The sequence below is a fragment of the Vitis vinifera genome, chromosome 9 (assembly GCF_030704535.1).
Source record: "Vitis vinifera cultivar Pinot Noir 40024 chromosome 9, ASM3070453v1".
Taxonomy (NCBI): domain Eukaryota; kingdom Viridiplantae; phylum Streptophyta; class Magnoliopsida; order Vitales; family Vitaceae; genus Vitis; species Vitis vinifera.
Window position 1 is genome coordinate 4,387,256 of NC_081813.1, and position 130,596 is coordinate 4,517,851.

At 33.2% G+C, this 130,596-nt stretch overlaps 11 protein-coding genes, 1 non-coding gene and 1 pseudogene across 19 annotated transcripts; 7 read left to right on the forward strand and 6 right to left on the reverse strand.

The window, feature by feature from the left end:
• The first annotated feature begins 1,104 nt into the window (after window positions 1-1,104).
• On the forward strand, window positions 1,105-7,577 carry LOC100265296 (nuclear pore complex protein NUP50A). Its single transcript, XM_010656384.3, has 2 exons — window positions 1,105-1,426; window positions 5,865-7,577. The coding sequence occupies exon 2, from the start codon at window positions 5,927-5,929 to the stop codon at window positions 7,241-7,243; it is 1,317 nt and encodes a 438-aa protein (XP_010654686.1). The 5' UTR covers window positions 1,105-1,426; window positions 5,865-5,926; the 3' UTR covers window positions 7,244-7,577.
• A 2,261-nt stretch (window positions 7,578-9,838) lies between these two features.
• Window positions 9,839-10,604, reverse strand: LOC100256715 (thionin-like protein 2). Its single transcript, XM_002284762.4, has 2 exons — window positions 10,174-10,604; window positions 9,839-10,085 (listed from the first exon to the last, which is right to left on the reverse strand). Exons 1-2 carry the CDS (start codon window positions 10,451-10,453, stop codon window positions 9,982-9,984), a joined length of 384 nt encoding a protein of 127 aa, XP_002284798.1. The 5' UTR covers window positions 10,454-10,604; the 3' UTR covers window positions 9,839-9,981.
• A 1,230-nt stretch (window positions 10,605-11,834) lies between these two features.
• TRNAD-GUC (transfer RNA aspartic acid (anticodon GUC)) lies at window positions 11,835-11,906 on the reverse strand. Its single transcript has one exon. It is a non-coding gene; the product is annotated as a tRNA-Asp (tRNA).
• Window positions 11,907-19,520: 7,614 nt separating this feature from the next.
• On the reverse strand, window positions 19,521-20,125 carry LOC100251591 (uncharacterized). Its single transcript, XM_002284766.4, has 2 exons — window positions 19,806-20,125; window positions 19,521-19,716 (listed from the first exon to the last, which is right to left on the reverse strand). The coding sequence occupies exons 1-2, from the start codon at window positions 20,068-20,070 to the stop codon at window positions 19,640-19,642; spliced, it is 342 nt and encodes a 113-aa protein (XP_002284802.1). The 5' UTR covers window positions 20,071-20,125; the 3' UTR covers window positions 19,521-19,639.
• A 4,399-nt stretch (window positions 20,126-24,524) lies between these two features.
• Window positions 24,525-25,242, reverse strand: LOC104880244 (thionin-like protein 2). Its single transcript, XM_010656385.1, has 2 exons — window positions 24,823-25,242; window positions 24,525-24,711 (listed from the first exon to the last, which is right to left on the reverse strand). The coding sequence occupies exons 1-2, from the start codon at window positions 25,202-25,204 to the stop codon at window positions 24,653-24,655; spliced, it is 441 nt and encodes a 146-aa protein (XP_010654687.1). The 5' UTR covers window positions 25,205-25,242; the 3' UTR covers window positions 24,525-24,652.
• A 9,362-nt stretch (window positions 25,243-34,604) lies between these two features.
• On the reverse strand, window positions 34,605-44,342 carry LOC100266855 (probable ADP-ribosylation factor GTPase-activating protein AGD14). Of its 6 annotated transcripts, none has more exons than XM_010656388.3 (14): window positions 43,922-44,342; window positions 43,657-43,776; window positions 43,252-43,313; window positions 42,944-43,031; window positions 42,783-42,844; window positions 42,606-42,702; window positions 41,980-42,435; window positions 39,032-39,670; window positions 38,768-38,929; window positions 38,566-38,658; window positions 38,348-38,437; window positions 36,163-36,340; window positions 36,032-36,077; window positions 34,605-35,319 (listed from the first exon to the last, which is right to left on the reverse strand). In XM_010656388.3, the coding sequence occupies exons 2-14, from the start codon at window positions 43,753-43,755 to the stop codon at window positions 35,181-35,183; spliced, it is 2,211 nt and encodes a 736-aa protein (XP_010654690.1). In that variant the 5' UTR covers window positions 43,756-43,776; window positions 43,922-44,342; the 3' UTR covers window positions 34,605-35,180. The 6 variants fall into 6 exon arrangements, with proteins under 6 accessions (XP_010654690.1, XP_010654688.1, XP_010654692.1 ...); XM_010656386.3 differs by having other exon boundaries at window positions 43,880-44,308; XM_010656390.3 differs by having other exon boundaries at window positions 43,657-43,773; window positions 43,922-44,238.
• A 7,517-nt stretch (window positions 44,343-51,859) lies between these two features.
• LOC100256571 (protein MLN51 homolog) lies at window positions 51,860-66,354 on the forward strand. Its single transcript, XM_010656393.3, has 12 exons — window positions 51,860-52,674; window positions 60,502-60,604; window positions 60,717-60,976; window positions 61,077-61,930; window positions 62,153-62,267; window positions 64,181-64,303; window positions 64,451-64,506; window positions 64,606-64,651; window positions 64,727-64,797; window positions 64,876-64,954; window positions 65,734-65,819; window positions 65,918-66,354. The coding sequence occupies exons 1-9, from the start codon at window positions 52,127-52,129 to the stop codon at window positions 64,752-64,754; spliced, it is 2,133 nt and encodes a 710-aa protein (XP_010654695.1). The 5' UTR covers window positions 51,860-52,126; the 3' UTR covers window positions 64,755-64,797; window positions 64,876-64,954; window positions 65,734-65,819; window positions 65,918-66,354.
• A 957-nt stretch (window positions 66,355-67,311) lies between these two features.
• On the forward strand, window positions 67,312-76,864 carry LOC100246448 (uncharacterized). 2 transcript variants are annotated; one of them, XM_010656394.3, is made up of 6 exons: window positions 67,312-67,612; window positions 68,569-69,722; window positions 71,525-72,435; window positions 73,918-73,974; window positions 76,470-76,711; window positions 76,835-76,864. In XM_010656394.3, exons 2-6 carry the CDS (start codon window positions 68,732-68,734, stop codon window positions 76,839-76,841), a joined length of 2,208 nt encoding a protein of 735 aa, XP_010654696.1. In that variant the 5' UTR covers window positions 67,312-67,612; window positions 68,569-68,731; the 3' UTR covers window positions 76,842-76,864. The 2 variants fall into 2 exon arrangements, with proteins under 2 accessions (XP_010654696.1, XP_019077771.1); XM_019222226.2 differs by lacking the exon at window positions 73,918-73,974.
• A 13,373-nt stretch (window positions 76,865-90,237) lies between these two features.
• LOC100241167 (probable disease resistance protein At5g63020) lies at window positions 90,238-93,203 on the forward strand. The gene has a single exon (XM_019222362.2). The coding sequence runs from the start codon at window positions 90,303-90,305 to the stop codon at window positions 93,189-93,191; it is 2,889 nt and encodes a 962-aa protein (XP_019077907.1). The 5' UTR covers window positions 90,238-90,302; the 3' UTR covers window positions 93,192-93,203.
• Window positions 93,204-108,842: 15,639 nt separating this feature from the next.
• LOC132252618 (probable disease resistance protein At1g61190) lies at window positions 108,843-113,382 on the forward strand. Its single transcript, XM_059739504.1, has 2 exons — window positions 108,843-110,435; window positions 112,622-113,382. Exons 1-2 carry the CDS (start codon window positions 109,295-109,297, stop codon window positions 112,750-112,752), a joined length of 1,272 nt encoding a protein of 423 aa, XP_059595487.1. The 5' UTR covers window positions 108,843-109,294; the 3' UTR covers window positions 112,753-113,382.
• A 2,902-nt stretch (window positions 113,383-116,284) lies between these two features.
• LOC100263444 (disease resistance protein SUMM2-like) lies at window positions 116,285-120,597 on the forward strand. Of its 2 annotated transcripts, none has more exons than XM_059739506.1 (2): window positions 116,285-119,291; window positions 119,922-120,597. In XM_059739506.1, exon 1 carries the CDS (start codon window positions 117,327-117,329, stop codon window positions 119,271-119,273), a length of 1,947 nt encoding a protein of 648 aa, XP_059595489.1. In that variant the 5' UTR covers window positions 116,285-117,326; the 3' UTR covers window positions 119,274-119,291; window positions 119,922-120,597. The 2 variants fall into 2 exon arrangements, with proteins under 2 accessions (XP_059595489.1, XP_019077909.2); XM_019222364.2 differs by having other exon boundaries at window positions 116,286-119,291.
• A 73-nt stretch (window positions 120,598-120,670) lies between these two features.
• LOC104880304 (F-box/kelch-repeat protein At1g80440-like) lies at window positions 120,671-121,280 on the reverse strand. Its single transcript, XM_019222365.2, has one exon. It carries the CDS (start codon window positions 121,217-121,219, stop codon window positions 120,755-120,757), a length of 465 nt encoding a protein of 154 aa, XP_019077910.1. The 5' UTR covers window positions 121,220-121,280; the 3' UTR covers window positions 120,671-120,754.
• A 2,790-nt stretch (window positions 121,281-124,070) lies between these two features.
• Window positions 124,071-125,259, forward strand: LOC132254357 (probable disease resistance protein At1g61300; annotated as a pseudogene).
• Window positions 125,260-130,596: the final 5,337 nt, after the last annotated feature.

Consider the following 130,596-nt stretch of genomic DNA (forward strand, 5'->3'; position numbering starts at 1 on the left):
TTAATTACAAAAGAATACCTTTAAAATCTATTTTTAATTTATAGATGAGGTTCTTTTCCTTCTGTTCTTTTCCTTTCTGGCAACAAATTGTGATTAGAAGCAGTAGTTTCCCATTCAAAACGTATAGTTTAATGGGTGGGGGCGTGGATGCAGGCGGTTGACTAATGGCAATTGGGCATCTTAACAAATGGATAATCACGGTTTGTTTAAAAAAAAGCCAAAACATCACAATTGATTGCACTTGTTCATATGCGTTTACTATTTGATTTACCCAAGTCTATTGGTTTTGATATTATAAATATGTAGAATTTAAGGTAATTAACTTACATTTCTTTTCAAAAGATTTTTTTTTCCTGTACACTATTTTAAAGTCTAAATAAAAAAATTTAAAAAAATATTTTTATTATCTTGACATATGGCATTTTACTAATTCTATGTAGCTACTTATTTTCCTTAATTTTTATATTAAAAATTTAATATAAATGCTAACTAATAAGCCAACTTATAAACTAAAAAAATTAAGGAAAAGTATGTTTCTATACACTTACATATATATAAAATCCCACAAAATAGAAACCAAAGTTTATAAAATACAAATTTCAAATAATTTTTTAAAACTAATTAGTTTTTCATGTATTTTTACTACCTTTAACCATTTAAATACTATTTTTTTATCATTCAAACACTGTCTTTTAGTGATTTAAGTAATTAGTGAATCTTAGAATACATGAAATTTGAATTATTTTTAAATAATTTTTATTTTATAATTATTATTATATGAGTGTATGGAAATATTTTTTTTTTCAAAAAATTAAAATTAAAACTAAATATAACAATCAAAGGAAAATGAAAATTTTAAAAATTGTAGTAACCAAATTAAAATTCATGATTTTTATATTTTCTTTTCTTATACCTTTAATTTCTTTTATTTTTTTTAAAATATTAATAATTTATTTTTTCATGTCTTTATAACTCATTTTTATTACTTAATTCGTTAAAATCATTGATAAAGAAAAATTTAAATGGTATTTAACTAATATATATATATAATTTCTTTTTCTTTTTTTTCTGGTTCACAGCCTTTATTACTTTTGATTATCGTTAATTGAAATCAAATTATGCTTTTGGGAGAAGTTTTTGGAAATATGAAAGATAATAGGGCACCAAAAAGGGCATGAAACCCTAGGCCATTAATCAATTTCTCAAAATCATTTTTGTAAATTGATGGGTTTTTGAGACTTGGCCCCTCAACAGCTGTGGAGATTGAAAGAAACCCTCAAAATCCCTACTACTTTTCCATTTGTACCCTTCACCCCTAAAAACGCAGAGAAAGCCTTTACATACCCATTTTTTATCTGGGGATCGCTCCCTAACTCTCGCTCTCTCTTTCTAACCCCAGCTGTACCCTGCTTTGCTTCCAATTTTGGTGAGTGCCGAATCAATTTCATTTCCGTTCCTTTGTCTCTCTTCATTTTCTGTTTTTCTCTTGGAACTTTGTTATTTGAGGTGTTTTTTAGTGGCTGATTTGTTGTAATCTTATGGATTTGTGAATTCTTCATGATGTTGGTGAAAACCCAGTTCGTAGAATTCGAGATTCAGTTCGTATATTCGTGGGTTTTGGTTCTTGCCCTTTGTTTGGTTGTTGGGAAAATAAAGGAAGGGGGAAGAAAATTTTGAATCTATTGTTTTCTGTGGTTTGGTCCAAGGGAAATGGAAAATGAACTCAAGTATGCTGGACAGCGTGCGTGTGAGTCGCTGTTGGGCCGGGAATTTGTCTTTTTAGAGGTTCCAAATGGAGGGGAAATTTAAGATTTAGGATTCTTATTGCTATTAATTTTCTCTTTTTCCACGGCGGCCAAACGGGGTATACGGATTCAAAGTCTCGAATTCTTGTTATTTTAGTTTGGTTAGAGAAGTTTTTTTATTACAAAACCCAGTTGAAAAAATGCATACTATTTTGATTGCTTAGAATCTCGTAAAATCCCTTTTACTGTAGTATTTCTCAGGATTTTCTTCTCTTTCTCTGGAAATAATTTTGCATTTGGAAGTTCTCATGATCAACTTAATTGAATATAGAGGGGTTTTATTTGGCTAAATTCATTGTTTTCTCTCGTGTTATAGATGATTTAAGTGAGATGGTAGTCCATTGAAATGATTCTCTAAAAAATTAGTTCAGATATGTTGCTTTTCGTTACTTAGGACTAACCCTTGGTTGTTGGTGTTTTCAACTGCTTAGCCTGGAATCTGGTTTGATATGTGCCTGTTCACATTTATTTCCTACTGCCACCAGTTACCACCTTTTTCTGCTCTTCGTTCTAAGTGGTTTCCCTCAGTTGATTCTTTTTTCCATTTGTAATTTAGTGCTTCTGTTTATATCTATCATGTTAGGCCATTCACTATGAAAAATAACTTTGTATGCTATTAGAAGTTTAGGCCAATAAATAAATAATTAAAAAAGAAGAAAGTGTGAAAGTGAAAAGGAAGGGTTTCCAAAAGGAGGGGACTTTCTAGGGAAGGAGGTATGGACCAGTTTAGTTACTCTTAAGGTGTATTCTTCTCCAAGCTCTGGTGTTTTGTAATCGGGTTTGCTGAGGAAGGGCACTTCTCAACTGACTGCATTTAGGATGGATAGGAGAGAGTGCATAACTGTCTTTTCTGTCTATTGATAATTTTGTACATGGTGGGAGTTCATTCGTTGATTTTGAGGACAGTTGTAGTTCTTAGGGGATGGCATGGGATTATTTTAAGGAGAAAAGAGGTTTTTTGAGGGGACCTATTATGTTGGGTATGATTATATGGAAAGAAATAACGATCTGTCCCTAACTATATAGATATTGTCTGCTTTAAACTCAAGGGGTACTTATAGTTTTAAAACGCATCTACACAGTTAAGAGGAGTCTATATATGTATAGCGTTAGGAACTTTTTCCTGTATCCAATGTGGGTTATCACAATCATCCTCCTATGCAAATACAACGTCTTCATTGTATTCCATGAGATTATGAGACTAAACAGACAGATATCCCTTATGGGGCCAAACAGACAGACATCCTTTGCGGGGCCAAACAAACCCCTATATTGGGGTTGGGAATTAACTCTGGTATTATTTGTAACGACTCATTCTCAACCCTATAGATATTGTCTACTTTGGGCGCAAAGGGCCCTCACAGTTTTAAAATGCGTCTATTAGATTACACATATATAACGTCATAAACTTTTTCCTCTATCTGATGTAAGACATCATAAGGAACAAAAACTTTTGAAGTGGAGTTTTCAATTATGGAGCTTCAATATGTTATTCTTTCTACACTTTTCTAAAGGGCTCAAGTCTTCCTTCATCTAAAGTAAATTTTTTTGTCTTTTTGTCTCAAAATGAAACTTTGACTTATATGAAATTGAAAATTATGATTGAATATTGAATACATGTTCTTAGAAAACAAACATTATCAATCCTGTTTCTGATATTTTAGTTGACATTCATGATTTCAAGTTTTAAAATTTAAAATTGGTTTTATGTCCTAAAGGTGACATAGAGATGTGAAAGGGATAGTAATGTAAAGTTTTAAACTGTGAATGTAATTTTTGATAGAAACTGTGAATGTAATTAAGATATAATTATTACTCAACGTTCTGTGATAATCTATATAAGGTTCTCTCTTGCTGTTCTGTGTATCATTTAATACCCTATTTGGCTTTTGATAAGTCTCAGATTTGGGCATAGCTTCATTGATTGTAAGTGGCAATTGTATTCCCTTCTTTTAAACATAGGATAGCTTGCATTGGTAATACAAAGCAACCTTTGAGGTCCTGTTTTCTTTTTGTTGAAGTAAATATGTCTTTCTACTTTCTTCCTATATATCCTTTTACATTCATTCTAACCTGATTCCTTCCTAGATTTCTCATAGATTGCCTGAAATTTTCTGTGTACCTTACCCAACATGTGGTGTGGTAGAAGGCCAATAACATCATTGAGAATGGTTTCTCTCAATTATTCTAAGGAGCTAGGTTTTGGAGGTGTAGGTAATGATTGCCTGAAATTTTCTATATACCATACCCAACATGTGGTGTTGTAGAAGGCCAAGAACCCTGAGCATGGTTTGTCTCAATTATTTTAAGGAGCTGAGTTTTGAAGGTATAGATAAATGGCATTTTGACAAATATAGTGTATTGATAGGTTAACTAGTTGGTTGGTGCCATATTCTGGTCCCTTTTTTTTTTCCTGTTTTTTATTTAAATAGGATTTACAATCTTGACTTTGCTAATTTAATATAAGTATGCATTTATAACTAGAACTTTGAGTTCCTCATTCTTTTGGATATCTTGTTTGGCCAATCACACTGTGGATAGATTGGCTAAATGCTGGGCCTCTCATCTAGTTCCCTGTTGAAGATTTTTGCCTCCTTGTATTGTACTCTTTTGTCATTTTGTGTTTTCCTTTCTTTTCCTTTTTATTGTTGGCGTTGTTGTATCTCTTTTTGAAGGATACATTCCTTCTCTTGTGCTTTCACATTCAATTTCTATGAAATGAATTGTTTGTGAGACTTAAAAAATGAAATATATGAGAGAACCTCTGTATTTGCCCTTGAGGCCTACCTCAAGTGGTAAAGGGTTAGGGAGGGTTCGTGGGAGGTTCCAGGGTCAAGTCCCAGTGGGGACAAAAAAATTACCTATAAAAAAAAAAGAGAGAATCTCTGTATTTTCTTACTAAGTAGCATTTGATAATTTTTCTATTTCCTTATTCTCCTAAAATTTACATTTCCATTTAGATGTACATCCATTCATAGGCCAAAGTTGAGTGATTTATGGATGTATGGGATCTTCAAACCCCTGTGTGGGTGGTGGAGAAAACTTTGTGAGCCTTGTTTCAGAAGCAGAAGAAAAGTTTTCCCCTTGTACCTGATGTACCCTGGATTATTTTTGATGTACATTAATTAGATAACAGGATTTATCACCATTATACAAAGGGAAAAATGAAAGCAAGGTTGATCCCATGTTATTTGCATGATCTTAACTTTTCTTATTCTTCAATAAAAACTGCAGAATATGGTTCTTCAACTTTGTGAAATATTTATGTTTGGATATAACATGAGAAAGGTTTGGGTATAGAATATGAGTCTGATGTACCTGTTAGTCAGATATTGCTTCACAAATATTTCCACCCAAGAAAAGGAAGAACAGATCCCTATTTTGTTGCTAAGTATCCTCAGATTCATATTAAATATTTTAACTTACTTGCTATACATGTTTATTTGGCCTAGGATATAGAAAAAAAGAATATGGAAATTAGGGTATTTAGCTGTGTCCCTGTGTCCTAACATCTGGAAATTAAACAAATCTGAATCATATGACATATAGGCACACCAATACCTGAATCTTTTTTCCGAGTCCATGTGACACATGCTGATTCTTGCAAAAAGTGGACGTTTCTGCATGGTTCGCTCTAATTAATTCTAATTTAGACATTACCACTTTGGTATCTTGCACTATAATAGTATGCTTAGGGCATGAGGATGCATGTTAGTGTGTGTCCCCTCCCCCTTAAATTTGCAGTGGGATTAAAAACAAAGACTAAACATGAAAATTGTTCTATTTATGCATTATGTAGCTTCATCAAATGTTTGTATGTAGACACTTAAATGCCATGTGTAAGGTAATATGCTACTTTGTAATTTGTTCTTACACTTCTTAGGAGGGAAAAAAACTATGGTAGTTGGAAAATTGCTTTTGTGCTTTTGTCCTGGGAGTTGACTTTATTTATGTATTTCATCATTAGATTTTGAAGTTCCATGGTATTTTTTTATCATTGTTTTATAAATTTGTGTGGTAAGCATGTCTTTTTAACCATTTTATTGTGATGATCTGCAGAAATTACCTTTTTACCATTTCTTCGAAAGACAGATTTTACATTTTAGTTTGTTAAGTTTAAAATGGGGGATGCTGAAAATGCTGTTCCACCTTCAAAGAAGAGGGCTGCAGGAAGAGAACTCTCACGAGATAACCCTGGTCTTGATGATGAAGAGTCTCCTGAACAAGAGGGTGAGACTTTCAAGAAAGCTAGTAATGAGGTGATGGCAAACAGAAGAATTGTCAAAGTTCGTCGCCAGCAAACTGCATCAACCCCCTCTTCCAATCCTTTTGCTGGAATCCGCTTGGTCCCACCTACTGAACCCATTTCAGCTCCTGCTGAAGTTTCTACCGAAGCACAAGCTGCTAGCGAGAAAATAGTTTCTCGGGACAAAGATGAAAAAGATGATGAGAGCAAGGGAACTGAAAATGAAAACGATGAGAGCAGGGGAACTAAAAATGAAAAAGATGATGAGAGCAAGGGAACTGAAAAAGAAAAAGATGAGAATGTGAAGCAACCAGAAAGTGAAACTGATGAGTCGGTGGCTGAATCTGCTGCAGATAAGGAGAAAAGTGATATTATCAATGAGGCATCCAAAACTGAGGGAAATGATGAAAAAGCAGCAGAAGATGAAAAAACAAGGAATGAAGGTAAGGAAGACAAAGGTGGTGAAAATGCAGATTCAAGTGCTGAGGCTCCCCCTTTCAGTTCTTTCCAACAGCTTTCAAGTAGCCAAAATGCTTTCACAGGACTTGCTGGAACTGGTTTTTCCAGTTCTGCATTCTCATTTGGGTCAATTTCAAAAGATGGGTCTGGATTAGGTGGTAGTTCTGGCTCTCTCTTTGGACCAAAAGGTGACCAATCTTCTTTTCCAACTTTTGGTTTTGGTCTCTCTAATAATGGAAATTCTTCCCTTTTTGGCTCTCAAGGAGCACCCATTATTTCGAAGAGTGAGGGAAGCGGCTTCCCATCTTTGCAGGAGGTTCCTGTTGAGACAGGCGAAGAGAATGAGAAAGCAGTTTTCACAGCTGATTCTGTTCTGTTTGAATTTTTTGATGGCGGCTGGAAGGAGCGAGGAAAGGGAGAACTCAAAGTGAATGTTTCCAGAGATGGGGTGGAAAAAGCCAGACTTGTGATGAGAGCTAAGGGAAATTACAGGTTGATTTTGAATGCTAGTCTTTACCCGGACATGAAGCTCACAAATATGGAGAAGAGAGGAATCACTTTTGCCTGCATGAATAGCATTGGTGAAGGGAAAGACGGCCTTTCCACATTTGCTTTGAAGTTCAAGGATGCTTCTATAGTGGAAGAGTTCAGTGTAGCGGTCACAGCGCACAAAGGTAAAACGGCTACTGTTATGAACACACCAGAAAATTCCCCCAAGGCTTCGGATGATTGAAAGGTGCTCCACATAAATCAACAGAGGAAAAACCATTCCTGTCTGAGAAGTTGCCCCGGTAGCTGCCTTTTCTTTTAATCAGGAGAGAAAAAAATCTTGTTCAGAGTTTGGCAATTCCTAAGCTCTTATTTAACTGAGAGTTAGTAGAGTCCTATCCATTTTGTTGTTGTTTGTCTACAGTTTAGTTGCTGACAGAATATTCCAAACATCTTTTTGCTAAATCCTGGGTTCAGACTGCAGAATTTCAGCTCTGAAGACATGGAATGCTTGACATAATATCATATAGTCCCTTTTATTGGGTTTTATATGGAATTGCAGCTTGGCATTTCAAATATTTGATAGATCTTTTTCCCTGATCTTGGTATCCTGAAAAATTGATTGTTGTGTTATAATTAGGATTATCCTTCAAATTGTTGCATCTGCTGCAGCCTATGTTGAGCATGGGGTGGAGTCATTGTGCTAACTGGTTATTTGCAGGAGAATGAAACTAGTGTTACTTTACCCTGCTTGACTGTCATATCTAAAGTTGATCTATTTCTTTAATTATTCCTCATTCTTTGGTTTCTATGCCCATATTTTTGAAGTGGCTCCATTTGCATCTGACCTTTGTATTGGTTTGAGGATTGTTGCTTTTTTTTCTTCCTTGGTTTGAGGATTTTTTTCTTTTCTTTTTTTCTGTTTGCCTTTTTGGTTTTGTATGGCATCTTAGCGGTTTTGAACTTCTATATGTTTAAAATAATTTGGGATTGAAATAAACAGTGTGACAGTGGTGAATTTTGGTCTGTCTTTGTAGGCTATTTTTAGGTTTTATATCGGTAAAAGCCTATGGATTAAAAGTGTCTCACTTAGAACTCGGTCAAACAATGACTATGAGCGAAAACCTAAATGTATCCTAACTCAATCTAATAACATGTACATAAAGGATCGTATGATGTCTTGGTTTGTCCTTTTGGAATTTGCTTTGATTTCTTTCCTTCCATAAGGTCTAAATTATTAAGTATGAAGGAGTTGCTTTTTATGTCTTCTTGCTTTTCTTCCCTACAAAAGTTTCATACCAACTAAGAAGGGCATCATTGATTGAAGTTGGCATCATCTATTGAACACCAAAAAATGCAAAAAGCTTTGGGCAATGGAGGAGGATACCTCTCCTCCACCCAAATAAATGTAAACACCAATCTTTCTCTTTAAGCCGAACCTTGGAATTCTTCCCCATAAAACTTCCCAAGTAAAAGAATTGACCGTCCTTGGGACTCGATGTTTCCTATGATGCTCTACAGCCTTTGACAACTGTCAAACCATGACATCCCCCACACCCCGCCAAACCCATCAAATTGATAGATTTGAGACTGGGAAATTTATGCAGGGGAGAAGCTGGAGTGCTGTTAGAGTTCATGTTTTCAGCTTCTGGCTTGGTGCCTTTGGGTGTTTTACTGAAACCTTTAATGAGGGTGGAACGCTCAAACATGGCTTCCAATCTTCCAACTAAAGGCTGGACATTGATTCTTTTTTCACAAGTGAAAATTTTTTCTTTATTTTTTCTTCTGTTTTATTATTTTTTAAATTTTTAGACAAATTAATCCCTCTGCAAAATCAAAAACTTTAATAAAAAAAATTAAATTTCAAATTCTAAAAATAATATTATTTATTTATAAAGCTTTGAATATTTTAATTATTAATAAAAAAATTATTTTTTAAATATAAGAAGCAATATTTTTCAAAATGAATGAAATTAATAAATATAAGAAAGCTTGAAAACTGGCATCATGTATCTCTCTATCACTGCTGACTGCCTGTGGAAGGAATATTGTGCCTCAATTACCTGCCCCAATCTTTCTCAATGTAGTTTCTGCACTCTTCTGTTATGCCATTAGGTGTACCACCCATTATTTTTCTGTGTGCTTTATGCAGGCTTTTATGGCATTAGGCACAGGCACTACAAATTTAAACTATACGACCACTTCCTTTAGTGGATGCCCATTGTTTCTCTGAACAACTCTACTGTCTTCATCCCACTGTTAGAAATAGAAAAATTCTTAATTAGATATGGAAGAGCCACACCCACAGATTAGTACTTGAGAAGACAAAATCTCAGTCAGCTTTTAGGGAGCACTCAAACCTTATTTCTCTTTTCTTTAGTTACATTTACTGAGCAAAAAAGTTTGAGCTTATACAGCTGGATAGATCTACAGGGGTGAGAATAGTGGAAGCTCTTTTTGTAAGCATTCATTTGTAGGGTCTCCTTTGCTCACATGCCTTTGTAGGGTCTCCTTCGCTCACATGCCAATCATTTTGTCTCAACCTTAGCTTCACATTCACGGGCTATATTCTCACAATAAAGAATGGTATGAAATGACCATTCACAGCACTCGCTTCTCTAAATTATGAGTAGCCAACCATCACCACGCAACCCACCATCATACTTGAAGAATATTTGATTATTTTTAGTAATGGGTTAATGGTAATCCAGTCATTTGGATCCCCATTTCATCTCTGGTCCCATTAAGATTGTTGTCCTATTAGGCCCATGGTCTTGAACCCGTGACCCTCTAGGTTGGAAGTCTGAAAATGATTAGATCAAGAACTCAATGATGCCTGTTAGCAAAACCATTCATCTTTCATTTAAAGTACTGAAGCTGTAGAAACATAGTATGGAAATATACGAGGAGTTATATTTGATTGATTACATATATATGACTACTTCTTCAAGCATACCCGATCACAATATAGTTGGAATATTATCAAGGCTTTGCTGGATTGAATTGCTGTGTCTTTGAAGGAGATGGGTGGTACTCGGTGCATTTGTTTGAGCAAGAATTCACACAGCTTTCCACTTTCTCTCCGGCTAACACAGAAACCAAAGACCATGAGAGAAAGAAGAATAGAAGAATGGAAAGTATAAGAAAGAATGAGAAAGAAAGAGGACTTATTACCTGGATTTTTTTTGGTGCTGAGATTGGTGCATAGGGAGGAAGCACATCCGAGCTTGCAGAAGTAAGTGGTATCTGCAGTCTCGATATCTAAGGGATGAGATGGAATGACACAATCTTTCAAGCACTCCAGAGAGCATGAGAAAGCAGTATTGTTGGGTGTGATTATACAGAAAATGAAGCATTTGGTATAGCAGTCCTTGAAAGAGGCTGTGGACTGTCCTACAAGCATCCCCATAACTAAACCAACCATTACAAGAGCCCTTATGCTTCCTCTCTCCATCTTCTTGTGTTATGAAATGGAGTAGCCACACCCTAAACTGAAGAGCAACTCCTGTGATTTTAGGGACGATTTATAGACTCCACAGAAAATGAGAAGGCATGTGAACCAGGTCGGCTTCGGCTGGGCCCCAGCATTTTTGGTAATGGCTTGGGCTCTATCCGAAGTCCAAGTTCTCTCTCTCTCTCTCTCTCTCTCTCTCTAAGAGTTCTCTATTTTCAAGAATAGATATGATACCGTAGACCCACAATTTTTTAACATGATTTGATTATGCATGCCATAAAAGTAATCACCTGCTAACCTGAACCTGTTTATTAAGTAGGTCCATGCGTGGAGGAAAGCTTCTACTTGTTTTACCTATTTTGACAAGGATAAAAATATCATAAATTGACGTTGATGTCTAAATTTTACAAAAATTTTGAAAAATGTTATAAATACCGAACAAAAATAGATATAAAAAATCCGTAAAACAAAAATTAATCAAAACTTATTAAATGTTAGAAAAATTTAAGAAATAATAAAACAAGCAATAAATGTCTTCCGTTTGAGACTTTTGATCTTCTTTTTTTATATTATTATTATTATTTTTTAGCTTTTTGTTTTTTTGTCAATTTTAGATATTTTGTACTAAAATCTTCTTATATTTTTTTTTTTTTCATTTTCTTACTACCCAAACATGTTGTGTAGAGTAGATATCACAAACATGGGTACAACTAAATTTCATTTTTCTTGGAGGAAGAAAGATGTACAATAGGATTAGTCACTTGAAGCTAAGATTGAAAGGTAATTTTGATTGAATTGATTAATTCATTGAAATTTGAGAATCTTTCTCTTTTAAATTGTCTTAAATGACTACTATAATGCAAATTAAGAAAATTTGTTAAATTCTTAAAGTTAAATTTAATGAGATTGTTGTATTGTATGAATCATTGAAGGATAATTTAAGACGAATTGAGCATAATTGAGAATAATTAATCAATGAAATTAAAATTCATAATTTGAAATTTTAATGGATTTAAATTTAAAGTTAAATCAAATATCGGTTTAGGCGTCAACTTAGCTTGGTGAAAAGTAGATTTTGATGACTCTTTTACCATAGAAATTGATTTTTAGTGAATTCAGAATCTAAGAATTTCTTCATTAATAGAATTTTCTCTAATTTTAATGAATTTTATATTTTCACTAACAATAAAATTTTCTCAACTTTTATCTATATTTTTCTTTATCTCATTTTATTCCATCATCATCTCTTTTCTCATCATTTTCCTCTTTATTATCAAGCATATTCATCATCTTAATGGATGACACTTAAAACCACTATACTACAACGACTTGATGAATTATAAAAAAATAAAAGAACTAAAAATCCATTGATAAAAAATGACGCCGTTGCCGGGGATCGAACCCGGGTCACCCGCGTGACAGGCGGGTATACTCACCACTATACTACAACGACTAGATGGATTTAAAAAAAAAATTATTGCTCTTTCTAAGAATGTTTCACACTCACTTAAGAACATGTTGAACAAGCACAAGAACGTCCATAGCTCTTTTTTTTTTTTTTTTTTCTTTTTCATCCACACCTTTTTTGTTTCCTTCCATACCTTACTCCGAGGAAGCAACTACACTACCCGATACACTATCTATTTGCTTTTGATTTCCATAGATTTTCTTGAGCACTCTTTGCATTTAAGACATTTAAGGCATTTGGTTTTTCCTCTTTTTTTGTTTTCCAATTGCGAAGCAAATTAGGACTGAAAATAAGGCTGAGATTAGAGTTGGGAAGTTATCATTTTGAACCCAGTTGAGTTGCTACTTCATTGACAATCCTAAGGATATTCTAAAAAAAACAATCGAAAGAAGCGAGATAATTGAAATTCTCTACTAAATTGTTGCTCATTGTTTTGTTTTTCTCATTTTGAGGTTTTAATTTTTGTTTCTTTCTCATTATAGATGGGGAGTAAAAAACGAAATATGGTTGAACTTGAAGAAGATTAATGTGTGGAAATCAGTTATGGAAGTGGAGATGATGCTAGAATTGTATCTCCTGCAGGAACCTCCATTTCTTTCTTAACCTCTAGCTCGAAAATATGTTACAAGCATTTCGTAGAACAAAGGCAAAGCAAAGATGAAACTCCCTGATAAGCTACCAATGAAGAGAAAGAAATTAACCCGCTTACAACAAATTCTTTCTACTGCTCCAACCTCTTCTACTACTTAGTTAGTTCAGAACCTTCATCTCCCATTTCTAAAGCCCCTATTCCTACTCTAATTACCAATTTTGCACCTCAACAAAACCAAATAGCTCAATTTGATTTTACAAAAGCCTTAAGAATGAAAATATCCTCTAGTTCACGGGATGATCGCTCAAGTAGACAATTTCATGAGGAGTACTACTATGAGTTTAAGGCATTTGTTGAGTTTTCTCTGATTGAATTTTCCACGGAGCTCTGTCATTGATATTTTTTAGAGTCGTTCATGGTGCCCAAACCATTCTTCTACTGCATGTAATCTAAGAATTCTATCAAACGATGATTAGCAAAGTGGTATTGTGGACCCCGCATTTCGGCTCATGCGTTTCCCACTCGATGGTGAGCTCGATTTTATTTGAAAAATGATTTTTATTGTTTAGAAAAATGATTTGGAGTCACCACTTATTTTTATTTTATTTTTAAAGGGTAAACAAAATAAGAAAGAAAAACTCTAAGTGTGACTCCTTATTTTGGAAAAGGTAGTCTGTGAAAAACCGGATCGAGTTCAAGGGTCAGGTTACTTAGAGTGGTGCTACGGTATAAGGAGTCACACTTAGGGTTTTTCTTTCTTATTTTGTTTACCCTTTAAAAATAAAACAAAAATAAGTGATGACTCCAAATCATTTTTCTAAACAATAAAAATCATTTTTCAAATAAAATCGAGCTCACCATCGAGTGGGAAACGCATGAGCCGAAATGCGGGGTCCATAAAATGGCGACTCCACTGGGGATAGTTCCCAGCTGCAATGGAGTCCTAGAAATCCTGAGTGGCATGGCTGTGGTTGCTTGGCGTTCTAGTGATGGCGGAGGCATTTCACCGCCGCCGGCGTTCAAGGACAGCTTTGCTTGCTCTATTTCCTTCTCAAGTTCGTTTTCTTTCACTCTCAACTCATTGTTTCCTCCAGCCGTCTGCAACTCTCAAATAATCACTAGCCCAGAAAATCTCCAAACATAATACTCTCTTCCCTCTCTCCAGCCCAAAACTTCCTCTCCAGACATCAATCAAATATAGTAAATCGTTTCTTTCAAATGACGATGTTGCGTTCACGGTTCTCTAACTTTATCACAAGACTTCAAGTCTATAATGTGCTGGAAATTCTCCATCTCAGGAAACCCATCGTCAAAACCATCTTCTCCTACTATACTGCTATTGCATATAGCATCTGAACCAACACCAGAGGCAGTAACAGGGGAAAACGACAAAACATAGTACAAATAATTGGAGCAAAATGAATACATCTAAGCCTCATGTCATGCATCAATCAATGGGCTTAGATGGGGGTGAGTGAAATCAAATAAATATCCCATGGAATTGAAAATAAAAGCAAAACAAGATTTCCATATGATGCACAATGAAACTAAAACCAGAGTTGTGTCACTCTCGAATCATTCCAAAGAAAATGAAGAAGATAGCAACCAAATATGGATCATAAAACTAAGCACTGAGTCAAGCAATTCATAGATAATATTCAAGAAAAGAGAAAGAAGTTATATTCCAACAGAGAAGAACAAAGTATTCATGGCAGCCATAAATTTTCCTTCTCCTTCAAGCTGTCTGCAACTCGCTCTTTTCCAGTCTTGCTATTGCTTCCTCCCTCGAGCCAACAAATCTCCTCTCCAAATCTCAAAGACCTCCCCCCTCAAAATCTCTCATGCCTCCCCTCAAAAGCACTACCTCTTGCCAGCATATCCCCTCCGTAACAGAAATGCTGCCCTCCTCTGAAAAAAAATCAGCAACCAAAGCACCCCCCCCTCCACTCACTAACCGCCTGCAGCTTTTTAGAATCTCCTCTTAACAGGTGTCGCTCCTTGATTGCATCTCCCATCCACTATTGTGGTTCCTTAGCAGCCAACCAGGAATCAACACGTGGCCCTATGAGATTGTGACACTTGGCAAACACAGGTTGCAAGAAAGTGAGCCCGAAATGGGGGTCTACAGGTATATTCTTCTTTAGTGATTCATTTTAAGATTGATGAAAGACAAGGAATGCTCAATGCAGAATTGGTGGCCAAAGCTTTGGATATTCCAATTGCACCTCCAATCCTTGTTTATTTTCAACCTATTACAAAAGCTAACGTGGCTTATATGGTTAGAACAATTTCTTGAGGTCAATCCAGAAATTTGGTGCCCTATGGCTTATGATAGGGAGTCATTCATGAATCTCCACTACATAGGTTGTTACTTGGAGATACCTTTAGCATTGCACTTCTACAATAAGTCATTTGAAAAAAATAATAAAAAATAAATAAAGATGAGTGTGTTCTTGACCTATGAGAAGTGATTTTTGTTGTTTAAGATAAATTGAGTTAGGTTCAAGGGATGATTAGTTTTGAATACTATATTCGAGGGCTAACTTAATTACACTCAAGACTTATTTAGAAAGATTGCTTCGAGGAATGAAGATGGATATGTCTTTAATACTTTGATTTAAATGATATTATTTATATTAAGGATAATAAATAAGTTGGGATTTTAATGATACCTATGGATAGTAGGGTATGCTTGCTTATCAATTCCTTATGCTATGGAATTTCAAATGATTTGCTTATCTGACTTATGATTTTTTTTAGTAGTATTTTCTTTGTCCTACCACTGCTAAGGGACTAGCAATGTGTTGGTTTGGAAGAATGATTACTATTCAAAAAGAGCATATTTTATGTAGTAGTTTTCATAAATTTCACACTTTTGAATAGTAATTATACCTAAAGTACCTAATTAACATATTGTTGCTCTTGCAATGATTACTAGCCATTTTTTGTGAGTTATGGAATGATTTTAATGATACATTTAATTGATCATGGAAGAAATGAGATTAAAAAGTGATGACCTTGTTTATTTGAGTCATTTGATATGCAAGTCATACCTTGAGTGTTTTTTATCTTTTGATCTACATAACCATTGCTTTATTAAATATTCTTGTTGTTTCTTGGTATCCGTTGGTTTATTAGTTAATTGTCTTAATTCTCTCCACTTGTTTAGACCACTCTAGGGTTTAGAAGGACGCTATTTTATGGTACTTTTCCAATAAGTAATCTGATCCTCAAATTTGGACTAAGTTTTTTCGCAAATATGTTTTTCTTTTCATAAAGAGTCACTCTTAGGATTTTATTTATTTATTGGTTTTCTTTTTAAAAAAATAAACAAAAATAAGTGACGATTACAATTTTTTCAAAAAATAGTTTTTCGTAATAAAAATACGAGTCTCACTATCAAGTGAAGACGTATATAAAAAATTTGGGTCCATAACATTATACAAAAAATTAATTATTAGGCAAATGGGCAAGTATCTCCACCTCATTGGCAAGTGAAAATGAATTAGACCGGTTATCTACACCTCAAACTGGTGAATGGACATCCTCTACCACCAAGCTAATTAATTCCATACATGGATGAAATATCAATAGTGAATCTTGAAATTTATTTCTTGTGAATGATATTATGATACTAGGCAAATGATACAAGGAAAATGCATGAGAATGGAGCCTTGTGTCCCAAAAAGTATTATAACTGATTTTTAAAAATTCTTAAAAATAATAATAATAAAAAAAAATTGGTTGAGACTAAAAAAAAAAAGAGAACATTAATTAGTTTTATGAAATCATCCGTCACTTTGTTTTCTTAATGTGGTGTTAGGTTTATTGGACAACACTTTTGGGGGGGCTTTGAGTCCATGTTTGTGATCTTTAACAAGCCTGCAAGCTTGACTATCTTTTGTTTACGATTTTAAGAGGCAACATGCTCATTCAAATTTGTTAAAGAGGAGTCAAATCAATTAGATGTAGTTATAATATGAAACACATTGATTTCAGAAGCATCTCATTGCTTTATAATTCCGAGAGCATAAAGACAACATTTATTTGTCATGGGATCCATCATTCTTACTAGTAAATCCAATGGCAGTTCTCAGAGAAAGAATACAAGCAAGTTTCTTTTTTCTCTGCATTATTAGGGCTAGGGTTTGGAAATACCTGAGCTAGCTGAACTAGGCGCCTTTGGACTTCGTACAAGGAAGATTAATTACGATTATAGGGGTCATCTGAGGAAGGTGGTGTGCATTCTTTCAAACATTGCTTCAGGCATTGATCGCTGATACCAATCAAACCCCTAGAGCAGCGTACGTATAGCACATTTTCTTAAGCATTCAGGAGATGGGTCACCTTCAGCTGCAGCACCCGTAAGCACTGCCAACACTATCACTGCTACCAGGAGACCTCTGATCATGCCATTTCTATCAACATCCATAGCTTCTCTCTCTCTCACACACACACACACAGGTCTCAGGTCTCTTGATATATATAGGACCTTAGAGTGTTATTGGGTGCATATCTTTTGATACGAGAAGAAATTTGCTCAAAAATATCTGGTTTAAATGCATGATATCTGCAAAGTTATGCCAAAATGTGGGCAGATTGAAAGAGATTTGGATGAATCGTGTAACGATAAAGATGAAGCAATTAAGAAAAATGAGTGGACAAAAAATTGGTTATAAAAGATGAGTTTAAACTCAATAAGTTTTTAGACCGTCTTTCTTTAATTACATTCTTTGTTTTTAGGAGAAGAATTTAAAACTACATCATTTTTTAAAGTAATAATTTTTTTTTTGAATGAATTTCGAGAAAAAATAATAATTTATTTAAAATAAAATAAAAAATCTATAAACTAGATTCTCCAACAAAAGAATTCACAAATTAGTGTTTCTTAGCCACATAAACATAAGTGATGGAGCCAGATCTAGAGACCTTTGTTGGGGGATCAAAGAAAAATATTATATTATAATCATCATTCATAATCTGTAATTGTAAAGTAATTAATGGTATTTTATATTATTATTAAAAAATTAAATAATATTAAATTTTAATTATGAAAATGTATCAAATTAAACAACCATGATATTAAGAACACTTAAAAAAAGCTTTAGATTTTATATAAAAATAAAATTATCAAGAATATTTAAAGGAAATTTTGCCCTCAATTTTCCAAAAAAAAAAAAAATCCCTTACATTTAAAAATAATTTGGGAAAATAAAAACCAAAATGGAAATTTTGCCCCTTCTAAAAAAATATAATTTTAATTTTAAAATTTTTAAAAATAAGAAATAATGGTAACTAAATAATATTACAGAAAGCATAATATTTAGTGTTATGCCATTTTAGGAGTCTCAAAGTCTTTCTTTGTATTTTATTTTTAATTTAGACTTTCTTATTAGCTAGTTTTTGTTGAATCTAGGTCTAAGATTTAGGAGAAGTGATTTACTCTACTAAGTGTTTTGTCCTTTAGATTCTTTTAAGTTTAAGAAACTTAGAAAATCTTTAAGGATTTGTAGCATAGGTTCTGGTCTATTTAAATTCTTTAGGGATTTGTATCATAGGGTATAGTCCTTTTAAATTCTTTAGGGAAATCTTTAGGCTATGTTTGGTTCTCGGAAAGTACAAAGGAAAGAAAAAAAATGTTAAGGAAAATGATTTTCTCATGTTTGGTTGTCCTATGAAAAATATCAAAGAAAATCAAATATAATTAAAACTAATTAAAAACTTATGTATTTTTAAATTATTTAATCTTTATATTGATGAGTTAAAATAAATAAAATGAGTTTGAAGTAACAAAAAAAATAATTTATCAACTTTTAATCTATTTTTTTATTTTCCTTCACTTTTTCTTTCCTTCTACTTTTCCTTTGTATTTTCTTTCCCTCTCATTTTCCCTCAAATTTTCCGGGAACCAAACATAGCCTTAGGGATTTGTATCTTGGATTAAGATTGTGTCTCTTCTAGATTTTAGACCCTTGTATTTAGGGGGAATATATTTTAGGGTTCTAAGATCTACATATATGTCCCTAGAAAACCATCAAACTCTTTTCTTTTCTTTTTTAAATTTTGCAATATTTAATGGAATAGAGGGTAGATGAACATACATGATTTTTTATCCCAATCTATGATTAAAAATATTGTAATTTGATCTAGAAAGTAATCTAAGTAAAGATTTTTTCTGAATACTTCATAATGTGATTTAAGTGATTTCTTAAATGATAAATTATGAAAACCTGTTTCTTCTTGATTTTTAAAGGTAATTGAACCAAGTTATTTCTTCTTATCAATCTATGGTCCCTAAAGTGTTCAACATGTTTAAATCATTTTGTGTATTTATATATATTAGAACATCCTAAAAAGTGAAAAATGCTACATTGAATGTACTTTAAATTGAATATCTCTTATCCCAATGTGAAAGGCATCATTTGCGAAAGTGAAAAATCCCCAAAGTGAAATGCACAATGATTGATGAAGGGTGATTTTCATTCTATGCTAAAAATTATTTAACTAAAAAATTTGATTGAAAATAAATTTAGGAAATATTAGGGTAGAAGAGTATTTCTAAGACTTCATGAAAAAGACCTGTTAAAGTAGAAATCTGGCTAGACAAATTCAGATTAAATGCACTTGACTTTATCATTTTAATTTTTATTTTATTTTATCTTGGTGCTTAACAGAGACATCATGGAGGGTGCTAAAACATTTCATTTGAAACTCTGTCATTTTCTTTTAAGTGTCATTGTCTCTCCTGTATGTATATATACAAACACTTTTTTTCCTTGTCTCGCAGTACTACTCTCTACCTACAATCGACAAAATCCTCACGAAGAATTGAAATAGTACTTATGCTAGATTTTTTGTGAGTAAGATACTATTTTGAAATGAAATGGAACCTTCAGCACCATTGAAGATAAAGGTAGACCTTATTATCAACTTCTGTAACTCATGATATGATTAAGGGGACTTTGTGAAATTTGCTCAAACAAAGAACAAATATTGGAAAACATAGATACCATCAAATCAACTGGTTTATTGAAGGAAATGTTCATCAACATGAGATACTTCACATTGCCTTCTTATTAATTCCCAGTACATTTTTGGTTTATATATATTCATGAACTAGTAATAACTAGATTAGCTTGACGTCGCAGATATCATAGCATTTGTTGAGACACTTCTGTACCTTCTTTGGATCAGTATTTGGATCTGCAACGACAATAATAATGCTTAGATGAGTATGTTATAATTGAAATGAGAGACTGAGAGAGAGAGAGAGAGAGGCTTGGTTTTTATACCAGTGCCAAAGTCAGGGCAGATGTACTGGGTGCAGCTGAAAAGGCAGTTGCAGAGGGCATCTGGGACGGAGGGGCCGCCCTTAGTGCATTTGTTTGAACACAGTGTGGCACACCAGGTGTGGCCTTTGACAGGGCACCAATTGTAGCAATCTCTATAGCATTTCTCTGAATAGACTGGGGCATCTCTTGATGCTGCCACTTCAAGCATGACTGCAACCAACATCATCAACACAATCACAACTTTCCTAATCCCACTTCCCTCCATAGCCTTAATCTCCTCTCTTCCTCTCTACCTGTTTTCTCACTGTTATGTTACTTCAAAAACGGAGGCAGTCCGATATTTATAGGATTTGAGCTCATCAGTGAATGCCCATCCTATAAGACTTAAGAGATAACCACGAATCCCAGGTTTAAAGGCATGCATGATATCCGCAAGGATTCATCCATCAAATGGTGTGGGGAAAGTGCAAGCCTCTAAATCTAAACCCTTGTCTTATAGTAGGGGGCATTAATGTTTAGTACTTATCTCTTCATCTAAATTAAAGTTTGAAGGGAAAAATGATTTTGAAAAGAAAAAAGTAAATAAAAAAATTAAATAAATTGTTTGGTTCAATCACCTGATCTCTAGCTAGTTCTATTTCCTTCCCACTAATAGGAAGAATATGAAATTCTAAGAAACCAAAGAAAAGATATCCGACACATTTATAGGACAACATGATGAAATTCTTGAAGTAAATGAAATTGGGCTGGCTTTTAAACCTCATATAAGTTTTGAATTAAAGAGAAAATCAATGTTTTCAAAATCAAACCCGTCATTGAACTAAAAAAACTATCGGTTCGCAGTTTATTGATCAGACCAGCGGTCGAATCGCAGTCGAACCGATGACGTCATAAATATATAATTTATATATTATTAAAGTTAAAAATAATTATAAAAATAAAAATAAAAATTTATATATTATTTAAAACTCAAAATTTTATTTGAAAATCATAAAATTAGTTTCAAATAAAAAAATTTAGATTAAAATCAGAAATTTTAAATCATAAACTAATTTTAAAATAAAAAATTTATTTAAAATATGAGACACACGATATTTTCAAAAATTTATTTAAAATCTGTTTTCATTAATTTAAATTAAAATTAAAAAACGTAAATCATAAAATTTTAAAAATAATAAATGTAAAATAAAATAAAAAATAATGGAAGTAAAAAAAAATATGTAAAAAAACGTGAGAGAGTCTTGGGGGCACCGCGTGCAACATCAACATAGGGGAGGGGTAGAATCGGGAATGGGGGGAGTCGTTGACATGTCGTGGGGCAAGAAGCAGCGACTAGAGCAGCAAGGGAGGCCCATGGGAAGGGGGGAGAAGGGGAAAGGGGCAGAAGAGTTGGAAGAGGAGAGGGATTATTTTGAACCGTTCGATTCATAAAAAATCGGTCAGGTCAATCAATTCATCGATCCACCTGTTGGTTCCAACAATTTAAGGGTGGTTCAAAGATTAACCAACTCAAGAACCGAATCAGACCAGAATGGTGGTTGGTCGACGTTTGGACCAATCGGATCAATTAGATCGGCCGATGTAGTCCGATTTTTAAAACACCACTAAAAATCATGCTCACTACTTCAGTAATAATAAAAGTTGTCCACCTCAAAATTTCAAGGCATAGGTTAAACTAAAACTATATCATCTCAAGACCTAAAGTTGAGTTTATGCTACTGCATAAGTCTTACATAACCAAATACTTAAATAATTGAGTTATGGTTAATCTTCCTAAAATTCAGATAATAAATTCAAGTAATTGCAAGGATTCTCTCTCTGTCTCTCTTTGAGGCATTTTGAAACATTCCGAAAACTTATTCTTGTCAAATCTTTGAAGCTTCAAAATTATAAAGACTTCTTCAGACTCATGTAGAGTTGCTCAAACTCTCGATTTATGATATTCAATCCAAACCTCAAGTCAAGCAATGTCTCAATGTACACCAAGACCCAAGTCCTGCCCAAAATTGGAAAGACTTCTTCCGACATGTAATTTCTTTTCATAGGGTACCTAGAGTAAATGACTAATTGGAAATGATTTCTATTAATGTTAGCTAGAGAGTATTATATCATATCCAAAATTGCTCAAATGTAGTTCTAATCGACACATTCATAGATACCATCATAGCTCTATCCCCAATGTACTCAACATTAGTTTGTGATCTCAACATTTTTCCATAGCAAAAATATGTTTCTATAGTTAGAGAAGAAACGATTTACTTGTACAAAATGAACCAAAATAAAATAAGTCATGATTTAGTAATTACAAAATGATTCTAAATAAAATTTGATAACTTAATTATATGATTAAAAAAATAATGAAATACTTTTGAGGATAACGTATTTATAATAATATTAAATTTTCTCAAACTAAATCAATCTTTTTTATTATTAAAATCAAACCAATATGACCAGTCTTGGTTTAAATCAGTTTATCGATTTTTTCAATTTTACTTACATCCTTATTTTTAAAATTACCCTTTTTTTCCCTTCTTTTCCATCAACCTTTCTTTACTTATTGCAATCAAATTAAACTCAAAATTTTAAATTACTTTTTTTTTTAATAAAAATTTGTTGCATGGGATAATAAAGGTGGTATTATCTAAATTATCTTAAAAGCACCTAGTTGTGGTTTTTAGAGAACTTTGTTTTTTTTTTTTTCTATTTTTCTCTAATCCACACTAATATCTTTGTGCATTTTCCTTTATTGATTAGAGCAACAAAATCGTATGTTTGGGATGAATCAACATTACCCAAAACTTCTTGGCTTTGATTTACCCAAAAGAACTCACATATACGTATATACACGGAAAGGCAAGAGATTACCACCTCAAACTCAATTCAATCTGATTATAGGTTCTAGCTCAGCCCACTGTAAGCAGGGCAACACAACTATGTTTATGACCTGGTTCATGGGCATCCTTATCTAATATAATAGGGTTATTGAAGGATGCCTCACCTACTACTGCGGAGTTGTGCTCAAGTTAAACTGCCACAAAAGCCCACACAAGCAACAATGAAACCCTCACATTCTCACATCCAACTACCTTTGTCGGTAAGTAGGGGGCTAGGGATGAGGGTTGCAGAAAAGAAAATGGGACCTGAAATGGAAAAGTAAGAGGGAAACAAACGAGAGGCTTAAAATAGAAAGGTTGTTTTTCTTTTTTCTTTTTTCTTTTTTCTTTTTTTAAATGCTTCTACTAAGTGGATTTCCACGTGGGCAAAAGGTATTGCTTATTAGATCAAACATTATTTTCAAAAGGATTTTTTAAAACTTAATTTTTTAAATTTCACCTCTTACATTTTTTTGATCTCATTTAGATAAAAATACTCATATTATTTTTTTGTAAAAATAATTATTATTTTTAAAACCTACACGTAAATACTTAAAATGGTGAAAGACATTTATATAAAAAATAAGTTGCTTTTTAAGGAAAAATATGAGAAAGGTCCGATTCACAATATAAGGATTATTTTATCCACTATAACCAAATATTTTTATTTTCAAATGTAATCTATTTATGGGAATTTTTTTATTAAATAAAAATATTAATGTCCCAAAACTCTCTTTAAGACTAGCAAAAGGGGCAAGGTACCAATTGATTGGATAGTCATCATTCTTTGTTCCTTGAAGGTATTTATGTTTCTTATATGAGATTGAGGAATGAAAGTAAATATTTTGTTTCTAATTCTCAAGTCTCTTTGACTAGGAATGAATTCAATGATCTTAATTCTTGTACTTGGAGGTACCTAAGAATATAAGATTGAAATGATTATTTGTTGTACATAGTTTAAAATATAATTTTTTTATTTTATTTTAAAAGAACAACATTTAAGAGTTTTCTTCTTGGTCAAATAATAAGATTAAGAAAAATAATATTTACTTAATAAATAAATATTAATCACAAAAAGCCATGAAAGCCTAACAGAAATGTAGGGGTAAAATAGTACTTTTAAGATATTCTATATTGTTTCCTATACCAAGGTAATCTACTCCTATCATAATAGTTTATTATTCCATTCTCATTAATTTATTTAAATATAAGAATAAATGAAAAAGAAATGAGATTTTCATTCCTACTTTTCATACGGACCAGACATGACTTAAGGGTGAATGAAGATCTACTGATTTAAAAAGGGGAACAAAAGTTTGCTTCAATACATTATCAACCAATGAAGATTCTATGGTTTCATTTCTAATTCTACCAATCTACTCTAATTTCATTTTTGAATTCCACTCATCCTATATTTTTATGATAATTTAAATGTTTGTTAATTATTTCATCATTCCAAATTACTTCTTATTTTATGTTGCAAAACGCCCTTTTTTTTTCTTGTTCATTTCCTTCACTTATTTCTGCATTAACTTTATCTTTCTATTTTCATTTCCAAATTTGCACTTTCCTATCCCTTGAGCTAGTTGATCCCATGTTAACATCTTTAAGGAGACCACAAGAGATTTGTTTAAGATAATAATTTCAAATTTATTTATAGGTTAATGTAAGACTTGGTCAAAAAAAAATTCTTCTTTCATTTTGTGTTGGTTCTAAAGATATTAGCATATGATCAAATATTTAAACTCAAAGTCTATGCATTAACACACATCATTCACATGCACCATCATGTGACAAAATGCTGGTAATTTGAAAGACAAGATAAGGGAACATGGAACATGTCACATGTTTGCTGCCAATCAAAGACCCATTTATTATTATTTTAAGATATAAACAAACAAAAAGATGGGCTGCCTAAGTGGCTAAGGAGACCAATTATTCTTGTCGCACATCGTCGAGCAATTTTCCACACATTCAGATCTTGGCGCACATCGTCCCGCAATTGTCCACGCATTTAGATACTTTGAGCGCAGCTGATAAATGAAAATAAGAAAAATGTTAAGAGACATGAGAAAAACAAAAGAAAGAGGAGAAAGAGAAAGCGCGCAATAGAGAAAGAGAGAGAGAGAGAGAGAGAGGGCTACCAGGGTTATATGCAGTGCTTATTTTAGCGCAGATATTCGTAGCGCAACCATACTGGCAGAGGTAACTAGGATCCGATTCAGCCAGCATATTTGCGCGTTTGCATTGCTGCTCAGCCTCATTAGCACAATCCTCTTTACTTCTTCCCTCTGAGAGGCATTTGTCAACGACTCGTTCATAGCACTCTTTGTCCTTATCACCACCAGATACAAGACACTTGACTACACATAGTGTACCGCATAAGATAGGATTCCTTCTTCTTATAAGACACATAAAGAAGCATTTGGCATAGCAAAGAGGGGAAAATGCTGCTGCGGACTCAGTCACAAGCATCCCCAACATCAAACAAACAATGAGAGCAACCCTAACCCTTGGTCCCTCCATTTTCTTCTTTTACAATATTTCTCTCTATCCCCTTTATGATTTATGTTCCAAGGAGATAGGTTTATATAGAGTTGAAGCATACGATTATATACGTAGCATGAAATATGAAATAATACTTGAATTTAGCTATTATTATAAAGAAAATAATGGTCATTATGTTGGCAAAATAAGTAAGGAAAATGTATGAAATTGATTTCTTTGATCTTTGCAATACAACCATTCTCTTCATGTCTGTCTATTTTTTTTTTCTAAAATGCTCTTGTTTTAGTAAATGTGTTTCTAATCATATAACATCGTGTTTATATATAGGAATAAAGAATGAGAATTAATATTTTTTCTCAATTCCCGTTCCTCTTTAAATAGAAATGGATATGATAATTTTAATTGTTACGTTTGGATGTATTTAAGAATATAAGATTGGAATGATTATTTGGTTTTATTTTCATTTTAAAAGAAAAACCTTTCACACTAGGTGTGATAGAAACAAATTTATTTTAAAACTTTATATTCATGTTTGATTGTTGTTCTTGAGAAATAATTTTTAAAAATAAAATAAGAAGTTTAATAATTTTAAAAAATAATTTGAAACTCAAAAAATATAAATAAAAATTGATTGTAAAAATTAATAGACATAATTAATGTTTTAAATTCTTTAATAAATCCTCTATTTTTTTAGAATAAATTAAAATTCAAAAAGTGATTAATTAATTATAAAATTAAATAAAAAATTAAGAGATTAAATAATAAAAATTAGAATATCATTTCCTTAGTTGGGTAGTAAAAGTATGCACGTAATAAAATTTTTGACTCATTTATACCTTAAAAAATTAAACTTTTTTGCTTTTAAATTAAAAAAAAAATAGTATTAGTAATCATTAATTTTAAATTATTATTATTTATTTTTAATAAAATAAACCAATTATGCTTTAATAAGATATTAATATCCATATTTTTATAATAAATTTAAATTTACAAAACTATTTTTATTTTTAATAAGACTCAAATTAAAGTTAGTTTATATTATATAAATGAAATTTACAAAAAGAAATTTACAAAATTTAAATAAAAATATTTTAAAAAAAATGTTATCCAAAAAAGCTTTTGACTTTTTAAATTTTGTAAAGTGTTTTTAAAAATAAATGGCACCAAAGAATCAAAATATCTCCTACTATGGGATGAATCGAAATCCTACTTAATTTTCTTTGCAATCATTTTTTATTTCATTCCCATATTCACTTGAGATATCCAAACATTGGAATGGATGAGAAAATGACAGATATGTTTATTCCCGCTCCCCGTTTCAGCATACTAAACATGACCTAATAGTTTCTTGATAAACCTCAATTTTTATTTATTAGTTGTCCTACATCATATGTTCCATTGTAAGTCACATCTTATTTCCATAAGTTAATTATTTTGAGGAGATCATTTTGGCATGTCTCATATTCTACTTTCATTTTCATTTCCACTCCAATTTCATTTTCAATTCCACTCTTCCTACATTTAATGATAATTTAAACTTATATTATTTTATTATTCCAAATTACTTTTTATTTCATTTTGCAAAAAAGTACTTTAGTTTTGTATCTAGTTCATTTTCTTAAATGCTTTCACTTTATTTTGCAATAACTTTATCCTTTCTATTTCCATTTCCAAATTTGCACTTTTCGATCCCTTCGGCTAGTTGAACCCATGTTAGCATCCTTAATGCGACCATAAGAGATTTTTTTAAGATAATAATTTCAAAGGTAAGAGAACGCAATAAGTTACATGTTTGTTACCAACAAAACACTCCTTTATCATTTCAAGTTACATGTTAGCATCTTTATTATAAATTTGTTGAGTTCCTACTATTGCTTTATTTTTCTTCTTTTCTTACCTTTTGTGTTTATGAAGTCGGATTCTAGCAAATCCAATATCATAAATTTTACGGTTCTATTTGGGCATTATGAATAGAACATAATGTCATTTTGTTAGAAGAATGTTCTTTCAAAATTCCAAAATATAAACCAAATGGCATTACATTCCATTCATAATGCCCAAATGAAACCGTAAAAGCAATTTTATATCTATCTTTTTTATGAAGTTAGATTTGCTAGAATCCCAACTTGATATCAAATTTTGCAATTGTTTATTTAATTGTTTTCTTGCAGCCAATTTTTATCTTTTTTTGTAGATGAGTATTATGTTGATGCAATTTATGCAAGTTATGTGAAGATATTAATAAAATTTGTAATGCGCTCATTTATTTATAGGTCATGTAGGATTTGGTCAAAAAAATTTGCTCTTTCATTTTGTTGGCCATGGAGACATTATCATATAGTCAAATATTTAAACCCAAATGTTCTACACACTAACACAAATCACTCGAATGAACCACCGATGTGAGTACATGAACAATAAGGAACAAGTTACATGTTTGCAACCGATCAAACACCCACATATGATTATTTCAAGATATGAACAAACATGAATAATAACTAACTTTATTCACAAAGCCTAAACACAGGCATACATGACCATTGAAAATATATTTGTACCATAAATTACTTTATTAGCCTAAAGATGAGTTATCTAAGTGGCTAAGGAGACTAACGAGTCTTACCGCACATCGTCGAGCAATTTTCCACTCATTCAGTGCTTGGCGCACATCATCCCGCAATCGTCCACGCATGCAGATACTTTGGCCGCAGCTGATAAATTCAGAAAAGAAAAATGTTGAGTGACATAATAAATAGAAAGAGAAGGAGAAAGAGAAAGCGAGCGATAGAAAAAGAGAGAGGGGCTACCAGGGTTTTCTGAAGTGCTGATTTTAGTGCACATATTGGTAGTGCAACCATGCTGGCAGAGGTAGCTGGGACTCGATTCGGCCAGCGTGCTTTTGTTTTTGCATCGCTTCTCAACTGCATTAGAACAGTCCTCTTTACTTCTTCCTCTTGACATACATTTTTCAACACCTTCTTTAAAGCAGTTGCTTTAAAACGAGGTCTAACGCACTTAGCTAAACATCTTGCAGCGCATACGGAAGGCTTCCTTTTTCTTGTATTACAGAGGAGAAAGCATTTGCCATGGCAAGCAAAGGAAAATGCTGCTGCGGACTCCATCACAAGCATCGCCAATATCAAACCAGCAATGAATGCAACCCTAGCTCTTTGTCCCTCCATGTTCGATCTCCTTTGTAAAGAGGGTTTTAAAGTTGACAGGATTTCTTTCTTTCTATCCCCCTCCCGTTATGATTTATGTCCCATGGAGATAGGTTTATATAGAGTTGCAGCAACTCCCCTTCCATGGAATATGAAATAGTACTCGAATTTACTTCATTGTGAATAAAATAAAAAATAATAATAATTTTCTATAATATAATACTTATCATATAAAAAGTTTGGGCTTACCTTATATTTTTTAAATGGTTTTTAAAAGTTATTATCTTTTCAAGGTAAGTTCCAAAATATTCTTATATTTACATAAAAGTTACTATTATTTTTTCAAAAAAAAATATATCTAAACTATTCCTTAGTTATTCCCTTTGAAACGTAGCAAAGATGACAAAAAATATTTATGCTCACAGAAACTCATCAAATATCGACATCGTATAAAGTAAATATTCATATTACATTTAGGTCATGTTTAGTACATGAGAATGGAGAATAGCTTAAAAAAATAATTATGAATTTGTGTGGACGTTAATATTCATATTTTTATAATATTTATAAAAAATATAATTTATGATTTCATTGTAATATTACTATTCATATTTTATTAAAAACTATTTATTTTAAATTTAATTATAATTATAAAATTATTTTTACTTTTAGTAAAACTTGAATTAAATTTAGTTTATATGACAGACATTGATTTTACAATTTTTTTATAAAATAAAAAAAATTAAAAATAACTTATCCAAACAAGTTTTTGGTTTTTTATTTTTTTTGAAGTTATTTTAAAAACAATTCGGAGGAAATCAAAATACTTTATATTAGAGATGAATCAAATATTGAATCATTTTTTATTTCATTCTCATCCTTGCTTGAGTTATCCAAACTTGAGAATGAATAAGAAAATAAATGAGACGTCCATTCATACTACTCATTCCAACGTATCAAACATGGTCCTACTGTACTATCAATTCAATAAATAATGAATGTATATATTTAATTTTGTTATTGTACTTGTTTATTTTGCATCATTGATTTAATTTTTTAGAAGGGGATTAACAGTCCATTTGGAAATAATTTTTCGAAACGCTTCTAACATTTTTAACACTTGAAAAACCTTCTCATCGTTGAACCCCCAAAAGCTTGTTACATTTTCATGACTTATAATTTGCACCTTAGACAAAATTTTAACACACTGTTAAAAGAGCAATTGTCCATCCAAATTACAATTTTCTTTAAGTTTACATACCAATTTATGTATGGATACAAAAAAAAAAAAATTTGTCATGCAAATCAAGTGGAAAGGAAAAATGAGTCCTGAAGGAGTCTTCACATATTCACGGCTTCTTTTGTCTAATGTAGAGCCGCTCAAACCCTGATGCTTCTTGTTCAACCGAAGCTTTGAGTTAGGTAAAGTTTCAATGTATACCAAGACCCAAATTCCACCTAGGCTTATGTAACACAAAGTCCAAAGTTATGACAAGGGCTAGTCAAACCGAGAGTTAAATTAAATCAAGTCTATAAAATCAAATTTTTAACAGCTTTTCAATTCGAGATCAAGCTCTTTCAAACCCTTGATCAACAACTCTTGAAACAAGAATTAGAGGATCATTTAGAGATCATATCTATTTCATTTATAAATCAATAACAATATAAGTTTAAGTACAACTTTCTCATCAAACAAAATTTATCTCAACAATAATAAATTACTGTTGATCGGGGAAGATACTTATGCATCTTTAATTTCACCTTTTCTAAAAATGGGAAACATGATGTTTCGAGAGATCTTCCATTAATTCTTCCCCCGTTAATCTCAAGAATCTCCATCACTAAAAACTAGGTTTAGCTATCCTATTTGAGAATATAAGTGTTGTAATTCCCCCATATTTTCCTCGTTTTAAAATTTTCACCTCACAATGTGGTTTCCTTTTTGTAATGTTGCATTTAGCTATTCAACATTTTGGTTGCCATTATTTCATCATTTAATTTATTTTTCCTTCTCCTCAAGAAAATATCAACTTTTTATTAGGGAGGATTTTCAAATGTACCCCTATGTTTCAAAAGAATAAGGAGATAATGGCAATTTCATATAAAATTATGCTGAAGAAACTTCCATACTTGTAGATCTTTATTATCATGTATAATCACATTGAAATTGATCTCCCTTGGTTTATCATGTGGCTCTAGTTGCACACTCTATGCCCTGCCTATTAATGGGGTTGTAAGATGACTTAAGTGATATTGTATATAAGATACTAAAGACAACACTTTGGTTACATCACTAGAACTTCATTTTCATATATGCTATGTACTCCAACTAATTTTTTTGGTAAATATTAAAGTTTGCATATAACTTTAGCTTGATGTTGGTCTTAACAAGCAAAGAAGTTGTGTTTTCGATCAATTTTTCAAACTACTATAGTTAATTATATGCTTACGATGATGATATTGATGTAAATCTGTCTAAGTTGTCAACAATTATTGCTTAACTTGAAACAATAAGAGTTGTCCTACTCCATGAACCACCACTTTTGTGATAATAACAACAATATAACGATCGAGTTAGCAGTTGACCTCAATTTCCATTGTAGCAAATAGTTTTTCAAATAAAACATGTCAAACATTTAAAGCATAAATTGCAATGTAGCCGATTTGAGGCTACAGTTATTCACTTGATGGAAACGCAAGTATACATGACCATTGGAAATTTATTTATGTTTGATTCTCTGAAAATATTAAGAAAAGAAAAAAAAAAATATATATATATATATATATATATTAAAGGAAAATGGTTTTCTCATATTTGATTTCATTATGAAAAATAAGAAAGAAAATCAAATATTTATGCATTTTAAATTATTTAATCTTTATATAACAGAAGAAAATAAGTTGAATGGATTTAAAAAAACATATAAAAATAATTTATTGACTTCGAATTTTATTTTTTTTTTCATTTTTTTTCCTCTTTTTTTTATTTTCCCCTCTATTTTCTTTTCCTCACATTTCCCTCAATTTTTTTCTAGGAACTAAACTTATTGTCCAAACAATTAGTGAGCCCTTCCCTTTTAAAAAAAACACACACACAAATGAAAATGTCAAATTGATGTTATTTTTACAATTTTCAATAAGTGAGGTTTACTTTTCCAAATATGGAGATGTAATACTTTGGCACAAATATTTCTGAATCTATTCCAAGAAAAATTTTGGAATAAACTATTAAACTTGTACCGCCCTATTAAGAATTGAATTGCATATTCATTGACCATCTTGGATACAAAATTCAGAAATGAGGTTTGATGCCGCTAGTATTGTAACTGTTCTCCATGCAACTATTCCGACCTTATAAGCATGTAATCAAATTACAAGCAAATGAGGAGGGAGGGACGGAGGGACGGAGGAGGGAGAGCGCAAAAGAGCAAAAGAGAGAGAGGAACGGCGGGAGAGGGAGAGAGCAGGAAAAGATAAAAATTCTTGTACAAAATATAAAAACTCTTGGAAAAAAAGAAACAAAAATTTATCATATACTCTAATATATAACTTTTTTCAAAATTTTTAAAACTTGAGGAAGTAAAAAAAAAAAAATACTTATATTAAAAGATGTCTTTGAGTATGAAGGCATGTGATTATTTTTTTATAGGAATTTTTATATTATATATATAATTTTTTATTTTTAAAAATAATAAAAATAAGTGTTTTACAAGTTGTTTTAAAAAATAGTTTTTAAAAATAAAAAAACAAAAAACTTGTTTGAAAGATGAAAATAATTTTAATATTTATTTTTAATACAAATTAAATAAGTACTTTTTTTTTGTTCTTTTATGACCTTGTTGTGCTTGTGGATGTTGGAGAACATGATCATCTACGCCAGCAACACCCGTCCTAGAAGCTCTTTCAGAGGCCATATGTGAAATACAAAACCTTTACTCGAAGTATGAAGTTGCGCTCCATGATGAAGATCAGGAACCCCACCACCCAACCAGAGTCAGGTGGTTGCAGAAAAGCACCATCACCATGAGGCACCATTTCCATATCTTCAACCCCCATTTCATCTCATTCTTCAGAGACTTGAGGGTGAGAGAGCAAATCAAACCAGTCATGATTGTGCAGAACAACACCTGTTGGGACATCATTTGTTTTTATTTTTGGCTCTGGCTAGCCGTACCACCGAATTATGCCAGACGGGGGCATCACAACCGGAATGGGCCGGACCAGAGTGGCCTCCCCAGGATTCAAACTTGGGTCCTATAGGCCTTAAGGCTTAGGACGTTGCCCTCCTGGTACCATTTGGACTACTAGCGCAGATGGCACCAGGAGGGCAACGTCCTAAGCCTTAAGGCCTACAGGACCCAAGTTCGAATCTTAGGGAAACCACTCTGGTCCGGCCCATTCCGGCTGTGATGCCCCCGTCTGGCACAGTTCAGTGGTACGGCTAGCCAGAGCCAAAAATAAAAACAAATGACGTCCCAACATAAACGTCGGCCTTTTTTGCTTTGGTGCCCAGCCTTGCCACCGAACTGTGTCAGACGGGGGCATCACAGCCGGAATGGGCCGGACAGCGCAGAGTCTTATGGGGTCATTTGTTTATTTGGCCCTTGGGGGTGACGTCCCCAGGATTCGAACTCAAGACTAAGGTTTTTTTTGTTGCCCTCCTGGTACCATCTGAGCTACTAACGTCCTAAGCCTTAAGGCCTACAGGACCCAAGTTCGAATCCTGAGGAAGCCACTCTGGTCCTAGCCCATTCCAGCTGTGATGCCCCCGTCTGGCACAGTTCGGTGGTACGGCTGGCCAGAACCAAAAATAAAAACAAATGACGTCCCAACATAAACGTCGGCCTTTTTTGTTCTAGTGCCCAGTCGTACCACTGAACTGTGCCAGACGAGGGCATCACAGCCGGAATGAGCCGGACAGCACAGAGTCTTATGGGGCCATTTGTTTATGTGGCCCTTGGGGGGTGACGTCCCCAGGATTCGAACTCAAGACTAAGGTCTTTTTTGTTGCCCTCCTGGTACCATCTGGGCTAGTAGCTCAAATAGTAGCTCAAATGGTACCAGGAGGGCAACCAAAAAGACCTTAGTCTTGAGTTCGAATCCTGGGGACGTCACCCCCCAAGGGCCAAATAAACAAATGGCCCCATAAGACTCTGCGTTGTCCGGCCCATTCCAGTTGTGATGCCCCCGTCTGGCACAGTTCGGTGGTACGGCTGGCCAGAGCCAAAAAGAATGGGCCGGACCAGAGTGGCCTCCCCAGGATTCGAACTTGGGTCCTGTAGGCTTTAAGGCTTAGGACGTTGTCCTCCTGGTACCATCTGCGATAGTAGCCCAGATGGTACTAGGAGGGCAACGTCCTAAGCCTTAAGGCCTACAGGACCCAAGTTCGAATCCTAGGGAGGCCACTCTGGTCCGACCCTGATGCCCCCATCTGGCACAGTCCGGTGGTACGGCTAGCCAGAGCCAAAAATAAAAACAAATGACGTCCCAACAACACCCACTCCATCAAGGCTCTTCGATTGATCTTCCTTCTCTTCCTAGCTTACGCGTGATACTTGTCATCTTCTTTGTCTTCCTTGTCTACATTATCAAACCACTCATCATCGTCATTGTCCTCGTAGGGGTTTAAGGGTTCCAGCTCTTCGGATTTTGGTGGGTTCGGGTACTTGATCTTGACAAATCGGGTTTTAGGTTTAGGGAAGTTGTGGCGTCGGATGGTGGTTGCAGCCTGCAGGCGCTTTGGGTTGGTCTATCACCATCATCACTTGGTCTAGGCTACTCCTCCTATCGAGCTTCTCATCCACGATTTGCTTCTCACTTTCTTTTAATTTTCTTTTGTTTTTCATTCTTTCTTTTAATTTGCTTCTTAAAAACAACAAGTACTTTCTTTTAATTTTCTTTTGTTTTTTGTCTCACTTTCTTTTAATTTGCTTCTTAAAAACAACAAAGAACAATCCGAGGTTGTTCTTTGGATTTTTATTTTTTTAATCTTATTTTTAAAAATTATAACTTAAAAACAACTACCAAACACATAAAAATAAAAATAAAATAAAAAATTATTTTCTATTTTTAAAAACAAAAAACTATTTTTAAAAACTTCGTCAAACAAAACCCATATATACCCAAACATGCTAAAATTACTTTTATTTTAAATAATCAAATTATTTAAACCATGAAAATAAATGAGCCATGTTTTTTGTGAGAGAGAGAGATCAAACATTCTCCAAATACATACATAAATTAAAGAAGAAAATCTCTTAACATAATCTAAATACATGTTTATAATTTTTGTACTTCACTATCTATGAATATAAACACCAATCTCACAACTACAGAGAGGAGGTACAAGTGAAGACCCACGATTGCAGAAGCAAATGTGAGATCATCTTTTACAAAAATTACAAAACAAATAACATCTAATGGATACAAACAAAGGGGGACACGCAGCACATATATATCCACACACAAAGGGTAAACTATTTGTAACCATAAAATCTAATAACACCACCACAACCACAGAGAAAGGAAAATCGGGGTTTCCCTGGAGCCTCATATGGCCCTTTCGAACAAGGCACAATATTTCAACCTTTGTTCCCTTTCCCTTTTTTTTTTTCTTTTTTTTTTTTTTTTTTCTTCTCCTTTTGACATGTCGCCTATGTTCACACAAATTTACATGGCCAATTCAAAATTTCTCAAGGCCAGGGAGTCACATAAGTTTCCCATTATGCGACTAACCTTACTCTAATCTTTTTCAGTCGATACCAACCAAACTTCTTCAAATGTTGATACAAGCAATAGAAGAACCTGAACAGCATTAGCCTTATTCCTTGAGGTTAACCAAATGGGTTTCCACCCATGGACGAAAAAGAATTTGGAGTCGCAGGTGCAGAGAATCTACCACCCAGTTGCTGATTCATGTTCGAGGGACCAAAAGCCGCTCCATCTCTGCCAAAACCCCCAACGGCTTGATGTCTGCATTGATATATGAAAGGTAAATCAGTCAGCATTTAGACTGTTTTTGTGCATTGTAACCAACCAGCAAGTTAATTAAATGTAGTAACATCTTTAACATGAGTAAAATAATCATCAGATGGATCATATCTTCACTGGGAAATACATAAGGAAAATCTAAGCTGTTAGATGAGAGTACAAATATATGGCATCAGGTACAAACAAATGAAGGATCGAATTGAGTACAAAGAAATGGGATCAAATTGTTTATGTGGCATTGTGACAGGTCCTGCTTTTCAATAAGGGTATTGATTCAGAACTGTAGCATGACCATACATACAAACACAAATAAAGAAAAGTAATACTCTTCAATAAAGTTTTAAGATTGGGCACTTGGACAGCACACCAAAATGAAATATTTATTTTGATTTCAGCTAGAACATGTAAGGACTATTTTTATAGCATTTGAAATGAAGTGGCTCCTTCCATGTATGGTGCATTATTATGATTGCCATCCAATTTTTTATTTGCATGCTTTACTAGAGATCAATTTCTGTTTGCTTCTTTTCTCAAGGATGGGATAAGCCTAGAAATTTTATGGGAAACGAAAAAGAATAATCTCTATTTATATGTGGTGTCTAAAGACTCCACTAAAAGTGAAGACAGTCACATGGTTAGCAGAATTTTTCCTAAAGAAAACAAGTATGGAAAAACATGGGATGGATAAAGTTACCCTGGATGTGGCAGATTGCTGTGCATTTGCTGCCCCATGTACATACCTGAAGATTATCAAAATCATAAATCAGAAACCAAAGCACCAACCTTAGATAGGATGATTGGAGAAGAGTCAAAAGTCCAACTTACTTTGAGGCATTCCTGATACATAAGGTAGGGGTTGGGGGGGCATTGATGATGCATACGCCTGTGTTTGTGATTGCACCCATTGAGGATGCATTGCGGTACCCAGGCTAGAAGGTCGCAATAAACCAGTTGGAGCTGAGGCATTTGGTAGTGCTCCTTGCAAAGGTGCCATGGACGGAAACTGTCACCAAATGAAGGTTATGAAACTTTAAATAAGTTACATTTCCATTAATAGAAGTTGATAAAAACACCTTAAAAAGAATTAAAGCTTTCACTGGATTATAATTTGAGAAAAATATACCGTGCCTTGCTATATATAAAGAGAAAGGATAGTGTACTTTTTAATCAGTCTAGTCACAGCATCATCAAGCTGTCACACCACATATGACATGCCTTCAGCCTAGGTTAAGTAAAGGAGACCCAGAAAACAAAGCAATGTATCAAGAATGCCTAGGCAGCAAAGTGACGGTGACCCTGGTAGGCACCTGTTTTTTGTTTGACTACATGGATCCTAAGCACTCCATTTAGTAGAGTGCTTTGAGTCCTAGGTTAACAGAAGGAAAACCCAAAAACTGAATAAGCAATGCATCAAGGATAATGCAGGCAACAAAGTGATTGTGCCCTAGTAGACACCTGTTTGTTGTTTGACTAAATGGATCCTAAGCACTCTCTTCAGCATGCCCCATATAAATGGTGCTGGAAACCACACAGTCAGAGAATCAACATGACGAATTAATTTAGCAGAGTATTAAGAAAATGGCTTTGTAGGACTCGCCAAACACCATTTATAATAATAATATAAACTTTCTAACTTTACATAAAATACGACAACTGATATTTTCTTCTTGCCATGTAAGAATTTGTGAGATTGGCTATCGTTAGGGCACAATCCTTTTCTTTTTTCCTTTTTTAATAATCATACATACTTATCAAGGTTATATCTGACACAAGTGGTAACTTAGCGTTTGAAGACATTGTTTTTCTTTTAGTTTTGCAAAAGTAAGACTACAAATCCTGAGTGCTACCAAGGAAACATGATGATTACCCAATGCTTTCCACTTCATAATACTGGAATGATTTAACAGATTGCCAGATTACTAGTTCATATGTGCTCTACCAGCAACATTTCACATATTCATCTGTTGAACTGTTAATTTTCCTAAAAGAGCTTAAGCTTGTAGGATTTGGGTCCATAATGTATATTATGCTCTTTAACATACTCCTTCACATGCAGCCCCATACCTGCATGTGGAAAGACATACAAGCCCATGGGTAAACAACCACAATCAGCCTCTTTTGGTCTTACATATATTTTAAAACAAATATGCAGTGAGGCTCAAACACAAAACCTCCCGCCAAACAAGGTCTTGATATCATGTTGAGCTGCCAATTTTCCTAAAAGTTGAAGTTGGTCAATTTTGGATCCACAATGTATACCATACTCTTTAACATCATGTTTAAATGATCAATACATCAGAATGCTACTAAAACACCCCAGTAAAGGATTATTATCTTACAATCACAACCTTGTTTTTATAGCATAGAAGCCCTACGTTCCCACTTTGGAGAACCATAGAAACTACAGATACACAACTCCAGTTGCTGATTGGGACCTCCTACCAATTGAGCATAAGAACACTGAATTGCATGGGCTTCATTTGAATTTCTATTGAAAAACAAAATAAAGACAGAAAAAAATCATAGAAATATGTTCATATCTGGATGTCATCCCAAGTTTATTCTTTATGTCATTGGTCAATCAAATGAAAAGAATAGCTCTAGAAATAGAGAGATATTTCTACATTGAATCACCAAGCAAATACCCTATAAGTTAGGGCAGCTACAGTCGAACTTGTAATGAGCACAACCCTATTTCTACATTGAATCACCAAAGCAAATATCCTACTCTCTTGTCAATTTCACTTCCTAATTCACATTACCATCTGATTATTTTCTGCACAGGCAATTGAATAAGACTCAAGAGTCTCAGAAAACTGAATGAGAAGAGAGGTAAAAAATATGCATAAAATGCCTTCACAAGTATAGAACATATAATTGATGCAATCATAAGAAGAAAAACAGAAAAGCGAAAGATAGAAAAAGTGACTGAAGAGGAAATAATCAATTCAAATAAAAAGGAATGATCCAAGAAATTATAACGACGTGGAATGAATTTAAACTGGCCTACCATTGGTGCTTGAACTAGAGCTGCTTCACTATTGACATCAAACGGATTTATGGATCTTGATGCTTGGGGAAAAGATGGTGCACGCTGCAACTGAAAACCCACCTTAGAAAATAAGTAACTCATAATTCAAATTATCAATGTGAATGGTATCACTCATTTGACATAATCAATATGAATAATATCATTCATTTGACAAAATCACATCCAGCACTTGTTACCATTGCAATAGGATATTGCATGCCAAATCCCATCCCATGAGGTGGAACTGCCTGCCACCCAGGAACTGATGTATAAGTTGCAGTAAAAAGGTCCTGCAGTCCATATTTATTATTAACAAGTTAGTTTTCCATGTCTGTTAATAACAAGTTAGTAACAATAGTAACAACAACAATAAGAAACAAGGAATTCCATCACTATGACCTCAGGGAGTGCTTTTCTTCCAACAGATTTTGCTTCCAGAGGTGCCTTTGATACTTCTCCAGAACTGGTATCTTGAATCAGCTTTGAGGTAGATTGAGATGATGGCAAAGTTGGAGTACTCATAGACCCTTGCACATTTGACACAAGCGATGAACTCCATATCTGTGGGAAGAGTGCAAAAAGCAACAGGATAGGCTATCACAAAATCACAACAGAATATTAAACTAAGAAAGAGAAGTCCAGATCATGTCTCATGACATTTACCTGATTGTTTGAACCACCACCAACTGAGATATTGGTTGGTTGTGCGGTAATTTGATTATCATTGATGGGGAATAGAGAATGCTGAGGCTGCTGCACACGTGGCCACTGCTGCACATCATTGGAATTGATAAAGGAATTGCCACCACTGACAGCCATAGATGATACATTGCCTGCAGGGGCAGCTGCAGGAACAGCAGCACTGCCACCGGGAGGCAAAATTGATATATTCACTGGTGTAGCAACAGCAACATTACCAATGGATAACTTTGACATGCTTTCCATACTTGCATTGAGCAGAGTACCACTAGCCTGTAACATCATGTTTCCTGCAGGTGATGCTGCTGGAACTGATAGTTGCGACACAACTGAGTCCAGTGTGTTTGCATTTGATGCAACCTGCGAACCTTTCTCTTGAACAGGAGAATCAAAGGATGCCCAGTTGTCGCCACCAAAAGATGAGTTTGTTGGTGGTGTGAATGTTTGAACTGTAGATGCTGCAGGTTGTTGTGTTTGTGTTGCAGTGGCAGCATTAGGAGGCTCAGGATCACTGGTGAAGTCAATAAGGCTTCCTAGATTTGCGCTTTTAAATTCCACTGGATTCCCATCAATGGATCCCATGCTACTAGATGATGCAGTCCTCTACAGTGAGAAACCAGCAAAGAATTACTGCATTACATATTTTAAAAAGCTCTACAAAGAATATACAAGCAACAGTTCTGAACCAGGATCAAAATCAACAGGATGTGATGGTTCAGATGCAACAGTTCAGCTGAATTCTTAAGGAGATAAATGACATCAAGCTTCAAAAATGAATGAATAAAGCATTATCACCCTCTCATTACAACTAATAGAAAGACAATAAGAAGCCTAACTCTACCTAGATATTGGATAACCATTCACAAAAAACAGTAAAAAGAGAAGCAATGCTTTCCACAACAAACTTTAGAACAAGACTATCAATACTATAACAGAAGATATTCCAAAGAACTACACTAAAATGTCAAAAGTAAGGGATGATAACCCTTAAGCAGCATTTAATGTACGCTTGTATGCACATTGGAAGTTCCAATCAAGTAAACTTCACATTAGCAAACTCAATTAAGCCTCATGAAGCTATTTGGAGTTGACTACAAGAATTGTGGAGATTATTGGAGTGATTATAGGACAGATTGTAGGAGAGATTATAGGAAAGATTGTAGGAAAGACTGTAGGAGAAATTTTAGGAAATTTTTTTATTTATTTCCTTTTATTTTACAATAATAGGCTTATAAATATCCCATAACTTCATTCAGAATGTAAAGAAAATTGTTGAAGAAATTACAGGAAAGATGTTAGGAGAAATGAGAGATATATCTTTTATTTTGTTGTTATAGGTTTATAAATCCCTCGTAACTTCATTCAGAGAATTTATTTTAAAAAAATATATATGAGATGAATTATCTTCTTTTCAACAAGAATCATGTCCCACCACCCAATATTTTAGAAGCCTTTAGTGGTCTCAAAGTGTTTTGCCCAAATGAAGCAAAGCATGAGCAACAAGGTGTAGGCTATAACTTAAACAAAATAAATAAATAAATAAATAATAATAATAATAAATAATAATAATAATAATAATAATAATAATAATAAATAATGATTTTTCAAAAAAAATACTAATAAAATCACATAAAAATTAAATAATAAGAAAAGCATACAATTCATAATACTCACATTAATTGTATGTCATTGTTAATAGTTCTAAATTAGTTCCTCTTTCTCCCTTCTAAAATCTATCGCTCCCTTCTAAATCTATCGCTTTCTGTCTTTATCAAATAATATTCAAAAGTAACATAACTATTACTATACGATCCTCCAATAAATCATAATTATATCCAATTGATCTATTATTCTCTCCATCATTGTTAATGTTTTCTTCATCATCCTTTAATTACAATGATCTTTCTCCTTTATCCATTAATAACAAAAAAATGATTATATACAAGTTCAATCACTACAATGACCAATAATTGTTTTATTTCTTCTTCTCAATTTGTTCTTTTCTTTACCATTTAAAGGGTTAATTGCTAGTCAATTAAGCTCTTACTTTTAAAAGTCAACCCAAGTTTAACCTTAGTCTTAAACACAAGAAGAAATTTATAAATCTATATCAAAACCCTATAAAACTAAAACTCATTAAAACCAATGAATACTGAGGCTTAAACCTCTTACAAAATACATACAAAAAGTCGATAGAGGCCCTAAATGCTTTAGCCTCAAGGCTATAAGTCTCAACAAGGCAAGGCTTAAGCCCAAATTACCTTATTTTGAGGTCATAGTAGGCTAATTTGCATAGCCTTGCCTCGAGGAAGCCTTTCCTTGAGGATTGCCACCATCCCCACATTGTATAGGACTAGCAAAAGGGGCAGGGCAGCAATTGATTAGATAGCAAACTGGGTCTCCATTCTTTGTTCCATTAAGAGTAAATAAAGATGTATTAACTTAAAAACAGGAACAAAGCTTTGATTCAACACATCTTGTACCAATCAAGATTCTATGCTTTCATTTCTAATTCTATCAATTCACTCTAATTTCATTTTCAATTCCACTCTTCCTATATTTTTATGATTATTTAAACCTTTGTTTTTTCATTATTCCAAATTACTTGTCATTTCATTTTGAAAAAAGTACTTCATCCTAGTTTCTAGTTCATTTCCTGCAATGCCTTCACTTCATTTTGCAATAACTTTATCCTTTATATTTCCATTTCCAAATTTGCACTTTCCAATCCCTTCAGCTAGTTGATCCCATGTCAGCATATTTAATGAGACCACGATAGATTTGTTTAAGATAATAATTTCAAAGGCAAGACAACACAAGAAGGAACAAGTTAAGCAAACACCCATTTATCATTTCAAGATATGATCAAACATGAATAATAAACTCACAACACAATTCACCAAAAGTCTCACCTGTGTCTGTATAGAACCACCAGGAGCCCTGCCACCATTTGATTTAGGAGGTTCACCTATTCGAAGTGGTGGAATATTCTCTCCTAAAATATCTCGAACAGGACGCACCACAGGTGGACTGGAAGAACCCAGTTCCTTTTGATAACTCGGCGACCTGCCCTCCAGCTTAGGTTCCCCACCCGGAAACTTGTTGTCTTCAGATCTCCTACTTCCAGATCTATCATCCCGATATCTATCATCGCCTGCCTCAAACTGAGCTGGACTTCTCTTGTAATCACCATATTTTTGCTTGTCTTGATCATACCCAGGACTTCTTCCATCATAATTATATCTAAAATTTCTGTCTTCATTTCGTCCTCCAAGCCCAGACCTTTCACCATAATTCCGTTCATATGTATCCTCAGAAGGTGGGCTCTGAGAAGCACTACGCTGTTTAAAGGAATCCTCCCTGTCAGCCTGTATGATATTGTAAAGGGACCTTTAGAACAAATGCACTCCAAACTATTTTCACCATCAACATTCCAGTGAGAAAACAATTCAAGATTGTTTCAGTCACAATCTAGAAAACAATCAGTAAGCTTAAGTTGTTTATCCTGAGATAAAGACGGGACAATAACATAGCTTACCATCTTTACCCTTGGAGGCCTGTCACTGCCCCTCTCACCGGTATACCTTCTGTCCTCATAAACATGCTTAATGAAGTCTCGCAATCTATCAACATTACTGAAAGAAAATATATTAATTAGAAGCATGAACATTGATTAGGCCCATAGCACAAACTTATACATTAATAATATAACAACCTGCTGTCAGGGAAAGAATTGCGTTGTTGATCCCAGTCTTTTAAATATATTTCCTTTGCACGCTGTGATATCAATACATAGAAATTAACTAACTAGTTAACAAAAACAAAATAATTAAATTGCAGCCCATCAATTATGAAAGGAAAGCGGTGTATTTTTACCTCATTCCCCCCATTTTGAAGGGAAGTAACTTCTTGAGAAGTAAATTTAGCCATCGACACAGATTTCACTCTATGTGTGAACTCCCGACTGAATTGTTATGAAATAAAAAATAAGTCAGAGCACACAATTGTTGATAAAGCCAATATTTATAAACAGACCCAATTGTCAACACACCATCCTCGTAACACCTATTTACGGTTACTTCTAGTACTCCTTTGTGCCATACAAAGGAAGTGGCATACAGTGAGAATTGATGAAAAAAAAAAAACAAAAAACAAAAAATAGTCAAAGATGTATTGGTACTTACTGTATTCCACTGCAGGTTGTGCAAACAAATGTCCAGAAATTTGTGCAGACGTATTGTGGTCCCTGCTCAAAAACAGAAGATTTAATTCATGGTATCATCTCACAACATGGTATTTTCATTCTAAATCAAAGAGCACAAAAGTAAACTTTAAACAACAAAATTGATAATTAAACACTAAAATTTAAGGAAAAGATAGCGGCTCTATTTGGTTGCCGAGACAGGGTAGAAAAGGAAATTAACTTTTTGACGATGCCACTCAATTGAGCCTGACAGTTACATATATATAACAATATCCAAATTATTACTTCCAGGTGCTTTCCTTCATTTTCTCAGCAACCAAACAGAGGCATGTGAAAATCAAATTTTCAAAAATAAAAAATCAAAAATAAAAAAATAAAAACTCACCAGACCGTTGCAATTGATACATCTCCGATTACCGGGAAGTTTCAGAAGTCCACGAATAATCTTCTCGTTTTTCTCGTCTTCCTTCATCCGATTCGCCATTCTTCACAAATTCTCCCACTTCTTCGTGGCAAAAAACAAAAAGAAATTCAACAAAGCAAAAACAGAAGGCGTTAGAAACAACAAAACCGCGTCATTTACAGGCAAACCAAAGATGATTGATTACCCAATTAAGTAAAACCAAAAACGAACTCTCTACAAAGCACACCACGAACTGCACGAAAACCGAACAATTGTCATCGGAAAGGGATCGGAGACTTCAAAACGACTTCGTTCATTAAACCCTAGGAATTGGCTCCGCCCGGAGATGACTCACCACCAGAGCATGAATTTTCATGGAATTTTAGAGAGAATAAGTGAGAGGAAGAGAGTAGAGCAGAGCGAACTGTGAAGTGCTTGGTTTTTAGAGAGAGAGAGAGAGGTGATGAGAAACTGAGAATAAAACGACGCCGGATTAAGCGGAGGAGCGGCAGTCAGGGGTGTCGAAAGGCAGAATTATTGAGGACGAAAGGACGGAAATGCCCTGATTGACTGTGGAAACTGGAAAGGTCCAGGGGTGGGGGCGGGTGGGGCGAGTGGGGCGGGTGAGAAAAGCCCAAATGGGGGAACTCATGACATGTAGGTTGTCAAACAATGAGAGAGCCTCTTTTTGAACGAATGATAAAAGCAAGCACTTATTCCACATGTTTTACTTTAGCTCATAGTTGTGACCAAAATTAAAGAAATTAAATAAATAAATAAATAAAAAGTTATATATTTTATTAAAGAAAAGGATCTTCCCTTTATTTAAAAAAAAAAACATAACATGCTCTTCACGTAAATGAGATTACTTGAGTATTCTTGTAAGCTTGATGAAAAGCTTTTAAAAACCATTTGTGTCCATTGAAAAGTTTTTCCAAAAAATTTAAGGTATGTTTGATAAGGTTTTCAAAACTGTTGTCAAAATATAGTTTTTTTAGAATAGCTTTTAAGAACATAATATTCTATTTAGTTATACTATTGTTTTTAAAAACAGAAAAAACTATTTATAAAATTTTTTAACACTGTTTGATGATCGTTATTTTCTAAAAACAATTTTTAAAAATAAAGTGGAATAAATAACAATTTTTAGAAAACAAGTAAAAGTTATTTCTACTAGTTTTTAAAATCAAAAGTAGAACATTGATCCGTTTGATTTTTTAAACTTGTTTTTACAATTTTTAAAAACAAATTTCAAAAAACATGGTCAAACAAACTCTAATTTTTCATATTTTTTTTAAATAAAAGTAATTTGAAATATTTTTTAATTTTTTTATGTTTCTAAATATTTTTAAAAAAAAAATTATATGTATTATTTTATTTTTAAAAATTATTTTTCATATTTGTTCCATTAATTTTTAAAACAACCTTTGAAAATAAATAAAAACAACTAAAATGTGTTTTCAAAAAACACCATTTTTTTTTACTTTTAAGATTCCCTAGTTATCAAACATATTTTCCTTTTTTATTGTTTTCAAAAACAAAAAATTAAAAGTGTTTTTAGAATTATTAACAAACATATCTTAGTATCTTTGACTATCATTCTTATTTTTTGTTTAAACAGATCTTATTATACAAAAAGTATAGATTTACTTCATGTCTTTAAAATTTGAGGTAGTAAAAAAATTAATATAAATAATGATTTAAAATAATTTTAAAAAAATATTATTTTTTCAATATAAGTTTATAAGAGTTATTATATCTTATTTAAAAAATACTATTATCTTCTAATTTAGAAATAGAAAATAGAAAATGCATTCAAAAAGAAATTGATATTTAATTTTTCAAAATGGAAAAGAATCATTGTGGCATTATTTTTAAATGGATTCTTCTTTTTAATCCATGTTCCATTTTAAATTTGAAAATGTTTCTATAAGTTTGGGTGATGAGTTCATTTGATGGTTTTACCAAATTTTTTTTTTAATTCTTATAAATATTTGATAATATTTTATTTTAAAACTTGAAAATCAAATAATTTTTTATATCTTTATTTTTTTTAGTATTTTATTTTAAAACTTGAAAATCAAACAATTTTTTATATCTTTATTTTTTTAGTTTTTATTATTAGATTTCAAAAAAAGAAAAAGTAAAAACAATTCTTCAAATATAATTTTTAAAACTATTTTTAAATTTTTAATTATAAATAAAAAATAAAAAATAAAAAGAAACACAACTAAATATACCCATAAAAAATACTCTTAGAGTTACACTATATTTATATTCTTATAATTAATAGTAAGGCTTTCATTATTTTGTTAATAGTCAATTAAATAAATGGTGTGGGGAAAAAGGTCATATCAAATCAATTCATTGAGTACTCAAATACACCTTTCATTTTTATTTTTTTAAAATAAAAAATAATTGTAACTTTTGTATTAAATATAACAACTCATATTACCTTATGTCTTTAAAAAAATTTAGATTTAAATCAATAAAAACCTTTTAATACCTCAAAATTTTAAAAATAATTAGGTCATGTTCGCTAACTATTTTCAACAAATAGTTTTCTATTCTTCAAAATAAAAAATAATAATTTTATATTCTTAAAAATAATAATAATGATAATAATAAGGTGTTTTCAAAAAATATTTTTAGTTGTTTTTTATTGTTTTTCTAATGATTGTTTTAAAAAATAATTATATAAATATAAAAACTAATAAAAAATAAATCATTATATATAAAAGTTATTTTTAAAATATATTAAAAAAACATATAAAAAACATTTCAGATTCTCGATCGAACTTTATTTATAAAACATAAAAGAACAATGATAAAAAAACTGTTATTAAGAACTATTTTTAAAAATACTTTTCAAATAAAGTCTTCTTTTTGTAAGGTAAGTTTCGGGTAATTCTTACGTTTTGTATACAAACTACTATCCTCTTCTATTTCGAAAAAGAAAAAACAAGAAATACATTGAAAGGATGCCTAAGATCATGAATTTTATGAAAGAAAAATAATAACTATATTCATCCAATAGATAAAATGTCATCTAGGAGAATGTGATATGAAGGAAAAATTCATTGTGACAAACGTTACAAACATCATAATGTAACGAATATGATGTGGTGTGTGCCTCAAATCCAACCAATCATTCAAAATGTTGGGATGAAGGCTAGTGAGTCTCCTAAGAATGTTTAGAAAGAGTTTGCATTTTCCATTTCTCCATGCCTTGTTGGAGCCTTGTAGCCCATGTTCTCAATGGCCTTGGTGGCCAGTTTGCCATACAATATTCCAACATCAACTCCAAACTGCATGAGGCTAAAATAAGAGTACAAAAGTGGTTCAATCATGGTTTCAAAAACCCTAATATTGAGTGTCATTTCCTCTCCATGATAATAATTCAAGAAAAGGGTTAAGATTTTATGGAAAGTACAATTTTCTATAGTGCTATGTTTGGTTTCCAAAAAAATTGAAGGAAAATGGAAGGGAAAGAAAATACAAAAGAAAAATAGAAGGAAAGAAAAAGTGAAGGAAAATAAAAAAATATATATTAAAAATTAATAAATTTTTTTTTTTTTGTTACTTCAAACTTATTTTATTTATTTTAACTCATCGATATAAAGATTAAATAATTTAAAAATACATAATTTTTTAATTAGTTTTAATTATATTTGATTTTCTTTAATATTTTTCATAGGACAACCAAACATGAAAAAATCATTTTCTTTTACATTTTTTTTTCTTAGTATTTTCCGAGAACTAAACATAACCTAGGGGTAAAAATTGTGTGGTATTTTGCACCATTTATAACTTAACTTGCTAATACCAAGCTTCAAGGGATTGGGAGTGCATGCAGTTTGATACCCTATCTCAAATAGTTGCTTTCATCATGTATTTTGATATTTTTTATTCATGAATATTTTATTTAAAAAAAAATGTCTGATTCAAAACATGGATTAAAAATTTGTTGAAAGGTATTTTTTGTACAAAAGAGATTATGGATTTTTTTGACAATTGTTTTCGAAAACAGTTCTAAAATACAATTTTTAAAAACTATTTTCTAATGTTTTGTAAAACAAAAGTCTATTTAGAAATTTAAAATGTTTTTAATCTGTTTTAAAATATTTTTTAATGTTTAATGTTTTATTTTTAAATATTTTACATGTTTGTATAATTATTTTTTAAAACAATTTAATAAAAACAAGTGAAAACAACTAATAATGTTAAAAACGCCTTGTTTTCTATTCCTAAAAACAAAAAAACATAAAACAACTTTTTGTTATCAAATATATTTTCCTAGTTTTTTATTCTAAATAATGTAAAACAGTTCTCGAAAACAGTTAACAAATGGACCTTATATTTCATGTTATAAAAAAAATGAGTGATTTTTCCAAATTTGCATTTTTAATAATGTTTTTAATCAAATAATCCTTTTTGTACTCTCCAAATATTTTTAGAAATATATGTGTCAAATGGGTAAAACATTTCCTATTTTAAAAAAGTGACCTCCCAAAAAATAAAGTATTTTTCTTGTTTATAAAACATAGATTAATTTCAAGTTCAATCTTGAAAATCTTGGAACTTCAGAGGACAAAGCGAAAGTACACAATCCTTACTCTATATACTGCAAAAGTTACAATAGCCTATTGTTAAAGAGAAAGATTCAACAGCATTGACCCGATAAATATGAGAAAAAAAAAAGTCATGTAAACTATGAAGGAAATGCTTAAGAACGTAGTTATAAATTGTTTCTTTTGACTACTTCAAAGAGGATTTTCTTCCCATCTGGATTTGTATGAAGCACATGAAGGAGAGATATATAGGCCTATATATGACAACTATTTGTTTCTAAAAACAATTTATTTGTTTTTTTTAAAAAAAAAGGAAAGTATGTTTGACAATTATAAGATAAAAAAGCAGTTTCTATTATCAAAAATAGAAAATAGAGGGTTTTTAGAAAATATTTTTTAATTGTTTTAAGTTTGTTAGGACAATTAATGCATTGTATGTTAGCAATTTTGTTTAAATATTTTCTAACTTATAAAAGTTTTTAGATAGTGGCTTATTTCATTGAAGAATCAAGATTATTGTTGACTCAATCGAAAAGTGATAAGTTTAAAACAATTTATTAATTGATAAGTTAGGTGACTGAATTGTCAAAGCAAATTATAAATTTTTATATAAATTAAAATTGTTTAAATTAATGTTTTAGAAAAACAAGGATGTTCGAACGGTGGAAACAACACTCAAGTGTTTATCCAACGCTCAAATACTCGAGGAATGTGTAAGTGCACTCAATAAGTCGTCCCGAATATGTTAGAATATATCAGATTTATCTTTTTGGAAATTCATAAATATTATTTTTTTTAAATTTTAAATACTAATCTCCTAGGCATGTAGGTCGATATAAAACCCTCTTTTAATTCATTTAGTGTTGGACACATTGAGAGAGGTTCAATATAACTTGTCTCATCGTTCTCAATCTCTCAACAAAGATTTAATGTTAGGTTGTTAGAAGACTTACATCCCTTCAACGAGACTAAGGAGAATTCAATTGAACAATTGGAGATTGTTATGTTACTGTCATTGATCAAGTTGTAGATTCTATGAAGTAGGTTTTAGGGGTAAGTAGTTAAATAATTCTACATAATCCGTTTGTAGATTTTAGATCAGAGGTCTTAAATCCTATGATTTTTCACAATTAGTGTGAGTATTTTTCACGTAAAAATTATTTAGTAGGATTTTCACAATTAGTATAAGGTCATCTTCTCGGTGTCTAAGTAGGATTAATGACTCTTTAGTAGCTCAAGAATTGAAAAAAATGGTTAGGGTTTGCCTTTTTTTTTTTGCAGTGTTACCATGTAAAAGACAATCATAAGGTATATACAGGCATATAAATAAATTAATTGCCTAAAAGGATATGCAATAATGTATATCAATATAATTAACAATAATAATAATAATTAATCTTTATATTATTCTTATTTATGCATGCGTTACGCCTAATCCATACTATTAAGAAAATGGATTGTTATTAAATTGCTCATCTTATCATATTTTATTAAGATTATTAATTAGATGAAAAAAATAATATAGGAATTTATTTTGTGGCTTATTATAAATAGATGAAATAAAACTAAAATTTTAAAAAATTTTAAGGTTATTTTTTGTCATGTGTCGTTTGTTAAAACTTTAAGGTGGTGTTTGTTTTTTGACTGAATAGAAAAAGCCAAATATTTTTGTTTTTTCTATTCGCCTAAAAGTAACATATTGACATCATCCAACATAGTTAAAATGAACTTGTTATCAATAAGTTTAATTTAATTATATTGGATAATGTTAATAGATTACTTTTAGCTGAATAGAAAAAGCCAAATATTTTGACTTTTTCTATTCAGCCAAAAAACAAACACCACCTAAGGCTATGGTTAGTTTCGAAAAATTTCAAACTTATTTTTATATAAATAAATAAAATTGAAATTAATAAATTATTTTTATATATTATTTTAACTTCATTGTATAAATGTTATATAATTAAAAAATATATAAGTTTTTAATTAATTTTATTTATATTTGTTTTTTATAGTAAAATCAAGCAATTTTTTTTTAATATTTTTTATAAACTAAATATAATTTAAGAGGGTGTTTATTTTTCTAACTTTTTTTTTTGAAAAGAAATTGTTTTCGCTTTAAATAATTGTTTTTTTAATTGGTTACTTATTTAGTTATTTCTTTAATTTTTTTGATTGAATTAAAAAAGGTAAAATAATTTTTTTTTAATACTAAAAATAAACTAGATTTTTTATTTTATTTTTACTTTTTAATACTTAATAGAAATATAATATTACATAAACAAATAACTTAATACTTAACATTGTTAAACATTATTTAGTCTTAAGTTCTACTTAGAATTAAGTAAAAAATGAAAAAAGAACACCACCATATAGAAAATTGGCATAAATTTTAATTTTATTTGTGCATACATTGCATCTAATTGATAGTGTTAAAAAACATAATGCAACCTCTTAAGAGTTATTACATCTTTAAATTACTTACCTAACTTATTTTATTAATATTATTAATTAGGTTTTATTATCAAGACTAATAATTTAATGATAAAAAACTATAATAACATATATTGTGTAGTCACACCCAAAAAAAAAAAAAAAAAAAAAATCTTTAAAATAATGTAACCATTAAAAATTTATTTTCAAGCATATCTTTTTTGTTGAATTGTTAACTGTAAATGGGTTATGACCGATTAATTTTAAAAAATATAGAAAAAAAATTTAAAATTTTATAAATCGGTTTTATTTTCATCCATATCTACAACCCTTCTTACTTGTCGTGTCAATAACACTGTTTAACAAATAGACATGTGGATGTTTAATATTAAATAACTCGAATCCCTTTTAATTCTATTTTTTTTTCATTTAATTGTCATCGTGATTTACTATTTTTTTTTTTATAAAAAACAAAGAATATTGAACAATGATAAAATAAAAAATTTTAAAAATTAAAAATATAATTAAAATTAAAATATTGAAAAGTTAAATACAATTGAAACAAAAAAACTTAATTCTTTTTTTAAATATATTGACTCCTGTGATATTTCTTTGTGGATATCCATATTTTCAATTAGCACATTTTACAACGGAAGTGAACATCAAATTTTTTTTTTTATATTTATATTTTTTATGTTTCTTTAGTTTTAACTTAATTTAATTTTTTTTATTTTATTGTGGATGTCAATTAAATTTTTTTATTCAATTTTATTAAAAAAATAATAAAATAAGGAAATTTATATAATATAAAAAATAATATCATTATTAATTAGAAGATTAGAAAAAATTTTATTTATCATTAAAGGATGTGAATAATTTTTTCATAATGATTTTGTAACTCATATCATATAATAAAAATTTATAATATATATTTATTTAAAAATTATTTTTATTAGCTTAAAAATGGTAAATTCATTTTTTGATGATTTTATTTAATATTATCGATTAAAAAGAAATAATTATCTTACCTATGTCATAAATAGATAAAAATAAGCTTACGTGGCAAAATTTAATTCGTCAATTGTCCACACTGTACAGAGATCCACCGGAGAAGACCTCTTGTCAGACTCTGACTGAACAACACGAACCCCCTAGTGAATGGCCCAAAATACCCCTGAAAAAATTAGATGAATACCTGGAGCCTGGAGGTCCCCAAATCTATTTTCACCTTCTCATACGTCTTCTCCATTCAATTTTATGACGACACCTATATAGAAGTTTCCAAATCTGCCCTTCTGTTCTCGCCTCAAAAATCTAGGGCTTTCTTCACTCTTAACTCACAGATCAGAATCCAAGAACCCTAGCTTTTCTCTTGTTTGGCTCTCGAGAAAGTTTGGATCTTACGGTTTGAGGAGCAAAAGTTGGGGCTTTTGGTGTGAATTTTGGTGATGGCGACGGCCGGAGAAGACGAGGTGGAGTACGAGAGTGATCCGGAGGAGGCAAAGCTGTCTCTGGCGATGCGGCGGCGGGAGGCGAGTGATGATGAAGAGGAGGGGGACGCGAGGGAGAAGCCGGCACGGCGGATTGATCCGAGGATGGGGATTGGGTCAGAGGGTGAATCGGACGGTCAGGGAGGAGCAGCGGAGTACGATGATGAAGAATCGGATGTGGACGATGAAGAGGAGGAGGAAGTTGAGGAGGAGGAGGTTGAGGAGGAGGAAGAGGTTGAGGAAGTGCAGGAAGAGGAGGAGGATGGGAATTTTGAGGAGGTGGGCGGCGGTGACGGTGGCGGTGGCGGAGGGGGTGGTGGAGAGGGTTCGGTAGTGGTGGTGGAGGCGGTGAAGGAATTGGGGGCACAGTCCACGGAGGCTCGCGGCGCGGATCATGTTGGGGGCGAGGAGGAGAAGAAAGAGAATGAGCCATTTGCGGTGCCGACAGCCGGTGCATTTTACATGCACGATGACCGGTTTCGTGACAATGCCGGTGGTCGACACAGGTAATATATCTTGGTTTGAGTTTGTGTTGAGTTATGAGAATTACTCGACTTTCAATGCATAGCACTCATGCACAGTGATTTTTTCAACATATGCTTCGTATTAGGGATCACAAGTACCCTTCATCGTTAGCAGTTGTATTTTTTGTACCATGTTCCCATGTTCCACATATCTATAATGGAAAAGTCTTGACTTTTTCAGTTGCTTTATTAACAAATTGAGTATGTTGAACATTAGTTAAGGGTTCGATGCATTCTAACAAAAAAAAATGCATCTTCTGTTTTCCAAATAGAGAAACCCAAGGCCCTGAGAGGACACATCACCAAATAACAATAGAAACAGCAAAGGAAGCAAGAAGAGCTTTTAAAAGTAAGAATAAAAAAACGTGGGACACTTTGGAATGGGCTTTACGTACTGAAGGAACTGTTAAGTGGTTACCTTCTTTGGTAACCGTATCATTCTGTAGTGGATTTTATATCAGTAGGGATTATGATTACCAACAGTGAATCAGTGCATGAATACAAGAAAAACCATCAAATAAGAATTAATCAGAATTAAGTTTAATTTTCATTTGTATTTAAACAATTTAAGCCTTCTCGTTAAGTTGGAATGTTATCTTGGCTATTAGTCTAAATAACAAAATTTACATCTTGTTTTTATTATGGAGCCTTTTTTCCTTTTCCTGTTTCAAAAAAGGATTTTGTTCATGCTACTAATACATGTTTTCCCATTTGCCTCTCAAACAAAAAAATAAAAAAGAAGAAGAGGATTTTGTTCAAAAAGCACATAGCAAAGAAAGGGGGCCTCAACCTTGGTTCATGGGAAGTATGTAAGAACACCTGAACAAACATAAAGAAAAAGACACGCAATCAAAGGGTACAACCTTGGTACACAGGCAGCATGTAAGAACACCTGAAGAAACAAAAAGAGAAGAAGTACATAAACCACCATTCTAAGGGCCTTGGGCCCCTCCCCAACCAACCAATGTAATCTAGAAAGGATAGGTTTTCAAAATCCAGAAAGCCCCTTGATCAGAAAGACAATGATCTGAGAGATGCATCTTTTTTTTTTTTTGATAGGCAAATAAGAATGTATAAATATACATACAGAAAGCCCCTAATTGCTGTTTTTTGTGTGGTTGTGAAGAGGAAAATGTAAATCACATTCTTTTACACTATACAGTGGCTAGGGTCCTCTAGGAAATTGTCCTTGCCTTGTTTGGGGTTCATTAGGTGTTCCCAGAGACAGTCAAAGAGGTGTTACTTAGTTGGAGGGGCCCTTTTGTGGGGAGAAAGAGGAAAAAAAATCTGGTATTCCATCCTATTGTGTATTTTTTGGACGGTATGGAAGGAAAGAAATAGATTAGCCTTTTAGGGGGGGGGGGGGGGGGGGGGGTTCTTTGGATATACAGAAACTCAAAAATTATTTTGTTTGTAACTTGTGGAGTTGGGTTAGAGTGTACATGGGAGAGGAGTCTTCTTCGCTTTTAGTCTTTTTGGAGTGGCTAGCGGCTACTTAAGGTCCGGTGAGGCTGTTTGTTTCTTTTGTTTTTGGGTGTGGCTGCATTGTATACTCCCTGTATGCTTTGTGGCTTTCTACTCTTTAATACATTTTGTGCTTACTTATCAAAAAAAAAAAAAAATATAGATAATCTGAGAGGTGCATCTTTCAGCTTCAACTTCAGCAACTCTTATCTGTTTTAAGATTTTATGATTTTGCTTCTTCCATAAGCTCCAAAATAAGCGCAAATGAACCAATTGTTTTTTTTTTTTTTTTTTTTTTTCAAAATAAGCACAAATGAACCAATATCCACCCCTTCTTTTTCTCGTGTGAACAAAGATTCCATGCCAATGATTCAAACACCCATTCACTAAATTGATCAATACCAGGAAACACCAGGTAGAGAGAGCAGGACAGACCATAAACCATGTGCATACCCATAGTGAACAGGAGTATGATTCGGCAATTTCTCCGCTTGCTTACAAAAGTAATATCAATTCATGATATAATATCAATATATAATAACCTTAAAAATCTCCATCTCAAAGGTCTTATGTTTAGAACATTCTCCCAAATTTCTTGACAAGGGGACATGAAGCCTTCATGTGCTACTTGTGTGGTCAGTGGCCACTGATAAAAAGAAATTCTTGCTTAGTGACTTGAGAGTCTTCATTCTTGGAACAGTGATGGTAACCACTAAATAACTGCTGTTGGTATGTTGTGCCTCTAAGTTTATCCCAAGAAGCTTGAGAAGAACTCAAAAACTAGAGAGATACATGGTATCACCTGCTTAGATGTTGGTGAGTGACTTCATATTCAGAAGCGAAAATGACTTTGGTCTATTATTAGTAACTGATTTACATGAAAATATCTAGCAATTTTAAAATATTTGAAGTGAGGCTTAGATATCAGATGGGTGAGGGCCCAAAGATTTCATCAATGGGTTTATTTAATGACAGAAAGTTAAATATTTGACATGATGGTCAAGTTTCTGAATGTTGTTGGAATACATTACATCTCTGTGATGGTTCACATGCATGTTGGTGCTTTTTTATTAATGTATCGCAAGTGTATATATATTTTTTATTAGAAACAAAAGATGTATTTATTAAGATTCAAAAGAACAAGAGAAGGATGAGAAGTCTTTCCCACAATTATAAAAAATCTGACCAAAATATGATTGAACTCTGCTACTATACAAGGAGTCTATACAAAAGATTTAGACTACGACACAATTTAAAAAGATTTCATCCCCTCAAGTTTTTACTAGGAACCTCTCAATGATGTCCAAACCTTTTTGGTCTACATATTGAATGCTAATTGAGTTGAATAATATTGAGAGAAATGCCTTTAAAAGTCTCGGTGCATGAAGCTCAGAAAAAGGAATAGAAGTGAAGTAAATACTACAACCTCTTTGACATCCTTTACTTATCCTAATTTTTTTTTGACATTCCTCTCTTGCCACAAAATTCTAAGCAATGTGAGACAAGCAATTGCTAAAGGGTCTTGCCTCTAATGGAGCTTCCCAAACCCCTATATGAAATGATTGTCATATTTCATATGCTCTTGGGTAGGACCCAATTAATCGTAACTTATCTAAATAGACAATGCCAAAGCCCAAAGTTATTGTACGATGCAGTAAGAAATGGTCAATCAACTCTTCATTCCCCTTACATAAAAGGCACCAATTAGGATTAAGGGATTTGAAAGGTCTTTCCAATTGTAACATGTCGTTTGTGTGCCACTATTTGAATAGACAGTGTCAAAGCCCAAGTTATCGTATGATGTAGGAAAAGATGGTCAATCGACTCTCTATTCCCCTTACATAAAAGGCACTGATTAGGATTAAGGGATTTGAAAGCTCTTTTCAACTATAGCATGTTGTTGGTATTTACCTTTTTGTGTGTCCATGACCAAGCAAAGACTTTGACCTTAGATGGAACTTTTGATTTCCATATAAATTTGGTTGGTAGAAAGGAACTATATCTAATTTACTAGACAAAGCTACAACGAATGATTGGATTGAGAATAATCTCGAAGTGGTCAGTGGCCGTGCTCTCGCATCTAGTGTGGATGGAGACAAGTGTACACAAGTGAGTATGACATAAGACTTTCAATGTCCTCAATCTCCAATCCGTAATGGCAAGTATATTTTATAAACTTCAATTTGAGCAATGAGTTGACAAAATTTTGGGAGAATTGAAGAAACAATAAAAAATTGTTTGCAAAACTTCAGCAAGGTCAAAAGGAGCATGTTTATGTTGGAAATATGATGATTGGATTGGGGAAATTGGATTAGGTTTACAGGTACATGATAATGGACTTTGCCAAATATTTTAAGTGAGCTTTATTAACTTGCTCTGATTGGAGAGGTTCTTTTGTGGGCAAGAAGAGGAAGGTGGCGTGGCAACTGGGACCGTTATGCTTGTTTTGGGTTATTTGGAAGGCTAGGAATTCAATTGCTTTTGAGGACGGTGTGCAAAAGCTGAAAATTTCTTTTGTGTATTTACTTTGGTCGGAAACCAAATTGTGGATAAAAGATGGTCCTTCGACCTTAATAGATTTTATAGAATGGGTGTGTATGTGTTAAGGGAGAGGGTTTTTTGTGCTTTCCTTGAGTTTTGGGTCCTTTTGTAAGGGGGTGAGTTGATCTATATTGTAACTTTGTGAGTCGCTTCTTTAGCGTCTCTTTGCTATACATATTGTGCTTATTGATCAAAAAAAAAAAAAATTAACTTGCTCTGATATGATTATATGATGAAGTTTAGCATGACTATGATAAGATATGATTATTTTTGGATGGCATTATGTATCATAGTATTGTACATTATGGTGCAGGTATGTGAAGTATTCCGTTATTTTACTCATAAATATGTATTCCACTAGTTTACTCATAAATATGTCAAAACATTTGAACAGATGTGAATGAGTGATGTAAGTACTAATGAGGAAGTTCTTGGTATGAATTATTTTAAGCAGCAGTGGGTTTTTTATGCATCTCATGCTTTTGTTTGAGAGAATACTTGATGCATGCTGATAACGTTATATGAATGTTGCTAATAGAATTATTCAAATAGTTAAAAAATGATTCAATTAGGAAACATGATTAAATGTAGGAAAAAGAAAAAGAAAGATCGTGCTTCAAAAACTTCGAAGTATAAAAATACAAGAAACACGGCTTCAACTGACACTTTTAACATGATAAAATGTTAAAGGAGTGTAAGGTGAGACGTAAAAGATGTAAGAAGCTTATCTTGGCCTACTCCCTTGTCTTGTGCAATGTTGGGCTGACAAGCACTCTGCATAATTCTTGTAACTCCCAGGCATCTTTAGACTGCATCCCTAAGGCTGGATTTGAAGTGAACCCAGATATAGGTTCTCGATACCTTGGTAGGCACGCCTCCATGCACTGGGAATGTGGTCTTGCTGTCAATGAAGTTATAATGTGGTCCATGGGGAAAAAATGAGAGAAAAGTGCCCACATGCTTTCGCCTTGTCTATACTATTTAGTCATTTGTGGTACTTAGTTTTGCGACTGTTCTATACTTCTAAGTTTGTTTTTTTTTGTACTTTTTAAATGCCTGTCACATGAGTTAAATTTTTTGATAGACAATAAGAGCATGTATCAAGAAGTGTCAAAAAGAGCATGTATTGAATTCTCTGAGCACACCCTTAGTGAAAGACAATAATTTACTTCCCGTTTGGAAATATCTGCCTTTTGGTTTCTCAAAGGTGGCTGTGTTGGGTACCCTATGATTGCTGTTCTCACTGTTGTATAGTCCCCTCTCCTTGTTGTGTAATCCTCTTCCCTTGTTGTATAATCCCCTTCTTGTCTTTGCCGTATCATTATTTTAATTTTTTTTTTTTTTGGTTGGAGTGGAAATCCTTGCCTACAAAAAATATGCTTTGGTAGTTAGTTGATCATAAGTTTTATTCAATAGCATTTTCAGCTTAAAAAATTGTGTGGATGAAATTTTAGGTTACTAGCTATAATTTAGTTTTGAGAGGAACATACAACAACTGGTTGAATCTAAATACAGGCTATTGTATGTAGTCAATTCGAAAAGTCTTTCCTGCTGAGTTCTACATACCTGCACCTCTTGTTCGCATACTTTGTGCTGATTTATTTTTTTTTTGATAGGCAAACACACAACAAAAATATATTAGAAAAGGGCGCCTTGAGGCTGACCCAAGCATACAGGATGTATACAAGAGGCGCCAATAGGCACAAAAAGAAATAGAGATACAATACCAGCCCTCAACTAGCGCCTAGCCAATCAAAAAAATTGATCAAAGGAAGAGGACCCTCATTTACAACCGATTTAGTCCACAGCCAAAGATTACAAACAAAAGAATTCTTCAACCTATGAATTGATAACTCTTCATTATCAAAAGCTATCTTGTTTCTTTCCTTCCAAACTGCCCAAAAAATGCACAAAGGGGCTGCGTTCCACACCTGCCTACGCTTCTTGCCCAACTTAAAGCCACACCAACCACTAAGAGTATCTCTAACCGAAGAAGGGAGGACCCAAGTAACACCAAACAGAGCAAACAATAACTCCCATAACCCTCTTGCCTTAGAGCACTGAATAAGAATATGATCAATTGACTCTTCTTCCATACCGCAAAGGAAGCATCTGTTAGCTAGAGACCGGCCCCTCTTGCCTTGTGCTGATTTATTCCTCTCTGGTTCTTGAAATTTTAGTTGTTTCTTTCTCTATTCTTCATGAATGAGGGAGTGTGTTGCTTTTTGCTTGTGTCTAGATATCCTTTCGTCTTGTATGCTGTCTTTGCCTTTAAAAAGCATGGTTTGTTTCTCTTCTGTTCATGATATGACACATTCTAATGATTCCACATTGAACCTGACCTTGCTCCTAGTATCGACACTCTGATCCTAGCCATGAACAAATCTACATTTCCAAGCTCTATAGGCGCTATGAAACAAATCCATGTTTCAATGCTCCATTGGATCTTCCATTCGATTCATGAAATAAGCCTATATTTTCCATTTTCTATTTTCTTTCTCACATATTTGCACATCCTATAAAACCATTACAAGTTTTTCATTAGTTCTTCTAACCTTAGACCCAAGGTAAGTTCTCTCTTATAGAAACTTTGGATTCTAATAAAAATAGTAAGTAAAATCTAATTATGAATTTGAGATGAATTCTTACATCATCACCTTGACTCACTTTTTAACTCAATCTTTCATTTTTCCTAAATACATGTTCATCCAGGATAGATGTCTTGTTCAAAGAATATGCCACCTTCAGTGCCTAAACATTAATGGGATGACCAATCACATGTATTCCAATTGGGAACTTGAAGTAATTGTCTTTGTTCTTGCTATAAAAAGCACTATGTGCATATGGTTTCCAAGCCATTGTTTCCATTCCATGATCTTACAATGTGTCCATATTTATTTTGGATCAACTGATATACTAATAAACAATTGAGTTCACCTTCAACCAATTTTATTTATTTATTTTGGCAAACCTCTTGTCCTTTCTGGATAGCTTTTATCACCTCTACTCTCTGATTCCATGATCTGGATCTCAATTTGGCTTAGAATTTGATAATCCTCACTTTTTAACACCTGCTCTCCACTCTTTTGGGTTCTTTGCCTTGATTTTGAATTCTCCAAAACTTGGCCAGGATCTGTTCCAACCTTGGCTTATATGCCATTTGTTTTGTGTCAGTGGAAGCTTGGATGCCACTTGTTATGTGATTGAATAAAGAATCAACCATAAACTACAAGAGAGACATGGTATTTGCATACCTGAGCCATGAACAACAGACTTATGTTTTCATGCTTTGCATGAACCATGAAACAAAACCCACATTCCCATACTTCATCCAAACCATGAAACAAACATATGTTTCCATGCTTTATCAGTATTTCCCTTCATTTCCTCGCAACTCTGCTCAAATATTCTACAAGAAATTGTTAGCGAAAGGAACTCTAATAAATAAAGGTTGAATTGAAACAGGAAGTTGAGACAAATTCCAACAATTTTGATAATGTTTTGAGGTGCCAGTTCTTGTGCCCTCCTCTAGTTATCCATACAAGGGGCAAAAATAGTGGATTACTTGTTTGACATGTTAAAATAAAAATAAAGTGGAAAAGCATGGGATGGACAGTGCTGTATTTACATTTGCGGTGCACCCTTCCAGCAGAAAGGATTTTTCTTTTATGCCCTCAGTTTTCCTTCTTTACCATTATAAGTGTCTACAGTGTCTGCTTTCTGTACTTTTGAATTCTTGATATATACATTTCTTATTCTCCAACTTCTAGTGTATAATTCTTCAACCAACTGTCTGTTGATTAGGCGAACTCTTGGTGGAAGGAAGTTGTGGGAGTCCAAAGATGACAGGAAATGGGGGCATGACAAGTTTGAGGAGATGACCATGCAGGAAAGGCATTACGAAGAGGTGAGTGGTTTTATTCATGTGTAACATGCAGTTGTTTGCTGGCCTATTTAATATTTTTTAATCTTAAATTTGAGACTTACCTTTCTGATGATTGACTTCAAAATATTTCCAGGGTAGGAGGAATTCTAAAGGACATTATCATGCTCGTGGTAAAAACAGAGGTGCTGACCGTGGGTATGGAAGAGGAAACAGGTCTAAAGCATACAACAACCATAACAACAGCAATAATAACAACAATGTCAGCAGCAACAACAACAACAGCAACAGCAGCAGCAATCAGAACCAGGTGCCTAGGAGTGTGAGGGGGAGAGGTCCTCGCAGGTATGAACCTCCTGCAAGGTACAAAAGTGAGACTCCAACACAAAACAAACAGTAAGTATAAAATTTGAGGTTTATGCCATTGAATTTTATCTTTCTTTGTTGGTTAAGATTTTTATATAAATTATATCTTGCATTTTGCTGATTGTCTTAGATCTGGAAAGTCCTTTGAGAAAGCTTCACATAGTAGTTCTGGGAGAGCATTCACACCCACGTCAAATGTAGCATCTGATCCGATACCTACAAGAAAACATGTGTTTGCATCGAGCTTGAGTTCTGCTTCTCCTCCTTTCTACCCTTCTGGCTCTTCCAATAAAGAGATCTCTCTGACGCAGAAGAGAGATCTACACACTGGAACTACCAATAGAAATATTCGCCCGTCTGTTGCAGAGGAGAGTTTTGGGACATCACAATCTGGTGCATTGCCGCGGGGGAAGAATATAGTTGATTCGGTTGGCATGGACAAACTTTATATTGATGATTCTCTTTCTCCGGTTGCTGGGAAGTCCTTAAACAATCTACAATTGCCATCTTCCGGATCTTCATTAATTACTACTACTCAATCTCCCCAGGTCAGGGCTCAGGGTCGGGGTTTGGCTCCGTCAGGGCAGATGAACTTTCAACCAACCTTATCTCATAACCAACTCAATAGAGCTGCCCCTCCAGCACAACTCCATGCTGTTCAACGAAGTCCTGTTCAAGCCCGGGTTCAACCCTCTTTACAATCTTCTTCTCAGCAGTTGGGCCAGCGTCCTGGTAGTGGATCTCAAACTTCCTCACCACCTAAAAATGCTCTCTCAATAAATTCTTTTGAACACGGGGACATGGATTCTCCTCCAGAATCAAGTAAGTCCAAAACTGCATTGGTTGGAAAAGGGAAAGGTAGTGTTCAAGGAAGTGGAAGGGGCTCTTTTCTATATAATGGGGCCCAGGTTATGGGAGCCACTGGTAATATGGGTGTTGGTCATGGTGATCAGAACTTCCCTGGAACTCCAGCCTTTTTGCCAGGTATACTTTCTTCAATTACATCATTGATATTGAACTGTTTCTTGCTCTAGTTAATCTCTCAGGTGGGAACAGATATTATATTCTGAGTTTTTGTCTCTGTCCATTTTACTTGAATCTATTTATTAAATGTACGAAGATCCTTGCTTCTGGTTCTCACATTCAATTTTTTGAGCTTCTGTTACATTTCTATTCAAGTGCTTATTTTGATGGATGGACATGCAGTTATGCAGTTTGGAGGCCAGCATCCAGGTGGCATTGGAGTTCCTGCTGTTGGCATGGCATTCCCGGGATATGTTGCTAATCCACAACTTGGTTTGGGAAATTCTGAGATGACATGGTAAAACAATTCTTTCATGGTTTAAGTGCAGTTTCTTTCATGTTTTCTGCTCTCTTTGGTCTTGTATGCCCTAGGAAGGTAAACTGTTGGTCAAAGGAGTAAATGGGTGAATGATGCTTCTTATGGAGTGGGAAATATGTTTATCTGATGAGTAAAATTAATGCTATATGTTCTATTCAAACTTCTTATATTTAACCTACCTAAGCATTGCATTGCTTGTGAGTGAAGACGAGGCATGATGAAAAAACTTATATTTCAGACGTAGAAAACTGATGGTAATTATCCATGTGTTTGATTATTATTATTTAAAATGTTTTTTATTGGTTGATATGAAAAGATAAACTTAGGCATTTCAAGGCTGATGCAACATTTACATAGAGGTCGATTGTTTGCACAAATAATAGGAGGGAGGTTTGTGTGTTAGATGTTTCTCTTTTCTTAACAAGGTCCTTCTTTAAGTGGATTTGCCCCTATGAGGCATGCTCTTTGGAAGTATGTCATAGGTGGAAATATGGGGAAGAAGAAGGGGGGTGGTGGACCAAAGGGGTCCTAGGGCAAGAGTCCTTCTCTATGATTGATTTTATCGATTGGTTAGGTTGCCAATAAGTTTGTGTTTTTCTCTTATTTTTGGTGCGCACATATATACTTCCTGTGTACTTGGTGTAGCCTTTGGCTCTTTAATACATTTTTTGCTCTTTTGGCTATCATAAAAAAAAAAAAAAAAAGAGAAGGGAGGTGGCGTTCTTGCAAAGTGAGAGATGATTACAATGTTGGGCTACAGAAAACTATCAAGAAAGATTGGGATCTTTAATACTAGTAGTCTCCTTTTCTGTTAGTAATGGGAGGAAAGTGAAGTTTTAGAAGGATAAATGGTGTGGAGACGAGCCTTTGTGTGTCTTCTTCTTCTTCTCATTCTATGCCTTAGCTGTATCATAAGAGGCATGAGTAGTGGGCTTGACCGGATAGTGAAGGGGGTCACTTGGATCCTTGTTTCCTTAGGCATTTGAACAATTGGCAGGTGGACAATATAGAACAATTTTTATTCTAGATTGCAAAGGAAGGTGGTGAATAGGGAAGGAGATGATAAGGTGGTTTGGATAGATCTTTTTTTGTCAAAGCTTTATATTTCGTCTTGGAGCTGAGGAGATCATTTTTTTTCTTTTCCATGGGAGTGATTTGGAATTCCTGGATGCCGAAGGCAAGCTTTTTTGGCTTGGGAGCTTATCTAGGGAAAGGTATTGACTTCAGATCAGTTTCAAAGGAGAGGGTGGTTGTTGGTAAACAAATTTTTTCTTTGTAGAGGAATAATCTATTGACCAGATCGTCCTGCATTGTGCGAAGTCAATATTTTCTTTGTTTGGCGTTCTTGGTTGAGATGCTCTATGGTTAGAGGGACTCTCTTAGGTTGGCATGACTTCTTTGTAAGGGGAAAAAAATGAAAGATGGTGTGGAGAGTGGCCCCCTCCCTTGTACATTTTTTGGATAATATGAAAAGAAGAGGGTCAAATATCATTTGAAAATGAGGAATATTCTGATCAAAGACTGAAAAGCACTTTCTTAGTAATCTTTTTATATAATATGCTCATTTTCTCTATCAATTATACACGCGCGCGCACACACACACACACTATTGTCCTCCTTCATGCCTTTAAAGACTAATTTAAACATTTTATATTATGCATTTTGCCTGAAATGCGAACAGAGAGGCTGACCCACTAGTTGAAAAGGAAGTTGCCTCCTCCCTCCCTGTTTTTCCACAAACTTTCTATCTGAAATATTTGTTGAGGCTGAGATATATTCCAAAATTTGAAGTTATTGTTCTGCTGAAATTTCTTTGCGCTTCACTTTCTTCTTATATTGTACAATTTTTTAATATAAAAAGAAATAACATTCAAAAGAATGATAATGTCCAGGCTACCAGTTTTGGCGGGTGCTGCAGGAGCTTTGGGAGCGACATATTGTCCACCCTATATTGCTGTTGATGGTGCATATCATGCTCGTCCCTCAGGGCAGACATCTTCTGCGGGTTCATCAAAGTCAGTAACATTTCTGGCACTAGTTTGATTATTCTTTCCTATTGATCATGCAAGTACCCAGTTTTAAACTACTTGACTTGAAGAGTATGAAGCAAAAATTTTGCAGAAGGAAAAAAAACTTTAAGCTTTTGTTGTATACCTTTGCAGCAAAGAGAACAGTTCAAGTAAACCCAGTAGTGAATGGAAGCCTTCACAGAGACCTGGTAAGACAGGATATTGTCCTTTTGACTTCTGCGCTCGAGACTACTTATAACTTTGCCTAGCCATTATGTTGTTATCAAATAATATTGTCTTCACTGCAGAGCTTGTGAGTGATGAATTTGGGCAGCGACAAAACAAACCTCGAAGGCAAGTTGGATTCTTTTACTGTTCTACTTCATTTTTACCCATGATGCAATTTTTTTATGATTATTTTCTGTGCAGATATTCAGAGATGAACTTCGGCCAGTGAAATACATAGATATGGTTGAGTGAAGTTGAATAAGCAGATAAAGGTCATATTTTTTTCCAATTAAACTTTTGCATTTTTTGGCTCTCATCAAATTCTGAGTTGAGATTATTTGCTGCTGCAGGCCTTCTTCCAGGCCCTTTGTGGTCTCCAGCTTTTCTACTGGAACACTTTGGGCTGCAATATTTTCCAAGATATCTTAGGTAAGTACTAATTCTCAGGTTTGGTTATGATTCGTCATATTATCTTAACAGTTATAGTTTATTTATTAGTTTATAAATAAGTCATGCTATATCTGCTGAGACAAAAGATCTCAATGCCACCTTAAAGGCCTGATATTTGATTGAAAAATTGTGTAAGGGAGTCCTTGTTCTTGCAGCAAATGCTGATTGTTGTTGTAAAACTCTCCCATTTTTCCAAGAATGCCCTGACTTGTGCTCTAGCTATTTTTGTTAAGCAAATGTAATTTGCTCAGATTATAGAGTGGGAATGGATGTTGAGTGCTTTCAAAGTTTGGGATTTGTATATATAGTTGAATTTGTATTTATATGTGCGTAAATGTGACTTGATGTATAGAAGATCTACAGCTACTCTAAAAATTTAGCAACCACTGCTTTTTGGCAATTAAGCAAATATTTATAAGCAGTATGTACAATTAGCTGCATGGTATTTTTGTTATTCTAAACATTCCTTGGAGTGTAAATTGTTTATTAAATTGGGCCCTCTATGGTACCTAATGCATGCCATATGTGAGTTTATTTTATTTATATATATCCCTATATGTATGTTTAAAAATGTATAGTTATCTTGGTTTACAGGTAGGTTCTAGAAATTGTATGCTTATGGAAAGTTCCAAAGACTGATGCCTTAAATAATCTTTTTTTTTTCTTTTAATTAATTGCACTTGTGTTTATTCATTTCAAGTTATTCCATATTCGTTTCTGTGCTTACCCCCTCTCTGTATATTCTTTTGGTGTTGCAGTTATATGTGACCAACGCCTGCTCATGCTGCAGTAAATTTAACAACATTGTGGCTTGACAGGTGGTAGTAGCTTGTTCAAACGTGCGGTATGTATGAACGGTGAAGAAATACTCCTTTCCGCATTTTAGTATCACTAATAAAAATTGGACAAGCTCATGATTTCCCTTCATATGCAAATTTTCAGGTTTTCCTGTGGTTTGGTGTTTTAGTGCAGCTTGTGAGAAATATCGGCAGGCTTCTTCAAAGAACTATTGAAAAAAAAAATTGGAAAAGAACAAGAACTATTGTGCAGCTGCTGTTTGCTTAGTGGAGTTTGAATATTTCTAGCTTATAGATGGCATCTTGGTTTTTAACATCAGTGCTGAGTTTTCCTTTGGTGATTTGATCATTTATCCTGGGTTTTGAGGGCACCTTTTATGTATGGGGATTTCTCATCTAGTCGAGTGAGTACTTGCTATTTGGTGAGAGACTGGAGGCAAGTTTTATTTGTCAAAAAAGGACTCTTAAATGTCAGTAATTAGTATTGGTTTATTGAGTGGGTTTATTATGGATACCCTACCAAACTCTCTCTGGTGATTTACTTCTTTAGGTAAATATAATACAATGCTTGGCTTTATGGTATTTGAAATGAGACTGCCCTTAATAACCCTTTGTATCAGCTTCAATAAATCCCCTTACTTAGAAAATAGAAACTTTATTTTCGTATTTATGATCCTGAGCAGGTCACATACTGGATTTGTAAAGCATATTTGTTGAACTTGTATCCTATCATTTTGAGTAGATGCTTTTTTTATTTATTATACCAGTCCGCCGACATGTACAGGTGACATTGAATTGACTGGTTGCTTATAAAAAGGATGGAATAAAATTCTATATATCATATGTATGTCTTGGCCTTCTCAACCTTATCGTTTTCAACGACAAACCGCCCAATTAATCAGAGGCTGGGTGGATGATTGTGTACTGCAGGGAAGCATCCCATAGAAACCCATTTGTTTATGATTTGTGAATCTTTCATTACAGCTGCTTAATTGTGTCATTAATAGAACCAAAAAAATCCTATTTCCAGTGCTTTCGTCAGTCTTGGAGACCACCGTTTATTCCAAATTGATTCCATCCGAGTCTTGGCTCACGCATGCTGTCACAATAAAAATTTTAGGCCAAAATGAAAATTTGAGTCTGAAAATTGGAATAAGTGAATCAGTGGCAGCTGGATCTAATCAAGTTGTTGTTTAACCTGAATTGATTCCCACCAAGCTGTAGCTGGCGGGGATGATTACGAGTTGCTGCATCTACACCGTCTCTTCATGCTGAAGACATCGAGTACGCACATCCAACGGTGGAAATTTGGTCAATATGGAAAAAGACAACAAAAAGTCAGCAATTTTGGGACAATGTGGTTGGGTCTGGTGATGTGTCCGTTCAACCAACCCACTAATCCAAAGTGGGCAGGGTAACTTTGAACGGCCAGGATCAAGTTGTGAGACCCACCGACATGGGCGAAGAGTCAACCTGACGCTCCAAAAACAAGGGAGCATATGTACTCATACACCGCCACTGTATCCTGTCACTCCCTTTTTCTTCACACGAGTCGGATCGCACGTGCCACCATTTTCAGACATTTCTCTGGCTCTTCCCTCTCCCCTCTCCCCTCTCCCCTCTCCCTCTCTCTCTATCGTTCTAAAACCTCTGGATCACGTCAGTCAGTAACTTTTCTCGTTCATTCTTCAACCTCTTAGTCTCTCTCTAAAACATTCTCTCTCTAGATCTCTTTTCCTCTATGTAGAAGCTTCTTTTTCTACTAAGATGTCTCTGGATCAGCTACTGTAGCTGAATCTGAACAGTCATTTTCACTGACACCTGATTTCAAGAAATTCTGGTAATTTTTAGGGTTTTGCATTCTGATTCTGCTCTTCATTGAATAAAAATGTGGAACGTTGCTTCATTTCTTGTAGATGCATGTTGTTTTTCGAAGATTTGAGTTGCTGAAAACTGACAAGTAGTGTTGGTAGCATTAGGCTCTGTTTGGCTGCTGAGAAAGTGCATGACAGGAAAAGAAATAGAAAATTTAAATTGAGGGAACAGAGATTTCATTCCTCTAAGCTTCCTACAACTCTTTCGGGTAGCTGAGTTGAGTTGAAGTTCTTGTTAATGAAACCTGTGCTTGAAACTTTTTATTGCTTTGTTCCATTGCCAACTGATAAGCAGTTTTTTTTATTTCAAGTTTGATTCAGTCTTAGAAAAGAAACCAAATTTTTTTGAGTCTTCACATTCAGTTAATTTTCCTTTTTCTTTTTTGAAAACAAAAACAACGTAACATTATATTCATTTTCGTTTCTTTTTCTCCTTTCTTAGAAACGCGTAGAAGACATTTGTTGTGCCTTTTTATTCGTAGACTATTGTTTGTTTAGCTTTGGATTCTGATGAAGCTATCTCATCTTTATCTGCGATTCGGTTTTGGATCATTCTACTGTGAGATTGATTACTGAGAGATTGTAAAAAAAGAAAAATTAAGCTGTCTAAGTTTTGAATGCAAAACATTTCATTATTTAGGAACTGTGGAAATAGTAGCTCCAATCAATATGTTCAGCTAAGTTAATTTAAACAAAAAGAAGGTAATTTTCTTTGGAAGCAAAAATGGTTGGAATCAATTTTATTTTATTTTATAATCTTCTTCTCCTCTTATTATTATTATTATTATTATTATTATTATTATTATTACTACTACTATTATTATTATTTTCAGCCATCAAAATGAAAGGTTGTGGTTCTTATTGACTCGGTCTTTTTTCTGTACAAAGGTGTTGAAAAATTGTGCTGTTTTGTTTTGTACAGAATCAAAACTTGAGGAGCTGTAGAAGAAAGTTATTTTGAAGTATTTCCATGATATAGGCTGAATCCACAATCTTTAAGCATTTCAATGCTGGTTTTGGTCTAGATATCATTCCAACAATCTGGATTTAGGTTCTTTTGGCAATGTAATATAGTTGAAGAACTAATGGAGGAAGGTAATGGTAGAGGGGATTTTCATGGAAATGTAGTTAGACAGTCATCGTTAAGGCCAGGTGGAAGCTTGAAGTCGACATTATCTGGTAGATCAACTCCTAGGAACTCTCCTTCATTTCGAAGATCGCATTCAAGTCGGACCCCAAGAAGAGAAGCTAGAAGTAGTGGGGTTGGTTCTCAGTGGTTTCGGAATAACAGGGTAGTGTTCTGGTTGATATTGATTACCCTCTGGGCTTATCTTGGATTTTATGTTCAGTCCAAGTGGGCTCATGGTGATAACAATGAAGACATTATTGGGTTTGGAGGTAAACCAAATAATGGAATTTCTGACTCTGAACTGAATCGGAAAGCACCTTTGATTGCCAATGACAAATTGTTGGCAGTTAAAAATGGTTCTGATAAAAATCCAGTTGGCAGTGGTAAAAAAGTTGATGTGGTTTTGGCCAAAAAGGGGAATAGTGTTCCATCTCGTCGCAGTGCATCATCGAAGAAGAGGAGTAAGAAATCAGAACGCAGTTTGCGTGGTAAAACACGTAAACAGAAGACTAAAACTGAGGTTGAAGTCACTGAAATGGACGAGCAGGAACAGGAAATTCCTAAGCTAAACACGTCCTATGGGTTGCTGGTTGGTCCTTTTGGCTCGACAGAGGATAGAATTCTGGAGTGGAGTCCGGAAAAGCGTTCTGGAACCTGTGACCGGAGGGGGGAACTGGCACGCCTTGTTTGGTCTAGAAAATTTGTGTTGATATTCCATGAACTTTCAATGACCGGGGCTCCGCTTTCAATGATGGAATTGGCAACAGAACTTTTGAGCTGTGGGGCCACAGTTTCTGCTGTTGTTCTTAGCAAGAAGGGTGGTTTGATGCCAGAGCTTGCTAGGAGAAGGATCAAAGTGCTTGAAGACAGAGCAGATCTGAGTTTCAAAACTGCCATGAAGGCAGATCTTGTGATTGCAGGATCGGCAGTCTGTGCATCGTGGATAGGTGAGAAACTTTTGCTACAGGTTATTAACAATGTTCATCAGAGTTGAAGGTGATCAGTTTTGTTAATATCAAAATTATATAGGAGTTTTTAACTGTGATATCTCCCTGTTGCATTAATGAACTGCTTAATTTGAATTAACAATTGCACTGTGCTTCATGTTTTGTTCAATGGCAACAAAAGCTCTAATATATGATTGCGAGAAGATATTTGGCTTAATTAAATCACAAGGTTGGTAGCTATTAGGCCACTCTCAGATTTTGAATGGTGTCACCTTTTTGAGGAATGGCTTGCAATGTGCTTGTCAGAATGCAATTTTCAGTGACCTAATTAAAACAAAGATTACATGTAACAATATTTCATGGTTTTGGATTTTAGAGTGATGATTTATATTGCACTTATGCATATAAAGTCACATGTTCAAGAAATTTATACAGAATTCAATCTCTGTTATTGTTATTACCTTTGTTTCGGATGGTGTTTTTACTAGGCAAGCATGCATTCCAATCTTTGCTAGGTACAGTATTATTTCTCTGAACCTACATCGTGATTCTACACAAAAATTGAAACTTGGTTATTGTAAAGAGTATCTACAGCTGTAAATGATTCTAGTTTTGCAGTATGGACCATTAGTCCAAGTCCTGAAATGCACAAACTACCTATGAATCTCCTTACATCCAGGTTATTTTTCTCTTCTTATTTGTTAATTAATCTAACATATAGAGAATATCTTATGCTTGCTTATTTAAAGTCCCACAAGTCTTTCAAACCCCTTAAAATCCATAAAACATATTGCCATATTTCATTCCCCCATTAGATATTCCCTTAATTATTGTTGAATTGTTTTTGTTTAAAGTGTTCTTTTAACAAACAAATTTTCTAATTAAAAGATGGTCAATAGTAATTTCAGTGATTTCTTAATCATTTAAACAATATAGGTGTTGATAGCCAATAGTGATGACAATATGGTAGCTTAGCTTGAAATAGGGTATCCTCCTTCTACCCACCTTGTCCTTGGTACAGGGCTGATGTGGCTTGCATCAATTCAGAGTACTGTTCCAACAATTGTGTGCATGAATTGGGGCTCTTATGACTTGTAGCTTTTATAGAATTGGCCTGCCTTGTTGTGATTGATGCTGATCAATATTGGTAATCATGCAAATGCATGCAATGAAGAAAATACAAGTAGTTTCATGCAAAGAGTAGGATTTATTTTATGTAGTCATCAGTGTAAAGGGAACATATATACCTGTTACATGAGTTATACACTTTAGGCCCTGTTTCAACATCCTACTTATGCTTGTTATTTATTCATATTCCCTAGCATTATTGTCATTTTTGGCCAGGCTACATCTGAAACTGTGGTAGGCATCTAGTATTATTTTCCAAATAGTCATTGACATGGTCATGTTCATAGTAATTAAAAATAATAACATGGTAATATGCTCATTCTTTTCATTTCTGGTGATTTCCTTATCAATGATGCCTTGAGAAGCATATGATGAAATTACATTGATACTTCCACATATTATGGATGAAGTAGGAGACATCTCTATTTTTCCGCCGGGGAATCTTTAGAATTACCACTGCTTAGCTTTCAATTCGCCTCTGACCATCAAATGAAATGTGAATAACCCGGTCATTGTTTAAATCATCAAAGATAATTATCTTAATTCCTATGGAGTTGAGTATAAGAACCTGTTTAAAGGCCACATCTCTGTCAATGTTTGAAAAAGCATTTGCGTCTTTTTTATATATTGCTGTAATATAAACTAATATTTGATAATTAATATTTTGGTTTCAGAACAATATATTGCACATTTTACGGCTGGGTCAAGTCAAATTGTGTGGTGGATCATGGAAAACAGGCGGGAGTATTTTGATCGGTCAAAGCTTGTCATTAATAGAGTGAAAATGCTGATTTTTCTTTCAGAATCACAATCTAAACAATGGCTTACTTGGTGCAAAGAAGAAAACATTAGGCTGATTTCTCAGCCTGCTGTGGTTCCGCTCTCTGTTAATGATGAACTAGCTTTTGTAGCTGGCATCACTTGTTCTCTAAATACTCCATCTTTCACCACTGAGAAAATGCAGGAGAAAAGGCGCTTATTACGAGATTCTATCAGAAAAGAGATGGGATTAACTGATACTGATATGCTTCTGTTGTCACTAAGCAGCATAAACCCTGGAAAGGGCCAATTTTTTCTTCTTGAATCAGTGCGTTCAATGATTGAACAAGAGCCTTCCCAGGATGATCCTGAACTGAAAGATTTGGTGAAAATAGGCCAAGACCAATCTAACTTTTCTGGCAAGCATTACTCAAGGGCTTTGCTTCAAAATGTCAACCATTTTAGTGTATCTTCAAGTGGTTTACGCCTTTCTAATGAGTCTTTTATCGAGTTGAATGGACCTAAAAGTAAGAATTTAATGTTACCCAGTCTCTTTCCGTCCATTAGTCACTCAGATGAAGTGAGCATTGGCAGTGGTTACAAAAGAAGAAAAGTGTTATCTGAAAATGAAGGAACACAAGAACAGGCTCTTAAAGTTCTTATAGGGTCTGTTGGATCTAAAAGCAATAAGGTCCCTTATGTCAAGGGACTTCTCAGATTTTTAACCCGTCATTCAAACTTGTCGAAGTCAGTGCTGTGGACTCCAGCAACCACACGAGTTGCTTCACTTTACTCTGCAGCGGATGTTTATGTTATAAACTCCCAGGTATGGCTTTTCATAGTCAATAGCTAATCAATGTAACGTGTTGCTAACTCTGGAGTTCTGAAATAATTTGTTAACATTACAAAATTCAAGTTTTAGAACCTTCAAATATTTTGGTTGAAAATGGTTACATAAAGTTATTTATATAATGATGAGCTGGATATTTTTTTAACTTGATTCCTCTTCTATATAATGGATACTTGGGCAATGTTTAGTTCCTAGACAAGATTAAGGAAAACAAGTATTAGGGAAAATGATTTTCTTATGTTCGATTTACTTTAAAATATACAAAAGAAAATCAAATATAATTAAAATTAGTTAAAAGCTTATACATTATCAAATTGTTTAACCATTATATAGAAGAGGAAAAATAGGTGAAATGAGTTTAAATGAGCTTGTAAACATATTTATTAGCTTTAAATCTATTTTTTTATTTTCTTTCACTTTTTATTTCTTTCCATTTTTCCTCTCTATTTTCTTTCCCTTGTAATTTCTCTCAAATTTTCCAACAAAACATAGAGGTGTTAATTTCCATCTTATGATACAAGTGAACTACATATGTATTATTGCTACTATTTCTCACTAGTTACACTTCATCTTTTCTCTTCAGTGGCTTCAAGCCTCATCCTTGAATGCTATTGGCATTGATTTTCCTCCCTCTCAAAGAACTTGAATGTATTGCTGATGGGTGCAAAGTACCCCTTTAGATTGTCAAACTTTGTGGCATATCTGTTTAAGATGTTGATGCCATGGTTGACAACCGAACAAAATGTTTTCCTCTCCGAATATGAAAATTTTGGAACCAAAAACTCGTGGCAGTTCAAATTGAAACAGAATAACCATGTTAGAAATAGGCTCTTCTCGGTTATACCAGTAGTAACCATCTAACCATATCTAGTTAAAACACTAATCCATGTTTTTGAATCCACTAAATCACTATGAAAATGAAATCATTCTATTTTGTTTTCCGTTGAATTCAAAGGCACAACCATGCAAAGCTATCGTGAGAATAGACTGATTAAAAGGAAATGAAACCATAATCACAGATGCTGGTTAAAACTTAAAATCACACATCTTGTAATTGTACTGTTGTTGCCTTATGTGCAACATCATTCACTAAATTTAAATTCTGTGGAAGTAAATAAATAAAGAAATAAATAAAATTGAACTCTTTTGAACTGTAGTTTAAGCACCAAGGAATTTATTTCATCCAACACCTGAAAAAGCCCAGGTGAAAATTTCCAATGGAATCTGTCTTTTCCCTAACTGTGAGAGGACCACTATGTAGTATCAATGAATAAAAAATAATAAATTTGGAATATTTTGGCCTATTTTTTCTGATCAAAAGTTCATTTTCACTTTAAATTTATTTATTTCATGATTCATGTTTATAGTTCAGTCTTGATTTTTTTTACCAGATATAGGTAAGTCTTGATCATCCTCACTTTATCAGAAAACATTCAGTGATAGTAAATTGCTGTGCAGGGAATGGGAGAGACTTTTGGGAGAGTGACAATTGAAGCAATGGCATTTGGTCTTCCGGTACAACAAGCAACTTGGTTTTGTTCTGTTTTGGTTTTGTTTGTTCATTTCATTCTGAATCTTTTATTAAAAGAAAGCTCAGCAAAAAAAGGGGCATAATCTCCACACACCAGGAGTATACATAGAGCACAAATGCACAAAAAAGGAAAAAAAAATAAAAACGGCAAAAGCAAAGTCAACAAACAAAAACAAAACATGCAAAAGAGAAATATCCTATGCTGCCTATATAATATCCAAACCCTCTATGAAATCCAAAAGGGAAAGGTTTGCCTCCCCAAGGTTCTTAGCGCAATCAAAGAAAGTCTTTAGGAAAAAATCATTTAATGCTTGATCTGAGTGTTCCTCTTCCCTGAATATTCTGCAATTGAGATCCTTCCCAATAGATCAGAACAAAGGGGAACCAACTTCCAAAATATTCTACTCCTTTTTTGCTATCTAGTCCCCTTTCAGCTTAGAAGTAGCATTCTGATTGACTCTGGGAGAACCTAATGTATGTCAAATAAAGCTAGAAGAAGGTCCCACAGCCTTTGCGCTTTGATTCAATGAACTAGAATATGACTAGCTGACTCCTTTACATTGCACAAACAGCACTTATTGATCATTTTCCATCCCCTTTATTCATTAAATGCTCAGAATCTTCTCCCAAGCAGCTTCCCACCTGAAGAAACAGACCCTTAAAGGGGCTTCAGAATTCCAAACCTGATTAACTGGAAGTTTCCCTGAAGTCTCAGAACTTAAGGAAAGAAAATACAACTTGACAGAGAATATTCCGCTCACCTCCTCTCAAACTGATCTGTCCTCCCTGGATCCCAGAGCAGCTGCAGTATAAATATGTTCCAGAAAACTTTCCATCTCGCTCTTTAGAAATCATGACAATTACTCCTAAAACAAAGTTCCAAAATCCTTCCCCATCCTCCTCCATCCCAAGCTCTCTCACAGCAGCATTTATATTGGAGACGAAACTAAGCACGAAGAAAAGTAATCTTTCAACATATGGTCACCACGCCACCTGTCAAACCAGAACTTGGTTTTTAGCCGGTTTTCAACTGAAATATTATTCCTTGACCAAAGCTCATCCCATCCACATCTAATAGCCTTCCAAAGACCCACACTCTAAGCCTCTGCTTTCTCTTTGGAACTGCAACCCTGTTTATTGTTAGAATTAGCTCCATAATGAATAGATATAGCATTGTTTTTCATTTCAGTTATCTTTCTACTCTGTTCAATGTTTCTTTTACATAAAAGGTACACCCATGTGTGCATGGTTGTCATATTTTAAACACTGTTGGAGGATGATTGGAAACATCGATTCTAGTTGTGCTAATGACATGATTACTTATAATAATATAACCATGTAACACAAACTGCCTCCTTCCATTAAACTGTCATTTCCAATCATAACCTTTAACACACTTCACATGTTCCCCAACTTCTACTTGCACAAGGAATACAGAGTATTTTGGGCGCACCATATGCCAGTAATAGTTAATAGCATGAATTTTTGCCTCCTGATCTGCTTTACTTCTCAGAAAAATGACATTTGCTCGAAATTAAGTCCAATGTTTCCTGTAGGAAATAAATATTCCTTGTCTACAAGATAGGAAATATTACAAAACATGTTCAGAAACAGCTCTACAAGATAGTCAATACAGTTTCAATTTGCATATCATCGCATTATACTCTCCACTCCTTTATCCTTTTGGAGTCCAGTGGTTGTTATTTGATTAGGCACATCAGTTGAGAAGGAAAACTGATTTTTGTTCGCTGCCAGCAGATTCTTTGCAAAACTAAATGTGAAGCTTGAAACCTTCAGTCTTCTAACTAAAAGGGGAATAAGCACCAAGTAAACAATATAGGAAAGACTGAGAGTAGATACACAAAATATAAAAATAACCAGTGTAAGTCTCTTAGGTTCTTTTCTTCAATCTTAAAGTATAACAAATTGAGTTTCCCGTACTTCACTCATAGAATATTGGAGCAAGCATGTACTTCATGATACAGTTGGATGTATGAGTGTGTGATAATGACCTTGGCTTGTTAAAAAATTTACTGCAATCATATTTCCAGTCAACTTATTGTATTTGGTCCAGTTACAGTTTGGGGAAATCCAACCTTTCTAATCTAAGTTAATCAATTAAAGAAATTAGAAATGCTAAGTAGGGGAGTAGTAGTTCCCACTATACTGTAAGAAGTCCATTTCTCATTCTATGCCTTATTTTAGAATTTTCTCTCTTTTACTTGATGGTATACTTCCATTCTCTACAAAGTCTTAGATTCCTAGTTAATCTTCATATTCTGTTTCCCATACAAGATCATGAGGTTCCAAAGCCTGTCTAAAGTTGAGATTGTCTAAGGAAGTCAACAGATGGCAAGGTGCTTGAGAATCCTCGCTTTGTATGAGTCAGTCTAAAATGGTCCAAGTATTTTGCCATTCTGCATAGATTCAGAAGCACAACAAACAAATGCCAACATTTTTTTTCCTTCTTCCATGGCAGGTGCTTGGAACAGATGCTGGAGGCACAAAAGAGGTTGTTGAACAAAATGTGACAGGTCTGCTTCATCCTGTGGGGCATCTAGGAACCCAAATCCTTTCCGAAAATATCAGGTTCTTGCTTAAAAACCCATCATCAAGGGAGCAAATGGGAAAGAGAGGAAGGAAAAAGGTGGAGAGAATGTACTTGAAGCGCCACATGTATAAGAGATTAGCTGAAGTTCTATACAAGTGCATGAGAATCAAGTAATATCTCCTACTAGACATTTTTCATTCTTTTATTTGTCAGGAATTTGTGAGGTTGCTGCGAGTATTTGTGTTACTCCGCCCAACTCATTCAATCAATTACCGAGTTCATCTCTTTTTCAGGAAATGACATGTTCTTTTTGTTGATGCAAAGCTTTTTGGGTCTATATTTTGTTGCTCAAGAATTAGCTCCTCAGACAGGTTCATTAGGTTGGGTGATTGTCACTACAGCAAAATCAACTGTTATCTAAAGAACTTGGGAGACTTATGTTCTGGGTCGAGAAAATTTTATTACACTAAACAAGATTAGTATCCTGGAAAAAAACTAGCTGGAATATCTGGACAGCAAGGGAATTACAAGTGTCTTCTTGTTAAGCTACTCAAAGGTAAAAATCAGATTAGTGTTTATCATACCCTTGGTTAGCATGAAAAAGAAATTGTAGGATTTTGCTATGGCACCGAAAATTCATTTTGTGTGTCATACTGGAAAGTGAGACCAAATCAAATGTGATCACATGATCGTATAAGTTTCATTTCTTTATACCTTCGCAATAGGCTCGATTTTTTGTACTTAGCTGTCATTTATTTATATTTTAAGTCCTATTTTGCTTTGGTACCTTAGTCCAATTTGTTTATGCCTAAGAACCATTATATTGATTTTTTTCTTCAATAGATGAGTCTAATGGTCCATGAGATGATGGTTTCTCTTCAAATTCCAAAAAAAGAAGCTCAATAGGATAAATTATGCTTACCTATATAAAGACAAGTGACAAGAGGCCCCCTGCATCTGGTCCTTGTATCTCCTTTCCCCCTTCACACAAATCCTTTCTGCCTCTCTATCCCCACACCACACATTCTTCATTACTCTCACCTAAATTTTCGGCTCACCACTGTGAAAATTAATTGTCTCTTTCTGATATCTTGGCACAGGACTCTGCCCAAGAACCTCACACATTGATACATGGACATAGCCTTTCTCCTCTTCATGCCTTTATATTATTAAAAATTGGAAATTAAAAGTTTCCAAAATCAATTAAAAATTGAATATAAGTAAATATATGTAATTGTGTATTATATTTTACTTATTTATATATATTAGTCTTTATTTAAGTGTGTGTTACTCAATGTTCATACTCTAATTGAATTTAACAATTTTAAAAATAATTTAGAACTCATAGTTCATAGGCAGCATAAACAACAATTATGAATTTATTTCATATGCAGATCATATATTACAATCCCATAAACACTCTTCCATGTGATCATGCAAATACATAATTCTTGGTGCACAGCCCTGAGCAGGAATCCACGCAACTAACAAACAAATCCAAACAACTATATTATAAGAAATCCACAACCCATAAAAAGAAAATAAAAAAATCCACAACCCATAAAAAAAACGAGAGAAAAAGATAGAGATATGATAAGGTAAGATCAAAGAAGCAATATAGAAGATGTAATATCCTACATTGGATAGAGAAAAAAGGTTTTTATGTTTATATGTACGAGTTTTTCTTAACTATATAAATGTATTTTAAAGTTGTGAGAGTCCATTAATCTAGAATAGATAATTAACTTATTGGGTTCAGAGCTAATAATTAGCTCATTGGATCCATGGCAGAGAATGAGCTCATTGGTCCAAGCCATGGATAAAAAGATAATGGGTTAAGAACGGATAATATTTATATGATTAAGAATGAAATTTTAAAGAAAAACACTTACCGATATCTTTTTTGGTGCTGATATGGGCGCATTGGTTCATAGCACAACCAAGCTTGCAATAAGCATGGGGATCAAGCAAAGCATTTGACATAGAAGATTGCAAAAGCTGCTGCAGACTGCCCTGCGAGCATCCCCAACACCAGGCCCACAATTAAAACTTAAAAGTGCCCTAACTCTTCTTGCCTCCATACTGACTTCTTATACAATATCTTCCAAGGGTAGGTTTATTTATATTGAGTTGGGATATATGGTCGAATCATGAGATGAATGAGCAGAGAATTAATGGTAATTATGAGAGTGAACCTTGTATGGAAAATGAACGAGGTTGATTCTTGTATTTCGCAATATGCTTCGTATGTTCTATACGAGACATGAATGTTTGCCTTCTCCTATTCTTCCAAAAGTACCCAAAAATACTCATTTAATTAATTGTTCCCCGGTGGTCACCAATTCGAGTCCCCTCAAGGCTACTGGAGGCTTACTTGGTCGTTAACTTCAGGGCCCCGTGGGATTAGTCGAGGTGTGCATAAGTTGGCCCGGACATCCATGGTTATAAAAAAAAAAAAAAAAACTAATTTAATTAAATACTACTTATGATAAATATAATACAAATATAGAGTTCTTAATGCATTAAAAGTGCGTTTGAGAGTAATTTTAGAAAATATTTTTAATGTTTTTAACATTTGAATGATAAAAATTTTTAAATATTAAAAATATTAAAAATGCTTCCTAAGATTACTACCAAACGAGTTCTAAGAGTTCATTTGACAATAATTCTAAGAAATGTTTTTAGGCTAAAAATCATTTTTGAAAAAACATTCGATGTTTGATAAAATTTAGGAAACACTATTAAAATTTTGAAAAATTACTTATAGTGTTGAAAAATCACTCATAGTATTTTAAAAAAAAAAATACTCCCAAACACACTCTAATTTTGCTTTAAAAGTCTTGTTTTGTCGAAAGATTTTATTTCCAATAATGAAGATTAAACTAAATGCATGTTATATTTAGAAATATATAAATAAAATCCTGATTATTAAATATTATGTAAAATATTTGTAAGAAGTGAAAATGAAATCTTTTGTCATAATGTGAAAATGTTAACAAAAACAAAGTAAATGTTGCAATTTTTTAATAGTTAGATTTATCACTTATTTTAATTGGGTTATCAGCCAACAAAAAATAAAATATGTCTATAATTAAAGGAATTAAAAATCATCAAAAGCCTAGAAAAATTATCTTTAAATTAAATCAAAAAGCCAAAATTTAGAGAAGGATGATGTTATATGTACCATTACTTTTATTATCTTCCCAATTATCACATTATGGACCCCGCATTTCGGCTTATGCGTTTCCCACTCAATGGCGAAACTCACTTTTTGTTTGAAAAATGATTTTATTGATTAGGAAAAATGATTTGGAGTCGCCACTTATTTTTGTTTTATTTTTAAAGGGCAAACAAAATAAGAAAAAAAACCCTAAGTGTGACTCCTTATTTTGGAAAAGGTGGTCTGTGAAAAATCGGATCGGGTTCGGGGGTCAGGTTACTTATCAGGAAGGTACGGTAAGAACTGTAGCACCCCTCTAAGTCCCTAAAGTGGGTCTCTATTAATAAAATGAAACTGACGCGGTGATCAACGAGAAAGTCAATGGATACTCACCTAAATCATGCATAATATGAGAATCAAAACACGCAATAAAGATTGACTAGAATGAGAGTGGATGCGTACCTCAGCCACGAGCCACAATGCACTATCAAGAAACGAGATTAGTGCACAATTAATGAATACAAAGTATAGCCCATGCATATCGGAGTGCAAAACGAAGCTCAAGCAAAATATATTAAGCACGACAATTGACAGTCAAAAGGGATCAAACATAGGACCCCCAACAAAGCCCAATTTATTGTTCATGAGCTAATCTCACAAATCCCGTGTTTTAGAATTATGAAGGAATCATTATTACTTATGTAAAATCAAGAAGGTCAGAAGATTATTTAGGAACTGAAATGAGATTAAAACTATTCGAGTGAAAACTGAATTCTTGGAGTTTATTTGAAAATTGGAGTATTTGGAATTAAATTTAAAAGATTAGAGCTCCGGTAATTAAATTGAAATTTGTTAAAGAAAATGAGAAATGGACTTTAGGAAATTGAACTGCGAGAACATAGACTTTTGTAAGTTGAATTTGTAATAATAATGATAATAAGATTTTGAAAGTTTGAATTGATAATAATAATAATAATAATAATAATAATAATAATAAGATTTTGAAAGTTTGAATTAATAATAATAATAAGATCAATAATAATAATAATAAGATTTGGAAAGTTGAATTAATAATAATAATGATAATAAGAATAATAATAATAAGATTTTGAAAGTGCTTTGGGTTCCATCCCCATCACAAGCCCAAGTCTATGAGCCCAAGTCCATTCATTAAAAGAGCTTTGGGCTCCATTCATTAAAAGAGCCTTGGGCTCCATCTCCAACAAGCCCATCCTAGGAGGCCCAAACAAACATTACCCATCCGGCCCAAACTAAAAGAAAAGGGCTTAAGGCCCACATGAACCTACTTAAGCCCACAAGTCAATGCCTTGGGAGCCAACCAACAAAACCCACTGCCTAAAATATCCACCCAAAGATCAAAAGATGGTTTCACTCTTTTTTTTTTTTTAAATTCCGGGTTAAAGATCGGTGGTGGCAGGTTGGCGGTGAAGATGGTAGAACAAAGCTCCAAATATAAGAACCTAAATAAACTCATATCATCCTCACCCTATATGTCCATCAATGAGCTTAGAAAAGAAGTTAAAAAAAAACAAGCATGGAGTGGAGAAAAGAAAGTATCCGGAGATGGAAGACAAAGAGAGAGGACGAGAGGTTGAAGAAAGGTCTATTTGGTGCCCGGTTTCCTCTCTTATCCCCAGATTTTTTTTCTTCCTTCAATGCATGTGCTGCCCAAAATCTCCTCCAATGCATGTGCTGCCCGGTTTTCTTCTTCTCCCATAGCTGCTGCCCGGTTTCCTTCTTCTCCCCTAGCTGCTGCCCATTTTCTCTCTTCAAGATTTTCTTTCCCAGATTTTTTTTTCCTACCCAAAAACCCCTCCTCCCTTGCTGCTGCCACTTCCCTTCTCTTATCGTTTTCTTTTCCCCCCTCCAATCTCCCAGCTGCTCCCGTCCTCTCCATCATTTCCAATCTCACCCACTCCCCTAAAAAAAAACAATATTTTCTTCATCCCTCCCCAGCCAACAAGGGGGTCTACACACATGTAAAAGTTTATTGACACTAAATTATCACATGTTATATTCATTATTTTCCTTTACAGATAATTATCTAAAGTATTTAAAGATTTATCCCAAAAGTTTAAGGGATGATTATGAAAAATGTTAGAAGAATATTAAATATTTATGTTTGGACTATGTAGGGAAAAAGGTAAGCATTAGAAGCATAGTTCAACATTCAAAGACAGCTCTCATAGAGCTTTAAAGGTCTTCAAGTTTCTTCAAAGTATAGATTTAGGCTTCTTTCAAGGAGTAAGATTCAAGATTCTTTGGAAAAATCATGAAGGATTCATTATTGTAAATTCAAGCTTTTCCTAAGATCATTAAGGCTTCTCCCATAATATCCTTAATTAGAATCTTCTAAGATTTCAAAACGTTTTCCATTTTCAAGATCTTATAGCTTCAAGTTAAGAATCAAGGTCCAAGTTGAGTAAAACTTAATTCAACGAATTAAGCTAAGTCATGAATGTCCAAATATAGTCTTAACCATTACTAGCCCAAACAGTCACCCTTATTATGTCGAGGTGTAAATTATCCATCATTTCTTCTATATATATACATGCAATAAAAATGTGAATTATTGATCATTTGTCGCTTTATACAACAAAAAAAAAATAGCAACTGGTACTATGATTAATGTGGCGAAATAGAGCAAAATCGCATAAGGATACAATGATGGCAATAAGAGACGTATGTCAAAGTTACAATTCACCGGGTCCACTAGTTTTGAAGAGAAGTATGATGAGAAGTTGAGCCACACCTTGACTATGAAGTTTAAAAGTGACAAGGTCATGGTTATAGTTTCTTGGCTTTGTATAAGTAGAGGACCATAAACACAATTGAGTGCCAAGGATATATACCACAATTTTTTTTTATTTGATATATTTTGAGAATATTGTTAATTTGTTTCCATGATTCCTGGTGATATTCATGATCTTGGTCATCTATTGTGTATTCATATTAAGGAATATAACTCTTTTACCTCAATATGGATATGCCAAGATCAAGTTATTCTTAATGCCATTGTTGGCCTACTCTCATACATTATTCCATTATATCCTTCGCAAAGATGTTCAAAGAGGTTTGGAAAATTTTGGTGTTAACCAAAATGTGGACCCACCATTTTGTCTTTTTACCACATGTAATACTAAATGTTCCTTCTGTACCCATTTCTTGCCTTATAATCATCCCTTGGTAGGCCATTGACACCCGTTCGACTTACTATTTCTTAGCTACCTTCAAGGACCCTTGGTCAAGGACTCATCTGAACCCACTTTGTAACCCTTGGCAACCCTAAGTTAGATATATAATTTTATTTTATTTTATTTTTCTTTTCAAGATAGCTCAATTAGACACATTTCTGATCGCCCTAGCCCACTTAGGCATACCTGACCCATCTAAGCACATCTGACCCATTTAGACATACTTCGACCCATCTAGGTACATCTAACTCATTTAGACACACTCTAGTCCATTTAGGCATACCTTGGCCCACCTAGGCACACCCAACCCATTTAGACGTCACGTACTTAACCCATCTAGGCATACCTTAATCCACTTAGACACACCTAACCCATTTAAGCATACCCTGACCTATCTAAGCATGCCCGACCCATCTAGGCACACCTTGCCCATTTAGGCACATTTGGCTTATTTAGACATACTCTTACCCATTTAGGCATACATAGGCCCACTTAGGCACACTCGGCCCATCTAGACACACCTGGCCCATTTAGGCACACCCTAACCCATCTAGGCATACCCTGACCCATTTAGAGACATTTTGACCCATTTTAGGCACATCTAGCCCATCTTAGACAAATCAAACCAACAATGACCCATCTAATGCGAAAAAGAAAGTACAAGAACAAACAAGATTTATAGTGGTTCACTCACAATGTGAGAACTATATCCACTTGCAACCATTGTAGATTTTCACTATGATGAAATCAAGATTACAAACAAGGATGAAAATATTGGGATATATCCATGATATCACATGTATTGGAGAAGATGCATATGATATATAAGTAAGATATATCGATTGACGAAAATATCAGATTTTATCGGGAAATATTAATGATATATTGATTATTTTCGATAAATCGGCAACATAACCAAAAAATCAGCCATAGATGGAAAAAATTGTTGAAATTTTGATGATATACTAGTAAAAAAATCAACGATATATCAATGATGTCTAATGCCCAAACTTTTAATTTTTGTCCAATGGGCCAATGTTGGATAAGCCTAACCAACCTATACATGATGACTTTTAAATGTTCTTTAATGGGCTAAAAGATGGATGAAACCCAACAACTTAGAGTGCGTTTGATTGTGATTTTATGAAGTATTTATAGTGTTTCTAATACTCGAAAGATAAAAATTTTCAAATGATAAAAAGACTAAAAACACTCTCTAAAATCACTACTAAACGTACTCTTAATAGATATAAATTATTAACTTTAGTACAATGGACAAAAGACAGACTTAGACCTAACTCGTCTATCTATTATGGCGAAGTGTTGTATAAGGTGGCACTTTAAATATAAGCTATAAAGCTTTGCAATTTCTCAAAGTTTCAATGGGGGATTGTGCCATTAAGCCAAACTTATTTTATGATATATATGTGCTTAAAATTGTTTATATATATATATATATATATATATATGTAATTATTATATGCATATTTTTATATATTTTATAAATTAATTAAAATAAAATTATTATAAATAAGTTAATTTTAATTGTCTTATAATCTATTTTGTATATTAACTAAATATAAGACAAATATAAAATCATAAATAAAATTATCAATATTTTTAAAATAAAAATATTTTGTGTCAAAATATCCACCAAGATTTCTCCAATATATCCGTGATTATCGATATTTTCATAATTGATTACAAGAGAATCACAAAATGCCTCACGCCTTGTAGGTTTTTCTTTCTGTATTTTTTTTATCTCTCTCAATACACTAATACATAACATAATTAGGATAATAAAATTACATATACAAAATCCTCCAAATACCCTAATTTAAAATACGTTTACATACAAAATTTTGTCCAAAAGGTTCCACTCTCTTCAACCCTTGGGGGAGGGGGTGGGGGTTTATTATCCCCTTCCAACCCCCTCATCGACTTTATTGGGAAGGCGTCCATGTGCTATTTCTACATAGGGTCAATCTGCGTCAGGGCAATCATCATCCAGATAATAGTTAGGCTCTATACACCTTAATAGATGTTGCCATGAAAGGCTTCCAAAATTGAGCCATAATTATTCAAGGATAAAATTATGTTAAGGAGAATAAGGGAAGATTATTATTATTTTATATATATATATTTTTTAAAAAACTTGCTTGTACAAGTTCTCATAAACATTCTCTCCAAAATAATTAAAAAAAAAAAAGAGACAAAAATTCTCTCCTTTCTTTTAATGTCAAATTTACCCTACATAAAATATCTTCCATTTTTTTAGTAATGGAATTTCGTATTTTGAAAACTCCTCATAAGTTCTTTAACAACAAAGAAGAGGAAGTAAATTCCAACATCCATAATAGAAAAAGAAACAATTTTGGCAATCTCTATTGAAGAGGATATTATAAATTATAAATACTCCTTGTAATGATTTTTGAATATATTGTTGAGATATTATTTGATTGATTATCTAGATTGAAAAATGAATATGAAAAAATTGTAAAAGTTTGATTTTTGTTTGTATAAAAATGAAGAATATTGTTCAAAAAATGAGATTGTGAGTGAAAATATAGGTATATTTGTCGTGAAAACTTGAGGATGTTTTTGATTTAAAGGTTGTTAGGGATGAAAGTTTCATAGGTTTATCATAGTTGAAGGTTTAGAGAAGAACGAAGATGGGGAAAGGTTGAACTTTTGACTTGCCTTTCACAAACCATCTTCCTATATATATATATATATAGTTGAAGGTTTAGAGAAGAACGAAGATGGGGAAAGGTTGAACTTTTGACTTGCCTTTCACAAACCATCTTCCTATATATATATATATATATATATATATATATGAATATATAAATTTTATAATATTTTTAATGATTTTTTAAATTATTTTTACAAATAATTTTTTCTTTAATGCGGGGATAAGTTTACTCAGGCCTTGACCTTTCTATTTCTTTAAATTTATCATTTTTACTTTATAAAATTTTAATTTCAATATAAAAGTATTTAAAGTATGAAATTTCATACACAAAAGAATATATACATTTTATTAAGGATAATTTTGGTATTTTAAAAAAATGAGAGAGTTTTTTTCTTTTTCTTTTTAAAATATAACTTTCAAACTCTCCTAAACATAATTTTTCATTATATAATTTGGGAGACTCAAATTAAATATTACCTAAAGTAATAATTTATTGGAGGTAATTAACGGAGGTGAGCATGCTTCCAAGCTTTGAAAATGCTGAACGATTCAAGTGGGAATGACAATAGTGCGGGTATGAAACAGAGCACCCTCATCTAAACCTCACCCTTTAATTTATAATATTTTTGATCCACGACCCATTTAAAAAAATTAAAAAGGGCGAGGTGATTGAAAGCAAAATTATTCATTAACTAGGAGTTGATCTAAACTTTTAATTGTGATTGAAAAGAAATTTGATCAAGGAGTCGAAACTATAAGCAGAGTCGATCTTATTCAACATTGCATTATAATTTAGTACCCCTCACAGATCGCTCCAAATATCATTGAAAAGTACTTTCATTTTCCTTCAGTGGAGGCTTCTTTTTCTTTGCTGGTTAATATTCATAGCTTCAGTGGTTGATGAAATTTCGTTACTTTACATTGTTCACTCTTGTCCCTCCTGCTCTAATCACAAACAAATGCCCCAATAAATAAGAATGATTTGTTCAAGGAATTTGAAGATACTTGAACAATAAAAGAAAAGAATAGGAGAGAAAGGAAAAGAAATTCGCAAAGCAAACACTTGGTAGTTTCCACTTCAATTAACCGATCTTTGAAACTGAAAGGTAATTCTTGGTAGAATAAAAGAAGACATGCAACATCTTAAGAAGATTCATCTTATGGAACATACCATGCTACAATAGGAAACTGAGACTAAACAGAAATTTTTGGTAGTATAGATATCGCATGCCAAAAAGAATGTCTTGTAGCTTTGACTGCTTCAAAAATCTTGTATGTATAGCCCACAAACCTTTCGAGATCATACTTGTTTCTTTAGGCCTGTTTGAACATACAGCTCTCGTAGAAGATCTTACAACTTTAGGAGTTCAAAGTGTCCATGAAATGATAAGAAAAGAAAGGTATAGTCAAGTTCATGAAAAATAAAGAGGTGACTTATTAAATTTCACGAGTCTTGGACATCTAAAACACTTTAATTGTGTTTGGTTGAGTTTCCATTTATGGGGCAATTCCCATCAAGTCTGATGATTGACCACCGATGACTCGAAACATTGAATGTGCCGCATGTAATTGATGTTGCATTATTGAGGGTGATTATATTATAAATAGACATAATAATAGGATGAGTTCAAGATAGATTATTGCCCAATTCTGATGTCTCATTTATATTAATCTATTATCATCCTTATCCTAACAAATTTTTTTAAATGAGGTAGGATGAACATGAGAATTTCTCGTACCGACCTTATACCATTTATTTATTTTTTTAACAATTAAAAATAAATATATTTTATAAATAAATAAATATTATAAATTTTATAACTTATTTTATTTAAAATAGATTTTTTAAATTATTTTATTTGTTAAAAAGAACAAAATGGAAAAACCATAAGTTAAATTATTTTTAAATTTAATTATATGGGTTAGAAAGTGGTGGGTTAAGAACTTAGGACAAGGCATATCTTGAGCTTGCCCTCACCAACCCTAGTTTTTTTTTTAAATATTGAACTTGTATCTAACCTATTTATCTTCATTCAAATCTATCTTATTAAAGGTGAGTATCTGAAAAAACTTATCCCATTGTCATGTTAATCATAAATGATTTTAATTTAAATTTAGACACCAACAAATATTTAAATTAAATTAAAAATGCTTATGCAAACAAGGGCTTTTTAGTTGTAGGAAAATTGTGTAGCTCCCTTAACAGTCTAGATCCACTTCTTGCCACTCGAGGAACAATTTAAATTTATTCACAAATACAATTATTCAAAAAGGCATCATGTTGAGCACAAGCAAAATAACTAAAAATGTTAATAGGAATGGATGGAAGCAGAGTGCCTTTGGTGAGGTGGATCACTAGCAAGCTCCATGATAAGCTCCATTAACTACCAAGGATTGCTTCACAACCTCTTTGTATATTATTAAGTCGAAAGCAAAATTATTAAAGTTGTATAAATAGGTGGCAATTTTGATTAGACAGAATAACACCATTCGAAAATTATATGAATTTTAGCAAGTTCAAATAAGGTGTTATCATATCCGTATAATAATTATGTCAACTCATTTACTAAATGGACTGTGTTGGAACTTGATCACTCGACTTATCTAACTCACTTAACTTGTTTAAATTCATGTATAAGATGTATTTGGATTGCCTAATTATAGTTCCCATTAGAGAATGAACTACTATCAATTTCATGGGATGAAATTATAATTAGTCGATATTACTTGAAAGTGAAATCTCTTATTAAAAAATATCCAATTAAATTCAAAAAGCTAAATTATTAAGTAGAAAGTTAAAAGAACCATTGAGCATGGTTTAAAATTCGAATATAATGTATTTATTATTGTAATTTGAGCCCAATATTGATTATTTATTATTAAAAATATAATTTTATATATAATTTTTATATTTAAGATAATTTAGCACATTTGAACAATGTTTTGAGAATAAGATTGGATCATCTAATTTGACTAATTGGATAGCAAATCGAACTAATCCAATCTTATTTTTCATATTTATCCACCTTCAATTCTAAGATAAACATGAACAAAAGTCTTCATACTATTATAACAATATAACAAAATAATGAGTATAATATTAAATCTAAAATAAAAACTTTAGACAAATTGGTATAAAATCAAGTATGATAATCATAAACCAACCCCCGTAGAAAAAGACTTAAATATATAAAAGACTACTAAATAAATGAGAAATGATGTAATAAGATATATATTAATTTTTTTTTTTTAATATTTTAATTATTTTTATAATTTTAACTTGTTATATTATTTTAAATTTGAACAATATATGAACTAGATATCCATGTTGTCATGCCGATATCATGTTTCAATCACTTGAATCATCGATTCAATCAAGAAACTGTAATGCAATAATTTACCAACTCAATGACTAATAAGATTTTGAGAACATTGTATTTGAAAGCTCATATGCATAAAATGAATATAAAAGATTATGAACTCTTGCAAAAAATGATGTTATGGAAACCCAAACCTTAATTTCTTCAATAATGCCTATAAAAAATTTAAGGTTGTGTAATTGAGAATGCTAATGACCCAAGGTTAGAACCGGTTGCTCCTAACCAGACTTGTTCTTATTTTTTAAACATATTCCCATCTTCATCTCAAATCTATGGGAATTTACTTTCCTATTTTAAGAAAATTAATTTTTATTTTTATTTTACATATATTGAAAAAAGCAAAAGAAAAATTAAGGTGAAGTAACATGAATCACTATAAAACTAGAATGACTATATATATATATATATATATATATATAAAAGAAGGCAATTTAAAATGTGTGTTTGACCGATTTTTTTAAGTGTTTTTAATAGAAATATTTTTTCTAAAAGTACTTTTGAAAGAATTAACTATCAAATGTTTTTTTAAGAGACATTACAAGTGATTTTTCATCTATTTAAAAGTGTTTTTAAAATTTTATCAAATACTTAATTTTTTTTCAAAAATACTTTTTTAAAAATATTATCAAAAATGGAATCAAAGTCTTAAAACAAAATCTCAAATCTACCCTTGATTTAATTATATTTTTCCAATCCATCCTATTGGGCCTAGACATTACAAGTGATTGGTCGTGTTTTTTTAAATTTTATCAAATGCTTAATTATTTTTCAAAAACACTTTTTAAACTAAAAATACTTTTTAAAAATATTATCAAATGGAATCAAAGTCTTAAAACAAAATCTCAAATCTACCCTTGATTTAATTATATATAATACCCACCCCGATTATAATACAAAAGCAAACCACCACCAAAGATATTTAAACGACATTTTAAAGACAATTGAAACCTATTAATGAGACTTTGTCTCATAATACAAATTTCGTTATGTTCACATGTAGAAAGGGACATGTAAACATATACAACAGAAAGCGTGGAATCAAGAGGGAAGAGAGTAGAAAGTTACGAAGTGGTGGAGCTTCGGCTAAAACTAACAATGGCATTATAATGTGCGTGTCTCATCGCTGGATGGGCCAAATTTTGCTTCTCCCAAAGATATTTGAATGTTATAATTACTGCCCACTTGATGCTTAGAAAAATATATTTGCATGTGGTCTCCATCTGTCAATCTATTAATCTATACAATATTAAAAATCCACTTGATGTTAATTTAGGAAAATTATTTTATTTTGTTGGTGATGACCTGTGTCCCATGTTACTCAAGTTTCAACTCTGGACTTTTCAAATTCACACAGTGCAGTGCAGTATTCATCTTTCTTCTCTGTTCCATCTTTGGCTGAATTCTAATCCTATTTTCTGTAACTTCCGGAAAGCTATGGAGTTCCTGAGCTCAATCGTGGGTCTGGTCCCCTGCTTCTATGATCACACCTCCAAGCACACGGTCTACATTCGTGATCTGAGAAAAAATCTCCAAGCCTTGAGCAAAGAAATGGTGGATCTGAACAACTTGTATGAAGATGTGAAGGAAAGGGTTGAACGTGCAGAGCAACAACAGATGAAGCGCAGAAAGGAAGTGGGTGGGTGGATCCGTGAAGTAGAAGCCATGGAGAAAGAAGTTCACGAAATTCTGCAAAGAGGAGATCAAGAAATCCAGAAGAGTTGTCTCGGATGCTGTCCCAGGAATTGTTGGTCTAGCTACAGAATTGGAAAGGCAGTAAGTGAAAAGCTGGTTGCTGTATCTGGTCAAATCGGCAAAGGACATTTCGATGTTGTAGCCGAGATGTTGCCTCGTCCTCCAGTTGATGAACTGCCAATGGAGGCGACTGTGGGCCCACAATTGGCGTATGAAAAGAGCTGTAGGTTTCTCAAAGATCCACAAGTAGGCATTATGGGATTGTATGGAATGGGGGGTGTTGGCAAAACCACCCTCTTGAAGAAAATCAACAATGAATTGCTTGCAACATCCAATGACTTTGAGGTTGTGATTTGGGCTGTGGTGTCAAAATCGCCCGACATTGAAAAAATTCAGCAAGTTATTTGGAATAAATTGGAAATCCCACGTGATAAATGGGAAACTAGAAGCAGTAGGGAGGAGAAGGCTGCAGAAATATTGAGAGCTTTGAAAAGAAAAAGGTTCATCTTGTTGTTGGATGACATTTGGGAGGAACTTGATCTCCTGGAAATGGGGGTCCCGCGTCCAGATACTGAAAATAAGTCCAAGATAGTTTTGACGACCCGTTCACTGGATGTCTGCCGCCAAATGAAAGCTCAGAAGAGTATAGAAGTGGAATGTTTGGAGTCAGAAGATGCCTGGACTTTGTTCCGGAAGGAGGTAGGAGAAGAAATATTAAATTCTCATCCGGATATACCGATGCTTGCAAAAGTTGTTGCTGAAGAGTGCAGAGGTTTACCTCTCGCTCTTGTCACTCTTGGGCGGGCCATGGCAGCTGAGAAAGATCCCTCAAACTGGGACAAGGTAATACAAGATCTACGCAAATCTCCAGCTGAAATCACAGGTATGGAAGATAAATTGTTTCATCGATTGAAACTCAGTTATGATAGGTTGCGTGACAATGCTAGCAAATCTTGTTTTATATATCATTCCATCTTCCGAGAGGACTGGGAGAGTTATAATTTTCAACTTACAGAACTTTGGATAGGGGAGGGGTTCATGGGTGAAGTTCATGACATACATGAAGCACGTGATCAAGGGAGGAAAATTATTAAAACTTTAAAGCATGCATGTTTACTGGAGGGTTGTGGTTCAAGAGAAAGAAGGGTTAAGATACATGATGTGATCCGCGACATGGCTTTATGGTTATATGGTGAACATGGGGTGAAAAAGAACAAAATTCTAGTATACAATAAGGTTGCTAGGCTTGATGAAGATCAAGAAACTTCCAAATTGAAAGAAACAGAGAAGATATCATTATGGGATATGGATGTTGGGAAGTTCCCAGAAACATTGGTGTGCCCCAATCTTAAGACTTTATTTGTGAAAAAATGTCATAATCTGAAGAAATTTCCAAATGGATTCTTTCAATTCATGCTTCTACTAAGAGTTTTGGATTTGTCAAACAATGATAATTTAAGCGAGTTGCCAACTGGGATTGGTAAATTGGGTGCCTTGAGATATCTTAATTTGTCAAGTACAAGAATAAGGGAGTTGTCCATTGAAATAAAAAATTTGAAAAATCTGATGATTTTGCTTATGGATGGTATGGAATCCCTTGAAATTATTCCAAAAGACATGATAGCAAGCCTTGTATCCTTGAAGTTGTTCTCTTTTTACAAATCCAATATTACAAGTGGAGTTGAAGAAACCTTATTGGAGGAGTTGGAGTCCTTGAATGACATTAGTGAGATATCAATCACCATATGCAATGCTCTTTCATTCAACAAACTAAAGAGTAGTCACAAATTACAAAGGTGCATTTGTTGTCTACATTTACATAAATGGGGGGATGTGATCTCACTTGAACTATCATCTTCATTTTTTAAAAGAATGGAACATTTGAAGGCGCTTTATGTAAGCCATTGCGACAAATTGAAAGAAGTGAAAATTAATGTGGAAAGACAAGGGATACACAATGATATGACTCTTCCAAACAAAATTGCAGCAAGGGAGGAATACTTCCACACCCTTCGTTATGTGGATATAGAACATTGTTCAAAATTGTTAGACTTAACATGGCTTGTTTATGCTCCATATCTTGAACATCTTCGCGTTGAAGATTGTGAATCGATAGAAGAAGTGATACAAGATGATAGTGAAGTCCGTGAAATGAAGGAAAAATTGAACATATTCTCAAGGCTCAAATACCTCAAGCTCAATAGGCTGCCAAGATTGAAGAGCATCTATCAGCATCCGCTACTCTTTCCCTCTCTTGAAATCATCAAGGTGTATGAATGCAAAGACTTAAGGAGCCTCCCGTTTGATTCCAACACTTCAAATAAAAGTCTGAAGAAAATTAAAGGAGAGACAAGTTGGTGGAATCAGTTGAAGTGGAACGATGAAACTTGCAAGCACTCTTTTACTCCGTATTTCCAAATCCATGAAGTTGAAGCATATTTAACAGACTCTGAGGAGTCTGAAATTGGCAGCTTAGATGATGTTCAAGAACAACCAGTATCAAATTAATTTCTATCAATCTTTCAGGTATTAATTAACTTTTATGCTATATTTGGAAAATCATTTTCTTTCTTTAATCCCATTCTTTTGTGGAAATTTTTACTTTATCTATGCCAAAGTGCATCAAAGTCTCAACAACATAATAACTTTCAATGTTTGATCTATCAAGTTTGCCCCTTTTGAAGTAACTGTTAGAAAGTTTGCCCAGAAGGGACTTTGAAGGAGGTCTTTTATTTAAACATCTAATGACATTTCCTTTTGGTTATTTGAGAAGTTGAAAATATGCAGAGTTCTCAACTATATTACTTATTTTGTCTTAATTTTTTCGATTCATTTCAATCTATAAACAGAAAGAGAATACCTAATTTCAACTTAACTCCTTATATTTCATGTTGAAACAACAGGTGTTGCACAACAATTATAGGTAAAGATATTCCATTAAGAATTCTCGCTTTGTTTAATGCATTTACCAGGACCAACTATAGTAATTTCTCTTCTTTTGTTCAGTTGCCTCTATCTGGTTGACTCTCAGTTGTTTTTTCCTTTTTTTTTTTCTTTTCTTTTATCTATTTCATTCAGAGTTGGGGCTTGTTCTAGAAGGTCTGTCAACAGCTGGGATTCAATAGGCTGTATCTAGTGGAGCCTTGAGTTTTTTGGTTGGATGCATAATAGGGTCTTGTTCTACCCGTTCTTACTCAGTTGGGATCTGAGCTTCTTCGACTGCTTCTGTTTCGTCCTGCTCTTTTTCCTTCTAATTGGTATAGACGTGAGCTGGATTATGTTGGCTTGCTGGTCTGGGTTTCTGATATGCTTGGTGGTGGTGTGCTGATTCTCAGAGCATCGCTATTCATGGTGCTCAGTCTGCTGGGAAAGTTGCTTAATGTCCAGATGCCGGGGCTCTTCTCGGCAGGCTTTGGTTGGGATCCATGTGTTTGCTGGAATTGGATTCTGTGGGTTGCCTTTGGCTTTTGATGTAGGCTGGGTTTGTTTTCTTTGTTGAGACTGGTGGAGTATGGTGGCTCAGAAGCTGCTAGTAATCTGTCTGTTGTATGCTGAGGCTGGAATCTTCATGGTGGTTGCTCTGCTGGGTCTATATAATATGTGAATGCTTTTGCCTTTTTGAGTCCTTGGGCGTCAGCTGGTTGCTTGTGTTTCCTCTGCGCTTTAGTTCATATACCAGAGTGCATACTTCCTTGAGTTCCATATCCCACTGCCAAGTGTGTTGTCCATGATGTGTAAAGCAGTTAATTTGTATACCTGGCCTTCAGTTCCTCTCTAGATAACTTTGAACTCTCTTTATGAATGAAATGTTGTGAGAAAAACTGGAGTTGATTTTCACATTTGAGGTCGTTAATGGTGATTTTTCTTAATGTAATTGTGATGGAAAAGAAATTTGATCAAGGAGTCGAAACCATAAGCAGAGTCGATCTCATTCAACATTGCATTATAATTTGGTACCCCTCACAGATCGCTCCAAATAGCATTGGAAAGTACTTTCATTTTCCTTCAGTGGAGGCTTCTTTTTCTTTGCTGGTTAATATTCATAGCTTCAGTGCTTGATAAAATTTCGTTACTTGACATTGTTCACTCTTGTCCCTCCTGCTCTAATCACAAACAAATGCCCCAATAAATAAGAATGATTTGTTCAAGAAATTTGAAAATACTTGAACAATAAAAGAAAAGAATAGGAGAGAAAGGAAAAGAAATTCAGAAAGCAAATACTTGGTAGTTTCCATTTCAATTAACCGATCTTTGAAACTAAAATGTAATTCTTGCAGTAGAATAAAAGAAGACACGCAACATCTTGAGAAGATTCATCTAATGGAACATACCATGCTACAATTGGCAACTGAGACTAAATAGTAGTTTTTGGTAGAATAGATATCGCATGCCAAAAAGAATGTCTTGTAGCTCTGACTACTTCAAAATTCTTGTACGTATAGCCCACAAAGCTTTCGAGATCATACTTGTTTATTCAGGCCTGTTTGAACATACGACCCTAGCGGAAGATCTTACAACTTTAGGAGTTCATAGTGTCCATGAAATCACAGGAAAAGAAAAGGATATATAGTCAAGTTCATGAAAAATAAAGAGATGGCTTATTAAAGTTCACAAATCTGGACATCTAAAACACTTTAATTGTGTTTGGTTGAGTCTCCATTTATTTGGCAATTCCCATCAAGTCTAATGATTGACCACCGATGACTTGAAAATCGAAGCATTGGATGTGCCGCATGTAGTTGATGTTGCATTATTGAGGGTGGTTATATTATAAATTAAATAGACATGATAAGAGCATGAGTTATAGATTACCCGATCCTGACTTGTCTCATTTATATTAATCTATTCTCATTCCTATCCTAACAAAAAATTTTAAATGAGGATGGATGGATATGAGAATTTCTCATCTTATACCATTTATTTATTTATTTTAGTTTTTTAACAATTAAAAATAAAAATATTTTATAAATAAATAAAATTTATAAATTTTATAACTTATTTTATTTAAATATATAATTATTTCATGTGTTCAAAAGAAGAAAATGAAAAACAATAAATTAAATTAATTTTAAATTTAATTATACGGCTTGGAAAGTAGTGGGTTAGTACAAGGCATATCTTGAACCCTGCCCCTAACCAACCCTAGTTTTAAAACAAAAAAAAATGTTGAATTTGTATCTAATCAATTTATTTTCATTTAAACTTGTCTTCTTGAAGTAAGTATTTGAAAAAACTAGTCTCATTATCATCTTTAATCATAATTTTTTTTAATTTAAATTTAGATACCAACAAACATTTAAATTAAATTAAAAATTCTTATGCAAACAAGGGCTTTTTAGTTGCAGAAAAATTGTGTACCTTCTTTGACATTCTAGATCCAGTTATTGCATTTTTTGGAGGATCCACATGAGGAACAATTTAAATTTATTCACATATACAATTATTCAAAAAGGCATCATACTGAACACAAGCAAAATAACTACAAATGTTAATAGAAATGGATGGAAGCATACAGGAAGAATATAAAAAAGGATTTTGAAGCCAAAAAAATAAAAAAAAATCAAAATAAATAAAAGTATATGGTGGCTTATTATTGCTCAGGCCTAATAATTGATTGTACATGTCAATGGGCCTAATATTATTGCTCCGGCCTTTATTCTAGATGTCCAGGCCCTGTCATTGCCTGAGTGTGAGGTCATGGCTCGTTCTCTGTATAGGTAGGTTCATCCCTTGTCCATTTGTATACTTTTGATCCATGTGGTCAAGCCAACTTGGCTATTGGGTACTTCAGGTGCGATACCTTCTATCTTACTTCTTACCCAATTGAGTGATTTATCTTAGACGTCATGGGGTCATACACCTCTAAAACTTGAGTTGGTGTACTACTACCTTTCCCAGTGCTGATCTCTCAGATTCTTTCATGGGCTTGAGTTCTAGCATTAGCTTCCTGTTCTCCCCTACCCTGGTCCTATAGTACTATTTATTTTTCAAACTTGGCCCTAGATTTTTTTTAGTGTAAAAAGTACTATTTTGTTGAATTTAAAAAAACTAATAGGGAACATAACCTTTCAATAAGCTTAAACCTCTATCTCTCAAAACTTTCAAAATCCTTCTTGAAAGTCTCTTTTGGCTAAAACAAATATTTGAGACTCGCATTGTATATGCTTTAATAAGGGCTTTGAGGGACTCGCTAAAGATATAGGTGACAATTTTGATATGATACTAACACGACTTGAAAATGATATAAATTTTAATAGATTCAGATTAGGTATAACATATTCATGTTGTAAACATATCAACTCATATGACCCGTTTAATAAAAATGTACAATTATCCAACCCCATATAGCTTGTTTACTAATTCATGCCAAACAAACCAATTTATTTAATCATATCAAAATGATGTTTAACTCATATAAAATTATTAATATTATATTTCAAAATTATAAAAAAAAAAATACTTATTAGTTATAAATATGATATAGTTAAAAAATGAAGTAACTAAGTAAAATTTTATACATTTCATTGTAAATATTAAAATTATTTTATCATTAGAACATTAGATAGAATTATAAACAAGCGTAAAATTCAAATTTTAATGTATTTTTATGTTATAAACATTTTCTAATTTAAATTTTATAATTAAATTAGTTAAAATTTAAAAAATTAAAATGCATTTCGAATAATACATTTATAAATTTTAAATAGGTTAAACATGCTAAAATTGTATTAACATGTTAAACGAGTTAAAATGGGCTAACCATGTTAGAATTGTATTAGTATGTTACACAAGTTCAAATTGTGATAACATATTAAACGGATTAGAATCATGTTAATGGGTTCAACGGCTATTAATATGTTTCTTATGTTAGAATTGTAATAATAAGTTATCTATGTCAATTTATACAAAGGTTAACTTAACCCGTCTATTAAATCAGTTTTGTTTGAATTAGGTCATTTTAACACAATTCTTAAATAAACTGTATTCCTATTGAGTAAATTTTCACTATTTTTTATCTTAACATTATACAAATCCAACACGTACGATATCACTTATTGTCACCCCTAACTAAGGAGCATATGAGTGTTGCATTGAGGAACCAGAAGAAGAGTGTAAATACTATTTATAAAAAACTTTAGGAAGTGGAAGCATTCTATCAAGTAAAGTTGTGTTAACTTTTTTTCATAGTTAGTGGATTATTCAATGGTCAAGAGACCAACTATGGTTTTTTACGCCTAAGGATTTCTAGGTAGGTTCCACATTAAATTCTATATCTAATTGTATAATTAGAAATATCGTGCATGAGATTGATAACATATTAATCATAATTGAATCATAATAAAATAATTTAACTTTGGGGTTAATTAATTGAACTACGTATGTATGGATATTTTATATTTTTTAACTTTAAATTAATTATTATGTTGGGAAATGGAATAAGGGAATAGTTGGCTCCATTTTCAATCTTGGTAACATAATTTGTTGTTGACATGTTATTTTATCTTATTTTATATATTTTGTAGGATAAAAATATATAATCAAGTGCTCTTGCATGATTGATTTAGATGTTAGAAAAGGTTACAAAACATTAATTCTATTTGACTGATGACAAAAACTTTTAATTGCCAACAATTTTTTTTTTTATAAACTTTAAGTTGCTAGCATTCATATGTTATCCTAAAGTTATTAATTATAATTTTATCTAAGTTGAACCACAATTTTTGGGTAAATGAAGAAGTATTTATTGACAAGATACTTGTTTATATTGGAAGTTTTTAGTTTGATTTGTTGTTGAATTCAAATTCTTAGTAGCTAGCTTTGAATACTATCTAGTTGCATTGGTTTTTGTTGTAAGTTCGGTTTTTATATTGTTTCCAGACATGATGTTTATTAATTGAGAATGCTAATGATTCGAGGTTGGAATCGATCACTCCTTACTAAACTTATTCTTTTAGGCTATGTTTAGTTGGCCGAATATAATATATAATAGAATAAGAGAAATGATATTATATCATATTCCATCTTTAGTTGATGATGAGATATGATAAATTATTTCATTGCTTATTATATACTATGTTTAACTAAATATGAGATATGATAAGTGATGAGATATATTACCCACCTTTTTTATTTTTATTTTTATCTCTTATACATGAAATATGTTAATCTCATGCTAAGATATAAGAAATGCATATTTCATATATCATAAATTTATTTTTTATCAATTTTTTTATATATTTATTTTGTAAAATAATTTTTTTATTATAAAATTAAATTTATAGTTAAAAAAGAAAAACTAAAAAAATATTTATAAATAACATTAATATATGATATATAGATTACTTTTATGTATTAAATAACATAACATAAACATTTTTTATTTGTAAAATTTAAATATTTTAATCATGACTAATTTTAAACATAAAAGAAATTTCATTTTTTTAAATGGAAAATATTAGAATGTGATATAATTTTTATTTTAAACATTGAAAATAATATATATATATATATATATATATATATATATATATATATATATATATATATATATATATATATATATATATCATATTATTTTTATTCATTTCATAAATTAAATATAAATATAATATAATATATCTAATTAGATATGTCACATTAGAATATCATATTCATATGATATATATATTTAAGAATATCATATCCTATTAGAAATTATATTTTTAGGATATCATTCTTTTTACCACAAGAGAGCAACAATTGCTTTTAATCGGTAAAATTTGTATGTGTACTAAAGTTGCACTGCCTAATGTAAAGTGTTGGCTCCGCCACTGTGTTGCACCTCAAGCCACCACCAAGTCTCCACATGATGCTCTTGTAAGCCTTGATTATCACATTACCTTGGTCAATAGGCACTTATGGGTACAAGGTGCAACCCCATGAGACCTTAGTGCCACATTCTCCAAGTCAAGGTGTTAATACTCTTCTATGCTCACAAACTTAATTTGGTCACCATTTATTAACTTATAAGTCTCTATAACCATAAATAAAATTTTAAACATACTATTAGAACAAGACTCTATATTTTGGGTTTTGATATCCAATAAGATATGATATTTTAAGAAATACATATTTTATTAAATTCTATCCCGTCAATGAAATATAACCTTAAATGTATTCTCATTTTTGTTTCGCATCTTTATCCGAAATCCAGGAATTTACTTTTTTTTGTTTTAAGGTAATTCATTTTTAATTTTATTTTATGTGTATTAAAAAAATAAAAGAAAAAATAAGGAGTGACATCAATCATTATAAAGCCTGAATCAATCCCAAACATACATAAGAAGACGATTTAAGTCTTAAAATAAAATCCCAAACCTACTTCTGATTAGACTACGCGTTTTGATGACATTTCACTTGAAAATAATGCAGAGTTTTCACTTATATTATATACTGTCTGAATTTTATTTTTGATTCATTTCGATCTATAAACAGAAACGGAATTCCCAGTTTTGAAGTATCAACTTCATTCCAACTTATATTTCAAGTTAAATAATAGATGTTCCATTCAGAATTCTTGCATTGTATGATGTGTAATTCTCTTGTTCAGTTGGCTCTGATCAGTTTTTCCTTTTGTCCTTTTATTGCATTTAGAGTTGGGGCTTGTTCTAGCAGTTCTGGCAACAGCCGGGTTGATCTTCTTCATATAGATTGGGGTGCTTCTGTTTTTGCTGATTGGAGATGTGCTGCTCTTTCTCCTTGTACTTGGTATTCGGGTGAGAGGTGGATTATGTTTGCTTGCTTGCTGGTCTGAGTTTCTGATATGTTTTGTCACGGTGGCATGAGTGCTGATTCTCAGAGCATTGATATTTTCATGGTGCTGAGACTGCTGGGAAGGTTGCAGCATCCTTTTCGTTTCTGGCTGGAATTGGATTCTCTGTGTTGGCTTTGCTCTCTGGTTTCTTCACCTAATTCAACAGAGCCACATGCTTTGGTCCATATACCAGACTGCTGCATACTTCCTTGGGTTTGATATCCCACTGCCAAGGGTGTTGTCCATAATGTTATGTTATGTTATGTAAACAAGTTTCAACTTTCACCCATTGTGGATTGAAATGTTTAATTTGGGAGAAAAACTGGTTGATTTTAACATTTGAGGTTGTTAATGGTGATTTTTCTTATAATGACTGACTGAAAAGAATGTTGATGAACAAGGTGGAAGTATAAGCAGGGTTCTGAGGACTCAAATAAAAGGGAAAACTTGGGTTCACTTCTGCAATGGTTTTGGCACTTGGCACTAACTGATGAATGGAAAAGAGGTTCAGGGATGATGAAGTGATCTTATTCAACGTTGCATTCTAATTCCTCTCATTTTCATATCTATTTTCTACCATGCTATATTCAATATCCATTCTGTGAGTTGAATGACCCATGTTTTTATTTTTCTAAGAAATTCTCTATCATTTCATCATAACATCCAGAGGAAACATAGACAAGAATTTCTCATTTTTCATTCGGGAGCATTTAGATCTTCCAACACCAACCTCACTGAACATGACCGCAAAATTCCTTCGATTTTGGACTTAAAATTATGTTAGTACCCATTGGACAATCCATTAGGTCACAGTTTGACCTAACTTGATTCTTTCTTACCCATGTCTTTTCCTTTGAATTTTGGGGTGCCCTATAATTCAAGTCAATGAATTTGGACAAATCAAATCAATTTTTTTCCCAATTGATGCCAAGGAATATCCATATGATTCAAACAATATTTACATTGTTTGTTTGAATTTTGCCTAAAGTATTCATGATTGTGTCCAAACAAAATGCTTATTAATGACATTAGTAATGACACAAGTGCGTGTGTAGACCCCCATATGGGGCTTGGTTTTCATGCAGCCTGTTTTGCCAAGTGTCACAATTCCATAAGGCCATGTGTTGATTTCTAGTTGGCTGCTGGGAATCAGAGTAGTGGAATTGGAGGACCAATGAGAGGTCGACACGTGGCAAGAAGATTCCAAGGAATCTGCAGAAGCCGTTATGGAGGAGCGTTTCTGGCAGCTGGAGAGGAGGGTGCTTTTCAGAGTTGGTTAGGATATACAATCAGAGAGGCTGCAAAAAGAAAGGGAGGAAAAATCAGACAGGAGAGTTGCAGAGAGGGAGTTTTGGAGAGCTTAGAGAGAGACATTTCTTGGGGAGCAAGCTGGATATTCAGAGACTGGAGAGAAAAACGAAAGGAAAAATCAGAAGAGAGAGGTACCTGGGCTGCTGAAGGGATTGCCAAGGGAGTCCAGAGGGAGTTTCCATTAGAGAGGGAGTTGAGAGCTGTTATCGAGATAACAGAGGAGGGTTTTTGACCAAGGGTAGAGGAAGCTGCCAGCTGCAAGAGAGAGTGATTGCTGTTAGAGAGAGAAAGGTTCATCTTTCTGAGGCTGGTTCCAGGAAGGATTTGGGCAGGGAGGAGCGGATTCCGTTAGGGGGAGCAAGCTGTGTAGAGGAGAGCTGGAGAGAGAAAAACAGAGCATGTTTCGGGAGAGAGAGGACAGAGCATTTTTTTAGAGTGAAACCAGAGAGAGAAACCAGAGGAGTGGGGAGGTGTTTGTGGAGAGGTATGGGAGGATTTGCAGGGGGCAGGCTGGTGACAGAGGGGAGAGCTTGAAGGTGAAGTTTCGTTGAAGGGGAGGCAAACTAGCAGGAGAGGAGGTTTTTCTGGAGTTTTGAGAGGAAGACAGGCGCAGAAAGGCGCAGAGGAGTCATTTTGGAAGAAGACGTTTTAGCGCGTTACGGCTCGTGGCCCAGGTACGCACTCTCTATACCTATTCTGTTTTTTATAAGTGCAAGATTGATTTGAGTATCCATTGTTTTTCCCATTGATTGTCATGTCAGCTTCATTTTATTAGTAGAGACCCGACTTTAGGGATTTAGAGGGGTGCTACGGTCTTTACCGTACCTTCCCGATAAGTAACCTGACCCCCGAACCCGATCCGGTTTTTCACAGACCGCCTTTTCCAAAATAAGGAGTCACACTTAGGGTTTTTCTTTCTTATTTTGTTTACCTTTTAAAAATAAAACAAAAATAAGTGGCGACTCCAAATCATTTTCAAATAATCAATAAAAATCAATTTTTCAAATAAAAATCAAGCTCGACATCGAGTGGGAAACGCATCGAGCAATCGAAATGCGGGGTCCACAGCGTGGTTTTGACATTTTCAATATTTGCATTCCCATTACTAATTTTTGTTTCCCCATTTTTTTTTTTTTCATTTTTTGTTTGTTTTGGACTGGTGCTTCCTTCCTCATTCATTCTACTTTCGTTTTTTGAAAAACATTTGTCTCTTTTGCACACATCCTAAAAAGCCCAAAAGCATTTTTTTTAACTTAAGCTTTTTTTTCAATTTATCTTAAAATGAAAATAAAAAATACAATTTTCTTATTGAAGTGTTATTTTGATTTATAGATAAAGTTATTTCATATTTTATAAATCTTTTACTCTATTTATTTTGTTCTTTGCAAATTATAATTTGGCTCACTTCAACTTTGAAACAAAATCAGAATAAAAAAAATTATAGCAAATTATGTTTTAATCTGCTTTCCAAGTGGAAAATACAAATAATGCAACCCGTATCTGCATAAAATTAGTGCATGTAACATTACTTTTCAATGGACTTGAAAAAATATTTTAAAACCAACAACTCCAAAAGTCAATGGTCTCAATAATCTAGTGTAATAGGTTTCCAAAAGATGAAGGGTGTGAAGATCCCTAAAATGTTTTTGAGTGTAAGTGTTTCCAAAAGATATAAGCAAGTACGAATTTCTTTAAAATGTTTTTCAATTGTTTTTTTACATGGTTATTTAAGTTGCTTAATAATAAATCGTTTTCTAATTTCTGTATGAATTAAATATTATTATTTTTCTAAAATAAGAAGTATGTTTAATAATTAATTTATCTAAGTAATAATAATGACCAACAACCTTTTAGACCTAGTCTTTCAATCGACTGATTTATTTTCTAGGTATAAATTATCGGGAAGTAAAATACATGTATTGATGGATTAATTAAAGGGAGAGTTAAACCTTCTAAGACACTACCCATCTCACTTGAGAATGGAAAATTGAATGGCTACAAATACATCCTTATTTCCCTCTTTCCACAAAAATGGTCTTCCATATCCTCTTATCAATTTCACTTCAATTATCCTTAAAAAAATCACTTCACAACTTCAAAGATTTGTTAGTAAAATTATAAAAGTACTAACATGTCACTTGAGTAAAAAAGACATGATTAATATCCAAAAAATGAAACATATACCATATTTATCATCTAAATTATGTACTTCTTAAATAGTAATTACATGTTACATAAGATAGAATCATGTTAACATATTAAACGGATTAGAATCATGCTATCTGGTTTAACGAATGTTAATAGGTATAATAGGTTAGAATCGAATTAACGGGGGTTACCTATGTTAATTCATATAAAGGTCAACTTAACCTATTTATTAAATTAGTTATGTTTATATCAAGTTATTTTAACATGATGTTTAAACAAATCATATTCCATTTGAGTAAATTTTCACTAGTTTTTATCTTGACGCAATACAAATCCAACATAATATGACCCATTATCACCCTAATTAAGGAGCATACGAGTGTTGCATTAAGGAAGTGGAAGAAGAGCATAGATACTAATGATATCAAATTTTAGGGAGTGGAAGCATTTAATCAAGTAAAGTTGTGTAACTTTTTTTTCATAAGTAGTGAATTATTCAATTGTCAAGAGACCAACCATAGTTTTTTTTACACCTAGGGATTTCTAGGTGGTTTCCACATTAAATTCTATGTCGAATTGTGTAATTGGAAATCTCATGCATGAGATTGATAAGATATTGATGATAATTGAGTTGGAATAAAATAATTTAACTTTGAGGGGTTAATTGCTTGGACTACCTATTTACCCCTCCCGTAAGAAGTTCCATATCAACAAAAAAGTTCTTTCAATATGTATATAGATATTTTATATTTTCTAATTTTAAATTTATTTTTATATTGGGAAATTGAATAATTGAATGGGGAAATAGTTGGTTCAATTTTCAAGCTTGGAAACAAAATTTGTTGTTAACATGTTATTTTACCTTATTTTATACATTTTTTTTTGAATACAAATATATAATCAAGTGCTCTTGTATGATTGATTTAGATGTTAGCAAAGGTTACAATCATTAATTCTATTAATTGACCAACAATTTTTTATAAACTTTAAGTTGCTAGCATTCATATATCATCCTAAAATTATTAATTATAATTTTATTTAAGTTGAACCACAAATCTTGGGTAAATGAAGAAGAATTTGTTAACAAGATACTTGTTTATATCGGAAGTTTTTAGTTTGATTTGTTGTTGTTGAATTCAAATTCCTAGAAGCTAGCTTTGAGGACTAGCTAGTTGCCTTGGTTTTTGTTATATGTTTGATTTTTATATTGTTTTCAGACATGATGTGTAAAATGGATTAATGGTAATGATGTTGAAACATGGCTAATACTATTAGACCAATGTTGAAGAGAGTGCCTTTGCTGAGCTGCATCTGGAGCAAGCTCCATGACAAGCTCCATTTACTCCGAAGTATTGCTTCACAACCTCTCTTTGTGTATTATAAAGTTGTGAGTAGAATTATTAAAGTTGTTTAAACAAGTGGCAATCTTGATATGCCAGAATGACACCATTAGAAAATTATATAAATTTTAGTAGGTTCAGGTAAGTTGTAATTATATCAGAGTAATAATCTTGTCAACTTGCATAACTCATTTAAATGATTTAAATATATTTATGAGTGGCATTTGCATTGCCTAATTATAGTTCTTATTAGAGAATGAGTTACTATCAATTTTATGGAATGAAACTATAATTAGTCGGTATTACTTCAAAGTGAAATCTTACTCATAAAATTTTTCAATTAAATTCAAAAGTTAAAATTATAAAGTAGAGAATTAAAAGAACCATTGAGCATAGTTTAAAATTTGAATATTATACGTTTATTATTGTAATGCAAGCCCAATATTTATTATTTATTATTAAAAATATAATTTTATATCTAATTTTTATATTTAAGATAATTTAGCACATTTGAACAATGCTTTGAGAATAAGATTGAAGCATCTAATTTGACTAATTGGATACAAATCAAACTAATCCAGTCTTATTTTTCGTATTTATCCACCTTCAATTATAAGATAAACATAAACAAAAGTCTTTATATGATTATAACAATATAAACACTAAAATAATGAGTTTAACATTAAATAACAAAAAATTTATTTCAATCTTTGACATATTGTTATATAAGTTATATATATGTTAGTAAAATAAGAAATATTAATATATTTAAAATATTAATTAATAAAATCACAATTTTTTGTTATTGTTAATATTTAATTAATAAATTCTAATTAAATCTAAAATAAAAACTTTACACAAATTAGTATAAAACCAAATATGATCGCCATATTTGTATTTTAAATGAGAAACAAATGTTAAAAGATATAAAAAAGAAAAAAAACTCATTGTCTAGTATTTTAATTATTTATATAATTTTAACTTCTTGTATTATTTTAAATTTTAATAATATATGAATTATATATGCATATTGCCATGCTGATATCATGTTTCAATTACTTGAATCACCAGTTCAATTAAGAAACTCTAATGCAATAATTTTTCAATTCAATAACTAATTAATAAGATTTTCAAAATATTGTATTTAAAAACTCGTCACAAAAAATGAATATAAAAGATCATGAAATTCTTGCAAAGAAAACTAACCTCATGAAAATATAGAAACCCCAAACCTTAATTTTTTCAATAATACTAATCAAAGTTCTTCTTGTGTTTAGGCATATTAGGAGAGAACCAATAATCTCATCCGCAAATCAAGCATAGTCAATAGTCAATTCTTATGTTTAGGAGTAATATATATATATATAGAAAGTCATTTATATATTTAAATGTTGTAATGTATATCTTGAAACTCAATAAGAAAGGGCTTCTTTTCTTTCCTAGTTCTTATAGTTTATAGATTACCTCGGCAAAAAGGAAAATGAGAGCTAGAGCTTGAATCAAACAGTCCAATCGCAATCATTCCTATTATTGTCTGACGCACTCCTGCTTTGAACCTTAACGTATTGATAAAAAATCCCTTTCTCATTTTAGACTAGGGCTTCTCTCTATAAATAAGGGAATTTCTCCGCTTCAGATGATGTCTCATTGGGCCCTTCGAATGCATTGTTTTCATGGTCGGTAGGAGAGAGCCTTCTATACTTTTGGTCATTCATTCATTCATCCATTCATCTTATACTCTTGTTAAGAAAAGTGACTTCATGAAAATATATATGGAAACCTCAAACCTTAACTTCTTCAATAATGCCTATTAAAATTTTTGCAATTGAAGGTTGTGTAATCGAGGATGATAATGATGCAAGGTTTAGAACTAGTCACTTCTAACCAAACTTATTCTTATACGTATTCCCCTCTTCATCTCAAGTCTGGGAGTTTACTTTTCTATTTTAAGAAAATTAATCATTATTTTTATTTTACATGTATTGAAAAAGGCAAAAAAAAAAAAATTAAGATTGAGCGATATGAATCTCCGTAAAACCAGAATCAATCACAACATATATGTGAGAAGAAAATTTAAAAGTGTGTTTGACAATATTTCATTTTGAAGTGTTTTTAATTTTAATGAAAATATTTTTTTTAAAAGTGATTTTGAGAGAATCATCTATTAAATGTTTTTTTAAAAAGCACCATAAATAATTTTTTATTTGTTTAAAACTATTTAATAAATTTGATTAAATACTTGATTTTTCTTCAAAAATATTTTTTAAAGCTAGAAGTTCTTTTTGAAAAACAACATCAAATGGACGTAAGTCTTAAAATAAAATCCCAAATCTACCATTGATTTAATTATACTTTTCAAATCCATCCTATGGGCCTAGGCAACCTTGAAATACCCATCCCTATTATAATACAAAAGCAAACCACCACTAAGGATATTTAAACAACATTTTAAAGACAATCGAAACCTATCAATGAGTCTTTGTCTTATAATACAAATTTCGTTATGTTCACATGTAGAAAGGGACAAGTAATACATAAAAACTAAAAATCATATACAATAGAAAGCTTGGAATCAAGAGGGAAGAGAGTAGAAAGTTACGAAGTGGTGGAGCCTTGGGTAAAATAAAATTAACAATGGCATTATCATGTGCGTGTCTCATCGCTTGATGGGTTATAACTAGAGCCCACTTGATGCTTAGAAAAATATATTTGCAGGTGGTCTCCATCTGTCAATTGATTAATCTATACAATATTAAAAATCCACTTGATGTTAATTTAGGAAAATTATTTTATTTTGTTGGTGATGGCCTGTCTCCCATCTTCTTCAAGTTTCAACTCTGGACTTCTCAAATTTGCAAAGTGCAGTGCAGTGATTCATCTTTCTTATTTGTTCCATCTTTGGCCGAATTCTAGTCATTTTTTCTGTTACTTCCGGAAAGCAATCTTGGGTCTTGTCCCATCAAAAATCAAAGCAACCAGCTACTAGGCATTTGAATTCAAGAACAACAAATCAAACTAAAAAACTTTATGTACAAATAAGTATCTTATTAACAAATACTTCTTCGTTTATCGACGATTTGTGGTTCAACTTAAATAAAATTATTATTAATAATTTTAAGATAATATATGAATGCTAGAATTGTTGGTCAATTAATATAATTAATGTGTGATGAGGTATAGCACTATAAAAATAACTAAAAGAATAATCAAATTTACCCCATTTCAATTGGGAAGAGCAAAATAAACTTTATTTCACATTAGAAGACATTTTGCAAAAAAGTTCAATATTTACTAATAACAAAATATAAAAGTCAATATAGTTGAGAAACAAGGAAATTTAAGGATTTTAGTGTTAAATCCTTTATATGATGATAAGATATTCTTAGAAAAAGCAAAATGTAATAGCATCTCCTTTATTTATTTATTTTCTTTCAAAAAAATGTTATAAATTGTACAAGTTATATGAATAATTCAAATTTTGGCAATAAAAATACAATTCAATGCCACCGTGACCAATCAGAATTGTTTAAAAAATAATGTAAAGCATAATGTAGTGGTGATGAATGCAAGCATAAAACCATTGTGGAGCCAAGATTCAAGGGGCATCAATGGAGGAAAAATATTAAAGAAATGGAGGAGGGTGTATGCATAGAATTATCATGGACACAGTGCGGGGGGCCCATCTCTTTCCTAAAAGGAAGACAGAATAATTAAGCGACCCAGCTTCTCTTATGATGGGATATTGCATCAGGTTAACTTCACCCCAGTCTCAGTCTCTTTGAATTACCAAACCCTAGTCTCTTCTCTCTTTACTGCTAATCCTCATCTCTTTTCCTCTTTCTGTGCTCTCCGGAAACTTTTGTAGATGGTGGCATAGCTGCCTATACTGAAGTTTTAACTCCGGAGTTTTTGATTGATAAGGGCAGTGATTCATCTGCTCCCTGTATTGCAAACTATCCCCTCTTTCTTCTATCTTTGGCTCAACTTCAGTCCTTTTTTCCTTTGATTTCCCGAAAGCTATGGAGTTCCTGAGCTCAATCGTGGGTCTGATCCCCTGCTTCTATGATCACACCTCCAAGCATACGGTCTACATTCGTGATCTAAACAAAAATCTCCAAGCCTTGAGGAAGGAAATGGCGAAGCTCAACAACTTGTATGAAGATGTGAAGGCAAAGGTTGAACGTGCAGAGGAACGACAGATGATGCGCACAAAGGAAGTGGGTGGCTGGATCTGTGAAGTAGAAGTCACAGTGACAGAAGTTAAAGAAACTCTGCAAAAGGGCGATCAAGAAATCCGGAAGAGATGTCTCGGATGCTGTCCCAGGAATTGTTGGTCTAGCTACAAGATTGGAAAGGCAGTAAGCGAAAAGCTGGTTGCTGTATCTGGTCAAATCGGCAACGGACATTTCGATGTTGTAGCCGAGATGTTGCCTCGTCCTCCAGTTGATGATCTGCCCATGGAGGCGACTGTGGGCCCACAATTGGCGTATGAAAAGAGCTGTAGGTTTCTCAAAGATCCACAAGTGGGAATTATGGGATTGTATGGAAAGGGGGGTGTTGGCAAAACCACCCTCTTGAAGAAAATCAACAATGAATTCCTTGCAACATCCAATGACTTTGAGGTTGTGATTTGGGCTGTGGTGTCAAAATCGCCCGACATTGAAAAAATTCAGCAAGTTATTTGGAATAAATTGGAAATCCCACGTGATAAATGGGAAACTAGAAGCAGTAGGGAGGAGAAGGCTGCAGAAATTTTGAGAGTTTTGAAAAGAAAAAGGTTCATCTTGTTGTTGGATGACATTTGGGAGGGACTTGATCTCCTAGAAATGGGGGTCCCGCGTCCAGATACTGAAAATCAGTCCAAGATAGTTTTGACGACCCGATCACAGGATGTCTGCCACCAAATGAAAGCTCAGAAGAGTATAGAAGTGGAATGTTTGGAGTCAGAAGATGCCTGGACTTTGTTCCGGAAGGAGGTAGGAGAAGAAATATTAAATTCTCATCCGGATATACCGATGCTTGCAAAGGTTGTTGCTGAAGAGTGCAGAGGTTTACCTCTCGCTCTTGTCACTCTTGGGCGGGCCATGGCAGCTGAGAAAGATCCCTCAAACTGGGACAAGGCAATACAAAATCTACGCAAATCTCCAGCTGAAATCACAGGTATGGAAGATAAATTGTTTCATCGATTGAAACTCAGTTATGATAGGTTGCCTGACAATGCCAGCAAATCTTGTTTTATATATCATTCCATGTTCCGAGAGGACTTGGAGGTTTATAATTATCAACTTGTAGACCTTTGGATAGGGGAGGGGTTCTTAGGTGAAGTTCATGACATACATGAAGCACGTGATCAAGGGAGGAAAATTATTAAAACTTTAAAGCATGCATGTTTACTGGAGGGTTGTGGTTCAAGAGAAAGAAGGGTTAAGATACATGATGTGATCCGCGACATGGCCTTATGGTTATACGGTGAACATGGGGTGAAAAAGAACAAAATTCTAGTATACAATAAAGTTGCTAGGCTTGATGAAGTTCAAGAAACTTCCAAGTTGAAAGAAACAGAGAGGATATCATTGTGGGATATGAACTTTGAGAAATTCTCTGAAACATTGGTGTGTCCCAATATCCAGACTTTATTTGTGCAAAAATGTTGTAATTTGAAGAAATTTCCAAGTAGATTCTTTCAATTCATGCTTCTACTAAGAGTTCTGGATTTATCAGACAATTATAATTTAAGCGAGTTGCCTTCTGAGATTGGTAAATTGGGTGCCTTGAGATATCTTAATTTGTCATTCACAAGAATAAGGGAGTTACCCATTGAACTAAAGAATTTGAAAAATCTGATGATTTTGCTTATGGATGGTATGAAATCCCTTGAAATTATTCCACAAGATGTGATATCAAGCCTTATATCCTTGAAGTTGTTCTCCATGGACGAATCCAATATCACAAGTGGAGTTGAAGAAACCTTACTGGAGGAGTTGGAGTCCTTGAATGATATCAGTGAGATATCAACCACCATATCCAATGCTCTTTCATTCAACAAACAAAAGAGTAGTCACAAATTACAAAGGTGCATAAGTCATCTACATTTACATAAATGGGGGGATGTGATCTCACTTGAACTATCATCTTCATTTTTTAAAAGAGTGGAGCATTTGCAGGGGCTTGGAATAAGCCATTGCAATAAGTTGGAAGATGTAAAAATTGATGTGGAAAGAGAAGGCACAAACAATGATATGATTCTTCCAAACAAAATTGTAGCAAGGGAAAAATACTTCCACACCCTTGTTAGGGCAGGTATAAGATGTTGTTCAAAATTGTTAGACTTAACATGGCTTGTTTATGCTCCATATCTTGAAGGACTTATCGTTGAAGATTGTGAATCAATAGAAGAAGTGATACATGATGATAGTGAAGTCTGTGAAATTAAGGAAAAATTGGACATATTCTCAAGGCTCAAATACCTCAAGCTTAATGGGCTGCCAAGATTGAAGAGCATCTACCAACATCCACTACTCTTTCCCTCTCTTGAAATCATCAAGGTGTGTGAATGCAAAGGTTTGAGGAGCCTCCCATTTGATTCCAACACTTCAAGTAAAAGTCTAAAGAAAATTAAAGGAGAGACAAGTTGGTGGAATCAGTTGAAGTGGGAAGATGAAACTATCAAGCACTCTTTTACTCCGTATTTCCAAATCTGTGAAGCTGAAGCATATTCAACAGACACTGAGGAGTCTGAAATTGGCAGCATAGATGATATGAAGGAACAACTAGTATCAAATTAACTTCTATCAATCTTTCAGGTATTAATTAACTTTTATACTATATTTGGAAAATCATTTTCTTTCCTTAATCCCATTCTTTTGTGGAATTTTTTACTCTATCTATGCCAAAGTGCATCAAAGTCTCGACATCAAAATAACTTTCAATGTTTGATCTATCAAGTTTGCCCCTTTTGAAGTAACTGTTATAAAGTTTGCCCAGAAGGGACTTTGGAGGAGGTCTTTTATTTAAACATCTAATGACATTTCCTTTTGGTTACTTAAGAACTTGAAAATATGCAGAGTTCTCAACTATGTTATTTATTGTGTCTTAATTTTTTCGATTCATTTCAATCTATAAGTAGAAAGAGAGAATACCTAATTTCAACTTATTTCTTTATATTTCAAGTTGAAACAACAGGTGTTTCGCAACAACTGTAGGTAAAGATATTCCATTAAGAATTCTCGCTTTGTTTAATGTATTTACCAGGACCAACTATATGTAATTTCTCTTCTTTTGTTCAGTTGCCTCTATCTGGTTGACTCTCAGTTGTTTTTTTTTTTTTTTTTTTCTATTGCATTCAGAGTTGGGGCTTGTTCTAGAGGTTCTGACAACAGCTGGGATTCAATTAGCTCTATGTAGTGGGGCCTTGAGTTTTTTGATTGGATGCAGAGTAGGGTCTTGTTCTACCTGTTCTTACTCAGTTGGGATCTGAGCTTCTTCGGCTGCTTCCGTTTCATCCTGCTCTTTTTCCTTCTAATTGGTATAGATGTGAGCTGGATTATGTTTGCTTGCTGGTCTGAGTTTCTGATATGTCTAGTGGCGGTGTGCTGATTCTCAGAGTATCGTTATTCATGGTGCTCGGTCTGCTGGGAAAGTTGGTTAATGTCCAGATGCAGGGGCTCATCTCGGCAGGCTTTGGTTGGGATCCATGTGTTTGCTGGAATTGGATTCTGTGGGTTGCCTTTGGCTTTTGATGTAGGCCGGGTTTGTTTTCTTTGTTGAGGCTGGTGGAGTATGGTGGCTCAGAAGCTGCTAGTAATCTGTCTGTTGTATGCTGACGCTGGAATCTTCATGGAGGTTGCTCTGGTGGGTCAATATGATATGGGAATGCTTTTGCCTTTTGAGTCCTTGGGCGTCAGCTGGTTGCTTGTGTTTCCTCTGCGCTTTAGTTCATATACCAGAGTGCATACTTCCTTGAGTTCCATATCCCACTGCCAAGTGTGTTGTCCATGATGTAATGTAAAGCAGTTAATTTGTATACCTGGCCTTAAGTTCCTCTCTAGAAAACTTTGAACGCCCTTTATGAATGAAATGTTGTGAGAAAAACTGGAGTTGATTTTCACATTTGAGGTCGTTAATGGTGATTTTTCTTAATGTAATTGTGATCGAAAAGAAATTTGATCAAGTAGTCGAAACTATAAGCAGAGTTGATCTTATTCAACATTGCATTATAATTTGGTACCCCTCACAGATCGCTCCAAATAGCATTGAAAAGTACTTTCATTTTCCTTCAGTGGAGGCTTCTTTTTCTTTGCTGGTTAATATTCATAGCTTCAGTGCTTGATGAAATTTCGTTACTTGACATTGTTCACTCTTGTCCCTCCTGCTCTGATCACAAACAAATGCCCCAATAAATAAGAATGATTTGTTCAAGGAATTTGAAAATACTTGAACAATAAAAGAAAAGAATAGGGGAGAAAGGAAAAGAAATTGAGAAAGCAAACACTTGGTAGTTTCCATTTCAATTAACCGATCTTTGAAACTAAAATGTAATTCTTGGTAGAATAAAAGAAGACATGCAACATCTTAAGAAGATTCATCTAATGGAACATACCATGCTACAATTGGAAACTGAGACCAAATAGTAGTTTTTGGTAGAATAGATATCGCATGCCAAAAAGAAAGTCTTGTAGCTTTGACTACTTCATAATTCTTGTACGTATAGCCCACAAAGCTTTCGAGATCATACTTGTTTATTCAGACCTGTTTGAACATACGGCTCTAGCGGAAGATCTTACAACTTTAGGAGTTCATAATGTCCATGAAATCACAGGAAAAGAAAAGGATGTATATCAAGTTCATGAAAAATAAAGAGATGGTTTATTAAATTTTGCTAGTGAGTTGGATCACTAGCAAGCTCCATGATAAGCTCCATTAACTACCGAGGATTGCTTCACAACCTCTTTGTATATTATTAAGTTGAAAGTAAAATTATTAAAGTTATATAAATAGGTGGCAATTTTGATAAGCCAAAATAACACCATTCGAAAATTATATGAATTTTAGCAGGTTTGAATAAGGTGTAATCATATCCGTATAATAATTATGTCAACTCATTTGCTAAATGGATTGTATTGGAACTTGATCACTCAACTTATCTAACTCACTTAACTTGTTTAAATACATGTATGAAATGTATTTGCATTGTCTAATTATAGTTCATATTGGAGAATGAACTACTATCAATTTCACATGATGAAATTATAATTAGTCAATATTACTCGAAAGTGAAATCTCTTATTCAAAAATATCTCATTAAATTCGAAAAGCTAAAATTATCAAGTAGATGGTTAAAGGAACCATTGAGCATGGTTTAAAATTCGAATATAATGTATTTATTGTTGTAATTCAAGCCCAATATTTATTATTTATTATTAAAAATATAATTTTATGTCTAATTTTTATATTTAAGATAATTTAGCACATTTGAACAATATTTTGAGAATTGGATTGAAGCATCTAATTTGACTAATTGGATAACAAATTGGACTAATCCGATCTTATTTTTCATATTTATCCACCTTCAATTCTAGGATAAACATGAACAAAAGTCTTCATACAATTATAACAATATAACAAAATAATGAGTATAATATTAAATCTAAAATAAAAACTCTACACAAATTGGTATAAAACCAAGTATGACAATCATAAACCAATCCCCTCCCCCATACTAAATAAATGAGAAATGATGTTACAAGATATATATTTAAAAAAAAATAATCTTTTAATCTTTTAATTATTTTTATAATTTTAACTTCTTATATTATTTTAAATTGAATAATATATGAATTAGATATCCATATTGTCATGCGGATATCATGTTTCAATCACTTGAATCATCAATTCAATCAAGAAATTGTAATGCAATAATTTGTCAATTCAATGACTAATAAAATTTTGAGAACATTGTATTTGAAAGCTCTGCACATAAGATGAATATAAAAGATTATGAACTCTTGCAAAAAAAAAAATGACATCATGAAAATATGGAAACCCTAAACCTTAATTTCTTCAATAATGCCTATCAAAATTTAAGGTTGTGTAATTGAGAATGCTAATGACCCAAGGTTAGAACTAGTCGCTCATAACTAGACTTGTTCTTATTTTTTTTAAACATATTCCCATCTTCATCTCAAATCTATGGAAATTTACTTTCCTATTTTAAGAAAATTAATTTTTATTTTTATTTTACATGTATTGGAAAAAGCAAAAGAGAAATTAAGGTGACACAACAAGAATAACTATAAAACCATAATGACTATATATATATATATATATATATATATATAAAATAAGACAATTTAAAATATGTGTTTGGCCGGTTTTTTTAAGTGTTTTTAGTAGAAACATTTTTTCTAAAAGTATTTTTGAGAGAGTTACCTATCAAATGTTTTTTTAAGAGGCATTACAAGTGATTTTTCAGTTGAGTTTGGTAATGACTTTAAAAAACAATTTTATTTTATCTAACATTTAAATGATAAAAATTTTTAAATATAAAAAAATTTAAAAACACTTCCTAAAATTATTACTAAACGGACTCCTCATTTATTTAAAAGTGTTTTCAAAATTTTACCACTTAATTTTTTTTCAAAAACATTTTTTAAACTAAAAATATTTTTTAAAAGTATTATCGAACGGAATCAAAGTCTTAAAACAAAATCTCAAATCTACCCTTGATTTAATTATATTTTTCCAACCCATCTGATTGGGCCCAGGCTTCCTTTAAATACCCACCCCGATAATAATACAAAAGCAAACCACCACCAAAGATATTTAAACGACAATTGAAACCTATTAATGAGACTTTGTCTCATAATACAAATTTCGTTATGTTCACATGTAGAAAGGGACAAATAATTTACAAAATTAAAAATCATATACAACAGAAAGCGTGGAATCAAGAGGGAAGAGAGTAGAAAGTTAACGAAGTGGTGGAGCCTCGGCTAAAACTAACAATGGCATATTATCATGTGCGTGTCTCATCGCTGGATGGACCAAAATTTGCTTCTCCCAAAGCTCTTTGAATATTATATTTAGAGCCCACTTGGTGCCTAGAAAAATACATTTGCAAGTGATCTCCATCTGTCAATCAATTAATCTATACAATAAAAATCCACTTGGTGTTAATTAAGGAAAATCATTTTGTTGGTGGTGGCCTGTCTCCCATGTTACTCAAGTTTCAAATCTGAACTTTTCAAATTCACAAAGTGCAGTGATTCATCTTTGTTCCATCTTTGGCTGAATTCTAATCCTTTTTTCTGTTACTTCCGGAAAGCCATGGAGTTCCTGAGCTCAATCGTGGGTCTGGTCCCCTGCTTCTATGATCACATCTCCAAGCATACCGTCTACATTCGTGATCTGAAGAAAAATCTCCAAGCCTTGAGCAAGGAAATGGTGGATCTCAACAACTTGTATGAAGATGTGAAGGAAAGGGTTGAAGGTGCAGAGCAACGACAGATGAGGCGCAGAAAGGAAGTGGGTGGCTGGATCTGTGAAGTAGAAGACATGGTGAAAGAAGTTCAAGAAATTCTGCAGAAGGGTGATCAAGAAATCCAGAAGAGATGTCTCGGATGCTGTCCCAGGAATTGTTGGTCTAGCTACAAGATTGGGAAGGCAGTAAGCGAAAAGCTGGTTGCTGTATCTGGTCAAATCGGCAAAGGACATTTCGATGTTGTAGCCGAGATGCTGCCTCGTCCTCTAGTAGATGAACTGCCCATGGAGGAGACTGTGGGCTCAGAATTGGCGTATGGCAGAATCTGTGGGTTTCTCAAAGATCCACAAGTGGGAATTATGGGATTATATGGAATGGGGGTTGTGGTGTCAAAATCGTCCAACATTGAAAAAATTCAGGAAGTTATTTGGAATAAATTACAAATCCCACGTGATATATGGGAAAGTAGAAGCAGTAAGGAGGAGAAGGCTGTCGAAATACTGAGAGTTCCGAAAACAAAGAAGTTCGTGTTGTTGTTGGATGACATCTGAGAGCGACTTGATCTCCTAGAAATGGGGGTTCCACATCCCGATGCTCAAAATAAGTCCAAGATAGTTTTCACGACCCGATCACAGGATGTGTGCCACCAAATGAAAGCTCAGAAGAGTATAGGAGTGGCATGTTTGTCGTCAGAAGCGGCTTGGACTTTGTTTCAGAAGGAGGTAGGAGAAGAAACATTAAAGTCTCATCCACATATACCGAGGCTTGCAAAGATTGTTGTTGAAGAGTGCAAAGGTTTACCTCTCGCTTTGGTTACTGTTGGGCGAGCCATGGTGGGTGAGAAAGATCCCTCAAATTGGGACAAGGTAATACAAGATTTGAGCAAATTTCCAGCTGAAATTTCAGGTGTGGAAGATGAATTGTTTAATAGATTAAAAGTTAGTTATGATAAATTGTCTGACAATGCCATCAAATCTTGTTTTACATATTGTTCTTTGTTCTCTGAGGATTGGGAGATTTATATTGAAAGCCTTATAGAATGTTGGATAGGAGAGGGATTTTTGGGTGAAGTTCATGACATACATGAAGCGCGTAATCAAGGGTATAAAATTATTAAAAAACTAAGGCATACATGTTTGTTGGAGAGTTGCGGTTCAAGAGAAAAAAGGGTTAAGACACATGATGTGGTCTGCGACATGGCTTTATGGTTATATGGTGAATGTGGGAAGAAAAAGAACAAAATTGTAGTATACGATGATGTTTTTAGGCTGAAGGAAGCTACAGAAATTTTAGAACTGAAAGAGACGGAGAAGATGTCATTTTGGTATCCGAATGTTGAGAAGTTCCTTGAAACATTGGTGTGTCCCAATCTCAAGACTTTATTTGTGGAGGGATGTCATAAGTTGACGAAATTTTCGAGTGGATTCTTTCAATTTATGCCTCTAATAAGAGTTTTGAATTTGGCAGGGAATGATAATTTAAGTGAGTTACCTACTGGGATTGGTGAATTGAATGGCTTGAGATATCTTAATTTGGAACCCACAAGAATAAGAGAGTTGCCCATTGAGCTAAAAAATTTGAAAAATTTGATGATTCTACGTTTGAATTCTATGCAATTCTCTGTAACTATCCCACAAGACTTGATATCAAATCTCATATCTTTACAGTTGTTCGACATTTGGAACACCAATATTTTAAGTGGAGTTGAAACCTTGCTTGAGGAGTTGGAGTCCTTGAATGACATCAATGAGATAGGAATCACCATATCTAGTGCTCTTTCATTGAACAAATTAAAGAGAAGCCACAAATTACAGAGGTGTATAAGGCTTCTACAGTTACATAAATGGGGGGATGTAATCACACTTGAACTATCATCTTTGTTTTTAAAAAGAATGGAGCATTTGATTCAGCTTGAAGTAGACCATTGTGATGATGTGAAAGTAAGTATGGAAAGAGAAATGAAACAAAATGATGTTATTGGTCTCTCAAACTACAATGTTGCAAGGGAGCAATACATTTACAGCCTCCGTTACATAAGAATAAAAAATTGTTCAAAATTGTTAGACTTAACATGGGTTGTTTATGCTTCATGTCTAGAAGAACTTTATGTTGAAGATTGTGAATCAATAGAACTAGTACTACACCATGATCACGGAGCTTATGATATTGTGGAAAAATTGGACATATTCTCAAGGCTCAAATGCCTCAAGCTCAATAGACTGCCAAGATTGAAGAGCATCTACCAGCATCCTCTGCTCTTTCCCTCGCTTGAAATCATCAAGGTGTATGATTGCAAAAGCTTAAGGAGCCTCCCATTCGATTCCAACACTTTGAACAACAATCTTAAGAAAATTAAAGGAGAGACAAGTTGGTGGAATCAGTTGAAGTGGAAAGATGAAACCATCAAGGACTGTTTTACTCCATACTTCCAAGTCCATGAGGCTGAAGCATATTTTGCAGAGGAGTCTGAAACTGGCAGCATAGATGATGATATGCAGGAACAGTTGGTATCAAATTAATTTCTATCCATCTTTCAGGTATTAATTAATTTTTATGTTATATAGATTACTTCCATAATTTTCTGCCTAGTCCTAATAACTTTCAATCTATTTTTTTCCCTTTTATTTTCATTCTCTTCTATATTGCTTTGAGTCTTTCGAGATCCAAACAAAGCCAAATCTACACCCCTTTCTATATCATGGTCCTGCCCCCAAGATCTTGGATGGGTAATTCAATTCTAGTTGTCCCTTGTGAAATAATTGTTATAAAAGGTTCGCCCAGATGGCACTTTGAAGGAGGTCTATTGTTTAAAAATGGGATGACATTCCCTGTTGGTTACTTGAGAACATGAAAATAATGCAGAGTTTTAAACTATATTATTTATTTGTCTTAATTTTTGTGATGGATTTCAATCTATAAATAGAAACAGATCAACTTCGTTTCAACTTAGCTCCATATATTTCAAGCTGAAAAACAGGGTTTCACAACTACTATAGTTGTAGATATTCCATTAAAGAATTTTTGCCTTGTTTGATGTGTTTACCAGGACCAACTTCACTTACAAGGGTAATATCTCTTCTATTGTTAAGTTACCTCTATCTGGTTGGCTCTGATCACTTTTTGCTTTTCTATTTTCGTTTTTTCATTTCTCTTTTTGTTGCATTCAGGGTTGGGGCTTGTTCTAGAAGTTCTGGCAACAGCCGGGTTTTCATCTTCTTTATATAGACTGTGTTGCTGATTGGAGATGTCCTGCTCTTTTTCCTTCTACTTGGAATCTGGGTTTGGTCTGAGGTCTCTGGTATGTTTCATCAGGGAGGCGCAAATGCTGATTCTCAGAGCATTGATATTTCATGGTGCTGAGACTGCTGAAAAGGTTGGTGTACTTATGATGGTTGCAGCATCCTCTTTGTTTCTGGATCTCAGGGACTGGATTCTGTGGGCAGCCTTTGGCTTTTGATGTTGGGTGGATTTTGTTTTGTTAATTTGTTGAGGCCGGTGCAGTGTGGTGGGTCTGAAGCTGCTAGTATGCTGCTGCTGGGTCAATGCGGATGTGATATGGGAATGCTTTTGGATCTTAGGGCTTCAGCAGGTTGATTATGTTTCCTCTGCTTACAAATATTTTATCACCAGATCCTACGTGGAGATGGGATGGATTGTTGTAATAGTGATGGTGTGTGTATGTGATATAATCCTATGAACATAGCCACATGCTTTGGTTCATATACCAGAGCACCGCTTACTTCCTTGAGTTTGATATCCCACTGTCAAGTGTTATGTTACGAAAACAAGTTTCACCGGTCGTGGATTGAAATGTTTTGTGAGAAAAACTGGTTGATTTTAACATTTGAGGTTGTTAATGGTGGAAGTATAAGCAGAGTTCTGAGGACTCAAAATGTGATCACTTTTTCTCAAGCATATTTCTTCCCCAATAAAAAGGTTTATTTGTGCAATGGTTTTGGCACCAACTGATGAATGAAAGAGAGCTTTCATTCCGGAGCATTTAGATCTCCAAACAGCAACCTGACTGAACATGACCACAAAATTCCTCCGGCGCCACCAATTTCCTCCACCTGCGACTCTTCAAATCCAACATGTACGCCACATGGGCTTCACCAAAGCTTCTGCACCCAATCACTAACAGCTTCCCCTCCCATGTTGTCATGTAAGCTGTGTGGCGAATCTCAGCTGGCAATCTGTCTACTGTCTGCCATCTGGAGTCCTGCAGTGTCACCACCTCACCCGCATGACACATGTACATCCCCATGTCACCACCGTCCACGCAGGTCCTCGGGCACGTGCTGTCTTCCAGGAAATCCTCCTCTGCCTTGTCCCACTCCCAGTTGGCAAAATCGAAGGCTTCCGCGCTCCTCTCGAACCTGCCTTGCATCTCTGTGCAGTACCCGCCCATGACATGAAACTTACCACGGTGGAATACTCCTTTGCATTCATCGCTCTCCCTTGCCATGTCAGGCAGTGGGGCCCACTAATCCTTTGCCACGTCATACACTAGCGCTGACTTCAATGCATTCTTCCAAACCCTACAAACCGCGGCGATGGTGGAGAAGTTTTCATAAGAAACGCGAATTAAACATTGGCGGGCAACGTCGTCCGGGAGACCCGGAATAAAGTCCATGAACAAAAAAAAAACAGCAAGACTGTGGTGCTATTAATGGAGAGAAACCCAACCAGAGAGCAAAGATGGGGGATTGAAATAAATTGAGAGAGCAGCTAGCTACAGAGGAAGAAGAAGGAAGAAGAAGATGATGAAGAGAGAAACAGTTGAATATAAGATGATGATGATGAGGAGGAGGATTGGCTTTTATAGAGCTTGCCAAGAAGACTGTAATACAGGTTTAAAAAAGGTTAGTTTCTATGTCTTGTTATTTATTTGCCAACAAGACTGTAATACAGGTTTAAAAAACGCTAAATTCAAAAATTAAAACAAAAATTGATACCTAATCTATTAAAATTTTATTTTAAAATTTTTGTTACTTGTTTTGTTAGAACTATCTAATATATTTTTTCAATTTTTAAAAATTAAAATTAAATTTATTTTTTAAATTTTCTTTTTGCTATATTCTACATTCGAATGCCAAAATAATAATAATAATAAAGAAAGAAAAATGATATGAAATTCATAAAACCTTATCAACTCAAATAAGAGCATTATCGTTCCTAAGGTCAGATTTTTATTGAAAACTTATAGGAGAAAAATAATATGAAAAATAGTTTTTTTTTTTTTTTTGTATTTGATTTTATGATAGAAAATTATGAAGAAAATTAAATATAATTAAAATTAGTTATATTTATATATTTTAAATTATTTAATCATTAAACTAAGGGAAATGAGTTTAAATAATAATAATAATAATATATAAATTATTTATTAATTGAATTTTTTTTTAATTTTCATTCACTTTTTATCTTCTTTTTTTTTTCTATTTTTTTTCTATTATATTTTTCCTCAATTTTCTCTAAAAGCAAACACAGCCGACAAAAAATGTTTTGACTTTCATTAAAATTTGAAGTCTTAGTAATACTTTCACATTTATTTTAATTCAAATTAGAAGCCAATACAAGCATAATTGGAGTGTGTTTGGAATATTTTCCTATTTTTTACTTTAATTAGAAGTTAAAATTGAATCAAACTCACAATTTTTAAAGGATAATATATGTAAAATAAAGTTTTCACAATCGAACAACATTTTTCTAATTTCTATATTAAGCTTTTTTAAAAAATAATCATAAGATTTTTGAACAAAAATAGTTAAAAAAAAAACCTCTTATTGAAGTTAAAAAAAGAAACTGTTATCTTCATAGAAATCCTACCAAATAAGACTTTAATCTTATGGGAAAAGAAAAAAAAAAAAAAAAGAAGTGGGTCAGTGGCCACTAGATAATGCATTATGCCACCATTTGACCCAACTTGATTCTACCTTCATGATTTATCCTTTGAATTGTAGGAAGATGAGTTTGGACAAATCAAATCAATTTATGTCCTAATTGATGCCAAAAATATCCATATAATTCAAATAAATATAAGTTTGATAGTGAGACAAAAGGGTATGGCGTTTTTTATGGGTGTTGCCAGCATTATTATAATTTATAGCTTTTTTTAAAGAAAAACTAAATTAAAATTATCAAAATATATTTTATATTTACAAAAGCTAAAAACATAACCAAGAAAAAATCTTTATGCTTTATATTTTAAAATTTAGTAAAAGCAAAAGCATATCCAAATCAGCCCCACACATAAAAGAAAGCTAAAATTGAAATTGACTAATCATTTTTTTACTGAGCTGGCAAACCTTTTTGACTTTTTTCTTTTACTGTGCCAATGAGAAAAATGATTCATATTAAAAGTGATAAAATTAATTAATTAATTTTATAGCATCCTTGCCCAGGAGTAGGAGTTTATCGCAGGAGGCTTTGTTTCTTGGCTTGAAGCATGCGTTGCTCACCACTTCCTTCATGCGATTCTCTGGCCTTTTATGCTGGAGGTTGACTGGTACACATCAGCCTGCCGCTTGCTACCTGATTGGTGATTGTGAATGCTTTTGGGTCTTGCTGGTTGCTTGTGTTTCCTCTGGTTTTATTGTATTCCTCTGCTTACAAATGAAATATCACTATATATTCTGGGAAGATAGGATGGAACTGCATTTTCAAAGTATGGAACATAGTTTACAAACTTGGATTTTGTTCTTCCCTTGAAATTTGATCACTCATTAATGAAATTTTTTCGTTCATTTTTTTGGGAGAAAAAATGGGGTTGATTTCAACATTTTAGACCAATTTATGCATAGAACTAATTTGTTAATGGCAATTTGCTGCTAATTTTGCTGGGTTTGAAATGTTCTGCTCTCTTTCTATCCTGTTGGTGCTGTTGGTGTTGGCGTTTGCTTAATTGGTGCTTGGTCTTGGTGCTTCTCAGAATTTTTTTAGTAATATTATTTGTAGGATATTCTTAGAAAAAGGTAAATGGTAATAGCATCTGATTTATTTATTTATTAAAAAAATATTATAAATTGTAGAAGTTACATGAATAATTCAAAATTTGGCAATAAAAATACAATTCAATCCCACCATGACCAATCAGAATTGTTTAAAGAATAATGTAAAGTATAATGTAGTGGTGATGAATGCAAGCATAAAACCATTGTGGAGCCAAGATTCAAGGGGCATAAAACCATTGTGGAGCCAGGATTCAAGCATAAAACCATTGTTGGTCTAGCTACAAGATTGGGAAGGCAGTAAGCGAAAAGCTGGTTGCTGTACCTGGTCAAATCGGCAAAGGACATTTCAATGATGTAGCCGAGATGCTGCCTCGTCCTCTAGTAGATGAACTGCCCGTGGAGGAGACTGTTGGCCTAGAATTGGCGTATGGCAGAAGCTGTGGGTTTCTCAAAGATCCACAAGTGGGAATTATGGGATTATATGGAATGGGGGGTGTGGGCAAAACCACCCTCTTGTGGAAAATCCACAATAACTTCCTCCCTACATCCAGCGATTTTGATGTTGTGATTTGGGATGTGGTGTCAAAAATTTAAAAAATTCAGAAAGTTGTTTGGAATAAATTGCAACTCTCACGTGATGGATGGGAAAGTAGAAGCACTAAGGAGGAGAAGGCTGCCGAAATATTGAGAGTTTTGAAAACAAAGAAGTTCGTGTTTTTGGATGACATCTGGGAGCAACTTGATCTCCTAGAAATAGGGGTCCCCCATCCCGACGCTCAAAATAAGTCCAAGATAGTTTTCACGACCCGATCACAGGATGTGTGCCACCAAATGAAAGCACACAAGAGTATAGGAGTGGCATGTTTGTCGCCAGAAGTGGCTTGGACTTTGTTTCAGAAGGAAGTAGGAGAAGAAACATTAAAGTCTCATCCACATATACTGAGTCTTGCAAAGACTGTTGCTGAAGAGTGCAAAGGTTTACCTCTTACTTTGATTACTCTTAGGCGAGCCTTGGCGGGTGAGAGAGATCCCTCAAGTTGGGACAAGGTAATACAAGATTTGAGCAAATTTCCAGCTGCAACTTCAGGTATGGAAGATGAATTGTTTCATAGATTAAAAGTCAGTTATGATAGATTGTTTGACAATGCCATCAAATCTTGTTTTACATATTGTTCCTTATTCTCTAAAGGTTGGTGGATTTCAAATGAAACCCTTGTGGAATATTGGATGATTGAGGGATTTTTGGGTGAAGTTCATGACATACATGAAGTGCATAATCAAGGGCATAAAATTATTAAAAAATTAAAGCATGCATGTTTATTGGAGAGTTGCGGTTCAAGAAAACAAAACATTATGATGCATGATGTGATCCACGACATGGCTTTATGGTTATCTTGTGAATGTGGGGAGGAGAAGAACAAAATTTTAGTATACAATGATGTTTCTAAGTTGAAGGAACCTTAAGAAATTCCAAAATTGAAAGAGACAAAGAAGATGTCATTATGGGATGAGAATGTTGAGGAGTTCCCTAAAACATTGGTGTGTCCCAATCTCAAGATTAGTGGCTTGTGATAAGTTGAAGAAATTTCCAAGTGGATTTTTTCAATTTATGCCTTCAATAAGAGCTTTTGATTTGTCAAATAATTATAATTTAAGCGAGTTACCTACTGGGATCGGTAAATTGGGTGCCTTGAGATATCTTAATTTGTTAGCCACAAAAATAAGAGAGTTTCCTATTGAACTTACAAATTTGAAAAACCTAATGACTTTGCTTTTGGAGAATAGGAAATTCCTGGAATTAATTATTCCACAAGAACTGATATCAAGTCTCATATCTTTAAAGTTGTTCAGCACAATCGATACCAATATTTCAAGTAGAGTTTCAGAAAGCTTGTTGGATGAGTTGGAGTCCTTGAATGGCATCAGTGAGATATGTATCACCATATGTACTACTCATTCATTCAACAAATTAAAGAGTAGTCACAAATTGCAAATGTACATAAGTCAATTCGAGTTGGATAAATGTGGGGATATGATCTCACTTGAACTACCGTCTTCATTTTTTAAAAGAATGGAGCATTTGCGATGGCTTTGTATATCTAATTGCGATGAATTAAAGGACATAAAAATTGAAGGGGAAGGAGAAGGGACACAAAGGGATGCGACTCTCCGAAACTACATTGCTGTAAGGGAGAACTACTTTCGTGCCCTTTGTAACCTATATATTTTTCATTGTTCAAAATTGTTGAACATTACATGGCTTGTTAGTGCTCCATATCTTGAGGAACTTACCGTTGGAGATTGTGAATCAATAGGACAATTGATATGTTATGGAGTAGAGGAAAACTTGGACATATTCTCAAGGCTCAAATACCTTAAGCTCAACGAGCTGCCAAAATTGAAGAGCATCTACCAATATTTGCTGCTCTTTTCCTCACTTGAAATCTTGAAGGTGTATGATTGCAAAAGCTTAAGGAGCCTCCCATTCGATTCCAATACTTAACAATAATCTAAAGAAAATTAAAGGAGAGACAAGTTGGTGGAATCAATTGGAGTGAATCGATGAAACTATCAAGTACTCTTTTACTCCATATTTCCGAATCGACCAAGTTGAAGCGTACTTAACTGAGGAGTCCGAAACTGGTGGCATAGATGATATACAAGAGCAATTGATATCAAATTAATTTCTTTCAGGTATTAATTAACTTTTATGCTATATTTGAAAAATAATATTTTTCCACACTCCCATTCATTTGTGGAAATTTTTACTTTACCGATGTCAAAGTGCATCAAAGTCTCAACATCATAGTAACTTTCAATGTTTGATGTATATGGACTACTTCCATAATTTTCGGCCTAATCTTAATAATTTTGGTGTGGTTATAATTTTTTTCTTTTTTATTTTTCTTTTTCGTCCTTCTAATCTTAAGCCTTCATTTTGATGACAGACATAATTTAGAAAGGAAAAAAAATGTAAGAAATCCAAATCTAAATCTATATATATATTTTTTATCTCTATCTGATTGGCTCTGATCAGTTTTTGCCTTCTTTTTTTTTCATTTCTCTTTTTGTTGCATTCAAGGTTGGGGCTTGTTCTAGCAGTTCTAGCAACAGCCGGGTTTTGATCGTTTTTATATAGACTGTGTTGTTGGAACTCCATTTTGCTTGTATCCAATTATTAGACAGGAATCACATGTTGAATCATATGAAGAAATTATGCCAAACATTTCTATAGAAAGGGAACATACAGAATCTGAACTAACCTGATTCCATTTTGAGTGTTGAATGAACAAGGTATGGATCTTCTAAGGCTGTGGAGGGCACCACCTCTTTCTGGATTCTCTCTGACGATGGGAGCAGGAGAGAAAACAAGTCTATTATTATTTCAAATGATGTGATTAGACTGAACAGACACTTAGCCTTTGGTTTTATACCCTCTTGCCTTAGGGACCATACCCTTTGGCTATTGGGCCTCACGAGTCTTAGGCCCATCATCTAAGGCCCGTGATGGCAATGGGCTCTACACATAAGGTGACCCATACTATGGAAAATTGATACAAAATAAATATTAAAAGGCGAATAGCTTAGTCATGTATCATTGTTAAATATGTGTGAGTCCATATCTTAACATGTGTTGCTGTTGTTTTTGCTGATGGTTGATGTCCTGCTCTTTTTCCTTCTACTTAGTATTTGGGTTTGGTCTGAGGTCGATCTAGGTATGTTTGATCAGAGAGGCATAAATGCTGATTCTCGGAGCATTGATATTTCATGGTGCTGAGACTGCTGGGAAGGTTGGTGTACTTATGATGGTTGCAGCATCCTTTTTGTTTCTAGATCTCAGGAATTGGATTCTGTGGGCTGCTTTTGGCTTTTGATGTTGGGTGGGTTTTGTTTTGTTAATTTGTTGAGGCTGGTGCAGTGTGGTGGATCTGAAGCTGCTAGTATGCTGCTACTGGGTCAATGTCAATGTGATATGGGAATGCTTTTGGGTCTTTGGGCTTCAGCTGGTTGCTTGTGTTTCCTCTGCTTACAAATGTTTTATCATCAGATCCTATGTGGAGATGGGATGGATTGTTTTAATAGTGAGGGTGTGAGGGTGTGATATAATCCTGTCAACAGAGCCACATGCTTTGGTTCATATACCAGAGCACTGCATTCTTGAGTTTGATATCATATCCCACTCCCAAAGTGTGTCGTGCATAATGTAATGTAAACAAGTTTCAACTTTCACCCATTGTGGATTGAAATGTTTAATTTGGGAGAAAACTGGTTGATTTGTAACATTTGAGGGTGTTAATGGTGATTTTTCTTATTATTAATTGTGATTGAAAAGAAAGTTGATGAACAAGGTGGAAGTATAAGCAGAGAGTTCTGAGGACTCCTAATGTGGTACATTTTCTCAAGCATATTTCTTCCCCAATAAAAAGGAAAACTTGGGTTCACTTGTGCGATGGTTTTGGCACTTGGCACTAACTGATGAATGAAAGAGAGATCCAGGTTTATCACTGATGAATTGAAATGTTTTGTTATTGTTGCTTAGTTAAAAAAGTTGCGGTTCAGTTTGCTAATCTATTGATATCTGCTGCAGTGATTCTGCTGCTGATGAATATAAAAGACAATCAGTAGGTGCAGGTGATGCCATCTCATCTGCTCAATCATCTCAAGTATTACAGCCTGCTCGCTCAGGGGCCAGGGGACGTGCTTCAATGGCTGATATTGTGAGGAGGGGCAGGCCAGGGACCAGGAGACATGTTTCAATGGCTGATGTTGTAGGGATGGGCGGACCTGGTGCCAATACTTCCAGCCTGCCAATTACGTCAACTGGAACTTCTCCCCCTCTTGTTGGGGCAGTACCAGAACAATGTGGTGTGCCCAATACTTCCAGCCCGCTAATTACATTAGATGAAACTTGTTTCCCACTTCTTGGAAGAACACCAAAACGATCCTCTTACCGTGTCACTACTCCCTTTGTTCTGCCACCAGTGGAGGCAGAACCACACCAAGATTTGCATTCTCCAAATCCTTGGTATGTGTTGGAGGTAAGTCATGAGCCTTGCACTACTGATGAATGGCCCACCACTGATTAGCCAACAGCACATAATGGCTTATCTGTTTTAGGTGGCTCACCTGCCTTAGAAACAGAGATATTCTAACGAGTTTTGGGTCAAAATGGCCTATTTAAAAAAAAAAATGTAACATCTAGCCATTTTTTGAAACTTATGTTCAAAGTGGTTTCTTTGGTGCTACGTAGGCGCCATATCATTAAAAAATATTTTTTTTTTCATCATTTTAGTTAAAGCCACAGTTGACAAATACGGCTTTATATTTGAACTAAAACCGCAGTTGGCAACTGCGGTTTTAGTTAATTTTTTTTAATTTAAAATTTAATAAAAAATTATTAAATTACAATTTATGATTGAAATTTTAAAAATATACTTAAATAATAAATTATTTGTATTTAAATTTAAAAATCTAGTTACACATAGGTTCCCTGTGAGATTATATATGTTTTTTATTTTCCACTATATTAATGTTTAGTGAATATTTTTTGTGACTTTAATTAAATGATTAAAAATTATATTTTGTAGTAGACTTTTTGTAATTAATTTCATTAACTAATTTTGTAAAAAAATCTATACATGACAACTAATATATGATTTCGAGTAAATTTTAAATTAATTTTATCAAACAACCTTAATATTTAAAGTAAAAATTAAGTAATAAGTTTTAAGTTAATAAATTAAATATAATTTAATTTAAAATAAACTTAAATCATTAAGTAATAAGTATTAAGTTTTATCAAACATTAAAAAAAAAAATTATTATCGTAAAACAATTAGGTATTCAATTAAAAAACCCAAAAAAAAGAAAAAGAAATTGTAATCTTGATGAATTTTGTAGACTGTTTCATAGTTGATGGTGATTCAAATACAAAAGTACAGTATCAAAATCAAAAGAAAGTTGTGAGTTGTGAGCTGTGAGTGAGATATGCATCTGAACCGCCAGCAAAAGAAATTTAAAATTGTTAATATAAAAAGAAAAATGGACGCAGTGATCATGGGCGGTGTTTATGTACTGGGTTTGAAAGTGTTGAACCTGAACCAAGAACCAACCATTTATAGTTGGAAATTTTGAATACTACATCACCAATCACCATGCATACGCTCCTCCTCCCTTCAAAGTCATCAACTCGCTAACTTTTTCTAATCTCAAATTTAAACTTATATGTTATATAAGTTTATTATTTTAAGATTATTAATTTATTAATAAATAAAACATTCATTTATAATATCTTATATTTATTAATTTATGTTTATTGAACTAATACTAAATTCTTAAGTTTAAATATAAATAATTTATTATTAAAGTATATATTTTTAATTTTAATAATAAATTATAATTTAATAGTTTTTAATTAAATTTGAAAGTAAAAAAAATTATAATTGAAATCTCAGTTACCAACTACGACTTAAAAGTATATTATTAATTCGATAAAGATAAATTTATCATAATACAAATAAATTAATATCTTAAAAAACAACAAATTAAATATCTTAAATTAATAAATTATACAATTTTATATATTATTTATATGTTATATAAATTTATTATTTTAGGATTATTAATTTATTAATAAATAAAATATTCATTTATAATATCTTCTATTTATCAATTTATGTTTGTTGAAGTAATACTAGATTTTGAAGTTTAAATATAAATAATTTATTATTTAAGTATATTTTTTAAATTGTAATTTAATAGTTTTTAATTAAATTTGAAAGTAAAAAAAAAAATTATAATTGAAATCTCAGTTATCAACTATGACTTAAAAGTATATTATTATTTCGATAAAGATAAATTTATCATAATATGAAATAAATTAATATCT

Bases quoted from the DNA above. Each gene is read 5' to 3' on its own strand.
- LOC100256571 (XM_010656393.3), top strand. From the start codon at position 52,127: ATGGCGACGGCCGGAGAAGACGAGGTGGAGTACGAGAGTGATCCGGAG. The intron at 62,268-64,180 runs GTAAAACAATTC...GATAATGTCCAG, and splicing joins GGAAATTCTGAGATGACATG to GCTACCAGTTTTGGCGGGTG. The intron at 64,652-64,726 runs GCAAGTTGGATT...TTTTCTGTGCAG, and splicing joins CGACAAAACAAACCTCGAAG to ATATTCAGAGATGAACTTCG.
- LOC100265296 (XM_010656384.3), top strand. From the start codon at position 5,927: ATGGGGGATGCTGAAAATGCTGTTCCACCTTCAAAGAAGAGGGCTGCA.
- LOC100251591 (XM_002284766.4), bottom strand. From the start codon at position 20,070: ATGGAGGGAAGTGGGATTAGGAAAGTTGTGATTGTGTTGATGATGTTG. The intron at 19,717-19,805 runs GTATAAAAACCA...TTGTCGTTGCAG, and splicing joins CTGCCCTGACTTTGGCACTG to ATCCAAATACTGATCCAAAG.
- LOC100246448 (XM_010656394.3), top strand. From the start codon at position 68,732: ATGGAGGAAGGTAATGGTAGAGGGGATTTTCATGGAAATGTAGTTAGA. The intron at 69,723-71,524 runs GTGAGAAACTTT...TTTTGGTTTCAG, and splicing joins AGTCTGTGCATCGTGGATAG to AACAATATATTGCACATTTT. The intron at 73,975-76,469 runs GTACAACAAGCA...CTTCCATGGCAG, and splicing joins CAATGGCATTTGGTCTTCCG to GTGCTTGGAACAGATGCTGG.
- LOC100241167 (XM_019222362.2), top strand. From the start codon at position 90,303: ATGTTACTCAAGTTTCAACTCTGGACTTTTCAAATTCACACAGTGCAG.
- LOC104880244 (XM_010656385.1), bottom strand. From the start codon at position 25,204: ATGGAGGGACCAAGGGTTAGGGTTGCTCTCATTGTTTGTTTGATGTTG. The intron at 24,712-24,822 runs GTAGCCCTCTCT...TTCATTTATCAG, and splicing joins AAGCACTGCATATAACCCTG to CTGCGCTCAAAGTATCTAAA.
- LOC100263444 (XM_059739506.1), top strand. From the start codon at position 117,327: ATGGGGGTTCCACATCCCGATGCTCAAAATAAGTCCAAGATAGTTTTC.
- LOC132252618 (XM_059739504.1), top strand. From the start codon at position 109,295: ATGGAGTTCCTGAGCTCAATCGTGGGTCTGATCCCCTGCTTCTATGAT. The intron at 110,436-112,621 runs GTATGGAAGATA...TATTGCATTCAG, and splicing joins ATCTCCAGCTGAAATCACAG to AGTTGGGGCTTGTTCTAGAG.
- LOC100266855 (XM_010656388.3), bottom strand. From the start codon at position 43,755: ATGGCGAATCGGATGAAGGAAGACGAGAAAAACGAGAAGATTATTCGT. The intron at 43,032-43,251 runs GTAAGTACCAAT...ATAACAATTCAG, and splicing joins ACAACCTGCAGTGGAATACA to TCGGGAGTTCACACATAGAG. The intron at 42,703-42,782 runs GTTGTTATATTA...ATTTTCTTTCAG, and splicing joins AATTCTTTCCCTGACAGCAG to TAATGTTGATAGATTGCGAG.
- LOC104880304 (XM_019222365.2), bottom strand. From the start codon at position 121,219: ATGGCAAGGGAGAGCGATGAATGCAAAGGAGTATTCCACCGTGGTAAG.
- LOC100256715 (XM_002284762.4), bottom strand. From the start codon at position 10,453: ATGGAGAGAGGAAGCATAAGGGCTCTTGTAATGGTTGGTTTAGTTATG. The intron at 10,086-10,173 runs GTAATAAGTCCT...TTTCTGTGTTAG, and splicing joins CAGCACCAAAAAAAATCCAG to CCGGAGAGAAAGTGGAAAGC.